We start from the raw sequence: 134,042 nt of genomic DNA, 5'->3' as shown, positions 1-134,042 counted from the left end.
ATAAAGCATAATCGCCATCATTGATTTACTTCTGGTTTCTAGTTCAAGGACAGCAGCAGAATTCTGAATGCCGCTCTGGAGAGGACTACAAGAAAAGTAAAGTACTAAGAACTTTTTCCATTTATTGAGAACCTTTCCATTAAACCTTGTGCAGACGCCTCTGTGTGGGGGCGATGAGATGAATGCATCCGACCTGAGCATTCATGATCATATCCCCACCCCGCCCCCGTCTATATAGAGTCGCATCTTTTCTATGATTCATAATAATTTCTAATATTTGATGCTTTTATTCCATAGCCTTCACTTTCGGCACAGGTGCATCAGATGCGAGAAGAATGGAACCGATAATGGAATTATTGTGAGGAACAAAAAAATGTCAAGGCTGAATGACGGGCGAGACGACAACACAAAGCGCCCGCAAAGGTCCCTGGATGTGGTGAAGCGCTCGGCCTGCACTTCAGATCAAGGCTGCTCTGTGAAGAGCCTATTCTCCTGCTTTGTTCTCTATTGATTTCCCTGTGTGGGGGAGGGGAGGCGTCCATATTGGCCCCCTACCAATATACGGTCACAGTCACCACTAATTAATAAATGGCCGTGTCTGTGCTGCCCGAACGAGCCCGGCCCCTCTATGTAATTAGTAAAACATCTACGATTGTTGTTAACATCCACCCAATTTATTTTCCTTTTTTTTTTTTTTTAACCATTTTTGGTAACGGTTGTGTGAGGTCAGGGCCGATATCGACTCCGGCCGCAGATATCAGATGTTACATTGTAGACTTTGGGATTTCATCATATCCAGGGTAATAATATCCATTTAAAGAACAGAAAATGTCTGATTTGTGCTGCTTTTGGGATTTTTTATTTTTTTTTTACCTCGAGTAAACAAATATTTTGGTAAAATACAAATAATAAATATCAATCATATGCTATTAGATGTTGAAAATGATTTTAAAAAATATAATAAAATAACTTATTTATATAAAAATATGATACAATATGTCAGATCGCTGCACACGGCCATGACATGGCTTTCACTGGTATATTGTAGGTACATGTGCCTGGTTTACAGTGCTAATAACTATGCAGAGATCGCCCGGCACATGGACATAACTTACACAGTGTACAATATAATACTGTATGGCGCAGCGCAGGAAAATCTTTGCACACAGCCTTCACGGGATTTTTATGGGTTAATTGTAGGTATATGTGCATGTACCTGGTTTAGGCCTCTTTCACACTACCGTATGGCTATTTCAGTGTTTTGCAGTCCGTATTTCACAGTTCCGTTTTTCCGTATGGCATATACAGTATACAGTAATTACATAGAACAAATTGGGCTGGGCATAACATTTTAAATAGATGGTTCCGCAAAAACGGAACGGATACGGAAGACATACAAATGCATTTCCGTATGCATTCTGTTTTTTTTGCGGACCCATTGACTTTAATTGAGCCACGGAACGTGATTTGCGGCCAAATATAGGACATGTTCTATCTTTGCACGGAACGGAGATACGGAAACGGAATGCATACGGAGTACATTAAGTTTTTTTTGCGGACCCATTGAAATGAATGGTTTCGTATACGGACCGCAAAAAACGGCCTGCAAAACGGAAAAAAAAAAAACGGTAGTGTAAAAGAGGCCTTAGGCCCCATGCACACTGCCGTGTTTCACAGCCGTGTGCGGGCCGTGGAACCGCGGCCTGGATCCCTCCTGAGAGCAGGAGCGCACGGCGTCACTGGTTGCTATGACGCCGTGCGCTCCCTGCTGCCGCCGCAATACAGTAATACACTGGTATGGTCTATACCAGTGTATTACTGTACTGTGCCGGCAGCAGGGAGCGCACGGCGTCATAGCAACCAGTGACGCCGTGCGCTCCTGCTCTCAGGAGGGATCCAGGCCGCGGTTCCACGGCCCGCACACGGCTGTGAAACACGGCAGTGTGCATGGGGCCTTATACGGATGGCTGTGCTGTGATCTCCCTGCACAAGAGTAAGGCACAATAAATAACTTACACAGTATGTCAGTATACAATATAATACGGTATGATGCTGCGCAGTAAAATCACTGCACACAGTCATCAAATGCACAGGTATATGGTATATGTGTTTGTGCCTGAAGACTGTGCTGTGATCTTCCCTCACAGGACTGAGGCACAATTAATATTATTAAATAACTTACACAGTATGTCAGTATACAATGTAATACAGTATGGCGCTGCTCAGGGACATAAAAGCACACGGCCATGACATTATTTTTCCAGGTTTATTGTAGGTATATGTGCATGTGCCTGGTTTACAGTGCTCATGACTGTGCTGCGATCTTCCCACACACGACTTTGGCTCAATACATACCTTACACATCATGTCAGTATACAATATAATACAGTATGGTGCTACTTGTGGAGATAACTGCACTCAGCCATGCCATTTTCACAGGAAACAAAAACCATATGGCAGCACACCATTACACATGCAAACAATAGAACTAGGGATTATTCTGGATTACAGTGGTTCTATACCTACTGTACATAAAAAACGGAAGCTTGTGTTATTTTCACGGGTTCACTGTAGGTATATGTGCATGTACCTGGTTTATATTGCTGATTACAGTGCTGTCATCTCCCCGCACAGGACTGAGGCACAATGTCAGTATACAACATAAGACAGGATGGCGCTGCCCAGGAAAATCACTGCACACAGTCATCAAGTGCATAGGTATATTGTAGGTATATATGTAAGTGCCTGGTTTACACTGCTGGTGACTGTGCTGTGATTCCCCCGCACAGGACTGAGGCACAAGTAAAGGGAACCTGTCACCTCAAAAACACACATAAAACCGCCAGCATTACCTCATAGTAGCCCCCAGTCTGTTAATAATCATATGTTTGAGCCGGTAGTCTGATTCTCCATAGATTCAAAAAACGATGTTTTAAGCGCCATCAGCGATATCTTGCCGGTCAGCTTGAAGTCAAGGGGGCAGTGGCATCCTTGCCTCAAGTCAAGTTAAGAACGCCCCCTAACCGTCCCATAGATTGACAGCCTGCAGTGTGGCCCGCACATGCGCGGTGCGTTCCTTGGTTAAGCGCGATCCTGTCTCCGGCTGCCGTTAGCCGGGTTTCAGCGGCGCACTGCGGTTGCGCGATACTTGTGCGATCCCGGCCGCACTGCAGGCTGTCAATCTAACAAAAAAGGGGACGGTTAGGGGGCATGCTTACCTTGAGTTGAATCAAGGAAGCCACTGCCCCCTTGACTTCAAGCTAACCAGCAAGATATCACTGATGGCGCTTAAAACATTGTTTTTTGAATCTATGGAGAATCAGACTACCGGATCAAACATATGATTATTAACAGACTGGGGGCTACTATGAGGTAATGCTGGCGGTTTTATATGTGTTTTTGAGGTGACCGGTTCCCTTTAATATTATAAAATGATTTACACGATATGTCAGTATACAATATAATACAGCATGCCACTGCTCGGGGAGATCACTGCACACAGCCATGACATGATTTTTACAGGTATGTTGTAGATATATGTGTATGTGCCTGGTTTACAGTGCTGATGACTGTGCTTGGATCGCCCCGCACAGGACTGTGGCTCAATCCATATCTACACAGTATCTCAGTATACAATATAACATAGCATGTCATGGCGCTGCGCAGGGAGATCACTGCACACAGCCCTGACATGGTTTTTATTGATTATGAAGGTGGAATTAATGACAAATGCATCTAATATCCTATTGCCAACTTTAGAAGAAGAAGAAGAAGAACATCCCTTTATTGTCCCTCAGTGGGGACATTTTGGCATAACAGCAGCAATCACAAACAGGAGCAAAAATAAGAGTAATCAGAAATTAAAGAGTAAAATACACGAAAAAAACACAGAATTTACTTAAAAAATTCACTACTGGGTTTCAGGGAAAAGAAAAGAAAAACTGGGTTGACCAAAATGTAGTCCACTCCACCTTGTCACTAAGCAAAAACGAAGTAACAAGTAAGTAAACAAATACACTCAGGTCTAAAAAAAAATTTAAAAAAGCAAAAACTCAAGAATGAATGGAGAGCTGCTGAAATAGGCCGCCTGCCTGTTCAAACCATGTGCACCATTTTGAGTAATTTATTTCTCCAGTTGATGCGCTATGAGTTTCGGTGATTGATCTCTATTAAGCTACATCAACAGAGGCTCTCCACTTTAGATATTCCCTTTACGTCAGAAGGTTCCTCCAACCGTAAGCTGATCACAGGGTGTCCCATTTCTGGAATCTCCAGCGATCACCTGTAATGTGTGAGTAAACCCTACAGTGCCACCACAGGTGAAGTTAAGTACTGCACAGTTCCCATTGTAATGCATGAACATGATGGGTCCTCCACAGTGAGAGCTCCTCTGAGGAGAGGACGCCCCTCTATTAACTCTGAATTTCCTGACAGGCTGTTTGACAATGAGTTTTGTAAACTAGACACCCCCTTTAAATATTGATATGGTTTATAATTACTGAGTTATCACCCGGGGAGCAGAACAAGGCAGCAGACAATTGAAGGCACGAGGAGGGATGTGACACAAGGTCAGAGATGAACAAGGACCCTCACAAAGCAATAGAAGGACAATTGGTCAACTAAGTGGCATAACTACCGCTTATCTGGGGCTTAATGGCGGTGCTTTTATCAGGGTAATATATTTTGATGGAGGCTTTGACTGCTCGCCCCGCTGTAACACAAATTGAGATAATAGCAGAAAATTACCTTCAACGAGCCCTCGCCCCATTATCCCTTTTCACAGAGTCTAAATACAACAGTAGTTACCAGCAAATACTGAAGATACGACTGAGATTAAGTGAAGTGATTCCCGGCGAGTGCGGCGTCCGTGTGCAGGACGGGGACGTGAGCAACCGGACAAGATATCGATATTCATGTCCTAAATGAAGAAGATTGAAAAACTTACATAGTCCCAATAATAACAACTGAATTAAAAAGATGGGGGGGGGGGGGGGAGGGAATCAAAGATGGATTTATTTATCTATTATCTATGTCATATCTATCTCTTATCTATCTATCTAATCTATCCCATCTCTTATCTGTTCTATCTCTTATCTATCTATCTAATCTATCCTATCTCTATCTCTTATCTGTTCTATCTCTTATCTATCTATCTAATCTATCCCATCTCTTATCTGTTCTATCTCTTATCTATCTATCTAATCTATCCTATCTCTATCTCTTATCTGTTCTATCTCTTATCTATCTATCTAATCTATCCCATCTCTATCTCTTATCTGTTCTATCTCTTATCTATCTATCTAATCTATCCCATCTCTTATCTGTTCTATCTCTTATCTATCTATCTAATCTATCCTATCTCTATCTCTTATCTGTTCTATCTCTTATCTATCTATCTAATCTATCCTATCTCTATCTCTTATCTATCTATCTAATCTCTTATCTGTTCTATCTCTTATCTATCTATCTAATCTCTTATCTGTTCTATCTCTTATCTATCTATCTAATCTCTTATCTGTTCTATCTCTTATCTATCTATCTATCTAATCTCTTATCTATCTATCTATCTAGTTAACGTGTTATGACTGCGCTACATCTGTATCTTTTGCATAACTGTCTATCGTCGGTTTCTCTATCCATCTATGTCATTTTTCAATGTTTTCTATGAGCCTCATCCGGTGTTGGGTCCATTATCTTCTCCGGCGCCGTGACATAACATGCAGCCCATCTGCCGCTCCTCATCTGACATTGAATAGATGGAGAGCGCTGAGCACTGTATGGCGGCTTGTATTGTGCGTCTGTTTCTTTGGAAACCATTTCTCTGGTATAAACAGAATTTTGTTTTTGCAGAGCCTCAGGTAAGTGCTGATCCTTCATTTCTGGGTCAGGGAGAGAAGGGCACTTAGCAGAGCCTCCTGCGTGTCTCGCTTTATAGGGGCGCAGAACTGGCTCGTTTCCATTCTCTCTTCTCATATTTATCAGGGAGGCGCAGACATTTGCCGAGCGATTGACGACGGTAACAAGATTTGTGTCCATTAGTTTCTAGTTTATCTTCAGGTTTTCTGAGACTCTGAAATAATACTGTAGATAGATATGAGATAGATAGTTAAAAACGGTATGACAGAGCTCGCTCTCTATTCCTCGCGCCTATCCTTTATCTTTCTCCCTCCTTCCTTCATTTCTCCCTACAATGTATACAGTGTATAAGTAATGGCAAATTACCATACTGTGCCCAATTAATACCACCCTACAATGATAGAGAAGCAATATAGTGTCTGAATAATATATTGCCACACTATACCTAATTAATACTGCCATAGAGCGCAAAAGAGCAGTCATATAGTATCCAAATATTACCATATTACCGTACTGTACCCAATTAATACTGCGTTAAAGTGCCAAGGAGCAGCCATACAGTGTATAAGAAATACCCAAACTACCATACTGCGCACCAACAATAACAAAGCGTAACCATATAGTGTCTAAATAATACCATACTGCCATGCTGTGCCTAATTAATACTGCTATATCAGGGATCTACATAGAAATCACTGGGCCCCATAGAAAGAATATAAATTGGGCCCTCATGCCCCATTCATAGCCACTTCCACCACCCCTGGCTAGTATATGCAGGATATAAGGTATAAATTACAGCTCCTACCTCACATATCAGTACACTGCTGTATATACTATATATCTGTACAGTCATGGCCAAAAGTTTTGAGAATTACATAAATATTGGAAATTGGAAAAGTTGCTGCTTAAGTTTTTATAATAGCAATTTGCATCTACTCCAGAATGTTATGAAGAGTGATCAGATGAATTGCATAGTCCTTCTTTGCCATGAAAATTAACTTAATCCCCAAAAAAACTTTCCACTGCATTTCATTGCTGTCATTAAAGGACCTGCTGAGATCATTTCAGTAATCGTCTTGTTAACTCAGGTGAGAATGTTGACGAGCACAAGGCTGGAGATCATTATGTCAGGCTGATTGGGTTAAAATGGCAGACTTGACCTGTTAAAAGGAGGGTGATGCTTGAAATCATTGTTCTTCCATTGTTAACCATGGTGACCTGCAAAAAAACGTGTGCAGCCATCATTGCATTGCATAAAAATGGCTTCACAGGCAAGGATATTGTGGCTACTAAGATTGCACCTCAAAAAAACAATTTATAGGATCATCAAGAACTTCAAGGAAAGAGGTTGAATTCTTGTTAAGGCGTCTTCAGGGCGTCCAAGAAAGTCCAGCAAGCGCCAGGATTGTCTCCTAAAGAGGATTCAGCTGCGGGATCGGAGTGCCACCAGTGCAGCGCTTGCTCAGGAATGGCAGCAGGCAGGTGTGAGCGCATCTGCACGCACAGTGAGGCGAAGACTGGAGGGAAGATGGCCTGGTGTCAAGAAGGGCAGCAAAGAAGCCACTTCTCCAAAAAAAAACATCAGGGACAGATTGATCTTCTGCAGAAAATATGGTGAATGGACTGCTGAGGACTGGGGCAAAGTCTTATTCTCTGATGAAGCCTCTTTCCGATTGTTTGGGGCATCAGGATAAGGCTTGTCCGGAGAAGAAAAGGTGAGCGCTGCCATCAGTCCTGTGTCATGCCAACAGTAAAGCATCCTGAGACCATCCATGTGTGGGGTTGCTTCTCATCCAAGGGACTGGGCTCACTCACAATTCTGCCAAAAAACACAGCCATGAATAAAGAATGGCACCAAACACCCTCCAACAGCAACTTCTTCCAACAATCCAACAACAGTTTGGTGAAGAACAATGCATCTTCCAGCACGATGGAGCACCGTGCCATAAGGCAAAAGTGATAACTAAGTGGCTCGGGGACCAAAACGTTGACATTTTGGGTCCATGGCCTGGAAACTCCCCAGATCTTAATCCCATTGAGAACTTGTGGTCAATCCTCAAGAGGCGGGTGGACAACCAAAAACCCACTCATTCTGACAAACTCCAAGAAGTGATTATGAAAGAATGGGTTGTATCAGTCAGGAATTGGCCCAGAAGTTGACTGAGAGCATGCGCAGTCAGATTGCAGAGGTCCTGAAAAAGAAGGGCCAACACTGCAAATACTGACTCTTTGCATAAATGTCATGTAATTGTCGATAAAAGCCTTTGAAACGTATGAAGTGCCTGTAATTATATTTCACTACATCACAGAAACAACTGAAACAAAGATCTAAAAGCAGTTTAGCAGCAAACTCTGTGAAAACCAATATTTGTCTCATTCTCAAAACTTTTGGCCACGACTGTACACACTACATCTATTATACCTCGTACCTCACATATCAGTACACTGCTGTATACACTATATACCTGCAGATGCAGTGTATATATATATATATATATATATATATATATATACACACACATATACATACACAGAGAGAGAGAGAGAGAGAGAGCAGTATACTGATGTGAGTGGTAGGGGAAGCGCACTACATACAGATTATACAGCCACCACTAGAGGGAGCTCATTACATACAGATTATACAGCCACCACTAGAGGGAGCTCACTACATACAGATTATACAGCCACCACTAGAGGGAGCTCACTACATACAGATTATACAGCCACCACTAGAGGGAGCTCACTACATACAGATTATACAGCCACCACTAGAGGGAGCTCACTACATACAGATTATACAGTCACCACTAGGGGGATCTCACTACATACAGATTATACAGCCACCACTAGAGGGAGCTCACTACATACAGATTATACAGCCACCACTAGAGGGAGCTCACTACATACTGATTATACAGCCACCACTAGAGGGAGCTCACTACATACTGATTATACACCCACCACTAGAGGGAGCTCACTACATACTGATTATACACCCACCACTAGAGGAAGCTCACTACATACAGATTATACAGTCACCACTAGAGGGAGCTCACTACATACAGATTATACAGCCACCACTAGAGGGAGCTCACTACATACAGATTATACAGCCACCACTAGGGGGAGCTCACTACATACAGATTATACAGCCACCACTAGAGGGAGCTCACTACATACAGATTATACAGCCACCACTAGAGGGAGCTCACTACATACAGATTATACACCCACCACTAGAGGGAGCTCACTACATACAAATTATACACCCACCACTAGAGGGAGCTCACTACATACAGATTATACACCCACCACTAGAGGGAGCTCGCTACATACAGATTATACAGCCACCACTAGAAGGAGCTCGCTACATACAGATTATACAGCCACCACTAGAGGGGGCTCACTACATACAGATTATACAGCCACCACTAGAGGGAGATCAGTACATACATATTATATGGCCACCACTCGGGGCAGCTCACTACATACAGTCAATACAGCCACCTCAAGAGAGTGGTCACTACATACTGATTATACAGCCACCACTAGAGGGAGCCCACTACATACAGATTATACAGCCACCACTAGAGGGAGCTCACTACATACAGATTATACAGCCACCGCTAGAGGGAGCTCACTACATACAGATTATACAGCCACCACTAGAGGGAGCTCACTACATACAGATTATACAGCCACCACTAGAGGGAGGTCACTACATACAGATTATACAGCCACCACTAGAGGGAGCTCACTACATACAGATTATACAGCCACCACTAGAGGGAGCTCACTACATACAGATTATACAGCAATCACTAGAGGGAACTCACTACATACAGATTATACAGCAATCACTAGAGGGAGCTCACTACATACAGATTATACAGCCATCACTAGGGGGAGCTCACTACATACAGACTATACAGCCACCACTAGGGGGAGCTCACTACATACAGATTATACATCGACCACTAAGAGAAACTCACTTCATTTAGCTTTATATAGCTGCCACTGAACTTGCTAATAAACCCGTCTAGTGGTGGCTACATCCTGTTAGAATAGTGTAATTTACCTCTATGTCTGTGCAGGGGAATTGAAGCTCTGCATGCCTCCTAAAGTATATGAAGTGCACAAATATTGGGTGTTAAGTGGAAGTATCAAATCCTCAACATCCACCCACTTTATTATTAGAACGAATGTTGCTGTTGCATGTTATATCCAAGCAGAAAAACATAGCTGCTTTCTTCCAAAAACAGTGCCACGCCTGTCTGCTGGGTGTGAGGGGTACTGCAGCTCATCCCCATTCACCCTAATAATATACTGCTATATAACAGGATTCTGCATATCGTTACAATCTCCATAGCCATTTCTTCTACATTGGAGGATACCAAATTACTTTTTTATGCTAAGGATTATTTGTGCCACCTACTGGTTGCTTTGGAAGTATTGAAAAAAAGAGCGAGTCTATAAAAATGATGTTCTCCATTGAAATGTCTGATACATAGATAAATAAAAACCTGGTAAATCAATTCTAACTAATATACAAATAGATTCGGGTACTTTCACACTAGCGGTTTTCTTTTCCGGCACTGAGTTCCGTCCTAGGGGCTCAATACCGGAAAAGAACTGATCAGTTTTATCCCCATGCATTCTGAATGGAGAGTGATCCGTTTTGGATGCATCAGGATGTCTTCAGTTCAGTCTTTTTGACTGATCAGAACAGAGAGAAAACCGCAGCATTTTTTTCCATAGGAATGTATTAGTGCCGAATCCGTTTTTTCGGGCTGCGCATGCACAGACCGAAAAAAAGGTGAAAAAATAAATGCCTGATCTGTTTTTCCGGATGACACCGGAAAGACAGATCCGGAATTGCAATGCATTTTTCTGACTGATCAGCCATTTTTCAGACTGATCAGGATCCTGATCAGTCTTACAAATGCCATCAGTTGGCACACGTTTTTCTGGATCCGGCAGGCAGTTTCAGCAACCGAACTGCTTGCCGGATCACTCTGCTTCAAGTGTGAAAGTAGCCTTACATTACTTATCCTGTATTATTCTCCAGAGCTGCACTCACTATTCTGCTGGTGCAGTCACTGTGTACATACATTACTTATCCTGTACTGATCCTGAGTTACATCCTGTATTATACTCCAGAGCTGCACTCACTATTCTGCTGGTGCAGTCACTGTGTACATACATTACTTATCCTGTACTGATCCTGAGTTACATCCTGTATTATACTCCAGAGCTGCACTCACTATTCTGCTGGTGCAGTCACTGTGTACATACATTACTTATCCTGTACTGATCCCGAGTTCTATATAGTGATATGGACCATGCTGGTATAACCTAGGCATCTCCTGTATATAATTATATATGTACAGCTGGTATAACCTGGGCATCTCCTGTATATAATTATATATGTACAGCTGGTATAACCTGGGCATCTCCTGTATATAAATGTACAGCTGGTATAAGTTATACATCTTCTTGTATATAGTGATATGGACCGAGCTGGTATAACCTGGGCATCTCCTGTATATAATTATATATGTACAGCTGGTATAACCTGGGCATTTCCTGTATATAATTATATATGTACAGCTGGTATAACCTGGGCATCGCCTGTATATAATTATATATGTACAGCTGGTATAACCTGGGCATCGCCTGTATATAATTATATATGTACAGCTGGTATAACCTGGGTATCTCCTGTATATAATTATATATGTACAGCTGGTATAAGTTATACATCTTCTTGTGTATAGTGATCTGGACCGAGCTGGTATAACCCGGGCATCTCCTAGTATCAGCACAAAGGAGAGGGGAGGTGATCGGATTTTGATGGTCTACTAGAGTGAAAACAAACAGAATTTTGTAAATTAATTTGAAATGATAAATCCGCCAGGAGTCAGTAGAGGCTGCAGCGAGTTCTGTGACTTTTCTTCCTGCAATTTCACTTTAAATAAAGCAAAATGCAAAAACCAGGCTGTGGAAAAACGAATGAAGTGTGATGGGAATTAAGCAGAGGCCATAAAACCCGGTAACATTTACATTAAAGCTGGCCCGGACCAAATGTAGCAACTGGCAGGGGGGAACTAAACAGCACCGTTCGTTATTCCTGGCTACCTGCAAATAAGCGAGATCGCTCTGAGACAGATTGCAATCCCAGACAACTGCAAATTCATAGCGAGGGAGATGGCGGGATCCGATTCCCAGGGACTGTGCACACACTGCTGCTTTATGGCCCCTAGACCTGCCTCCGCCTTCCCATCAGGACTTTACCCCTTGAATTCGCATGGGACCAAGAATATTAGTGAAGGGAATCACTGCCGTGAAGAAAGGGTTAATGCCAGATTGCTACATTCCTATATAATGAGAAGGGAAATGTTCCAAGATTTAAGCCACTTGTTACAATTTAAAGGGGGTTATTACTTTCTTGTGAAAAGCAGATATATGGCGGAGCGTTTCTCTCTGCTTGAAATACAGGACATTATTCACGATTTATCACCAGGGTCTCATGGTCCAATAATCTAGTCCAGCAGGTGTGATGCTTTACACTGCTAATTTGTCTGTTAATAGGAGGTATGACATGGATTATTATATATAGTGGGGGGAAAAAAGATAAAAGTAAGGGGGGGGGGGCTGTGACTACTTTCAGGTTCTATTTTGGTTAAAAAGAGACTAAGTTTCAAATAAATGCACAAGGGTATACAAGTTAAAGGGGTATTCCAATCTTATCAGTTGAGGGTCTACTGCTAGGATATGCCATCGGTTTATGATCGGCAGGAGTCCAATCGTTAGGACCGGAAAGGATTTTGAGAATGAAGGGGCTGCAGCGCTAATTTAGATTTCCCTGCAGCAGGTGCAACGCTGTAACATAAAGTACAACAATCTCTCTGACAGTTTGCTACAATGTATCAGTCCAGAGATCACAGAGCACTGTCTAGGCTGAACACTGGTGCTGAGCGAATCGAACTCCACAAAGTGGAATTGGATCCGAATTTCAGGGAAAATTAGATTCGTAGCGAAACCGAATTTCCTTGCGCTTCGTGGTAGCGAATCGATTTTCCCTGAATGGTGGTAAAACATAAAAAAAAAAAATCAATACTTACCTCATCCGTTTGAGCGCAAAGAGCTAGCCGCCTCCATCTTGATTGAAGATCTTGCATGAAATCCAGTGTACGGTGACGTATGATGTCACCACACTGGCGTCATGACATCATCACAGGCCGCACGAGATTTTGGGCTAGATATGAATCAAGATGGTGGCAGCCAGCTCTTCCTGATCAAATGGATGACATAAGTATGATTTTTTTTCATGTTACACTGTAATATTGCTACCAGTTCCCGTCATCAGCTATGAACGTGGCATCTGAGGGGTACTATGATTGGCATCTGAGGGGTACTATGATTGGGGGGGGGGGGCGCATTTGCCGTTCCCTGTCATCGCACCCACTATTTACAAAGAAATGTACTTTGTGACAAAGTAATTTGTCAAAGAGGTTATTATTTTGGTAAAATTCAGCCGAACAGACCTTTTGAATACTTCACTCATCTCTGCTGAAGACATCTCACCCAAAGCAGGACTATCTGGGGGTAATTTACAAATACAGGCTTTTTCCCCTTGTCTTTATATTCCCCACTGCTCTGCTGCACGATTCAGCTAATTTATGACGAGGCGTCCATTTAGGCTAAATCTAAGGCAGTCACGCGCTGGCCCCGCCCCCGCAGAGCAGGCACAGGAAGGAGGAGCCATTTGCTATGGAGCTCCTGCCCTGCCCTTGCTCCTGTTGGTGCCAATTTCGCTAGGAAAAGTAAAATAAATAAATAAACATTAAAGTATATTACAAATATTATTTCCTTCCCATGTAGAATAGGTTTTTTATTACCTAACCCTAAAAATAACCCCATTAATATAGTAATGATGATGATGAATATTTTTCGCTCTGTTTTCGGGAATGCCTGGACAGCAATGGTCTTGTCTTACTGGAAACATCAGGCTCGTGCCACCATGGTCTCTACATCCTGGCACAGCGGCGGCGGTGGCGCCCGGTAGTCAGGTGCGCGCAGCCGAGTGATAATTGTCAGGGGCCGCTGGCAGCTCTGGAGCCGGGAGTGATGTGAATCAATATCCAGTGGTTAGAGGAACAGCCGTGTCCGTTCTGGATGGCTGCCTGGGTGAAAACATGTTTGTTCTGTGTAATGTGACTCAGCTCTGTCACATTAATGTGCGGCTGACAGAGGTTGTCTGGCTTAATGAACGGATGACATCTTTACAACCAATTTATAATCAGCCTGTAACCCTTTCACCGCCGGCAAGACCAAACACAGGAATCCTGTATTAAAAGGAATAAAGGGTTTGCAGACTTTTTCCATTGCTCCGATGCGTCTGTCGACACGTTTTAAATCCTTGATTAAAATCTCCTACCGCTTTGTGTCTACGGCGCTTACGCAGAATTATGTAACCAAGAATACAGACTGCAAATAAATGGCGTCGTCTGATCCTCCAGCCACGTGCCGCCATCTATTACTAGCCGACTGCAGGATCAGACTACACAGGGCTTGCTTGTAGTCTGTAACCATGGAGACGTAAAGTAGTTTTAAAAAAAAAATAAAGACAATCTAGATGAATTGGTGCAATACAACCTAGTTGCAAAAATGTTCACACCCTGCATATAACTGAAAGTTGTATGCACTGCAGGATAGAGGCTTGTGACAGTTTCTATAGTATAGAGACGGATCTGTTCGGCCTCTTTCACGTGTTCGTAATGGTCAGCGGTTCATCCATGAAGGAGCTGTGTTTGCTGGGGCTCCGGCGCTGGTCCAGGGACCATCATGAGGGGTCTCCAGTAGGGAGTAATGGGAGAGTCATACGCAGCATTTGGATCGGACAGTGCGATGCCGTGTCTGCTGCCCCCTCTGTGGTCTCAGTCCTTAAAACCAGAAGGAGCCGGAATGAGTATTTTTCTATATCACAAAGTATCAAGAAAACGTATACACGACCTGAATCATATCCCCCGGGAGCAGCATTATTTTATTTTTCTGAATGCATCAGAGAACGTGTCCAGAACAAGGGGTTAGACGCCTCCACTAAGGGGCTGTGGTGCTTGTTTTATTAAAAATGGTGCTTTCTCCTTTAAGAGATTGCTTCGTTTTTTTAATTCAGCTGCAATGTCCTGCACATTCTCTGCATCCTGCGTCATTTCAGCTGCAAACCAGGATCGGGGTGTAAGAGATGTCATTACAATATATAGAAGCTGCAAGGCAGAGTTTGCAATTACAAGTGGGGGGGAATGAGTGAGGGTCCAGAGGCAGAAGCATCACGGCGTGGCGCACATAGAGAAGTAAGGGCCCCATAGCATAGAGAAGTAAGGGCCCCATAGCATAGAGAAGTAAGGGCCCCATAGCATAGAGAAGTAAGGGCCCCATAGCAAGGATCGCACCAGGCGCCCCCCACACTTTTCAGTGACCCTTTGCCTCATTTGCTAACAGTTGTTGTTCCTTTAGAGCAGGGATGGCCAACATGTTCCCTCCAGCTGTTGTAAAACTACATTTGCCACCATGCCTAGTTGTAGGCTGTCCGGGCATGCTGGGAGTTGTAGTTTTACAACAGCTGGAGGGCCGCAGGTTGGCCATCCCTGCTTTAGAGGGTAAAGTCCTGACCAAGTTTTCACCTCCAGTAGAAGAGGAGATGATCCCAAGACTGGGCCCCCTCTTGCCCTGGGCCCCATAGCAGTCGCCTGGTCTGCCGCTATGGTAGTTACCCCCCTGGCATTACGGCTATGCCCAGGTTTCGGTCCCTAATGTTCCCTGCTGAAAACTGCACAGTAGTAGCTTCCGGTTAGTGGGGCTGTGGCTCATTTGCTGTTGTGAAATTACAATTCTCCGCATGCCCCGGACAGCCAGACCCCATGACAACACTTCTTGCTCCAGTTCAGCATCACAGTACAGGCGCTGAACCTGCAGCCAGTCAGCTCACTTCTTTATATGCTTTTGGTTCTGGTTATTATGAGACCCTTTGTTCCCTTGGTGGACAACATGGATAGGAAGTGTTGTCATGGGGGCATAGGTAAAGAAGCTCTTCTAAGGGCTGTATTACACCAAGAGATTATCTGACCAATATCTGTCCAATCGGAGCAATAGTTGGTGTTTATAACAATAGATCTGTGTGTGTAAAGGGCCATGTGATTGGTCAGATAATCTGCTGGTGTAAGAAGGGAATGCTGCTTTAAGATGCTTTTCTTAGGAACCAGTCATCTCTAGATTAAAATCTTAATACATTTCTGTCTTCAGAGCATAAAAATAAAAACAAACAATTTTGAGATTGCGAATATCAAGATAAACAACCTGTCAAAGTCTCCGCAACAGATAATGTCCTTCAGAAGGTCGTGCGAACAAGACGAACGCGGGCCTGCAATCTGATTAATGGAGAGAAAAGTAATGTTCACAGATCTCAAGGTAACGCCACAGAGGTCGTCCTGACAGAGACATTACTTATCCTGTACTGATCCTGAGCTACAACCTGTATTATACTCCAGAGCTGCACTCACTATTCTGCTGGTGCAGTCACTGTGTACATACATTACTTATCCTGTACTGATCCCGAGTTACATCCTGTATTATACCCCAGAGCTGCGCTCACTATTCTGCTGGTGCAGTCACTGTGTACATACATTACTTATCCTGTACTGATCCTGAGTTACATCCTGTATTATACTCCAGAGCTGCACTCACTATTCTGCTGGTGCAGTCACTGTGTACATACATTACTTATCCTGTACTGATCCTGAGTTACATCCTGTATTATACCCCAGAGCTGCACTCACTATTCTGCTGGTGCAGTCACTGTGTACATACATTACTTATCCTGTACTGATCCTGAGTTACATCCTGTATTATACTCCAGAGCTGCACTCACTATTCTGCTGGTGCAGTCACTGTGTACATACATTACTTATCCTGTACTGATCCCGAGTTACATCCTGTATTATACCCCAGAGCTGCGCTCACTATTCTGCTGGTGCAGTCACTGTGTACATACATTACTTATCCTGTACTGATCCTGAGTTACATCCTGTATTATACTCCAGAGCTGCACTCACTATTCTGCTGGTGCAGTCACTGTGTACATACATTACTTATCCTGTACTGATCCTGAGTTACATCCTGTATTATACTCCAGAGCTGCACTCACTATTCTGCTGGTGCAGTCACTGTGCACATACATTACTTATCCTGTACTGATCCTGAGTTACATCCTGTATTATACTCCAGAGCTGCACTCACTATTCTGCTGGTGTAGTCACTGTGTACATACATTACTTATCCTGTACTGATCCTGAGTTACATCCTGTATTATACTCCAGAGCTGCACTCACTATTCTGCTGGTGCAGTCACTGTGTACATACATTACTTATCCTGTACTGATCCTGAGTTACATCCTGTATTATACTCCAGAGCTGCACTCACTATTCTGCTGGTGCAGTCACTGTGTACATACATTACTTATCCTGTACTGATCCTGAGTTACATCCTGTATTATACTCCAGAGCTGCACTCACTATTCTGCTGGTGCAGTCACTGTGTACATACATTACTTATCCTGTACTGATCCTGAGTTACATCCTGTATTATACTCCAGAGCTGCACTCACTATTCTGCTGGTGCAGTCACTGTGTACATACATTACTTATCCTGTACTGATCCTGAGTTACATCCTGTATTATACTCCAGAGCTGCACTCACTATTCTGCTGGTGCAGTCACTGTGTACATACATTACTTATCCTGTACTGATCCTGAGTTACATCCTGTATTATACTCCAGAGCTGCACTCACTATTCTGCTGGTGCAGTCACTGTGTACATACATTACTTATCCTGTACTGATCCTGAGTTACATCCTGTATTATACTCCAGAGCTGCACTCACTATTCTGCTGGTGCAGTCACTGTGTACATACATTACTTATCCTGTACTGATCCTGAGTTACATCCTGTATTATACTCCAGAGCTGCACTCACTATTCTGCTGGTGCAGTCACTGTGTACATACATTACTTATCCTGTACTGATCCTGAGTTACATCCTGTATTATACTCCAGAGCTGCACTCACTATTCTGCTGGTGCAGTCACTGTGTACATACATTACTTATCCTGTACTGATCCTGAGTTACATCCTGTATTTCTTTTATTAAAATTTTAAAACAAACAGATAAATAAATATATAAAACAGAGACCAAACCAACCATACAGGACATGATGCTCCTCAGCGCGGCGCAGACAGCACCGGTCCAGCCCACTCGCCACAGAACACCAGCTATGTACAATATTTACAATATCTATGTACATGTACTAACCTTCCTGATCCGGTTGCACCTACCTACACTTAACAAATACAGAAGTTAAACTTACAAAAAGCCCACCCACCACCACCCCAATGCAACACACAATTTTTTTTTTTTTTTATAATATATATATATATATATATATATTTTTTTTTTTTTTTTTTTTGGGTCCCTGAGCTGGTCCCGCATCCCATGCCCCCAGTACATGATAATAGACGTCCATGAACCAGCCCAGGATTTTCTTATATGTCCCAAAGTCCCCAATGTTCCATGGAACCCTCCCCCCATTTACCCACCACCCAACCTAACACTACACCCGACAACTCAACCTATACAAATATACAAATATATATAGACATAAAGACATATAAACTACATTACATAGTACATTACATAGTAGACCTTAACCTCACCACCCACCGTGAGGCTTTTCAGCCACACACAACCCATTAAAGCCCAAGTTTGGCGCCTGCAAGCCCTATGTCCTCATACAGCCACCAAAACAAAACAAAAATCTACAGTGTCAGCTTCAGCCCACCACCGGGAGGGGAGACAACAGGCTAGGGTACCCTAAAGGCAAAACCCCTCCAGAGGAGAGAGGCTCTACCCGCCCCCAACCTCTCGTACTCCAGAGAGCGCACCTTCACCAGGTCTCCGAGAATGTTCCTAACCACCTCATCCTCGGGGAGGATTTTGCGTTGCGTCGAAACTAAACACCGTGCATGCCACGTGTAGTACCTGACCACTGAGCTGACTAGGAATAAAGTGCAAAGGTCCCTACCACCCAGGTGTCTGAATGCTCCATAGGCCCATTCCGCATAGGAGAGAGTGACCAGCCTAGGCCAGCCAATGGAGGTCCCCACCCTGGTGTAAACCTCTGTGTTAAAGGGACAATGAAGCAGGAAGTGGTCCATGCTTTCCAGCACACCACCGCACTCCTCACGGGGACACCCCCTGTCCTCAGAGCTCCTACACTTCAGATTGTCCCTCACACACAGTTTCCCATGGAAGCAGCGCCAAGTCAAGTCAAAGAACTTCAAGGGGATCCTATTGGAATTTAAAAGCCGTAACCCAACCCTCAGATCCCGACCTGGGCAGTCCCTGAGGGCCAGAGGTTTCTGGAAATGGGTCAACAGAACCCTCTGGTCAAGGAGTCTCCTTGACTGAGTCCTGATTTCCCACATCCCCAGACCCCACCGACGTAATACCTTCAGAACCAGGGCAGCATAAGCCGGGAGATGCCCATGTGGTGTGCGGAGATCCTTCACTTGCCCCCCTGTCTCCCATTCCTGGAAGAAAGGCCGAAACCATCCCCGACAGGAGGCTACCCACAGAGGAGCCCTCTCTTGCCAGAGGTTCGAGAGATTAATCTTAATAAAGGTGTTCACCAGGAACACCACAGGGTTGACCATACCCAACCCTCCTAGTCTCCTCGTACGGTAAGTAACCTCCCTCTTGACAAGGTTCAGTCTGTTTCCCCATAACATCTGGAAGAACAGACTGTAGACCCGAGTCCAGAAAGGTTCCGGCAAGACGCACACACTGCCCAGATATAACAGCAAAGGGATCAGGTAGGTTTTGATAATGTTCACCCTTTCCCTGAGGGTTAAAGACCAACCCTTCCACTGGTCCACCTTCTGAGCGGCAATCTTAAGCCTGCTATCCCAGTTTTGATGGGGGTAATCCCCCTGGCCAAATTCAATGCCGAGGACTTTTGTAGATTCCTGGGGCTCTGGAAGGGTGTCCGGGAGATCAAAACCAGGATCTCCACCTCCCAGCCAGAGACTCTCACACTTATCTCGGTTGATCTTGGACCCAGATGACTCTGAGTAGCGCTCTACCTCAGACAGTACCCACTCTGCCTCCCCTCTCGAAGACACAAAGATAGTTACGTCATCAGCATACGCCACCACCCTCAGTGTAGTCTCCGGAGCCGCCCGGTCCATCCCGATGCCCGCCAACGGCCCACGATCAACCCCTCTAAGGAAGGGATCGATCGCGAACACGTACAAAAGCGGGCTCAGAGGACAACCCTGGCGAACCCCAGATCCCACCCCAAAAGGACGCCCAATCCAACCATTCACAAGCGGGAAACTCTCTGCCCCTGCATACAAGGTCTTAAGCCAATCAACAAACCCCCCGGGCAGGCCATATCTCAGAAGGACAGACCAGAGGTACTCGTGGTTAACACGATCAAATGCTTTTGCCTGATCCAAGGACAGCATGTACCCCTTCCAGTGACCTGCCCTGCCCTGCTCCACGGCCTCCCGGACACTGAGCACAGCACTAAAAGTACTGTGGCCGGGAACAGAGCAATGCTGGGCCCCAGAAAGGAGCTGGGGTGCAAACTTCACCAGCCGATTAAATAGCACCTTTGCCAAAATCTTTCTGTCCACACCGAGGAGCGCTATGGGACGCCAATTCTCAATGTGGAAAGGATCTTTACCCTTTGACAGGATGATCAGGGCCGACCTCCTCATTGACTTTGGTAGAGTACCCGAGGAGAGACACTCATTTAATACCTCAGTCAAGAGGGGAACTAAGGTGTCCTTAAAGGTCTTGTAAAACTCAGATGTTAAGCCATCCGGACCAGGTGATTTTTTGGGAGCAAGCCCCTCAATCACCAGACTGACTTCCTCTTCACTGATCATTTCCGTCAAACCGTCAAGAGAGGGGTCTACCCCTGGTTCAGGGACAGTTTCAGTCAGGAAAGCCGATATCTTATCACGATCAAGATCCCTCCTTGCCATGAGATGTGAGTAAAAGGATCTGACAACCTCCAGGATCCCTGATCTGGACCTTCTCAGAGAACCCGTACTATCAATCAGTCCTGACACAATCTTACTACTCACTGACATCCTGCAGTTTTTGTAAGGGTCGGGCGAGCGGTATTTCCCGTAATCCCTCTCAAAAACCAAAGATGCGTGCCTATCGTACTGACACCTCATAAGCAAAGACTTCACTCTGGAGATCTCCTCACGGCTACCCCCAGTCGAGACAAGACGTTCGAGTTTCCTCCTCAGGCCCTGATACAGGCGATACTTACTCAGACTCCTGAGGCTCGAGAGCTGGCGGAAGAATCTCCCCACCCTTTCCTTGAAGATCTCCCACCACTCAGACTTACTGCCGCAGAGATCCAGCAATGGTACCTGGCTCTGAACGAAATCCTCAAAGGACTGTCTTATCTCCGCTTCTTCCAAGAGAGACGAATTGAGCCTCCAGTAGCCCCTTCCCATTCGGGGGGTCTCTGCAACATTCAGAGAAAACAAAATCATACAGTGGTCGGAGAACTCCACCTCCACAGCGGACACGGCTGAAGAGACGGCTTCCTCCTTTAAATAAAACCTGTCTATTCTAGACCTACAACTAGCCCTATGATAGGTGAACCCCGGGTGGCCTGGGGTGTGCCGGATGTGGACATCCACCAGACGAGCCTCACTAGCTATTTTATTAAGCGCAATGCTGTCGTAAGTCAGCTTGTCCCTGGAACCTCCCCTATCCTGGGGCCTCGTGACAGTATTGAAGTCCCCTCCAAAGACCACCTGCCGACTTGTAAAAAGATAGGGCTTGATCCTCATGAAGAGACACTTACGGTCCCACTTGGACTGGGGACCATAGATGTTAATTAGACGAAGTTCTTGTCCCCTCATGAGGACATCCAGGATCAGGCACCTCCCCATTTCTAATTCAATAACCCGTCGGCATTCTACCGGTGCAGTAAAAAGGACTGCCACCCCGCTATACGGCTCGGCCGCAAGAGACCAGTAGGAGGATCCGCGTCGCCACTCCCTTTTAGCTTTAAATACAGATGCCAAATCTGGCAGCCTGGTCTCCTGCAAAAACAAAATGTCAGCTTCAACCCGGCTGAAAAAATCAAAGGCCGCAAATCTAGCCGTATCTGACTTAATGCTGGCGACATTAATGGACGCCAGCGTCAACGGAGTGAGTGCCGCCATCATGGGTGATTGAATTAGATGGCTTTCTTTTCCCACTGCCCCCACCAACTTTTTCATCAGATGATGGCTTACCCCTCTTCAAACAAACAGATGTGTCCATTTCACCTCTGCCCTTGTGCTCTGACTCCAAGCCAGCCCCCACCCCTGAGGACATGTTTTCCCCAGTAGAAGGAGGCTCGGCGTCCCCCGCAGGCCCAGGTGTCACCGCGACTCCCGAAACCTCCCCACCGGCTCCCTCCCCTGAGGAGGGGGAGGTGTCACCAATGGCTTGGAACCGGTTTGAGAGACTAATCAGAGGGGGGTTGGTTGTACCTTCCTTTGGCATCTGGCGGGTGGGAGAAGATCTTAAATCTCCCTTTTTCCCTGTACGTTTATTACCCTGCTTTTGCCATCCCCCACTTCCCCCGTCATGGGGGGATAATGAGGAGATGGCACCTTCCTCTTCCTGGATCCTCCTAATTTCCTCATCCAGCTCACTGTCCCTTTGGGCCTCAGCAGTAGCAGCAGTCTCAGGGGTGAGATCAGGGGTCATCCCAGCTTCCCCAGTTGCCTGAGGTTCCCGGGATTCACCCATCTCCCTCTCCCTTCGGCGATTTTCCTGACGCCTCAGTTGGGCAGGCGTCTTTTGCTTACTTTTCTTCCCTGGCCCCTCTGTTCCTTCACTTCTGCCAGCCCCTGCCCCAGTAGAATTGGCCTCACGGCTTCCTCCCGCCGGGGCATTGACCGCATTGGCAAAGGAATGAGGGCAGCGACTGAATGGGTGACCTAAGTCACCACACAGGTGACACCTAATCTCTGCACATGATGCAGCGAGGTGGCCAATCTCCCCACACAGCGCGCACTTCTGTACAGTGCAGTTAGCACTGAAGTGTGTGGGGCTGCCGCATCTGTGACAGAGCTTCGGCTGACCCTGGTAGAAAATCTGGATGCGATCCCTTCCAAGGAAGGTGGCAGATGGTATGTGAGTAACTGTGTTTCCTAAAAGCCTAAGTTTTACCATGAACGTCCAGGCCCCAGACCAGATGCCATGTTCATCCCTGTTCTTCTTGGGAACCTCCACCACCTCCCCATATCGGCCGAGCCACGTCATGATGTCAATACACGAGAGTGACTCGTTACGGGTTAGAACGGTCACCCTCTTCACATTGTTCTGACGAGACACTGCCTGGACGGCAAAATCTCGCCAGCTGGGCTCGTCCTTTGCCATCTCATAGTTCGACCAGAAGAGCTCAAGTCCCTCCGGCCGAACAAAGCTGACATCGAACTCAGGGGTCCCATAGGGATGTATCAAGGCGTAGATGTCTGTCGCCTTGAAGCCCATCTTTAGAAGGAGCTCAACAACTTCTGATCTTGAAGGACATGTATCACTGCCCCTCCACCTCAGACGGACCACATTCCTACGGAGAGCACCCTGCCCAGCTGTCGGGAGGGACCACGTGGTCTCCCCGCTCCTTTGCTCTCGGAAGGCTGAGAGGCCATGCCTATCTATCCAAAAGGATAGATCAACCTCCCTCCCCTCTACATTGATTGTGCTCTCCCCTCTCTTTAGAGCCTCCAGAAGACGCCGCTGCAAAACGCCGTCCCCAGAGCCAGAGGACAAGGAGGGTCCCCTACTCACCCCGGCCGTGACAGTAGCAAAACTGCGCACAGGGGCTGCCACAGCCGGGGGGGCAACCGGACCAGGTTCCACACCCTCCCCGCTTACCAAAGACCCTCCACCACCCACTTCCATATCTTCCATCCCCAAACCAGCCTTACTTACAACAGATTCTGCGACCTCCCTTCCTTCCCTCCTAACACCATTCACTCCACCATCCAAACCCCCAGACATATTTTTATTAAAAATAATTTTCTGCCCCCCACCTGCTCCCTCACTCATACTGGCTGAACCGGTGTGTTTTGGTGTAATTATTGGTACCTCAGCATCACTGGGCCCTGGGGTCGGAGCTGCCCCCAAAAGACAGACCACAGCCCCAACCCCACTTTTATCATTGCCCTCCGCTTCCTCAGTACTACCATTTACAACTTTTGGACGCCGCTGATCCATTACCGGGCGCCGCTGATCCAAACGCTGCTGATCTGTTCTTTCATGGCGCCGCTCATCTGGACCAGCAGCGCCAATACAAAACAAAGGCTTTGGCCTCAGTTCTTGACCTTCATTGGGAGGCGTAACCGTCATAGCTCCGACAGCTCCTTCATGCCTCTGCTGGCCCGAGGGAACAGCGTCATCAGCGGTTGGAGCCATCGGAGCTCCTGCAGCCATCTGTGGCGTGGAGCCACCCCCTCCTCCCATCAGGGAGCAAACTCCAGCGCCAGAGATTTTTCTCTCATCCTCCGCAGTAACCTTCCTGTCCGGCTTTTCAGCCGGTGTCGCACCAGCTCCATCCCCGTTACTGCAAACAGAGACGGAGCTCACCACCATATCGGATACCTCGCTCTCCCCTCTCTCCTGCACCGAGTCCACTGCAGGACACGGGCTGGGCTGAGAAGAGGGGCTAATACAGTGAGCCGGCCCTGCGGTCGACCCGGGGGTCCCAGGGAGGGGGGTGTATACATATCTTACCTGCTCCTGGAGCTTGGTCTTCTTAGCCTTTTTCTTTCCTTCCCCAGGCGTCTCCGGTGGCAACTCATCACCAAAGCATAAGTCCTGGAAACGCACTGGGGACTCCAGGAGCTGGATCTCCTCCACTAGGGCCCCTCCCGGGCCGCAGGTCTCATACTCATCCCCCGAGCCGCAGCTGGGTGACCTTGCTATTTGGCGTGCAGGGGGCCCACTGTACGGAATCTGCTCCTGCAGGCTGCCAGGTGGATCTTGCTGGTCATCATCATCATCCTCCTCCTGCACGACTGGTTCCTTCTCCACCTGGCTGTCAGGCTGCTGCCCCATCTGCCCCTTCTCCTCCGCCATCTTCCGAAAACGTTCCTCGTTTAGGAGTTTTTCCTTAAACGGGCCGCTTTTATCTCGGAGTACAGTCCGCCTTTGCTCAATCTCGCCAATGTCAGCTTGTAGCTGCTTTATTTGGCTCTCCAGCCCCTGCTTCTTCCTCTTTGGGGCCACTCCAACACAAGACCTCAAGCCGCGCAGCTCCTCCCGGAGCCTCCTCAGGGTCTTAGTCGCGTCTTCGTACTCACGGAGGTGGCTCATGACCCGGGATCCGTAGGTGGAAATGGACTCCCGGGCCCTCAGTACGCCCCAGCCTTCCTCCTCAAGATCTGCTTCACCTCCGTGAACACTCGGCTTTTGCTGGGCCCCGGAAGGGCCACTCTCACCCATGCTGGCATTCGGGTCCTCCTTAGCGGATCCAGCCTTGCGGCTCTTCCTACTACCCTCAGACTCAGGGGAGACAGAAGCCACATTACTGCGACTCCTGCCAGATCTTCTTACCCCTGAGTCCTCCATGCAGGCCAAACGCTGGCTTCTCCTGTCCCCTGAAGGCCTGCCGCTGGGAACAGGAGCCTGGGGCTTGCTTCCCTCGCTCATGCCTGAGAACCCACTCTCCCCCTGGGGAGGAGAGAGCCGGCCTCAGGTGGATAGATTTTCCTCCAAACGCTCAGGAGCAGCAGCAGCAGCAGCAGCTACACACAGCCACAGGCGACCACACCCACAGGTAATCGCAGCTCAGGAACAGCTGGTCCAGAGCTGCACTCACTATTCTGCTGGTGCAGTCACTGTGTACATACATTACTTATCCTGTACTGATCCTGAGTTACATCCTGTATTATACTCCAGAGCTGCACTCACTATTCTGCTGGTGCAGTCACTGTGTACATACATTACTTATCCTGTACTGATCCTGAGTTACATCCTGTATTATACTCCAGAGCTGCACTCACTATTCTGCTGGTGCAGTCACTGTGTACATACATTACTTATCCTGTACTGATTCTGAGTTACATCCTGTATTATACTCCAGAGCTGCACTCCCTATTCTGCTGGTGCAGTCACTGTGTACATAGATTACTTATCCTGTACTGGTCCTGAGTTACATCCTGTATTATACTCCAGAGCTGCACTCACTATTCTGCTGGTGCAGTCACTGTGCACATACATTACATGATTGAATATGATATATTAATATATTTTCCATTTCATACATATTGGTATTTTTATTTCAGAAAAAATATATATTTCTGATATTTGTGATGTGATGAATGGCAGATACTTTGCGATTTATCTGCTGTAAATTGGTTTTATTTATCATATTTCTTTTCTTTTTGGCCGATTCCAGCATGGCGGCGTTACTCTGCGGTTTAGAGGTGAAGGTTATGCTCAGCGCACATTGACTTTTTAATTGGGAACCTGAGTGACAGCTTGTTCTGACCCCGAACAAGTCCCCGAGCACCAGGTGCTAAAATATGAGATGGATTTAATTTTGCAGAGAGGATTCTGGGAATTTTTAATCCATATTATTTACAGCCGTCCAAGCACCTGATTTATTCACAACTGGTGAAAATATCACGTCTTGGGAACTGCCTCAGACTAATTCAGGTTTAATCAGCGTCTCTTCAAAGACTGAGAAATGAAATGCAAAAAATTCTTTGTGCAATTAGATTAAAAAATGCCCCCTTATAATATGTGCCAGTGCAAAAATTCCCCCTTTATAGTACAATAACATGCCCCCTTAAAACGTGCCAGTACCAAAAATGTCCCTATAATGTGTGCCAGTACAAAAAATGCCTCCTCATAGTGCCCCCCAAGTAGAACCAGTGTCCCCACAGTGCCTCATGTTTGCCAATGCTCCCTACTGTGTGCCAGTATAAAAAATACCCCCTTTTAGTGCCCCCAGTAAAGCAAATGTCACCATAACATGTGCCAAAGCCCCCTTTGTGTGTGCCAATACACAATAAAACCCTCTTGGTGCCCGCAGTAGAGCTAATTTCCCCATATTACAATGAGTGCCAGTATAAAATACCCCTATATAGTGCCGCCAGTAGATGCCCCCGTAGTGCTCCTCTCCTCCCTTCTCCATAGTAACCCCATAATCTGTGCCAGAACAAAATTCACCTACATAGTTGTCCTGAGGACACCGATACAGCTGAATAGGGAGCCGGGCAGCCACAATGGAAGCGCTCATTTCCTTCCTCCCTTCCGCCCTCCTCTTATCTACAAGGCCGTGCCGCCTGAGGCAATTGCCCCAACTTGCTCAATTGACGGTGCGGCCCTGAGGGCAAACCAGCCAACCATCTACTGTGAATGGGGGCGGGGGTGAAACTATAATTCATGGGGCCCCCCCAGCAAAATAGGATGGGACCCCTATCACCTAGTGTAAGTAAATTAAAACAGCAGCATAAATAGAAAAGATGCATTAATTCTATGCCATGTATAATAGCGCCATATTTCAGAAAACCTACATTATAGCAAAAAGCCACCATATTGTTATTCCCCACAAAAAGGTGCAATGTTCAACCTCTGGGCCCCATAGCAAGTGTCTGCAATGGTTATAGTTACACCCATGGAAGGGGGACCTCCCGAGTCAGGAGTGATAAGGATTGGGCTGCTGGCTGTCAACATGACCAGTCCTTGGGTTCTCAAGAAGATAACCCGCTGCGAGAGGCGTCCAGTAGCGGCTTTCCCCCATTCGGAAGACATGCACACTGCAACATATTTATTCTTTGCAAGGATTGCATGTGGAAATTCTCACTGCAATCAACAGGAGGCCTAAAATTCACCCCAAAATCTGCACAAAAACCATTAAAAAAAAAAGGAATAATTTTTTTTAATGCAATGTTGTTGTTTTTTACACAGATTCCATGGCAGAATTTTTATGCCTGCAAACATTTTGTGTGAACACATCCTTATTTTTTCCCCAAAATTGAATCCAATGGTTGACAACTACATGGAGAAACCTGATCAGTGGCGGCTAAAATGCAGATCCACGTTGTCTCCATGGAAGCCCAAAAACCGTTCAGCGCGGACAGACGCTAAGAACCCCCCAACAGCTGCTCAATGTCGCCTGGACCAGGATCCACCGGACCAGGCTAATCCTTCTAGAAAAAATAAAATTCCATATATCTGAGTTGTGGACCTTTTGACGTTTAAGCACTTGACATAAATACGGAATATTTATTCGCTCCCATAAAGTTCCTTCACACATGGACGAATCTCTGACCTTTATCAAGATAAAAGATTGATTTATTTTTTTCCTCCAAGGAGATAAAATAAAGTTCTTTGTTTTTCATTGCCGGTGAATTCTCACCTGACTCATTGTGCGAGAATTTTATTTTTTTGGGATGTGTTCCGTTGCCATAGTAACTGACAATCAGGAGCCCGCCAAGATCTATTGGGGTTAGACCTGACATCCAATCAGGCCCATGGATACAATCTTTTTTTTTTGGAACAAATAATGTAACGTTTTGAAACAATATTCGCGCGCCATTGTCTTTTTCAAGATCTTACAATGGATACATTGTTACATAGTCTAATAAAGCGTATACAGATACAGGGGGACGAGTTAATCAGTGTCATCCCATTCAGATCTATGGGCATTGATATTAGTAGGAGTAGAGGGGGTCCTCAGGGGCGTCACTGGGGGGGGGGGGAATCTAGACAGGAAAATTCGGTTGGTACGGGGTGCCAGGTGAGGGTGCCAACAAGCCGCTTTGCATAAGGCAGCAAACTTTAATTTTTGTCCAGGGTTAAGGAGAGTACAGCTACCGTATATGATTTAATCCTTAAAGGGATGGGAATTTAAATAGAAATTATTTTTTGTATATTACTTTCAAAATAAAAAAGTCATATAAATAAAACAAGAATTTATGTAACAAAAATGTAATCTAAAAAAATGATGTCCATTCATTTGCATGGGTGCGATGTAATAATATATCTCTCCTGCAGAGGCCGCGACTGATAATACGTTTTCTCTGTAGCTGCCATCAGTTTCAGGGCCCTATACAGGTAAATTTTGTGGGGGCCCCCCCGTGGCCCATCCCTCGACCCACAGCTCCTCCCCATCCTAACCCCCAATTTCAGAGGTGAAGGATAGGCTTCGGTATGGGCGCTCTGGTCTGTGGACACGCAGCAAGCTCACCAGTTGTCCTGTCTTGGACCACGCTTGGTTGGTGCTGCAATTAAAAAACCTGAAGGTGGAGCCGTAATCTGTGGCATCAAAGCAAATGCTCGTAACAGGAACAAATACAATGCAAAATAAAAAATCTTACAATCTTCAAAAAAAGGCTTTATAATAATGACCGTCATCTTATTTCTGTAGTGCCCCCGATCCCCTGAAAAAAAAAGCAAAATAAGCAAAGAAATAAGGAAATGTAAAAATATACGGTAAATAGAGAAGCCAAAAAAAAAGAAATGTTTTTGCTCCATTACGGTAAAAAAGGGGTGAAACGTGGCACAAACAGTATAAATGTAACACAATATATGGCACCGGAATGCGCCCAGTTGTATAGGTGGCACATACATTACAGCCCGATCGCCACCAGTACCGCCCTGATGGGGGCCCTGTCCCTGCAGAAACTCCTCCTGGCGGCTTTTAATCTAAGAAGAGTTTGTTAAAGGGGAAGTCTAGATTAGAAAGCCAGTTAAATCAATTGGATCAGTGATCAGAAAACTATGGCTGGTTTCTTCCAAAAACAGCGCCACACTTGTCAGCAGCTTGTCTGTGGTATTGCAGCCCAGCCCTAGTCACTTCAGTGGCGCTGAGCAGTAATACCAGGCACAACCCATGGACAGGTGAGGCGCTGTTTCTGGAAGAAAGCAGCCATGTTTTGCTCATCCTGGAGGACCCCTTTAAGTGCTTTTTTTTTTTTTTTTTTTTTTTTTTACACAATTCTCATAAAAAAAGCAATGTGATCGTCCCATAAGTTGAGGAAGGTCCTCTGTCTGGGACCCTCTTGGACAGAGTAGAGACAGAGCGCGTCCTGTCCTGCATTACACACACAATCCATTGATGTGAATGGACATTGTGTAATACTTCACTTTCCCTGTGGGGGCACTGCAGGGAAACTGAACGCTTCCTGACAGATTACAACTGATCATTGGAGGTCCAAGCAGCGGGACACTTAGTGATCAGCTTTGAAGGCACCTTCTAACACCCCTTTAAATGAGAAAATCCCGTCTGCCAGCAGTCACCACTAGAGGGAGCCAAGGAATGTTAAAATTATCATGTTACACCCATTGGAGGACGGCACTGAGAGTGGTCATTCAAGGTCCTGCATCTCAAGAAAAAGTTTTACCAAGTTTAAACCTTTTTTTTTTCCAATTATGATTAGGAGTCCTACCCCTGATCACCCAGCAGAGGGCGACAACGAGCACAGGGGGGAAAAAAAAATTCTCCTCCCACTGGTGGCGAAATAATGATTTGATATCAAATCTTCAGCATTTATCGCACGGACGATGGCTGGAGCCTCAGGTGGTCACAATAACTGTGGGTGGAATTTCCCTTTAAGATGAAACTATTATAGAAAAGAATTGACAGCCATGCAGTAGCGCACACTGATTGCACAGAGAAGGAGGCGCGAGGTTCGTCGTACCTTGTTTTTTTTTTTTTGTGTTTTTTTTATTTCATACTGGTTCCAGCCCAAGCATCAATGTATTGACTTTGCAGCCTGATCCCTAATGCCAGGAATCGATGCGGAGTCATGCGCGGCTGTTTTGGCGACTTTCTGGGGGAAGACTGGCATTTTAATTGATCTCAGGGTATCCTGCAGTCTTATTGCATCCTAACCTGCGCCGGCTGCGGAGGAGACTGGTTGCCTAGCAGCCACCTGAACCAGCTAATCAAGGAACAATACCGCCGATAGAAATCCCTTTTCTGCAGGTTTCTCTGAAAATAATAATTACTCTGTGCGGATACAGATCCCACGGGCAATAATCGCATCAAACCCTCCATCTGACGGACCGTCATCTACATATATAAAAAACAACAACAACAACAACAACAACAACAACAGCAAAGGAAGCACTGCCTAAAAATGTAAAAATCCACAAGCTGATAAAATCATCCTGCTGCTCACAGCAGCACAGAGTGTTTCAGCGGTTTCACCATAAGCATTAAAATCACGCATTTCTATGGGATACATTAGAAATGTATCAATAAATTATTATAACCCCAACCTGTAACACCCCGGATGTATCACTTAGAACAAGGTATGCCACAAATCTATTGGATTGGAATGCCCCTTTAACCCCTTGAGGACCCACATTTTTTCCCCCCCCCACATTTTTCACGCCATCGGCCATAGGGGACAAGTTGTAGTTTACATCGGCACCATGATTTGCTTAAAGGGGTATTCCGTCTGTTTCAAGTCATTCCCTATTCACAAGGTAGGGGATAACTATTAGATCGGTGGGGGTCCTACCTCTGGGACCCCCACCGATCACGAGGATCGTAGCCCCTTTGAAATGAACGGAGCGGCCGGTCGGGCATACGTGCGGGGCTCCATTCATTTCTATGGGAATTCTGGTGATCTCCGGAAATTAATGTTCGACTAGCCGCTCCTTTCATTTCAGGGGGTCTGCAAGGGGTACGGGGGGGGGGGTCTGCAAGGGGTACGGGGGGTCTGCAAGGGGTACGGGGGGGGGGTCTGCAAGGGGTACGGGGGGGGTCTGCAAGGGGTACGGGAGGGGGGCTGCAAGGGGTACGGGGAGGGGGCTGCAAGGGGTACGGGGAGGGGGCTGCAAGGGGTACGGGGAGGGGGCTGCAAGGGGTACGGGGAGGGGGCTGCAAGGGGTACGGGGGGGTCTGCAAGGGGTACGGGGGGGTCTGCAAGGGGTACGGGGGGGTCTGCAAGGGGTACGGGGGGACCCCCATTCTCGTGATCGGTGGGGGACCCCCTACCCTGTGCAAGAGTGGGAGAAGTTTTCTCCTGTGCTCAATGTCACCCCCTACTGTGCAAGACAATACCTGCGGCTGTATAGAAGAATGTGGATCAGAACCGGTCGGAGGAGGAAGCTCCAAAATGGACGGCAGAGTCAGAAACTGCCCCTAGGGAAGGACTAAACAATCGCCGGACCCTCCGATCCCTGCTGCGGTAGTCCGATTGTGCAAAGGTGCAGCTATAGGGGGCTCTGAGGGGGTCACCAGTATTCTAGGCAGCACTCAGTATTTACTGACCGACCGTACTGCTGCACTCTAAACCCTGCAGACTATCTCACCTTCTCATACACACCGAATTTCATTAAGACCTTGGCAGCCTCCTCCAGACCCAGACACTTAAATATTTCGCACCTCATTCAGCTTTCTACCATAAATCCACCAGGTTTTAAAAATATCTGGGAACTTTTCCAGATCCGTCCGAGATGAATTCGGTGAAATGTGATGCCTTCAGAGCAGGAGCAGCACCTCACCGGAGCGGGGAGTACGGTCTATGTGCACTGCGTTGTGAGGCTGCCCGGTGAGAAGCACCCACATCCACACAAACCATCACGGATCTTCTGGACGGTTCCAGCGTGGTGTCATCGGAAATTCTTAAAACGGTTCTGGGGCATGAAAAGTTGTGGACATACAAAAAATATATTAATTCTGCAATATGAAAAATCAAAGAGGTTGTGGCCATTGTAATGGAGATATTACAAGGCGTGGAGGTCATTGGTCCATAGTGGTCAGGTAGCATCCTGGCCACCGGGGAGTGACATGAAGGGAACCAGTATAGAATCCTATAGATGCCATTGATCTGGAGGCCAGTGATTGGTGGCAGTGCAGTAGTCGGGCACAGGAAAGCATAGATCAATGGTGGTCTTCTCAGGTATGGTGGGTCTCTCAGGGTCCCCACATCTTATGTCAGCACACGGTTCCCAGTTCTCCTTAGTGTTGGGCACGCATTTTAATCGCGAATATCGCCACAGATTTAGAATATAGTGCTATATATTCATATTCTCGAATATTCTAGATTTTTTTTTTTCATCAGTAACCTCCCTTCTTGCTTGTGGGCCAATGAGAAGGCTGCAAAGTCTTTGTCAGCGCTTAGCAACATCCCTAGCAACCAATAGGAAAGCTGCCTCCCCCTTACTATATAAGAACCTCCCCAGCCGCCATTTTCTGCAGTTTTATGGCGTTCTGAGAGAGCAGTGACATTGCTGAGCCCTGTGCTTCCCACTCATTACATTAGATAGTTAGTTAGCTCATATATATAATACAGATAGTCAGTGTAGGTTCTATCCTGATATAGTGGAGCTGATAGGGATTAGTGTTTCTCTGCTGTCCACACATACATGCTACAGACATAGTGCTGTGATGGACCAATCAGTAATATCTACTCAGACCTGATAAAATGTGAAGTTGCGCGTATTGCGCAAAATTATTCACATCATTAATTGCCAATTTGCGCAATCGCGAATATATCGGAGCCCTCTATCTGCATATAAAGCTATTGTAATGTTCTGCCGTGCCGACCATTTTCTCCAGTCTCAGGAAACTTCTAGCAGCTTGAAAAATGTAGCAACAGTGACCCACGGCGTTATTGTGCACGCGATACGCGCATATTACATTGCTGATTTTTGCAATCAAGAAAATAATCGCAAATTCGCAAATATATGACGAATATTCGCCCAAATATTCACAAAATATCGCAAATTTGAATATTGCTCCTGCCGCTCATCACTAGTTCTCATCGGTCCCTCTTGACCTGATCCCCCCTCACTCCGCCGCTCGGCACGCTAGGCTCGGCGGCCATGTCTCAGAAGTGTATTTTCGGCGTCAGTTGGTGGGAAACCATTATGGTTATTGAGTTCTCTCTCCACCCAGTCTAGTGACATGGGGCACGTCCAGCGCCCATACACCGTGCAGGATTCTCTTCCTCTAGGACCTACTGCCGCCATGTTATGGATATCAGAGAGGCCAAAACCACAGACAGATACATGGCACCGGCATAATGAAATGTCAAATAACACGTTTGCCACGGACACACCACGCACAGGCACTGAACGAGCATCTGTGACAAACTCTGGGACATCCACCTCACTCTATGCAGATATCTCTGGCAGGCACTGTGGGGGCATTCCTGTGGCAGGCACTGTGGGGGTATTCCTGTGGCAGGCACTGTGGGGGTATTCCTGTGGCAGGCACTGTGGGGGTATTCCTGTGGCAGGCACTGTAGGGGCATTCCTGTGGCAGGCACTGTGGGGGTATTCCTGTGGCAGGCATTAATGTGGGCACCAGAGGCTGATATTTAGTGGGAAGAATCAGTGACTTGCTCTCAGGGGCACTCTTCAATGCTGGCACAGACCTAGGCAAGGGGAATGGTAACATCGAGATTTCAATATATCCAACTATTTCCAGGAGGAATAACAGAGGAATGGCACAAAGCACAGTTCTAAAAATAAAAATATAAATGTTCCACAATATAGAACAGACATGGAAGATTCCCTTTATATATTGCCATGTCGCTGATAAAACCTCGGGACACCGATACCGCTTGTACAGAAATTCAGCCTTCCTGACCCAAAGAGCTGGCAATCACTTGTATACGTCCTCATCCATTCAGCTTTTTCCAGTGATTTTTCCCATTGACTGCATTACCACAACCCGGAGAAGGCAGCGGCGCGTTCAGCCCTGGATATATGGGGAGAATAGGAAATCCAGCCCTAGTAGCCGCCCCTGTAAATGAGTAACGATGTACGCTGCGCCGTGATTCCCGAGTCCGCCTCTGCACATCTCAAGCCCCCCAAAACATTGGCCAGCGTCATGCTCCCATTACTGGCCAACAGCAGCGTCTGCTAGTATAAACATCTGATATAGGAAGCCAGATGGCGGTACAAAGACACTGCGACTGCCACAAATTGTAACGCTGGTGGTGCCAAAGTTAAAGTGACGGCAATTCCAACAATTGTATTTTTGTGCTATAATGTTTTTTTGTTTTTTTGTTTTTTTTTTCATTTAAGGAAAATTTGGGGAATTTACTACAGATTTTAGAACTTGGACAGAATATTTCATAAAGTGTTACTAGGAAGGAAGGAAGGATTAAAGGAAGGAAAGGAAGGAAATGAAGTAGGAAGGAATTAGAGATGAGCCCAGTTCGCCGAATTTTAAAAAAAAGTTTGGTTCAAACCCAAAGGATTCAGTCTGAACCGAAGTTTCTCCAATTGCCCTCTAGCCTCCTAGGACTCATAATTTTAAGGAAAACTTGTTATCTCTTTTCGTATATTTTTTAAAGAATTTCCCCTCCCCTCCTCAAGCTTTGGAACGCAATGACAGCAATAGTAGAGGATGTCTGAGTGACACTGACATGCATAACTATGGGGAAACGCACATTTAGCGGTGTTATCGTGCAGCGTGTTTAAAAATACACAGCATCGATGCACGTTTCATGCTTTTTTTATATCCCAAAGCTTCCAAAAGTTGTCCCTTATCAGGGGCAGATGATGTTTAACACACACAGCGTTATGCAAGGCAAAGGTCTATTCATGGGGAATCAGCCGGAGGAGCGTGAAAACCCTCCTGAATCCAGGCTTGGTTCATTTTGACAAAAGTGACGTTTTGGACACTGGCGGAGGACAACTTGGGGTCCATTTGGGTGTCACGACGCCCCCCACGGCACTGAAAGCCCTCTCCCAGATGACACTGGAGGCTGGGCAAGAAAGAAGATAGAGAATGTACCGTTCCAGTCTGCCTGCCCAGGATCAGGGTATGCGCCAGAGACTGGACATAGTTTTGGTAGGCCTGAACAGGGCGCTGAGACGGGAGCTGTCGGTTTGCTGACTGGTGCAGCACGTGATAAAACTGCTCCATCATGTTGACTGAGGAGACTGAAATGGCTGCTGCGGCTTCTGCTGTTCGTGGCAGCAGGAGGAGGTGACTCTGCAGAGGGCTTCTCTTGTAGACACTGGTGGCGGCATGTGTCTACCTGCTATAAGCTGCGTACACAGTGTTTCCTAGTAGTAACATAATTTTCCCTCCCTTTCTGCAAGAGGAAAACATTCCCCCATTTTGCCTGGTAGCGAGGATCTAAAAGCATGGCTGTCCAGTAATCATCAGACTGCTTGATGTCAACGATACACCTGTCACTGCGTAAGCAAGTGAGCACAGAGGTCGCCATTCTGGCCAGCGTGCCTGAGGAGCCAGTTCTTTCCGGCCCCCAATGAGAAGATTGGGTGTCTTGGCAAGTGTCACCTTCATCATCGTTTTCTTGCTCCTCCACCTCTGACTCATCCTCTTGCAGTGGCAGCTCGTCATCCTCTTCCTCCATGGCAGATTCTCTTTGTGTGTCCCCAACAACTATAGGGAGGACAACATGACCCGTCAGCGGCTCTTCTTCCAACGATGGTCGCCGGCTGCGTGAACGTCGGTGTTCGTTCTAAGATAAATATGAGAGGGATGACGTCGTTCATGCCGCAGTTGTCCCTGCTGACAAACTTTGTGTTTGAAAAAGGCTCTAGTTTTGAGCCAAAACATTGCACCGCATGGGTGATTAAAGGAATTATTTGTTCTTAACCTACCGGAGTGCCGCTCATTTTCTGGATTATATATACACACATACACATATAATGCTTAATTAAATAGAACCCCACAAAAAATATTTAAATTGCGACCGTGTGGAAACTAAATCTACGTAAACGGACGATTGAGGTTTGGCGCTCAATTTAACCTTAGACACAGGTAGATTGCTGCCACACTATGGGTATTGCTGCAGTAATCACGTATATATGTGCAGCAAAGGTGCGACACCGCTAGGGGTCCCTTTATGGTGTTATGAGAGTTTTAAAAGTTTTTGTTGTGACGCCAGTTGCATTTTAGCAATGAGTGACGGAGTCCCCCTAAGTAGATGGTGATGGTGGTACCCAGGTGTAGGAGTGGTATAAGGGTTGCCTATAATGTCCCTTTAGGTGTGGCTGTGCACTTGTCACGGTGCTCCTACCAGTATACGCTGGAACCCCTAGGCGTAGTCGCCCGATGCAGAGCAAGGGATAGTTGTTGAAGGGGATGAAGAAATGAATCGAGTCCAGACTTTGTATAACGTTGAACAACAGCTTTACTTGAATAAACTTTCATCAGGAAACAATCTTCCAACTTTATCTTGGTCACCAGCAGGCTTTGGCATTAGATTCTGGCAGGCAAACACATTCAGCCCTGCTACATGTTACTTTCTAGCTCTGCTGTGCTGACTTGATTAAATAGAAACTTTTCTTTTCTACTGAATTCAGCTTGCTGTAGTCTGACTCAATCTTGATCTGTATCTTTCTCTTTGTCCTTATCCAGGGAACCTTTCCTCCTGGCTTTTAAGGCCACTTGCTCTTTTCTCTTGTTCTAGCAGAGCCGATGGTGCTCTGCTAGCCTTGGCAGGGCCCGTCCAGCAGAGACGAGTGCCTGCTTCTTACCCCATACAAGGGCTACTCTGTACACACACCTGTCCCCAAGGAGGGGGAAGGCTAGACTGCCTTCACTAACTAAAACACCTCTCACTCTAGAGAGGGCTAAAATGGACAGAAGGTTCCATTCCAGGCAAACTAGCTCTGCCAATACTGCCGCCATCTGCTGGTGAACCAAGTACATTACATGTTAACATAACATTACAGGGAAATGGGACTACACATCTTGCAGGCCTTGGGAATAAATACATATGATGACATTAGATCAACCGTAGGTGATAGCAGAGGGGCACAAAAGGTGGTAATGCCACTCTGGGGCGTTAAATTTGCAGCTTAATTAAATTGAACCCCACAAAAATAGGATTTCTGAGAAAATAAGGGAAAAGTATTTCTTTGCAGGTCGCTGCTTTTGAAGTCTGCAGTGCAGCAGCTGCAGTTCTGCTAGGAGGCACAGCGGCCGCAGCCTCTCGCTCCTTCCTCCCTGGCTGACAGCTTCCCTGCCTCTTTATTCTGCACAGACTGTTCTTCTTCTTTGGAATCCTAACCTTTCCCTTCACTCTCCCTGGTGATAAGCTTGATTGATTTCTATCCCTGATTGTTTTTTCACTGTCCCTGATTCCCTAAGATACGGTCACACCCAACCACCCTCAATCACAGCCCAGCACCCGATGGTCTTCTGCTCGGGCACCTCCCTGCCTGCTGCAGCACCTTTCATTTGCATGGAGAAATGTTTCTGGAAAATTGCATTGCATGTTGTGCACTGGGGCCCTGGAGGCTGAAGTTACACATTGGACATGACAATAGGGGCCCGGCGGCTGAAAATCCAATGTAGTCAGATTTCTGTCATATGTGTGAACATACCCTTACACAAAGTGAAAGTCTAAATATTTAAACGCCGTTTCTTGTACGCAGCTCTGCGGCATACTGTAATACAGTTCATGCTAGAATAAAACTAGATCATTTATATTTTGTGATCGCACCTTCCAAATATCGTACTTCAACAGGGTGGAACTTCAAGTGGCCACTTAAAGGATTTGTAAGTTGTAATGCGAAACTATCTTTTAAACACGCGGTTTTGCAACAATTATAACTGAAACGGCAAACGCTTCTGTTTTGAGGACTGCAATATATCATCCCTACCTCTAGGTGGCGCTGTAGGAATTTACCTGATAAAACTGCAGACAGGAAGTCAGACTGAGGAGAAGATCAGGATCAGGTTGATATCTCGATTTAAGTCAATGACTGTGCTCAGTTATGTAGAATGTCATTTTGCAGGACCTATTAAAATCAGATGTTGATGGCGGTACTGATTATTGGCTCGGTTATTAGTGGGAATGAGATGGCGAGCTCGTCAGGCAGTACATCTCCCCTGTGGAAAGCGGATATAATTACGTGGAAATAACCCACACTTCATCACATACTAATTAGATTTTTCACCGTTGTCCGCTTTATTTTCAGGGTAATCTCATTAGGGTGTCACCATTTCTGCTTTCCTCCTCTGTTCTCATAAATCACAGAAGACTGTGGTGCGCTGATTCATCTCCTCTGAGGTCTGGGGCTTGCTACTGTGCGTGGGCGGGAGGGGGACACAACAACATATTTGAGATCCATTTGATCCATGGCTCTATAGAACTATGGGCCTAACCATCCCGTTCTGTATTACAGAGGTCTTCACCTGCAGAAGCACTGTCCATAGTGGAGAATACTAGATCAAGATGACCTTACTCCTCATATACCATGGATTTTGCCCTCGATTTGTAGCAGTGTGACTTCTGAACCACCACCCTTCTAAGACCCTTCTCTACTTAGGAGATTCCTCTTTAGGTATGTAGTCCACTTTTCTCCAAAACCTACCTGCCCCTCTACCCTACAAGATGTAACTGACTTATAAATAACAAACTCATCACTCCTGAGAGGTCAGGCCAGCTTGGCTCCACAGTCAAAAACTTCCCTGTTGTTCCTCAAGGTCTTTTGTAACACATTTTCAAAGTACAAACAACTGAGATAGCACTGTCTATAGGGTCATCTGGTAAGCACTGTCCATCAAGTCATCGGAAAGGCACTGTCTATAGGGTCATCTGGTAGGCACTGTCCATCAAGTCATCGGAAAGGCACTGTCTATAGGGTCATCTGGTAGGCATTGTCTGTAGGGTCAACTGGTAGGCACTGTCCATCAAGTCAAACAGTCACTGTCTATTGGGTTGTCTGGAAGGCACTGTCTGTCAATGTTGTCTGGCAGGTACTGTGTATCAGATCATGTGGTAGGCACTTGTCTATCAGGGTCATTTTAGACAACCCTTTAGACAGGGCCTATGAGACGACCCCGATAGACAGTGCCTACCACATGGCCTGATACACAGTGCCTACTAGACAACATTGATAGACAGTGCCTTCCAGACAACCCAATAGACCGTTCATATCTGATGACTTGATGGACAGTACCTACAAGATGACCCTGATAGACAACCCTTTAGACAGGGCCTATATAAAGTCATCTGGAAAGCACCGCCTATCGGGTTTGTCTGGCAGGCACAGTCTATCGGGTTTGTCTGGCAGGCACAGTCTATCGGGTTTGTCTGGCAGGCAGAGTCTATCGGGTTTGTCTGGCAGGCACAGTCTATCGGGTTTGTCTGGCAGGCACCGTCTATCGGGTTTGTCTGACAGGCACCGTCTATCGGGTTTGTCTGACAGGCACCGTCTATCGGGTTTGTCTGACAGGCACCGTCTATCGGGTTTGTCTGACAGGCACCGTCTATCGGGTTTGTCTGACAGGCACCGTCTATCGGGTTTGTCTGACAGGCACCGTCTATCGGGTTTGTCTGACAGGCACAGTCTATCGGGTTTGTCTGACAGGCACCGCCTATCGGGTTTGTCTGGTAGGCACCGACTATCGGGTTTGTCTGACAGGAACCGCCTATCGGGTTTGTCTGGCAGGCACCGCCTATCGGGTTTGTCTGGCAGGCACCGCCTATCGGGTTTGTCTGGCAGGCACCGCCTATCGGGTTTGTCTGGCAGGCACCGCCTATCGGGTTTGTCTGGCAGGCACCGCCTATCGGGTTTGTCTGGCAGGCACCGTCTATCGGGTTTGTCTGGCAGGCACCGTCTATCGGGTTTGTCTGGCAGGCACCGCCTATCGGGTTTGTCTGGCAGGCACCGCCTATCGGGTTTGTCTGGCAGGCACCGCCTATCGGGTTTGCCTGGCAGGCACCGCCTATCGGGTTTGTCTGGCAGGCACCGCCTATCGGGTTTGTCTGGCAGGCACCGCCTATCGGGTTTGTCTGGCAGGCACCGCCTATCGGGTTTGTCTGGCAGGCACCGCCTATCGGGTTTGTCTGGCAGGCACCGCCTATCGGGTTGTCTGGTAGGCACAGTTCCCTTATGCCCATTTTGGATAGGGCCCGGCCCAGGTGTTTCATGTTATGCCTTAGAATCGGGACCAGTTCTTTTACACTGGAGGTAATATTCTAAAGTTCCTCTTCAGCATTAGCTGAGCGTCAATGCACTTTAAATACTGCACTCAGCGTGCTCCCTCAGCTCAGGAGTTACTTAGCACATCCGCAGCCCTGGGCCAAACGCCCTTCTTCACTAGTTACTGCTCATTAGGTGTTGATCTGGTTACGGAGCCAATAAAGCAGCGGTTATTTCTGGGGACGCATTGCGGTATGCGGTATACTGATTCACACACAAGGAGAAGTAACGTGGCTGTGTCTGCACTTAGGGGGCGGCGGAGAGCTCATCAGAACGGAACATTGTTTACTCTCCATAATTACAAGTGTTTGTGTTTACAACAATGTTACATGTCTGTTCCCTAAATTACCAGTGACTTGCAACAAAGGATGAGTCACTGCACCGAGCCGGATGAGCACTTCTCTATCGCTTCTAATTTGCTGCTCAATTAAAGAGCGGCATCATCAAAACATGATCTTCAAACACCCTGCATGAAATTAAAGGTAATTGAACTTTGTGATTTATCTCATTAAGAAGGAATTTATTGTCTAATTGTATGTATTGTTTTATTACTGAAATGTTTATTAATGGAGAGACTTCTAAAAGCAAAAGAGATTGAGAAGTCAGGAAAACCGCCAGAGAAAATACAAAAATGCTGCTTCCAAAGGATCAAAACTCATCTCCATAAGGTGCGGTATTATAGTAGTTATATTCTTGTACATAAGAGGAGTATTATAGTAGTTATATTCTTGTACATAGGAGCAGTATTATAGTAGTTATATTCTTGTACATAGGAGCAATATTATAGTAGTTATATTCTTGTACATAGGAGCAGTATTATAGTAGTTATATTCTTGTACATAGGAGCAGTGTTATAGTAGTTATTTTCTTGTACATAGGAGCAGTATTATAGTAGGTATATTCTTGTACATAGGAGGCAGTATTATATATTCTTGTACATGGGGAGCAGTATTATAGGACTTAGTCATACATAGAGGGCAATATAGGATACAAGTCAACAGATTCAACTGAAACCTGAAAATATACAATAAATTATGCCCCTTGACTATGTGCAATATTTTTATTACATTATGAGATGTCTGTTCTTTCATTGTCATGATTTGGGCAGTGAGAGATCCTTTGCATAATACAGTTAATCCTTTGGTGTAAACTTATGATTAGTCAGGGGGATGTGCAGTTGCTGCTCTCTGGCGGTAGTCTAAATATAAGTCCTGAATATTGCATATGGAAATAAACTGAAAGAAAAACTGTAACCATAAACAATCATAGCTTTACTTTAAACATTTGGCAACACAATGTTATGTGTTGGGAGCAACAGTCAATCATTTCTAACACTGCTTATGTCGTCTTCTCCTTATTTCCAGTGGTTCTTAAAGGCTGCTGCAAAGCAAATCTTTAAATGTTCCATGAAGATGGCTGCATAATCGTGTACAGAAAATATAACTCAGGATAAGTAATGTAATGTGTGTAAATAGAAACTACACCAGCAGAATAGTGGAAAATAATATAGGATGTAACTCAGGATCAGTTCAGGAAAAGTAATGTAATGTACACTGACGAGCAAAAGGGTAACAATGTTTTGAACTTTTGACTTTCAGGCTCCATATCTCACCATCCACTACAGCTTCGGATGTGAGACTCCCATCATCCTATAGACAATTCTCTCGGCTATCTCACACATACATTGGACTTGCAGCTATTTAGCATAGGATTAGTTCTGCAGATTCTTCTCATGTAACTGCATTGTTCCTGTTCTGCTTCTGGTGGTGAAAGAATCTTTCTTCTTGTATATTACAAATCACAACCTGTCCTCAAAGTCCCCAAAGGCTCAGTGTGTCATTAGGTTGATTCCCAAGCGAAAGGTCACTGGTTTGGATCCAGGAGCCGCCATGAAGAAGATCTCCCAAGAAAAGAGAAACAGCCTCATCCCGCTCATCGATAGCAGCATCTCGGCCAAGAAAATTGTCAAATGTGAGGCCATGACAGCTGAAGATGTCCATCCATTCCAAAGCCAAGAGGTGGACGTCCAGGCAAAACATCGGAGTCCACAAGTCGGCTCATCACAAGGTCTTTTAGCTCTGGTGCTACAAACACGGCAGTGGAGGCGGCTCGTGTGCTTCGCAATAGTGAGATGATCACAGACGTCCATACAAGCACCGTGTGATGCGCATAACAAGTCTGGAATGGTGGCCCGAAAAAGGTGAAGAAGCCTCGACTTCAATATCGTCATAAGAAGCATCGGCTCGAGTTTGCAAAAAAGTATGAACAGTGGACAGTAGAAGATTGGAAACGGGTGATTTGTAGCGATGAGGCAAAGGTCAATAGACTGGGCTCTGATGGGGCAAATAGGTCTGTAGGGGAAAAGGGGCTAACGGATCGAGAAGGTGAAGGAACTGTCAAGTTCAGTGGAGGAAGCCTGAAGATATGGGGTTGTTTCACAGTCAAAATTGTTGGATACTTGACCAGGTCAATGGTGGTCTCAATGCTGAGCTATATGTGAGTATCCTACAAGATTAATTACTTCCTACACATCGAGTACTATGGGTATGAAAAGGACGACAGAGTTCCAGCAGGACAACAACCCAAAGCATACATAGAGATTGGAGAAGAAATGGTTCAATGACAATGAAGTAGAGGTGCTGGGTTGTCCCCCACAGTCCCCAGACCTCAACCCAATTGAACTCTTGTGGGTAGAGTTGAAGAAAAAGCTGTATTCGTACCCAAGTGAGTCGAGCAGTATGCTACGACATCGGCAACGTGTAGATGAGGCCTGGGAAAAGATTTCGGTTGAGACATGCTTGAATCTGATCGAGAGCGTGCCAAGAAGGATTCAGTCAGAGACAGGAAAAGAAAAAGAGAGTGTTAGTCACTGGACCTTCAGGTAGAGGGTCCCGGAATAACTTAGCAGGGCGCCAAAAGGAAGGCAAAAAAGAACAATATACAAAAAATACTTTTAAATAAAAATTCAATTATACAGATATATTTCTTAGTACAGCATAGGTGGGCAGGCTGCCAATGGTCCCAACCTAGCCTTGGAGACCTCAGGGTAGGTGATCGAGAATGAGAATAGTGGTGCGTGAAACACGCTAAAAAAGACCAAAGGAGGAGGCGCCGAATCCCAGAGGAGTTAATTAGAAGGAGGCTAAAAAGTGGATCAAGAGACCTGTATAATGTAATCTAAATGGACTTATTTCCTTATGTCTTAAAGGGTAGAATTATAGAGTAGCGATACTTACACATCTAGAATCAAATATACATATAAAATCTAAATAATTATTAAATCAAAGTCAAAATATTATTAGTGACTCACTTCACCCAGGAGGGTAATGTGGGATAAAGCTCAAGACACCCACATCACACCTCCTGCGCCTGGGTCGCCTGTAGAGATGTCAGAATAGAACAGCAAACACTCGTCAGGGTAGGGGAAGGAGAGGAAGCTCAGCGCGTTTCGGGGCCTAATAATGGGTCCCCTTCATCAGGAGCAGATTCAGGCCATGCTAAAAGCCAAAAGGTGGATTCACAAATTAATAAAATTCTGAATTTTAGGAGCAAAACTGTAACAATGCAGTTACATAAGAAGAATCTGCAGAACTAATCATATACTACATAGCTGCAAGTGCAATGTATGAGATAGCCGAGATGGTGGTCTATAAAATGATGGGAGTCTCGTGTTCTAAACCATAGTGGATGGTGAGATATGGAGCCTGAAAGACAAAAGTTCAAAACATTGTTACCCTTTTGCTCGTTAGTGTATGTACACAGTGACTTCACCAGCAGAATAGTGAGTGCAGCTCTGGAGTATAATACAGGATGTAACTCAGGATCAGTGCAGGATAAGTAATGTATGTACACAGTGACTGCACCAGCAGAATAGTGAGTGCAGCTCTGGAGTATAATACAGGATGTAACTCAGGATCAGTACAGGATAAGTAATGTATGTACACAGTGACTCCACCAGCAGAATAGTGAGTGCAGCTCTGGAGTATAATACAGGATGTAACTCAGGATCAGTACAGGATAAGTAATGTATGTACACAGTGACTTCACCAGCAGAATAGTGAGTGCAGCTCTGGAGTATAATACAGGATGTAACTCAGGATCGGTACAGGATAAGTAATGTATGTACACAGTGACTCCACCAGCAGAATAGTGAGTGCAGCTCTGGAGGATAATACAGGATGTAACTCAGGATCAGTCCAGGATAAGTAATGTATATACACAGTGACTGCACCAGCAGAATAGTGAGTGCAGCTCTGGAGTATAACACAGGATATAACCCAGGATCAATACAGGATAAGTAATGTATGTACACAGTGACTGCACCAGCAGAATAGTGAGTGCAGCTCTGGAGTATAATACAGGCTGTAACTCAGGATCAGTACAGGATACGTAATGTAATGTATGTACACAGTGACTGCACCTGCAGAATAGTGAATGCAGCTCTGGAGTATAATACAGGATGTAACTCGGGATCAGTACAGGATAAGTAATGTATGTACACAGTGACTGCACCAGCAGAATAGTGAGTGCAGCTCTGGAGTATAATAAAGGATGTAACTCAGGATCAGTACAGGATAAGTAATGTATGTACACAGTAACACAGTTCTATATGTGTATATATTGTAAGGGGGTCACACTCACAGATATCTCACCAGACAACGGATTTTCATGTCCAAACTGCATTTATTTTGACAGTCTTCTTATAAAGGATAGTCCAATTATACATCACTGGGTGGGGTGAGGTTCCCGCACCGCCAACACTTAAAACACAAACAAACTCCTGCCCGTCTAGGCGCTACCTAAACACAACACGTCCCTACCTCACTCATAGAGCTCAGTTCACACATCATATGCGGTTTTCCTCAGCCAACATCAACACTGCAGCCTCCAGGCTGTGGCAACTCCAGTACCTTTTGGGGGAGTAGTAGTCCTCCAGACGCTGGGCGTGCAACCCTTGTTCTCTAGGTGTCGCTAGGTCCTCCAAACCTCAGGCTATTCAAAGCCTTGTGGCCCCTCAGTCCTCCTGACTGAGACCACACACGGAGCCTCTGCTTCACAGAACAGTCTCGCTCTCCCTCCTCAGACTGACCTCCTCTGAGGCGCTTTATGGCAGCCTGATTACAGAAGGCCTCACCTGTGATCACCGCAGGTAGAAAGGAAAACCCGTACTGGAAGGGTGTGGACTGGGAACTCCCTCTACCAAGCCTAGCTACCAGTCCAAGTAAAATCCAGCCCAGAAAATGTATACAGAAATGTCTCAGCAAACTATGCTTTACTGGGGCTACTGTCACTCTCTGGATTGTATCTGTCTCACCATCTGAGGTACCTGAAGTGGGACAACACACCTTCCAGCACTGTTCACATTACCACTATATATATATATATATATATATATATATACACACATACACACACACACACACACTGTATAAGAATGTGCAAAGATGGACACACAATGTAAGCAGAATACTATATTACATACTGAAGCCAACGCACAGAATATGCAATTGAGGGCACAGCTTTTGCGCACAACACCACATAAAATCCAGAAAAGCAATCATTTGGAAATAAAATGTAATTGATTTTTGTTTTGCCGCCTCCTTGAAAGTTAAAACCCATTTTTTACAATTGCTTTTGGCAGCAGCTACTTGTCCTTGAGAGAAAAAAAAAGAAGTTTCATTAAGCCAGAAATGGTTTACAAATGTGTGGACTTGGCTCCGTACTCTGTTACTCTGTTACCTTAAGAAATCATATTCCCAGCACCTGCAGCATCTTACGACGACTCTCATTAAGGGGGACGCAGCCGGGGAGGACATGAAACGCGTTGCAGGGACTGGGTTTCTCCCCGAGCTCTGATAACGTGTCCTCTAAACCGGCGGAAGGTTAATAATATCTTTAATGTAATTAAACTCTTTAATAATACGTTTATGAGGAACATTAAGATCTATGAATTCAAGGCATGAGGCACCTTAAAGCTGGCTGTCCGCGCCATTACTCCAGAGGTTTGGGGCTAGCAGTCGTACCCAGGATGAAGCCGGTTTTATAAAAGGATAGTCTTTTCAATGGGTGCACCCACTAAATGGGCCTCACATCAACCACTGTGGAGGTTGTGCAGTACCGAGCCTTGACTCCAGAGGCAGCATCTGTCCTGATACATCTTATCCATTAAAGGGGTTCCCCAGTGAATTTTTAGGAGGTCCTCATCAAGTATACAAAGCACAGAGCTGCTGTGGAGGACTCAGCACATTTGTACATTTCATGGACAACCCATTCATTTCACTGATAATTGTGTAATACTTGACTTCTCCTGTGGGGGCACTGCAGGGGAAGCTGTGCACTCTCTGTTGGATTCACCCACAGATCACAGTTGATTGCTGACATATTAGCTTATTATCCCCTGCCCTTACTAACTTAAAGGGATTGTCCAAAGTGGACAACCCCTTTATGGACAATAATAATGCTACTGTCTGGCACTATCTGCAGTGTAATGTGGTTAGTATTAATAAGACGATTGAGTATTTGTAGTATTTACCTGCAGATGAGGCCAGAAGATGTTTATAGGGATGTGACCAGAGTTTTAAAAAGTGGGGGTTAACATCTACAATTCTAGTCCCTACACAACACATACCACACAGGTACCTACCTACCTGTCCCTATCACCCATTGACCCCTGCAGAATGGCCATGAAGAATGGTGGGCATTTTTCTGATAAGCACTATAGGGGTCCTAGGATTAGGTCTGTACAGCTGCTGGATGTAAGCATTGTTCCTATTCACTGACAACAAGCACAGTAACAAATTGAAAAAGCAAACAATGTAGCAATTAAAATATAGTAAAAGCCGAAAACCTACAACAATGCGCCGGGACTAAAATGTGTAACAACTGGCATCTGTGCTTGCTGTCAGTGAAAGAAAACATTCCTGTTTGCATCTAGAGACTGTCTCGAGTTTATATGTAGCTGAGTCGAAAAGATCTGCTGTGAGCAGCACAGACTGCATTTTATCTGCACGGATACATTGTTACAAATTAGCAGGACCGGGCGATTTGTGCTGCTGATGTGTCACATATACATAGATATTATATAGAACTTGTATAGAAATTGGGCGACTCGAGCCATTAATCAGAAGAACAGAAGGTATCACATTTATAGCTGCAGGCAAAACGCCAAATGACATGACTAAATAGAGGCGCAGTCCCTGCAGATTTGCATTTTATTCCTCTTGAGCGCTGAGGGCCCGAGCCTTTTATAATAGCCTTTCTTTGACAAGCTCAGAGCAATGGTAATGCTGGAACCTGTCAGACCCCACCAGGAGCCGGGACCCGACAGCTGCAGCCCCCGGCACAGATCACACAGGAGCAGACATTCATCTCCAGCCACCAGAGGAAACCCCAGTAATCTATTCACTTCTCCAGAGCAAATACACATCATCTTCATGGAAAACCCACAGGACAACAGAGGGTTAACACGCAGCAGCAATTTCATCACAGAAGCATTGTTTAATAAAGTATTGATATGTACCCCAAGTGCCATCATCCTGTACCCCAAGTGCCATCATCCTGTACCCCAAGTGCCATCATCCTGTACCCCAAGTGCCATCATCCTGTACCCCAAGTGCCATCATCCTGTACCCCAAGTGCAATCATCCTGTACCCCAAGTGCAATCATCCTGTACCCCAAGTGTCATCATCCTGTACCCCAAGTGCCATCATCCTGTACCCCAAGTGTCATCATCCTGTACCCCAAGTGCCATCATCCTGTACCCCAATTATCACAATTCTGTACCCCAAGTGTCAGTGTCATTATCCCGTACCCCAAGTGTCAGCGTGTCATCATCCTGTACCCCAAGTGTCAGCGTGTCATCATCCCGTACCCCAAGTGTCAGCGTGTCATCATCCTGTACCCCAAGTGTCAGCGTGTCATCATCCTGTACCCCAAGTGTCAGCGTGTCATCATCCTGTACCCCAAGTGTCAGCGTGTCATCATCCTGTACCCCAAGTGCCATCATCCTGTACCCCAAGTGTCATCATCCTGTACCCCAAGTGTCATCATCCTGTACCCCAAGTGCCATCATCCTGTACCCCAAGTGCCATCATCCTGTACCCCAATTATCACAATTCTGTACCCCAAGTGTCAGTGTCATTATCCCGTACCCCAAGTGTCAGCGTGTCATCATCCTGTACCCCAAGTGTCAGTGTGTCATCATCCTGTACCCCAAGTGTCATCGTGTCATCATCCTGTACCCCAAGTGTCATCATCCTGTACCCCAAGTGTCATCATCCTGTACCCCAAGTGTCATCATCCTGTACCCCAAGTGTCATCATCCTGTACCCCAAGTGTCATTATCCTGTACCCCAAGTGTCAGCGTCATTATCCTGTACCCCGAGTGTCATCGTATCATCATCCTGTACCCCAAGTGTCATCGTGTCATCCTGTACCCCAAGTGTCATCGTGTCATCATCCTGTACCCCGAGTGTCATCGTGTCATCATCCTGTACCCCAAGTGTCATCGTGTCATCCTGTACCCCAAGTGTCATTGTGTCATCATCCTGTACCCCAAGTGTCATCATCCTGTACCCCAAGTGCCATCATCCTGTACCCCAATTATCACAATTCTGTACCCCAAGTGTCAGTGTCATTATCCCGTACCCCAAGTGTCAGCGTGTCATCCTGTACCCCAAGTGTCAGCGTGTCATCATCCTGTACCCCAAGTGTCATCATCCTGTACCCCAAGTGTCATCGTGTCATCATCCTGTACCCCAAGTGTCATCATCCTGTACCCCAAGTGTCATCGTGTCATCATCCTGTACCCCAAGTGTCATCGTGTCATCATCCTGTACCCCAAGTGTCATCATCCTGTACCCCAAGTGTCATCATCCTGTACCCCAAGTGTCATCATCCTGTACCCCAAGTGTCAGCGTGTCATCATCCTGTACCCCGAGTGTCATCGTGTCATCATCCTCTACCCCGAGTGTCATCGTGTCATCATCCTGTACCCCAAGTGTCATCATCCTGTACCCCAAGTACAAGCAAAAGAAAAGACCGGCACTCACTTAATCTTCAAAAGTTTTTCTCTTTATTCGCCACACATCAAATGTTCAGTGACGCGCGTTTCGGCTCTGCTGCGAGCCTTTCTCAAACCAATGGCATATATGGCTCGCAGCAGAGCCGAAAACGCGCGTCACTGAACATTTGATGTGTGGCGAATAAAGAGAAAAACTTTTGAAGATTAAGTGAGTGCCGGTCTTTTCTTTTGCTTGTACTTGGACTTCTGCCCTGGACTCGTGCACCACGCCTACAAACGGAGTGCCGGCTGACCCTTGTTGAAATACTCCTGTACCCCAAGTGTCATCATCCTGTACCCCAATTATCACAATTCTGTACCCCAAGTGTCAGCGTGTCATTATCCTGTACCCCAAGTGTCATCATCCTGTACCCCAATTATCACAATTCTGTACCCCAAGTGTCATCATCCTGTACCCCAATTATCACAATTCTGTACCCCAAGTGTCAGCGTCATTATCCTGTACCCCAAGTGTCAGCGTGTCATTATCCTGTACCCCAAGTGTCAGCGTGTCATTATCCTGTACCCCAAGTGTCAGCGTGTCATTATCCTGTACCCCTAATGTCTGTATTCTGCACTTGTTAAATTACATGTTAGTGTTTACTGTATAATGTTTAGATGAAATGATACAATAATAACCATTAAGTATCTCTCCAGTCGGAATTGTTACACTGTGATATGTTTAGTGTATGGACTGAGGGGGTGGAGCATGACACAGGGATGCAAAGGACCTGTGTGTCAGCGTCCGCCCCCTTACATCCTGCTCCAGCTATAACACTGAGTAACAGTTTGCTTATATTGTTGAACAAATAGTCCATGTGCAGCGCCCCCCGGTGGTCACATGGACTGTTGGAAACTACTGTCATTTCCTTTTCTATAAATTAGATAATACATTTAGAAGAACAGATGAATAATTGTAGCTGTTGTTAGAGGGAATGCATCGAGTGCCGTTATTCCGGGGCCCCTGCGACGTGAGGCTCAAAGAGCTCAATAGCCAAATAGGAGAAAAGCAGCCGAGATGCAATTACCTCTTAGGCCTCAGGCACACAAACGTATTTTCTTTCCGTGCCCATTCCATTTTTTTTGCGGACCGCATGCGGAACCATTCATTTCAATAGGTCTGCAAAAACAACAACAAAAAAACGGAAGTTACTCCGTGTGCATTCTGTTTCCGTATGTCCGTTCAGCAAAAATATAGAACATGTCCTATTATTGTCCAGATTACGGACAAGCATGGGACTGTTCTATTAGGGGCCGGCTGTATCGTTCCACAAAATACGGAACGAATACGGACGTCATCCGTATTGTTTGCAGATCCGTTTTTAGCGGACCGCAAAATACATACGGTCGTGTGCATGAGCCCTTATATCGATGATTGCATCACAAAGTGTTACCGTCAGATTTAGGACATTAACCTGTCAAGATCTTTACAGATTATAGACAATGAGCGGCTTCTATACAGTGACATATAAAGGGGCCACTCGATGGGGGCCCCACTGACATATTCCGCACTGGGCCCCTTAAGTTTCAATCTTCTCCTCTGAACTAATGTGGATTTCTTCTCCTGTAATCCGAAATGTCAAATAGTTGGCCTCTCGTTATGTGTAATTATCTCTTCAATATATTTTATGAGCGGAGTTGTCACTTACTGAACAAAGCCACCATTGAATATTCGTCGGCGGTGACAGGACACGGCCCGGGCTGTGCAAACACCAGAACTGGGACCCTCTGAACCTTCCAAAACAGCTTGTGACTAGACAGCGATGGGTTAACCGCTGCGAGGATGAAGTTATTACTAACGTGAAGACCTGGATCTGTAATATTAAATGCACCATGGGCGAGACCCTACAGGGGGCCATCTTTATCTCATGGATGTCACCCTAAGGCCTCATGCACGTGAACGTTGTCTTGGTCCAGTTTTTGCATCTAGGATGTGGACCTTCAACGGGGCCGCAAAAGATGGGGACAGCACTCTGTGTCCTGTCCGCATCCGTGGCTCCGTTCCGTGGTCCGCAAAAAAAATATATAACCTGTCCTATTCTTCTCAGTTACATTAATGGCTGTCCGTGCCGTTCTGAAAATTGCGGAAAGCACACAGACTCCATCCATGTTTTGCGGATCCGCAATTTGCAGACCGCAAAACACACAACGGTCGTGTGCATGAGGCCTAAAGGGGAGGATCATCCAAAAATTGGAGCATTAACCAATAAGTAATGTAACTATTGCCTGGCACATTGTAGCAGCATTATTTAATGAGCATGCTATGGCACTATGCAGTCTGTGCACTGTATGGCGGTGTTATTTATCTGGATTTTGGGGGCTGATAGTCACTTTTCTATGGGGTTTCCTCTGCTCTGACCTGTAGGTCATCATCTCTTTCCCTATTCTATAAAGGAAGGATAAAGGACTCCTTTGGTCCTTGAGGAAGACTGACCATTTCTACCCATATCTCTGTGTAAGCGACCCCGACTAATGTATTTTCAGCTGGAAATTACCATCAGCGTTGGATACGGAGGCGCGTATCGTATCACAGTGCAGCCCTCCCCCTGCGCACGTGATCACAGCACACACAGGGGTACAATGCAGATGTAATATGGAGCGACATTCCAGGCAAATGAAATCCAGATGTCTCTCCTCCAAGTAACGCAGTGCGAATACTGACTGGGGGAAGCGGAGTAGTCCGGGACGCTGCGATACGGGAGGGTACATGGAGAAGGGCCAGGTGCAGCGATGTTAAGCTGCCATACATTGCTGAATTCTTTCCCAATTGTTAAAAAAAAAAAAAAGCAGACACTTCTTGTGATACTTTTTATCAAATCCTGAAATGTCTCTGTATAAAGTGGTAACTTTTGCGCACTTTGCACAATTTTTGTCGACTTGTGAATGCATCCTGTGACCGTACCGATAAATCCCCCTTCATGCATGCAACCACTGGAATTGCATCTCAGCGCCAAACTTCAGAAAGAGCGCCACCTCAAGGCAGTGTCCGGTATTTATTGTAGATGCAACAACTTCCAACTTCAGCTGCTGTGAAACTACAACTCCCAGCGTGCACACTTGTACATCCGATAGAAGTGAATGGAGCATGCTGAGAGTTGTAGTTTTTAGAACAACTAGGAGTGCCGGAGGTTACTGATCCCTGTTCTAAGTGCACGCTTGACCACTGCTCTGTTCAAACCAAATACTAGGTTTTGGACTGGTGAGGGAGGGAACATGGGGGTCGTAACGGTGGGCCGTCCACTTATCTAGCACCCAGTGTTAGGGCTCATGCACACAAATGTATTTTCTTTCCGTGTCTGTTCCGTTTTTTTCTGGACCGTATGTGGAACCATTAATTTCAATGGGTTTGCAGAAAAAAAAACGGAAGTTACCCTGTGTGCATTCCATTTCCGTATGTCCGTATTTCCGTTCTACAAAAAAATAGAACATGTCCTATTATTGTCCGCATTACGGACAAGGATAGGGCTGTTCTATTAGGCGCCGGCTGTTCCGTTCCGCAAAATACATACAGTCGTGTGCGTGAGCTCCATCCCAGATTCTGCTGTTGCATCTTCGCTTCTTTTGTCTCATTCTTGTGAATTTCCACATTATAATGCTACTTTACGCTCGGAATAAGGTCGGATCGTTCAACTGTCTGGATTTTTGGACGCTGGATGAATTTGCAAAGTTCTTCAATGCTTGGTATAGATCAGAGCTGTAAAATGTCACGTGTAATTGCAATCAAGGGGCGCACATATGATAGAGGCAGACCCTTCCACATATACTGTATATATAGTCCGTAATTACAGCAGAGCTCGGCTGTCGATGTAGAATCAGAATCGTATGTGTTATAATTGTTCATCTTCTCATTTGTAACCCGATCCAGATTCGCAGTTTCCTAATTATAAGCGGTTAGCGGGAGCGCTGCTAATTAGTAAAAGGAGGCGACTGTTACAATGTTACACAGAGAAGAATAATTAGACTTATTATTGATGCGGCCGAGTCACTTCTGCTGATCAATGTGAAGCACAATCGATGTTCGGGATGATTATTATGTAATTTCATAGAAACTGCAATACATACGTGACCTGGATATATACGTCCTCGTGTGGCGAGTCTTAAAGGGGTTGTTCCACTACAACAATTTATCACCCATCTACTGTATAAGTCATTGGTGGGGATCCAACCACTGGGAGCCCCATGGTCATGAAAACAGGGGGTCCCAAGTTCCATGGAGATCAATGGCTCGTCAGGACGCTTACTAAACCACCAGGTCCTCATTGGTTCAGACCCCAACCAATCAGCCACTAATAGCCTTTCCTGTGGACAGGGAGGAGCCGTTATGGTGGTCCATCCCCTTTAATGTCCTATTCAGTGGATTCTGAGTCTCATATACGGTAAGTGACCCTTATTGGGCACATTGCAAAACCTGCACGGCCTATCAGTCTACATTGTTACTACATGTTCCAACTACATACCCACCTACCTACTGCTTTCTGTAAGTGTCAGTCGTCACTGCAGTTCTCCAATTATTTTCATGGACCAGCAGACTGTACAAACCCTGCATGACATATCAATCTACAATGTTACACTGGGTTCCCACTACACACCCACCTACCTACTGCTTTCTATATGTAAGTGTCAGTCTTCACTGCAGCTCTGGAATTATTTTCATGGACCAGCAGACTGAGGCTGAACAGAGTTATGATCGTCATTCTGTGAGCACAATGTATAGGGGGGCTGTAATAAATCCTAAGGGCATAATTCCACTTTCCATTTTCACTCTACATAAAAAAATAAATTTAAAAAAATGTATTGTATCTTGTACTAAGTCATTTCATGATATGTTCTCCACTCACATCCAGAGCTGCTTTTACGCCTCTCTAGATTGCCCTTAGAAAAAGACAGCAGTTTAGCTCCGCCCCTATGTCAATGTCATGTGACCTAACAGTTAACATTGCAACTGTGTGTCAAATTAGCTCCCACAATGCACTTCTCTCTGGTAACAGTTGAGCTTTAGCTGTGAACAGAGAAGAAAGCATAATCAAATAAGCTGAAGTCAACAGTGCAGCGTATTTACGACATTTCATGCAGATTTTAACGGTGGAAAGTTGTACATTTGCAGTCAAAATAGAGCTCTCCTTTAATCACAGTCAGGGACCTATTCCTGCCAGGAACGCCGCGGGAGATCACAAGAGTCAATATTACGTAAGCGCCGATCCTAATACCCAAATGCCTCAGCCGTTCACATAAAAATTACATTAATACCTCGCACCTCATTAATCCCTAACACTCGATGAGGCGCAGAAGCTACAAGTTAAGCCTCGGGGGATATCATGCTACAACATAAAACAAGGGTGTTGTGAGACTACAACTCCCAGCATGCACATTTGTTGGACTAGTCTCAAACCACCCCTAAAAGTGAATGCACGGAGTTGTAGTTTCACAATGGTTGGTGGTTGCTGACCTCTAATCTATAAACGATAATATAAATATTATAGGGGGCCAGGGTATAGGTGCAGCCTTACAGCAGATACAGTCCCCATCACCGCACCCACAGAAGCCGTCGCCCAGCTTTATCAGGCTCTTGAGCAGCAAACCCACCCAGTTATTTAGTTACCGCCATCTCCCTCTTAACAGCGGCAGTATTCCAAAATATAAAAAAAATTGGAAACTAAAAAATTCAATAAAATTTGACAAAATTGTATAAAATGTCTGCAAAATGTCTTCATAAAATAACAACAAAATGACAAAAGTAAGAAGTTATAATAAATAATCCTAAACACCTCTCGTGGCTTGAGGTTCATTATCCAATGAAGCAGAAAGAAACAAATAAAATGGTGAATGGGAGCCGAAGAGGTTCCCCAGAGACCAATTAGCAGCAGAGCAGCGACCCGCAGCGCTGGGGGCCCCGCCTGTCATCACAGCCTGGCCTTGTCTACAATATATCTCCTGCCCAGTGAAGGGTTACATGTCCTGCCTGAGAATTGCTCTTGTTAGTCACCTGCAATTTATGTCATTGTTCAGACCAGTGTCACCTCGCTGCACACCATTACAGGGGAGGGGGGCTAGCTTTATGTGTAACTGCAGACAATAACCAACAAGATGTAGTGAAGCTATCAGAGGAGGGGACGGGAAAAGGCTGGTATCATGTCAGTACTCCGGGGATGATGGGAGTTGTATATTAGTTATGATAGTATTACTAGGAACATTGTATTGCGTAGTAGTAGTAGAAGTAGTAGTAGTAGTAGTACTACTAATGGTGGTAGTATTTAAAGGAAACTTGTCATAATTACAATTTTAAGTAATCTGCAGGCAGCATGTTATAGAACAGGAGGAGCTGAGCAGATTTATATACTTTTATGAGAAAAAAAATCTGTATAACCTGTATTTCATTCATTTTCATTCCTGATCATTCTGGGCTTTGAAGTCAGGGCGGAGGTCCTATCAGTGACTGACAGCCTTCCCTCTATGAGGAGGAGGTCCTATCAGTGACTGACAGCCTTCCCTCTGTGAGGAGGCGGTCCTATCAGTGACTGACAGCCTTCCCTCTATGAGGAGGAGGTCCCATCAGTGACTGACAGCCTTCCCTCTGTGAGGAGGAGGTCCTATCAGTGACTGACAGCTTTCCCTCTATGAGGAGACGGTCCTATCAGTGACTGACAGCCTTCCCTCTATGAGGAGGAGGTCCCATCAGTGACTGACAGCCTTCCCTCTGTGAGGAGGAGGTCCTATCAGTGACTGACAGCTTTCCCTCTATGAGGAGACGGTCCTATCAGTGACTGACAGCCTGCCCTCTATGGGGAGGCGGTCCTATCAGTGACTGACAGCCTGCCCTCTATGGGGAGGCGGTCCTATCAGTGACTGACAGCCATCCCTCTATGAGGAGACGGTCCTATCAGTGACTGACAGCCATCCCTCTATGGGGAGGCGGTCCTATCAGTGACTGACAGCCATCCCTCTATGGGGAGGCGGTCCTATCAGTGACTGACAGCCATCCCTCTATGAGGAGGAGGTCCTATCAGTGACTGACAGCCTTCCCTCTATGAGGAGAAGGTCCTATCAGTGACTGACAGCCTGCCCTCCATGAGGAGGAGGTCCTATCAGTGACTGACAGCCTTCCCTCTATGAGGAGGCGGTCCTATCAGTGACTGACAGCCTTCCCTCTATGAGGAGGCGGTCCTATCAGTGACTGACAGCCTGCCCTCTATGAGGAGACGATCCTATCAGTGACTGACAGCCTTCCCTCTATGAGGAGACGGTCCTATCAGTGACTGACAGCCTTCCCTCTATGAGGAGGTTCTATCAGTGACTGACAGCCTTCCCTCTATGAGGAGGCAGTCCTATCAGTGATTGACAGCCTTCCTTCTATGAGGAGGAGGTCCTATCAGTGACTGAGATCCTTCCCTCTATGAGAAGGTCCTATCAGTGACTGACAGCCTTCCCTCTATGAGGAGTAGGTCCCTATCATTGACTGACAGCCTTCCCTCTATGAGGAGACGGTCCTATCAGTGACTGACAGCCTTCCCTCTATGAGGAGACTGTCCTATTAGTGACTGACAGCCTTCCCTCTATGAGAAGACGGTCCTATCAGTGACTGACAGCCTTCCCTCTATGAGGAGACGGTCCTATCAGTGACTGACAGCCTTCCCGCTATGAGGAGACGGTCCTATCAGTGACTGACAGCCTTCCTTCTATGAGGAGACGGTCCTATCAGTGACTGACAGCCTTCCCTCTATGAGGAGACGGTCCTATCAGTGACTGACAGCCTTCCCTCTATGAGGAGACGGTCCCATCAGTGACTGACAGCCTTCCCTCTATGACTGTGTATACAGAGATAGCTGTCAATCACTGATAGGACCACCTCCTGACAAATCCCAGAATGAGCAGGAATGTAAATGAATGAAATACAAGTTTATCTGAATCTTTTCCCATAAAACTATATATCAATGTGCTCAGCTCCTCCTGCGCTATAACATGCTGTTTTCAGACACCATGTTTAACTCCCCTTTAAGGGTAGTAGTAGTAGCATCTGTTAGTAGTAGTAGTAGTATCTGGTAGTGGTAGTATGTAGTTGTAGGAACAACTAGTTTTTAAGACCAGTAGTAATAGTGGTAACATTATGAAAAAGTAGTAGTGCTAGTACATGTAGTAGTAGCAGTGACGTAGCTATAGAGGTTGCAGCGGTCACAATTGCTACCGGGCCCCTAAGCCAGGGAGGCCCATAGGGCCCCCTTGCCAGAGGCACACCAGCAATTGCTGTATTTTTCACTTTATAAGATGCAGTGCAATGTGAGTGCTTCTAGTGAGTGCTTCCATTATGGAAGTGCTCACTAGTATGCAGGAGGTGCGGGGAGTGAAGCGCTGCGACAGCTGTACTCACCCCTCCTCCCTGGTCTTTATCGCGCTGCTCTGCTGTGTTCTGACTGCGTACAGGGTCAGGATGTACGGCACGCACTATGATTTCACGCTGTATGCAGTCAGATGACAGCGGGGACTGCAGGAGAGGTAAGTTTATTTTGGTCAGATATGGGGGTCAGACTCTGATCCGAGGTCCGATATGGGGGTCCGGCTCTGATCCGAGGTCCGATATGGGGGTCCGACTCTGATCCGAGGTCCGATATGGGGGTCCGGCTCTGATCCGAGGTCCGATATGGGGGTCCGGCTCTGATCCGAGGTCCGATATGGGGGTCCGGCTCTGATCCGAGGTCCGATATGGGGGCCCGGCTCTGATCCGAGGTCCGATATGGGGGTCCGACTCTGATCCGAGGTCTGATATGGGGGTCTGAGGATCTTATATGGAGGTCTGAGGATCTGATATGGGGGTCTGGGGATCTTATATGGGAGGTCTGGGGATCTGATATGGGGGTCCGATTTGAGGTCTGATTTCAAGATCTGATATGGGGGTGTGATCTGATAGGTAAGGGGGTATTTTTTGTACTGGCACACATTATGAGGAGAATTACTACTACTGGGGGACTATGGGGAACATAATTACAAGTATGGGCACTATGGGGGCACTATTACAATAGGGGGCACTGTTAACACTATGCTCTCTGGCAGATAATTATTTCTATTGGTAGGACTTTGAGGAGCACTATTACTGTGGGGGGCACACTGGCACTGTATCAGCTTAGCACAATTATTTTTGGTGAACATTATGTTTACATTATTAGTGTCAGGGACACTGTGTGCCAATAGTTATTGAAGGGGGTTACTATGTGTGTGGTACTATTTTGTTCAGGGGAATTATCTGTTTCTGCAGTATAGTATAGTATAGTATTGGGAAGCACAGTGGGCACAGTATTAGTGGTGGCAGGGTGGGGTGTTCAGAAGGTGGGAGGATGATGGAAAACTATGAAAAGAATATGTCTGCAGAGAAATCATCATGGGGGTCTGGTCTGAAAGGAGAAGATGAGGAAAGAGAACATCAGAGGAGACGTCACTGGATGTAAGAGGTGTATGGCGCTGTATTACCCTGTATGTATTGTAGCGCTGTATGTAATGTTTTCCAAGTATGTCTTTAACAGTAGGGCTGGAGGGAATTTTTTTTTTCAAGAATTTGGCGTGGGGATCAGGGGAGGCGTCATTTAAATTTTTGCCTCAGGCAGCATAAAAGCTAAGTGCACCCCTGCCACTTGTCCCAAAGAATTGACGGAAGAGGGGCCCAAGCTGAACCCTTAGGCCCCTTTCACACGGGCGAGTATTCCGCTCGGGTGCAATGTGTGAGGTGAACGCATTGCACCCGCACTGAATCTGGACCCATTCATTTCTATGGGGCTGTTCACATGAGCGGTGATTTTCACGCATCACTTGTGCGTTGCGTGAAAATCACAGCATGCTCTATATTGTGCGTTTTCCACGCAACCCAGGCCCCATAGAAGTGGGGTTGCGTGAAAATCGCAAGCATCCGCAAGCAAGTGCGGATGCGGTGCGATTTTCACGCACGGTTGCTAGGAGACGATAGTGATGGAGACCCGATCTTTATTATTTTCCCTTATAACATGGGTATAAGGGAAAATAATAGCATTCTGAATACAGAATGCTTAGTACAATAGCGCTGGAGGGGTTAAAAAATAATAATAATTTAACTCACCTTAATCCACTTGCTCGCGCAGCCGGCATCTCTTCTGTCTCTTTCTTTACTGATTGTAGTCAAAGGACCTGTGGTGACGTCACTCCAGTCATCACATGATCCATCACATGATCCATCACCATGGTAAAAGATCATGTGACGGACCATGTGATGACCATATGGATACAAAGGCATGGCTAGTGGAACATTGTAAGTAGGGAACCCTGGTACATGGTTTGCACTGGGGTACAAAATATTTAAGGGACAAAAAGTGTAAACAATAGCACTAAATCCACTCCTACCACTAGGTGGAGTAGTAGTAATGGTAAGAGTAGTATTTAAGAGTAGTAGTAGTAGTAGTAATGTTTATGAGTAGTAGTACTAATGGTAATAATAAATGTATCCACTCCTACCACTAGGTGGAGCTTTTGAGCACTGTACTATAGCTGCATGAAAGACGTGTCCTTTAGACAGCACACCATGTGGACAGGCAAGGTACTGCAAGTGAAAAATAATTTCAATAATCATTGCAGAGATATTGTAATACTAGAACTATCTAGAGTGAAAGAATCCACATAAATGTGAGGCTAAAACCCCCTAAAAAAAAAAAAAAAGAGAAGCTGTTCCACTCATTTACATGTCTACAATATTCAGTCCTGCTGCTAATTCCTGCCTTCTGCTTCTGTTCACCCAGCAGTTGTGCAGCCTTATAAAGACTAATGAGTGGTGAGGACAGCAGAACGCACATTAATTGTCATCGGTGTAATGACCTGCACCTCTCCCCCGGGGATCTCCATCTTTTCCCAGCTGAAAGGCCAAACCAGCATAGGATGACATTAACTATCTGATGAATGACCTGCCGGCACGCGCCTGATCCAGTGATTGATCATGTCCAATTAATTCCGAGGAGAAATCAATGGTCCCTACCTAACTCATTTACATTAATTACAAACACAAACCTCGAAATGAATTCCCTCTTCATGGGTGCTGGGACAAGACACGGACTCGACTGAGTCGGCTCCAATTACATCCCAGCCAAATCTTCCTCACTTTCTATTTTTCATGAATTTCATTATTTGGAACATATTCTTTTGCATATGGATTCACGTTACCGTTATATATATATAGAGATAGAAGAGGACGCAATTTCCTGTAAACTCACATACATACGTACAGGTACATTTCTGGAAAAATATGAAAAATATATTTTTTTTTTATTCCTTATTTTGTGCTGGGATACAACGTTAAAAAAAAAATCCAAATCCTGAGATGACACCATTAATAAAATCTGATAACGTGTCCTCATGATTTCTGTCAGGTGCAGACAATGTAGGTAATATATCAACTATAGTTCTGCCTCCTATGTATAGGAATATAACTACTATAATACTGCTCCTATGTACAGGAATATAACTACTATAATACTGCCTCCTATGTACAGGAATATAACTACTATAATACTGCCTCCTATGTACAGGAATATAACTACTATAATACTGCCTCCTATGTACAAGAATATAACTACTATAATACGGCTCCTATGTACAAGAATATAACTACTATAATACTGCCTCCTATGTACAAGAATATAACTACTATATTACTGCCTCCTATGTACAAGAATATAACTACTATAATACTGCCTCCTATGTACAAGAATATAACTACTATAATACTGCCTCCTATGTACAAGAATATAACTACTATAATACTGCTCCTATGTACAAGAATATAACTACTATAATACTGCCCTCTATGTACAAGAATATAACTACTATAATACTGCTCCTATGTACAAGAATATAACTACTATAATACTGCCCTCTATGTACAAGAATATAACTACTATAATACTGCTCCTATGTACAAGAATATAACTACTATAATACTGCTCCTATGTACAAGAATATAACTACTATAATACTGCCCTCTATGTACAAGAATATAACTACTATAATACTGCTCCTATGTACAAGAATATAACTACTATAATACTGCTCCTATGTACAAGAATATAACTACTATAATACTGCTCCTATGTACAAGAATATAACTACTATAATACTGCTCCTATGTACAAGAATATAACTACTATAATACTGCTCCTATGTACAAGAATATAACTACTATAATACTGCTCCTATGTACAAGAATATAACTACTATAATACTGCCTCCTATATACAGGAATATAACTACTATAATACTGCTCCTCTGTACAAGAATATAACTACTATAATACTGCTCCTATGTACAAGAATATAACTACTATAATACTGCCTCCTATGTACAAGAATATAACTACTATAATACTGCCCTCTATGTACAAGAATATAACTACTATAATACTGCTCCTATGCACAAGAATATAACTACTATAATACTGCCTCCTATGTACAAGAATATAACTACTATAATACTGCCCTCTATGTACAAGAATATAACTACTATAATACTGCTCCAATGTACAAGAATATAACTACTATAATACTGCTCCTATGTACAGGAATATAACTACTATAATACTGCTCCTATGTACAAGAATATAACTACTATAATACTGCTCCTATGTACAAGAATATACCTACTATAATACTGCTCCTATGTACAAGAATATAACTACTATAATACTGCTCCTATATAGAAGAATATAACTACTATAATACTGCTCCAATGTACAAGAATATAACTACTATAATACTGCTCCTATGTACAAGAATATAACTACTATAATACTGCTCCTATGTACAAGAATATAACTACTATAATACTGCTCCTATGTACAAGAATATAACTGCTATAATACTGCTCCTATGTACAAGAATATAACTACTATAATACTGCTCCTATGTACAAGAATATAACTACTATAATACTGCTCCTATGTACAAGAATATAACTACTATAATACTGCTCCTATATAGAAGAATATAACTACTATAATACTGCTCCAATGTACAAGAATATAACTACTATAATACTGCTCCTATGTACAAGAATATAACTACTATAATACTGCTCCTATGTACAAGAATATAACTACTATAATACTGCTCCTATGTACAAGAATATAACTGCTATAATACTGCTCCTATGTACAAGAATATAACTACTATAATACTGCTCCTATATAGAAGAAAGTGTTGCGTATTGGTGACACAGGTTTTTTTTTTTATACTGTTAATCACTTTCCTGCTGGATTTCGGTGTTATATATGGTTAGTGCTGCTGTAGATTATACATGATAATATAACACATTTTCTGTAAATCATCTGTTTCTCCGCTGCAGCCGGGCGGGGATATCTTTTGGCCTTGGTAACGTCTGCCATCTGGAAATCCAAATTTTAACGTTCCTGGCTCATTGTGAGCGCTTTCTGCAGATGCAATCAGGAGTATTTATTAAATTACAATGTGTCTGGTATTGCCGCTCCGGTTACAGTTCTATCACGGAGATAACAGGCAGCACGTGACATACCAGGCGCCGCGCCATGTTCCTGTGCACTACTAAATGCTGCATTGTGTCCGAATAGACGGCTGTAAAATAAAATCATAGCTATCTATCGGGATATCAATAAAGGGGCAGAGGAAATAAAAACTTACTGGGAACTGAAGCCAAGAATTGCAGCTTCGTCCCATGCACATAAATGCTGCGAGCTGCAGTACCAGGAACAGCCACAACTATGCCAATGGTGCTGGAGTTCTGCAGACTCTTCGCTCAGCTGATCGGAACTGATCAGAGATTGATGGCCCTCCCTAAGGTTAGGTCATCAATGTTATATTCCAGGAGGACCCCTGTACTATCTAATATATAAAGCTGAGTGTATGTATGTATGACCGCTAAAGGAATCCGCACCGTCGCATTTACAATCACAAAATTTGGCACACAGGTACATCAGGTGTCCGGGAAGGTTATAGACTAGGTCTCAGCTCTCTAGCATGTACCGGTCCTGAGATATTCCCAAAAAATGCATTAGCCAATAGAAGCCTGGTCACATGACCCTTATCAGCCAATAGAAGCTCGCAGGCCCTTAGTCCCCACATACACACAGTTTTACACCAGGTTTCCAAAACAACCCAGCCATTTTTCTTCACAGCTGCAGGTCAGCTTTAAAGGGGCTGGGCACTGTGGATGACACTGTTAAGGGAGTGGAGTGCTGCGCAGATCACAGTCAAGGGGGCAGGTAGGGTGGCCATTCAGGCCACCCTCAAAAGACGGACTAAAGAACCTTGCCCCCAGGTCCCGCTAAGCCACGCCCCGATCCGGTTAGGCCAGGCCTCCTCCCACTCCGTAGCCGACGGGGATTGAAAACAAATAAGGTAAAAATCAACTTCTGTCAGCTGCAGAGGTGGGAGGGAGGGTGACTTTCTCCCTACAGCTCACACTCAGACAGCACAGTGCTGCTGTCTGAGAGTGAGCTGTTCAAAAGAACATCCCTGTATCTGTCCAGGTCCTGCGCCGTACGGAGGACAGGGAGTCTGAAGGCCAGACTATCCGGCCTAAAACCTGACCTCTAGCCACCCTAGGGGCAGGCTGCTGTGGAGGTCACAGTTAAGGGAATGATCCGCTATGGAGGTCAGTGTTAAAAGGATGGTTGCTGTAGAGGCCACTGTTAAGGGGATGGGGTGTTGTGAAAATCACTGTTAAGGAGATGGGGTACTGTGGAGGACACTAATAACGGGCTGCTGTGGAGGTCACTGTTAGGGGGGCGGGGAATGGTGGAGGTCACATTTAAGGGGAAGGTCCGCTATGGAAGTCAGTGTTAAGGGGCGTCGTGCTGTAGAGGTTGGAGTGAGAGTAGAAGCGAACAGAGTGTACTTCGAATGAAGTGAGCGTCATGGAGGGTGGCAGTGGAGTTGGGCTGTAGGAGCAGGTGTCTGATAGGAGAAGACCAACTCCTCCACCATGTTTGCTGCCGAGGCGGGGGGGGGGGGGGGGGGGAGAGTGAAATGAAATCCGCTATAAGAGAGTGCAGCAAGGGAGGAGGTGTCTGAGGGTGTCAGCCATGTTTCTGTGAGACCCAGAAAGCAAAGTTTTTGAGAGATGAAGAGGTCATGAATGTAGGACAGTATGTGTCGTGACCTCATGGTCAGTGGGAGACTTACATCACCTATGTAGGAGAGAGTCGAGGCCAACCACAACTGCCCGCTGCTCATGGGCACAGTTGCAGGATTGGGTCATGGAAATAACAGCTCCAAGTTGCTACAATGTAGAAACCATACTGTAACGGGGTGTAGAGGGAGGCCCACAGACCTTCCAGTGTGCAGACATACAGTATCCCTTGCACTGGATCTAATGAATGGAGGCCGCCATTAGTTTGCTTATTGGACAGAAGGAAATACACGCTTTTCCGCAGCAGACTGGGACAGGTAGACGCAGCGCTCAGGTCTTTTGTGCCTGTCGTTTCTAAGCAACTTACTTCACTCACACAACACATGCACATGGGCTGTACGCCCTCCCTCCAGGGATTGAGCGCCTGCCGGTTAAATGCTACTGAACCTGTGTTTACTGAATGGCAGCAGACATAGTAAAAGACTGCGTGGCCTGAACTCCCAGCAGGTTAGCACTAGAGACGAGGAATGGTGTGTGAGTATTACCCTCCGTATGAGGTTTATTAAAGGGACCATGAGCCTCAATCAAAGCAGATCTCCTGTGGTTGCTGCTGAACCTCATGGAGTAGCGTCTTCTGGGGTACAGCAATAAGGGCACCTCCACAACTGAAGATGAATGGGCCATGCAGAAATCCAGGTGCTTGCCGCCCTATTCAAATGAATAGAACAAAATGCGGAAATTTCTGCAACAAAATCTGCAGCGCGTGAAGGCGCCCTCTCGCCCAATTGTTTTTAGGTGTAGATCAAAAGAAAAGTGGGGAGAGGATAGAGCAACAGTGCACAGTATTGAAAAACTTATAGCCCCTGGAGCTGTCGCTTTAATTTCTCCGAAGTGCAGCTGTAGTATAGCGGGGTGGTGAAATATACCGTCACATGAAATCGGCACAAGTATCAGAAATTTTCCACTATGTAGAATTTAGAAGCAAAAATATCTATGTACAGTGCTGCCCATAATTATTCATACCCCTGGCAGATTTTGACTTAAAGTTACTTTTATTCAACCAGCAAGTAATTTTTTGACAGGAAATGACATTGGTGTCACCCAAAAGATAATAAGATGATGTACAAGAGGCATTATTGTGGGAAAAAAACATTTCTCAGCTTTTATTTGCATTTGAGCAAAAAATACAAGATGTTCCGCACTGTGGAAAATCTTAGAGGACGTGGTCAGAAGCCAAAAATGACACCTGTGCTGGCAAGGAGGACAGATAGAGAGGTGAAAAGGAATCCAAGGATCACCACCAAGGCCATCCTGGTAAATCTGGGCTCGGCTGGTGGCAATGTCTCAGGGCAGACAATCCAACGAACACTGCAGACCAAGGAGGACGCCACTTCTCCAGATAAGGCACACAAAAGCTCGCTTCGCCTTTGCAAAAGCTCATCTGGACAAAGAAGAAGACTTCTGGTCTTCTGTGTTATGGTCAGATGAAACAAAAATTTAATTGTTTGGTCCCAATGAGGTTTCCTTCATTTGGCGTAAAAAAGGAGAAGCCTTCAACCCAAAGAACACCATCCCCACTGTCAAACATGGTGGTGGGAACCTAATGCTTTGGGGGTGTTTTTCAGACAATGGACCAGAGAACCTAATCCCAGTAAACGGCACCATGAAAAAAAGAGCAATACATGAGGATTCTCAACCACAACATCGGGCGGTCTGCAGAGAAACGTGGCCTTGGGCACCAGTGGACATGTCAGCATGACAATGACCCAAAACACACAGCAAAAGTGGTGAAGAAATGGTTGGCAGACAACAACATTAACGTCTTGGAGAGGCCCAGCCAGAGTCCAGACTGGAATCCAATAGAGAATCTGTGGAGGAGCTAAAGATCAGGGCGATGGCAAGAAGACCCTCCAACCTAAAAGATTTGGGGCTCATTGCTAAAGATAAATGGGCAAAAATACCTCTGGAGACCTGCAAAAAGCTGCTCTGCAATTATAGGAAGCGTCTGATCGCTGTAATAGCCAAGAAAGGCTTTTCTATTGATTATTGAGAAGGGTAGGAATCATTTTGGATTGGACACTTTTTGCTCAAATGTAAATAAAAGCTGAGAAATGTTTTTCCCACAATCATGCCTCTTGTACATCGTCTTATTATCTTTCGGGAGACGCCTATGTCATTTCCCGTCAAAAAATTACTTGCTGGTTGAATAAAAGTAACTTTAAGTCAAAATTTGCCAGGGGTATGAATAATTATGGGCAGCACTGTATATAGGTTTCAAGCACATGGAGGTGTTTATGAGTGAACAAAAGCAACATATTGCAACAGATGAGGTGATACATACGCTATTAAAGTTGTATACTATAGCGCAACATGTAGTACGTACCAGTATGCAATGGTTGCTATTGCTAATGCATGCACAAGTTTTGTGAAATACAAACATGTCCTATAGGCCTCATGCACACGACCGTTCCGTTTTTTTGCGGTCCGCAAACCGCGGATCCGCAAAAAACGGAAGCCGCCCGTGTGCCGGAACGGGCGGCCTATTGTAAAAATGCCTATTCTTGTCCGCAAAATGGACAAGAATAGGACATGTTATATTTTTTTGCGGGGCCATGGAACGGAGAAAAGGATGCGGACAGCACGCGGAGTGCTGTCCGCATCTTTTGCAGCCCCATTGAAGTGAACGGGTCCGCATCCGAGCCGCAAAAACGGCGGCTCGGATGTGGACCACAACAACGTGTGCATGAGGCTATATTATGTTTTAAATTTGATTATTATGAACGCACTATGTGACTGGGACATTTATTTGAGTGATTCAATGTCACGGATGAAGTCAGCAGATAGCTGGAGCTTATAAATAAACATCCGACTGGCTTGATCCCAAACTAAGGAGCATATGGGTGAGCCCTATAAAACCCCTCCCTGACTGCTATGCCCATGCAAGGGTCTCTATGGTAGACGATTGCATGCCCACGTACCTAATACTGTGTGACACCTGAAAACCCTATAATAGTGACACGACAACCGGCTCCCTGCACTTAATGCGGACGGAGTCAGAGTCACCTAGAATCAAGCCAGCAAGGAAACACAAATAAAGGAAAAAGACTTATCTGAGGAAACAGCAGCCTCCAGCAGTGAACACTTCATCCGGGAAGTAGTATAAACCGCAAAGTGAGGCAGTATGGGAGGGAATATAAAGGGAGACAATTAGTCTAAATAGGTGACACCTGGGAGAAGGAAAGGAGATGACAAAGTGAAACCAAAACAAAGAACGTCATGCAAGAGGTAGAGAAGAACGTCTGCCAGACCTTCTCACAGAACTGGCGGTGACATCCGGGCTTTCTATAGAGGTGATCCAGGCCATAGATTTGATCTGACTTTGATCGGGATAAAAAAAATCCAATATGGAACCCCAGGTCTATAGTATTTTCACAACATACCACTGAGGAAGAAACAAACTCTGTTTTGAAACGCGTCTGGTTTGTGAGGGCCGACACGAAGATATTGAGGACGGTGTCTTTTTTATCTTTTTGTGCACAAGAGAAATATCCGCAGACTGGCATAAAGCGTTACAGCGGGACTGAGGTTTGTGCGCTTGTGTTCTAAAGCGGCCGCCGAAGCTGTTCTGAGCCGGCTACGAGTGACGCGTCCGAGCAAGGACATACAGCGAGGACACACACGAGTGGTGGAGCATCCCGCAGAGAGGATCGCAGCCGTGAGTAACCTGCAGCAACTATCTGGCTTGAGTATGAACATATTATGACCCGTCAAACAGCACGGCGCATGTGCCATAGACTCTGCTTTTTCCAACTGGTATTTTTCTTAAATTAGTACCGTAAAATCGCCAGCCGCTAAACGCCATATGGTCATTACCCATGTGAATGGACATATTAACGCATGAATATATGCAGCATCTGAACATCAACTTAAACGTCTAATTTTCACTTGGGATCAATTGCAGTTTAATCAATGTGAATAACAACATATGGGCGTTAATATCCACCAAATCACCGTCCAAAAAACACAGATTTAATATATCAGTTCGGCCAATTTTTGTATTTTAATTTATTTTTATGGGCGAGCTCCACATATTATAAGCCTGGATCACCAATTAATGTATTTTTTATATTTGAATGTATGTTTATATATAAGATGAATTAATAAAATACAGGAGATGTGTTACGAGCCGGTCATATTAGTGGATTATTAGTAGTATTTGGTACCGTGGGGTGAACGGTAGACTGGGCTCCACACCAGCTGGGGAGCTCCCTCAAACAGTTAATATAATATAAAAATATCTATATGCCGAAAATTATTATTATTTATGAAAGTGCCGTTCATTCCCTGGCGCTGTACATATGATAAGCGGTGCACATACATAATACAGACAACTGCACTAAGCATGAACAAGGCGCGGTACAGAAGGGGAGAGGGCCCTGCCCGCGAGGCTTACAATCTACAAGAATAGTTCAAGATTCAGATGCAGCAGAGATGAATTTGTCATTTAATTTAAACTGAAACACAAAGTATATTAAAATTTTTGTCTATCACTGCTTGTGAAGATCTCTGCTTGCTGTCAGCGAATAGGCACATTCTGGTTTACATCCAGAAGCTGAAGTCCTTTCATTCCCTAATATATTTCATATTTGACAGTTTGTTACAATTGTATCCAGTCTGGAGTATCTGAAGACATCTGCAGCCCAAATTTATGTGTGTTTTTTTTTTTAGTAATGTATATGCACGGGTTAGGCTACTTTCACACTTGCGGCAGTGTGATCCGGCATGTAGTTCCGTTGTCGCAGCTGCCCGCCGGATCCGTCGATCTGGATGTGACTGAAAGCATTTATGAGACGCATCCGGATGCGGATCTGTCTCACAAATGCATTGCAAGAGTGGAGCTGTCTCTCCTCTTGTCACGCGGACAGACGGATCCGTCTTGTATCTTTTTTCACATTTTTACCGGTCTGCGCATGCGCAGGCCGGAAGGACGGATCCATCATTCCGGCACTAATACATTCCTATGGGGGAAAATGCCGGATCAAGTCTTTAGTTTTTTGGGCCGGAGATAAGACCATAGCATGCTGCGGTTTTATCTTTTGCCTGATCAGTCAAAATTACTCAACTGAAGACGTCCTGATGCCTCCTGAATGGATTGCTCTCCATTCAGAATGCATGGAGATAAAACTGATCAGTTATTTTCCGGTATAGAGCCCCTAGGACGGAACTCTATGTCGGAAAAGAAAAACGCTAGTGTGAAAGTACCCTTAGGCCTCATGCACATGACTGTTCAGTTTTTTGCGGTCCGCAAACCGCTGATCTGCAAAAAACTGAAGCCGCCTGTGTGCTTTCTGCAATTGGTGGAATGGAACGGGCGGCCCATTGTAGAAATGCCTATTCTTGTCGCAAAACAAGTTATATATTTTTAGAGGGGCCGCTGAACGGAGCCACGGATGCAGACAGTACACGGAGTGCTGTCCGCATCTTTTGCAGCCCCATTGATATGAATGGGTCCTCAACCGAGCCGCCAAAACTGCGACTCGAATGCGGACCAAAACAACGGTCGTGTTCATGAGGCCTCAGATGTATCAGTCTGAAGTCCTGGACTGAATACAATTGTAACAAACTAAAATAAATAAATATTCAGGTATTCAGCCTCTGTAAACAAAAAATGGCAGCACTCAGCAAGCAGAGATCTTGAAAACAGTAAAGCACAGAAACAGTGTATATTAGGAGGTTTCAGAACTTTATGTAATAATCAAAGGGGTTGTCCAGATTTTGAGAAACTAGGCTGCCTTCTTGAAGAAACACCTGTCTATGGATGTGTCCATTGAAGAGAGTGAGGATGAGCCGCAAATACCACATAGAACCGGGTGCTTTGGACGAAAGCAGCCATGGTTTTCTACCTTTGGACAGCTCTTTCATCTCTATCTGTATAGGTTATATCATATACATTTACATAAAATATCTTGGAGTGATCACACTGCACACACTAGTAAGCCAGGGAGTGCGGTTTCATATTCAGCTCTGCTACATCTGTGTCTTGAGATGGCCATAGACACTACACTAAGATTTCGCAGTGAGTCTACCTGCATGTATCCCATGTAAAACTACAAGACAGGACATCATGATATCATTATATGTTGTGCCAGAAGGCAAACTCAGCTCAGCTACATCTGTACTATAACTCAGCCATTGATCCAGGGCTGTGTATTAGTTTTCAGTGGTACAGTACTGTAAAAAAAACAAAAAACTGCTCTACTGGAAGTGAAAGCCAAGGACAGAGTGTAATCCAATATCTCAGGGAGCACCTACATATCCTGCGCCATTACAGCGCTGCACTGAATGCCTCTCCTCCTGCGGCCGCATCGCCTCCATCCCTGCTAAAGTATCCCAAACTTTCCTAGAGGTGCCGACTAGGATGACAGGGGGCTGCCCTGCTGTCCCTGTGCTGAGAGCATTAACAAAGGGGGCCAAAGAGTAGCAGATCTGGGTAAGTCGCACTGGGGGGTGAGGGGAGCTGAGAGCATATGGAGGCCAGAGCCGCCCGGCGTCTGCACAGAGAAATCTGGAAGGCATCTCTTTACAGTTCATTGCTGGCCCACCAGTAAAACCAGCAAGAAATATCTGAAAGCAGCCGTTTAACCTACTGCAGCCACTACAGATTCCCAGCACGCGGTCTAATTACCGCACAGCGTCTCCTTTATTTCTGCAAACCTATTTTATGTTTTTTTTATAAAACTTTATTTTTTTAGCCATTAGGACCCAGCGCTACACGACGCCGGCCTGTTAACCAGTTGTCGTTCTTGATACATGTAACATTTTTTGTTTTATGCCGTTTTCCAACTCGTATTTACATTATATATAAAACATATTTTTTTCCGCACTTCACTTCAATGGGGCCGCAAAAGACCATGTGCGGTCTGCATCCATATGTCCGTTCCATTGAACCCGCGAAATAATAGCTCAGAACCTTTGCAGTCTATGGGGCTATTCACATGGACGTTTTTTGTTTTTTACGTCTAAATAACAGACGTCTAAAAACAGGATATTTTTATCCATTTTGACGGCCGTACGGAGACCATTGAAATCAATGGGCCTGTTTTTAAAGGCCCTTTAGGCCTCATGCACACGGACGTTTTTTTTTGCAGTCCGCAAAAGCGGTTTCCGTTGTTCCGTGATCCGTGTCCGTTTTTTCTTCCATGGCACTTCCTTGATTTTTGGAGGATCCACGGACATGAAAAATGAAAAAAAAAAAAAAAATCAAAAAAGTCAAGTTTGCCTTTGAAATGATAGGAAAAAACGGACACTGATCACAGATGCGGATGACAATCTTGTGTGCAGCCATGATTTTTCACGGACCCATTGACTTGAATGGGTCCATGAACCGTTGTCCGTGAAAAAAATAGGACAGGTCATATTTTTTTCACGGACTGGAAACACGGATCACGGACGCCAAAAGGAGCATTTTCCGATTTTTCCCACGGACCCATTGAAAAGTCAATGGGTCCACAGAAAAAAAACGGAACAACGGCCGCGGATGCACACAACGGTCGTGTGCATGAGGCCTTAGACGGAAAGGCATCCGTGTAGCCGGTAAAAACAAACATTCACCTACGAAAAGGCGCGTGCGGGAACACATGCTCCAGAGCGATAGATCATGTGACTGCCGAGCAAGAACAAGTCTTCAAGCGAGGGCCTGTGGTTGGGCATTTTTAACATTTGTCGGGTCGGGGGGGCGGCACTATATATACACTGCGTGCACAACGGAAGTCCATTATATGTATACTGAGGGCACTGTGTGGGGGCAATATATATACTGGGAGCACTGTGGGGGCATTAAAGGGATTTTCTGAGACTTCTGGATAGGTCTGATCAGTGGGGGTCCAACACTCGGGACCATCAACGATCGGCTGTTTGAGAAGGCGCCGGCGCTCCTGTGAGTGAGCACAGCGCCGTACATCGTATAGTGGCCGTGCTTGGTATCGCGCTCAGCCCCATTCACTTCTATGCGGCTGAGCTGCCTCGAGGCCATGTAAACGAACAACGCGACGTCCCTGGCCTCGGATGAGACTGCGAGCACCGGCACTTCTCAAACAGCTGATCAGAGGGGACCTGGAAGCTTCGAGCTACATCAGTGTATTCATATATGTGCATTAGGGCCCCAAAAGCATCCATAGGGCCCTACTGTACCTTTGTGAGCCTCAGATTTCTTATGGCATGCTCCATCAGAAGCATTGTATCTAGAGGAGAATCCCCTCCAAAATATGGTGCCATAGAGAGGCACTACATGGGGGGGGGGACGACACAAAATGATGGATGGACTCCATGTGCCGCCATATTCACAGCTCTGCCATATACATCAGCCCTAATATGAAATGTTCTCTCTTCCACCCGGGGTTCTTACATTTTGCCAACTACATATCAATGTAAAAAAAAGTTTATTTATTTGTAGCTTTTGCTTCTTTGTTACAGAATTTTCTTTTTGCTTTTCTAGTTTCCTATTGTGCTCTTGGTCCATTGAACCCTTTGCAGACTCTATGACATAACATTATTATATGACTTTTTATTTATTATTATTCCCCCCCTCCCCCCCCTTAATAATCAGTCGGTGATTTTCGCACTTCTGCCGGAAAATTATGTTGTAATCAGCAAAGTCTTGAGAAAGATCAATCGGCTTCCAAGTGGATTGTTCTTGGTGCCGTTTATAGACTGGAAAGCAGATCATCCAGCAGCAGTAATGGGGGTAATTGAATGGAGCGGCCGCGGCTCTGATGAATGCCCTCATTGTTTTTAGTTATTTAGTATTTTTTTTTTTTCTTTCTTGCTTGCTTTTTAAAGGGTTTGTGTGGTTTCCAGACAGGGGATGTCTGGCGAGTAGCCCCAGCGTCCGTCATCCTGTGGAATGTGACGGTTTGCTCAGAAAACTGTTTTGGCCTCTCGGTAGGAGAGACGTCAGTGGACAGGTACATGGTAAAATAAAGTAAATAGGGCCAACCGAGCAAACAGCGCCGGAGCCCGAGAGGGGGGGGCGTCCCAGAGCACATCACAGCAAAAGTCACCAAGGTGCGTGAGATTTAATGTTCAAAGGAAGAAAGAAAAAAAAAAAAGAAAAATCCCAAAATTTCCTCCTGCAAACATTTTCTAAAAGCACCCAGATATATCCCAGCGCTGTCGTTCTCTAGATTCTATTCAGTGATGTGATGCAGAGTTATTCTCCTGGGCTCACTTTCTTCTACTGCCCTGCCTGTGTAGGTGTCATTCTTTACAGAACCAGTAAGAACAGGATGAGCAGGTCCCGCCCAGTGTGATGCTTGCTATAGTACAATGTAGTATTAAAGGGGTTCACCTTTAAGGAAAAAAAAAAAAAAAAAACTTTCTATAGGCCCCATTAGGGTACAAGAATGTCATCATGCTAGGGTCTTGCAAAGGCAAATAAATGTGCACCCTTCCCCCTCAACCCCCCACCCCCCAAAAAACCAAGGTTTAGACAATATTGTTGTTGCTATACCAGGACCAAATATTACCACCATACAGTAATTATATACTGCCGCCATACAGTTACAAGGCCATATTAATACCGCCACACCATGACAACATATTACCACCACACGTGACTTAATAATACCATACTCTGTTCTTGTATAAAAAAAAACATTATACAAAGGCCAATAATATTAATTATATCACTGTACAGAGCCCAACTAATACCGCCACACTGTGATCACTACCACTACAACCACATAGTTACTGAATGAAATCCATCATACAAAGACTATTAATATTATCAATAATATCACTATACAAGGCCCACATAATACCGTCACACCATGACCACATATTACTGTCACATAGCAAATGAATAATTATTATACAAAGACCATTATTAATCAATAATACCATTATACAGGGCCCAAATAATACAGCCACGCCATGACTACTACCATTACATGATATTACTATACTGTTGCTTAATAAAAGAAAAAAAACTATACAAAGACTTTCCAACTGGCCCAGGCCACCATGAAGACTTCTTCCTGTCACGACTTGTGTCTTCAGTGTTTGCAAAACCACTGCCTACCACCGTGCCCTTACACTATAATACCCCGTTTGTGCTCTTCTGCTATAATGCCCCATGTGTGCCCCTTTTTGCTCTTCTGAGAGTACTAATGCCCCATGTATGCCCCTTTGAAAGCAATAATGCACAATGAATTCCCCTACAAAAGTAATAATGCCCAGAATGCCCCCTTTAAAAGTAAAATTCCCTAAGTGCTCTCTAAAAAGTATTAATGCCCCATGAATGCCCTGTTTAAAGTAATAATGTCCCCTGAGCGCCAGAAGAAAAAAAAAAGATGCCCCAGGACACCACTGTCCAGTGCATGGTCCCAGCAGCCTGTGACCTAAACAGGTATATAATAGAGGGGGCAGCCTTCAGCTCCCTTCTCTGCCATCTACATTGACTTCCAGAGAACACCCATAGAGCTGAGAGTGGGGGCTCATCAGGGGATCTGTGGCATTGGGACAGAAATCTAGAGAATGTGACTCACATACCTGGTCCAGTGACACCTCTGGTAGAGAGACACTGTGAACACGTAATACCAATTTTCTACAGCAGTAGCCAACTGCAGCTTCCCTCTATTATAACACCACCTGCAGCTTCCCTCTAGGATAACACCACCTGCAGCTTCCCTCTAGGATAACACCACCTGCAGCTTCCCTCTAGGATAACACCACCTGCAGCTTCCCTCTAGGCTAACACCACCTGCAGCTTCCCTCTAGGCTAACACCACCTGCAGCTTCCCTCTAGGATAACACCACCTGCAGCTTCCCTCTAGGATAACACCACCTGCAGCTTCCCTCTAGGATAACACCACCTGCAGCTTCCCTCTATAGGCTAACACCACCTGCAGCTTCCCTCTAGGCTAACACCACCTGCAGCTTCCCTCTAGGATAACACCACCTGCAGCTTCCCTCTAGGATAACACCACCTGCAGCTTCCCTCTAGGATAACACCACCTGCAGCTTCCTCTTAGGATAACACCACCTGCAGCTTCCCTCTAGGATAACACCACCTGCAGCTTCCCTCTAGGATAACACCACCTGCAGCTTCCCTCTAGGCTAACACACCACCTGCAGCTTCCCTCTAGGATAACACCACCTGCAGCTTCCCTCTAGGCTAACACCACCTGCAGCTTCCTTCTAGGATAACACCACCTGCAGCTTCCTTCTAGGATAACACCACCTGCAGCTTCCTTCTAGGATAACACCACCTGCAGCTTCCTTCTAGGATAACACCTCTGGGAAGACACCTCCTGCATGTTCCCTTTAGGATGAAACTACCTATAGTATCCCTCTATGATACCACCTACAGTATCCCTCTAGTATGGGGTGGACAACCTCTGGCACTCCAGCTGCAACTTCCCTCTATAAAAACATCACCTGCATCTTCCTTCTAGGTTAACACCACCTGAAGATTTCCTAACATCACCTGCACCTTCCCTCTAGGAGAACAGTACTTGCACCTTCCCTCTAGGAGAACAGTACTTGCACCTTCCCTCTAGGAGAACAGTACTTGCACCTTCCCTCTAGGAGAACAGTACTTGCACCTTCCCTCTAGGAGAACAGTACTTGCACCTTCCCTCTAGGAGAACAGTACTTGCACCTTCCCTCTAGGAGAACAGTACTTGCACCTTCCCTCTAGGAGAACAGTACTTGCACCTTCCCTCTAGAAGAACAGTACTTGCACCTTCCCTCTAGGAGAACAGTACTTGCACCTTCCCTCTAGGAGAACAGTACTTGCACCTTCCCTCTAGGAGAACAGTACTTGCACCTTCCCTCTAGGAGAACAGTACTTGCACCTTCCCTCTAGGAGAACAGTACTTGCACCTTCCCTCTAGGAGAACAGTACTTGCACCTTCCCTCTAGGAGAACAGTACTTGCATCTTCCCTCTAGGAGAACAGTACTTGCATCTTTATTTATTTTATGCACTTATACAGCACAGATGAAAAGTTTGGACACCTTCTCATTCAAAGAGTTTTCTTTATTTTCATGACTATGGAAATTGTAGATTCACACTGAAGGCATCAAAACTATGAATTAACACATGTGGAATTATATACATAACAAAAAAGTGTGAAACAACTGAATATATGTCATATTCTAGGTTCTTCAAAGTAGCCACCTTTTGCTTTGATTACTGCTTTGCACACTCTTGGCATTCTCTTGATGAGCTTCAAGAGGTAGTCACCTGAAATGGTCTTCACTTCACAGGTGTGCCCTGTCAGGTTTAATAAGTGGGATTTCTTGCCTTATAAATGGGGTTGGGACCATCAGTTGCGTTGTGGAGAAGTCAGGTGGATACACAGCTGATAGTCCTACTGAATAGACTGTTAGCTGCTTTTTTCTTGCCATAATACAAATTCTAAGTAAAGAAAAACTAGTGGCCATCATTACTTTAAGAAATGAAGGTCAGTCAGACCAAAAAATTGGGAAAACTTTGAAAGTGTCCCCCAAGTGCAGTCACAAAAACCATCAAGCGCTACAAAGAAACTGTCTTACATGCGGACCGCCCGAGGAAAGGAAGACCAAGAGTCACCTCTGCTGCGGAGGATAAGTTCCTCCGAGTCACCAGCCTCAGAAATCGCAGGTAAACAGCAGCTCAGATTAGAGACCAGGTCAATGCCACCCAGAGTTCTAGCAGCAGACACGTCTCTAGAACAACTGTTAAGAGGAGACTGTGTGAATCAGGCCTTCATGGTAGAAGATCTGCTAGGAAACCACTGCTAAGGACAGGCAACAAGCAGAAGAGACTTGTTTGGGCTAAAGAACACAAGGAATGGACATTAGACCAGTGGAAATCTGTGCTTTGGTCTGATGAGTCCAAATTTGAGATCTTTGGTTCCGACCACCGTGTCTTTGTGCGATGCAATAAAGGTGAACGGATGGACTCTACATGCCTGGTTCCCAGCGTGAAGCATGGAGGAGGAGGTGTGATGGTGTGGGGGGGCTTTGCTGGTGACACTGTTGGGGATTTATTCAAAATTGAAGGCATACTGAACCAGCATGGCTACCACAGCATCTTGCAGCGGCATGCTATTCCATCCGGTTTGCGTTTAGTTGGACCATCATTTATTTTTCAACAGGACAATGACCCCAAACACACCTCCAGGCTGTGTAAGGGCTATTTGACCATGAAGGAGAGTGATGGGGTGCTGCGCCAGATGACCTGGCCTCCACAGTCACCGGACCTGAACCCAATCGAGATGGTTTGGGGTGAGCTGGACCGCAGAGTGAAGGCAAAAGGGCCAACAAGTGCTAAGCATCTCTGGGAACTCCTTCAAGACTGTTGGAAGACCATTTCAGGTGACTACCTCTTGAAGCTCATCAAGAGAATGCCAAGAGTGTGCAAAGCAGTAATCAAAGCAAAAGGTGGCTACTTTGAAGAACCTAGAATATGACATATTTTCAGTTGTTTCACACTTTTTTGTTATGTATATAATTCCACATGTGTTAATTCATAGTTTTGATGCCTTCAGTGTGAATCTACAATTTTCATAGTCATGAAAATAAATAAAACTCTTTGAATGAGAAGGTGTGTCCAAACTTTTGGTCTGTACTGTATATCACTACTATAATCCACAGCGCTGTACAGACAATAGCATCCAACTGCCCCCAATGGGCTCACAATCTAAGGTCCCTATCAGTAGGTCTTTGGAGTGTGGGAGGAAACCAGGGTACCTGGAGGAAACCCACGCAAATACGGGGAGAACATGCAAACTCCATGCAGATGTTGTCCTTGGTCGGATTCGACCCTAGGACCCCAGTGCTGCAAGGCACCAGAGCTACCCACTGTGCTGCCCGTGCTTTCATCTATATTAGAGATGGCACCGCACCCACCCACTTTTGATCTGCATCAATCTGATGGACATGATGGGCCCACAATACCGCACAAGGTCACAACCTAACAATAAGGCAGTCATACAATGCATAAAACATACAGAGCTGAATCAGCACCGGAGCTGCGTACTTGACAACATCAATCATTTCTACATTTTTCCACCGTGTTTACTGCTAATGGGAGGTTAATGTGTTCACTGATGTATTAAGTGCAGGTCAGTCTGAAAGTTATTGCAAACTCTTGACCAATCACAATACATCAAGAGTAAACTGACATACAGATGGCTGCATAATACGCCATATACCACAATCTACTATGCAGACATATCAGCCATATTGATTTACCACTATACTGAACATATAATGGAAATAACAGTGCAGCTAGAAGACTCCTAGAAGAAGTAGCATTATAGTATACAGGAGCAGTATTATAGCAGTTATATTCTTGTACAGAGGGAACAGTATTATAGTAGTTATATTCTTATACATAGGAGCAGTATTATAGTAGTTATATTCTTGTACATAGGAGGCAGTAATATAGTAGTTATATTCTTATACATAGGAGCAGTATTATAGTAGTTATATTCTTATACATAGGAGCAGTATTATAGTAGTTATATTCCTGTACATAGGAGCAGTATTATAGTAGTTATATTCTTGTACATAGGAGGCAGTAATATAGTAGTTATATTCTTATACATAGGAGCAGTATTATAGTAGTTATATTCTTATACATAGGAGCAGTATTATAGTAGTTATATTCTTGTACATAGGAGGCAGTAATATAGTAGTTATATTCTTGTACATAGGAGCAGTATTATAGTAGTTATATCCTTGTACATAGGAGGCAGTATTATAGTAGTTATATCCTTGTACATAGGAACAGTATTATAGTAGTTATATTCTTGTACATAGGAACAGTATTATAGTAGTTATATTCTTGTACATAGGAGGCAGTATTATAGTAGTTATATTCCTGTACATAGATGGCAGTATTATAGTAGTTATATTCTTGTACATAGGAGGCAGTATTATAGTAGTTATATTCTTGTACATAGGAGGCAGTATTATAGTAGTTATATTCCTGTACATAGATGGCAGTATTATAGTAGTTATATTCTTGTACATAGGAGGCAGTATTATAGTAGTTATATTCCTGTACATAGATGGCAGTATTATAGTAGTTATATTCTTGTACATAGATGGCAGTATTATAGTAGTTATATTCTTGTACATAGGAGCAGTATTATAGTAGTTATATTCTTGTACATAGGAGCAGTATTATAGTAGTTATATTCTTGTACATAGGAGGCAGTATTATAGTAGTTATATTCTTGTACATTGGAGCAGTATTATAGTAGTTATATTCTTGTACATAGGAGGCAGTATTATAGTAGTTATATTCTTGTACATAGGAGCAGTACTATAGTAGTTATATTCTTGTACATAGGAGGCAGTATTATAGTAGTTATATTCTTGTACATAGGAGGCAGTATTATAGTAGTTATATTCTTGTACATAGGAGCAGTATTATAGTAGTTATAGTCTTGTACATAGGAGCAGTATTATAGTAGTTATATTCTTGTACATAGGAGCAGTATTATAGTAGTTATATTCTTGTACATAGGAGCAGTATTATAGTAGTTATATTCTTGTACATAGGAGCAGTATTATAGTAGTTATATTCTTGTACATAGGAGCAGTATTATAGTAGATACATTCTAGTATACAATTCCATTCCACATTTTGCGGAACGGAATTGCGGCCCCGATCCGGAATTGCGGACCCGCACTTCGGGTCCGCAATTCCGATCCTGAAAAAGATAGAACGTGTCCTATTCTTGTCCGCAATAGAGGACAAGAATAGGCATATTCTCTTAGTGCCGGCAATGTGCGGTCTGCAAAATGCGGAACGCACATTGCCGCTGTCTGTGTTTTGTGGATCCGCAGATCCGCAAAACACACACGGATGTGTGAATGGACCCTTATCTGTATGTTTTCTACCTCAGAGCTGCAGCCAGACCTACAACATTGGGGCAGATTTATTAATAGATCTACATTAGTGGTGAAAAGAGCTCCGGGTCGGTGCTGCGGATGAATGATCACCGCACAGGGGGAGGCACTAGCTCATCATTCACACATTGCACCAATATTAATAAATCTCCCTTAATAACTATATATTTTCATGCTGCTCAAAAGAAGCTGTTCAGTGACAAAACAAACTCTGCTACATCTAGACAGCAGAGAAGATGATCCGTGTGACCAAAATCACCGTCGATTTGAGCACAAAAGACCAGGACAAGTCATTTGCAGCCGGTGACCCAGATTTTCCCATATTGTGCCGGAGCAGATGAGGATCTGGAATCAGCAGATAGTTTAAATGACTTTGCTGGCAAAACACAAGCCCCGTCCTGTGGCCAAAAAAAAAAAGAAGGTTGTCTCTGTAGTCACATAAGAAGCTCAGTGTTCAGAATGGGGAGGGGGGAACCCTGCAGTTTGTTGAAAGTGTTACATGCCATTAGGTCCAGTGTAAACCATCCCGGCTAAAATTCTTCTTTCTGACAATGGCTCTCTCAGGGCGAGATGTGTTTTTACTTTAATGGGTGAAAAAGGAGAAAAAAAAGGGTGCAGAGCGCAGAGTAGATCCCTGCCAGGAGGGAGTGCGGTTCATGTGCTGCCGGGGATTGTAGGGGCTACACGAGACCCTGAGGAAGGACGAGGTAAGAGAACGCTGCCGATCGCATGCGATACATTGTATTCTAGCATCATCCTGCAGAATCTCCTACATAACAGTCATTAGATACTTTGTATGTTTGTATTCAGATTTGATATAGATGTAGCAGTGCTGAATTGGCCAACGACATGTTTCGAGGACGCAGTAGTAGATATACCTTCAATCCTCTAGATAATACATTGGGATATCATCAGAAGATGCGGCAGACGCGGCAGTAATGAGTTTGTCATTTGGCATATCCTGATCCTGTGATGTTTTATCGTTGGGCTGTAAGGGAAATGGCAAACGTGTGTATGCATATAATGGATAGACATGGCAGAGGTGAGTTTGCCATTGAGCTGTATAACGATAGGTAGATAGATATTTTAGTCTGTGTTGGCATATGTGCTGTAGCTGGGCAGAATTTGTCATTTTCCTCTTTAGGATAATGTAGTAGGTTTATTTGTAGCGCCATGGAAAAAACAGAGGTGACATTATATCAACCTAAGGACAAACTCAGCTTTGCTACTTCTGGCGCAAGTTATGGTGATTTCGGGATGTTATCTGTGAACTTCCATAGGACTGAAGCTAAACCTACTGCATTTCCCGTCTTGGTTAGTTATTTTGATGCCCCAAAAGTAAAGTTCAAAGACAAGTTTGGCACTGCTACATTGACTTATAACAATATTACACAAATATGCACAATAGCAGAGCTGAGTTCGTTATTTGCAATACCACCATGTGCATCTGTAGCACTGAGGGCAAATATGACACTTTAGCTCAAAAGAACAAAATTACAAATTCAGCTCATTGTATTTATTTATTTGTATACCAGTTCTGATGTAGGGGAGAGGAGTTTGTCACTGGCACTCTTTGAATCTCAGTGTGTTTTTTGTGATTACATGGGACTACATCAGCCTTAAAGGACCAAAATGACAAAAATTAGCTCTGCTACATCTGCAGACACAGATGTAAGATTGGTGCAGACAGTTTGTAGACAGTTTAGCGTTTACATAACGAAACATAGTAAATAAGTCATTTGTTCTGCGCCGTTACGTAATTTTATGGTACAGTTATCGGGTTATAACGCTTCCGTGGATCTGGCGCTTGCTCATTTGGAGTGAAACATTCGAGAGCGGTCATTACCGTCACTGGGAGACTTGTGATCAGGGCTGTAAGAAGAAGAGAACAAGATTTAAAGGGACCTGAAGGCCAATAAACAGATGGTTTTGAAATAATTGCGTTAATTTTATTTTGGAGGAAACTTCTGTGTGCAGCTGTGGAATGGAACGGGATGAATTGCTGGAGCGGGGAGTAAATTCATTTTGGTATGGTCATGAGGTGAAGCTTTATCGCAGGACCGTGGCATCCCTTAGATTTGATGCCAGCAATTGCCCAATATAGGGGCTCCCCGGCTATAGATCGTGCACAGCTGCTCAACTCTTATCTGTACTTTCCTAGAAGGGAATGGAGCATGCTGGGAGTTGTAGTTTTACAAAAGCTGGATGAATGTTGGTGACCCCCGGCTGAATATTTATCTACTCTCTGCATTACTCGCTTTATGAGAGGGATCCATTCATGCAATAGAACAGAGCAGGATAAGGGACATCAAAGTCCTTGTAGCTGCCCGGCAGAATGCAGGGGCTGTTTACGGCAGCCTGCAGTCTGCGAGTGGAGTGAGACTGCAGCGCTGAGATTATTTTCCCTTCAGGGAAATTGTACTGTCCACCATGCCAAAATTCTGTGCTGCTAGCTTTTAGAATACACATATATATATATATATATATATATATATATATATTGTAAGAAGGTACCTGAAATCATGGTGGATGGAAGGTATGTGTCACCGAGGTTCCTCGGTGAAGTAAGAGCCGGTATTTTATGTGTCAGCAGCAGCTATTGCTAATTGACACCTTGAGATTTAGCATGGCTGTCATAGCTGATCCAGGACGGCTCTTACTGGGAGTAGTCAAAGTGCTGGGTGGGTGACTACTCCCCATGTTCCAAGCCGGGTTTTGCCAGGCATAAAAACCAGCCCGCACTGCCAGGTGTGTGGATTTACCTCCCTCTGAGGGCTCATGCACACGACCGTATGCCCTCCGAGACATATGGTCCGTGAGCGGGCCATATGTCCCGGAGCGGCATACATCATGCGAACGGGAGCGCACAGCATTATAGGTTACTATGATACTGTGCGCATCAGGCCGCCCGCGGGACTATTGTACTGCACTCATATGATGCTGTGCGCTCCCGTTCGCACGATGTATGCCGCTCCGTATGTCTCGGAGGGCATACAGTCGTGTGCATGAGCCCTGACAGTGGAGCGCAGGAGTCTGTGTGCGGTGAACTGAGGGCTGTGCTGGGATTTGAGGTTTGAGCCGGGCTGGAGGACTCAGGCCCCTCTAAAGGCGAACAGGCTGCCTATGGACTTGATCAGGCTGAACGGCTAACAGGGTGTAAATTAACACCCAGGAGAAAAAGGTAACTTTTATTCTTTATGGACTTTCCTTGTGTGTGAACAAACACCAAGCCACCTGCGTTTTGTGACACACCTTTTGTTATACACCAATGTGTGAATAAACACCGCTGTTTGATTCAAGAACTGTGTACTTTGCCCCTATACAGCATCCGCTAGTCCGAGCGAATCCCCACAAAATATATAAAAGCTTTGACTGAAGAAATGCTAAGATTCTGCCTTACTTCAGCCACCACTAGAGGGAGCTCACTACATATGATTTATGCAGCTAGTACTGAACTCAATAGGAGCTGTATAACTATGTATGTTGTGAGCTCCCCCTAGTGGCGACTCCAGGCAAGTAGGGGATTTTTCAGAGATCAGCTCCTGGAGCTTCTGTCTGAATGATCTCATTCACTGACTGTAAGCAGAGATCGTGAAAAGACAGTGATCTGAACACTGTATCTATGCAGCAGGAATAGAGACAATTTATAAGCCTAAATATACAGGGTAAAGTTGTCAATACAATTGCGCAGCTCCCCCATGTGATGGTGGATGTTCTATATATGGCTGTAGGGTTGAATTCAATGAACCATGTGTAAAGGAGCTCCCCCTAGTGGTGACTGCGATGCTGCATTTGTCTCATCAGTGAGGACACTTTTTTGCTCCATTCATAACCTCCATTACCAAATCTGAAGCATAACCATCCAGGGCAGACATTAAACTGGTCAGAGATACTGAAAGGGTCTTCTGGTTTTTTCCAGGCTTTTTCCACAAGAATGATGTGCACCACTTTAAGCCCAACAGCTCGGGGGCCGGGCCTCTCGGACATGCACCAATACAGCCAGTGGCTGGCTATCCGCCATGAGGCCGATCTGCTTCCCATGAAAGAAGACCTGGCTCTATGGCTGACAAACATGCTGGGTAAGAAACGCTGAGCTTCGTGGTTTCCACAAATGTGAGTTTCTTAAAGAACAAAAACTGAATGAGGGTCGATAACCCCAAAAATAGTCCCTGTACAGGGTCACCTTTATTGAGGTTAAATGTAACTTTTACTATTTATGCTACAAGAAAATAGAATTGTGACTCCATTAAACCTGTCGGGGGACCGCTGCGACTCCATTATGTTATGGCGTACAAATCCCGTCAATCATCTGATAGGATATTGGAGTCAGGTGTTGGATTAAAGTGCACACGAAATTCTGGTGGGGGGTTGATCCACCGCTATTTTAGGGTGAATCTATAGGTACCTTGATCGCCCAATACGTCCCAGGTGTAGTGGTCTCTGGGTGGTCTCGCTGCAGGCTACCTATTGGATTCTCCCGAAATAGCAGAGGAACACTCGATTTTGTGAATAATCGCTTTGATGAGCAGTTGTACATAGCGTGGAGAGAGACCGCTTCTACTCCTAGGGTCTCCCCTTGTTCCCTTCATAGACCCTTAGACGGGGGAAGGAGAAGAGGGAGAAGGTACGCTCAGATCACACATACTCCTATCAGGTGTGGAGAGAGACCTCTTCTACTGCTGGGGTCTCCCCTTGTTCCATTCTTACACCCCTGAGAGGGGGACGTAAAAAGAGGGAGAAGGTACGCTAAGGTGGCATAAGGAACTGCTATTCTACCTCTGGCACAGAACTGTGCCTGCTAATTAACAGCCCTACAGACTCTACCTCCTGATGGAAGTGTGTGGGCAACTTGAGCGTACCTTTTCCCTCTTCTCCTTTCCCCAGGTGTAAGACAATAAGCATGAACAAGACGAGTTACAAACTGGTACAGGAGGAGAGGGGGCTTAGGCTACTTTCCCACTAGCGACACGGACCTCCGGCAGGCTGTTACGTCGGGTGAACAGCCTGTCAGATCCGTCCTGCCGCTAGTGAACTTGCCCCGGACTGCTGCTCCGTCCCCATTGACTATAATGGGGCGGGGGCGGAGTTCCGGCGGAGGCACGGCGAGAGGCTGCTGGAATAAATGTCGGACATGTCGTAGTTTTATTCCGGCAGCCTCTTACCGTGCACTGCCGTGCCTCCGCCGGAACTCCGCCCCGCCCCCACTATAGTCAATGGGGACAGAGCAGCAGTCCGGGGCACGTTCACTAGCGGCAGGACGGATCCGACAGGCTGTTCACCCGATGGAACAGCCTGCCGGAGGTCCGTGCCGCTAGTGTGAAATCTACTATAATACTGCATTCTATGTACAAGAATATAACTACTATAATACTGCTCCTATGTACAAGAATATAACTACTATAATACTGCTCCTATGTACAAGAATATAACTACTATAATACTGCTCCTATGTACAAGAATATAACTACTATAATACTGCTCCTATGTACAAGAATATAACTATTATAATACTGCTCCTATGTACAAGAATATAAGTACTATAATACTGCCTCCTATGTACAAGAATATAACTACTATAATACTGCTCCTATGTACAAGAATATAACTACTATAATACTGCTCCTATGTACAAGAATATAACTACTATAATACTGCTCCTATGTACAAGAATATAACTATTATAATACTGCTCCTATGTACAAGAATATAAGTACTATAATACTGCCTCCTATGTACAAGAATATAAGTACTATAATACTGCCTCCTATGTACAAGACTATAACTACTGTAATACTGCTCCTATGTACAAGAATATAACTACTATAATACTGCTCCTATGTACAAGAATATAACTACTATAATACTGCTCCTATGTACAAGAATATAACTATTATAATACTGCTCCTATGTACAAGAATATAAGTACTATAATACTGCCTCCTATGTACAAGAATATAAGTACTATAATACTGCCTCCTATGTACAAGAATATAAGTACTATAATACTGCCTCCTATGTACAAGAATATAAGTACTATAATACTGCCTCCTATGTACAAGAATATAAGTACTATAATACTGCCTCCTATGTACAAGAATATAAGTACTATAATACTGCCTCCTATGTACAAGAATATAAGTACTATAATACTGCCTCCTATGTACAAGAATATAAGTACTATAATACTGCCTCCTATGTACAAGAATATAAGTACTATAATACTGCCTCCTATGTACAAGAATATAACTACTATAATACTGCCTCCTATGTACAAGAATATAACTACTATAATACTGCTCCTATGTACAAGAATATAAGTACTATAATACTGCCTCCTATGTACAAGAATATAAGTACTATAATACTGCTCCTATGTACAAGAATATAAGTACTATAATACTGCCTCCTATGTACAAGAATATAAGTACTATAATACTGCCTCCTATGTACAAGAATATAACTACTATAATACGGCTCCTATGTACAAGAATATAACTACTATAATACTGCTCCTATGTACAAGAATATAACTACTATAATACTGCCTCCTATGTACAAGAATATAACTACTATAATACTGCTCCTATGTACAAGAATATAAGTACTATAATACTGCTCCTATGTACAAGAATATAAGTACTATAATACTGCTCCTATGTACAAGAATATAAGTACTATAATACTGCCTCCTATGTACAAGAATATAAGTACTATAATACTGCCTCCTATGTACAAGAATATAACTACTATAATACTGCCTCCTATGTACAAGAATATAACTACTATAATACTGCCTCCTATGTACAGGAATATAACTACTATAATACTGCCTCCTATGTACAAGAATATAACTACTATAATACTGCTCCTATGATTGTCATGTGAACTGCATAATAAGCTTAAAATATTATTCTTTTACCAAAAGGGGCGGGGTTGTGACAACGTAGCTGTATGTGTTATGTCTGGACCGTTACATACTATGTGCCTCGTCCTGTATGATGTGTCCTCCTCTAGTGCCGGTTCTTTATACGATCCTTAATGTATTTTCCATCCTCACGTTTCCTGCGGCTCGGCGCGGTCTCCTCATTTACGTTAATATGGGTGACCTGTAAAATATCTCAGGGCTCTGGTTTAGAAACGCACTACAACCTTCTCCAGCCGTAAAGAATGGCGAATTGAAAGCCGACACCTAATATATTTTTCATTGGTTGCAGATGTTCGGTGCAAAAGTAATTTATTCTCTGAGAACTCAGACGGGAGAGTTAACATGTAGGGAAAATATTATAGCCTTGTGTGCCGCGCGCCAAGGAAATAGTATCGTTTTCCCTGCTGAAGGGGGCGCTAAAGATGGCCTGGAAGCAGAGGCTTGTAAACTGCATCAGTCTCAGTAGGATTGCTATAGCGGTATTATATATGTTACATAGCACAGCTATTACTTTACTTTACATATGGAGCTGTATCTAATCACTGTACGGTATTATATGGGCACCGTATGGTGTTACTCCTGGGCAATTTCCAGATACTTAAAAGGTCAATAGTTAGATGTTGTATTCTGTGTGTTCATTTTATCTGACTGAGGCCTCTTTCACACTTGCGTTGTCCGGATCCGTCGTGTACTCCATTTGCCGGAATTACACGCCGGATCCGGAAAAACGCAAGTGAACTGAAAGCATTTGAAGACGGATCCGTCTTCAAAATGCGTTCAGTGTTACTATGGCAGCCAGGACGCTATTAAAGTCCAGGTTGCCATAGTAGTAGTGGGGAGCGGGGGAGCGGTATACTTACCATGCGCGTGGGGCGCCCTGACGTCACTCTGAAGCGCCCCGGGAGCCGCACGGACGGTAAGTATGCTGCTCCCCCGCTCCCCACTACACTTTACCATGGCAAACAGGACTTTAGCGTCCCGGCAGCCATGGTAACCATTCAGAAAAAGCTAAACGTCGGATCCGGTAATGCGCCGAAACGACGTTTAGCTTAAGGCCGGATCCGGATTAATTCCTTTCAATAGGCATTAATTCCGGATCTGGCCTTGCGGCAAGTGTTCAGGATTTTTGGCCGGAGCAAAAAGCGCAGCATGCTGCAGTATTTTCTCCGGCTAAAAAACGTTCCGTTCCGGAACTGAAGACATCCTGATGCATCCTGAACGGATTTCTCTCCATTCAGAATGCATTAGGATAAAACTGATCAGGATTCTTCCGGCATAGAGCCCCGACGACGGAACTCTACGCCGGAAGACAAGATCGCAGGTGTGAAAGAGCCCTTACTCAGGATAAGTACAGGATAAGTAATGTATGTACACAGTGACTGCACCAGCAGAATAGTGAGTGCAGCTCTGGAGTATAATACAGGATGTAACTCAGGATCCGTACAGGATAAGTAATGTATGTACACAGTGACTGCACCAGCAGAATAGTGAGTGCAGCTCTGGAGTATAATACAGGATGTAACTCAGGATCAGTACAGGATAAATAATGTATGTACACAGTAACTGCACCAGCAGAATAGTGAGTGCAGCTCTGGAGAATAATACAGGATGTAACTGTGGATCAGTACAGGATAAGTAATGTATGTACACAGTGACTGCACCAGCAGAATAGTGAGTGCAGCTCTGGAGTATAATACAGGATGTAACTCAGGATCAGTACAGGATAAATAATGTATGTACACAGTAACTGCACCAGCAGAATAGTGAGTGCAGCTCTGGAGTATAATACAGGATGTAACTCAGGATCCGTACAGGATAAGTAATGTATGTACACAGTGACTGCACCAGCAGAATAGTGAGAGCAGCTCTGGAGTATAATACAGGATGTAACTGTGGATCAGAACAGGATAAGTAATGTATGTACACAGTGACTGCACCAGCAGAATAGTGAGTGCAGCTCTGGAGTATAATACAGGATGTAACTCAGGATCCGTACAGGATAAGTAATGTATGTACACAGTGACTGCACCAGCAGAATAGTGAGTGCAGCTCTGGAGGATAATACAGGATGTAACTCAGGATCAGTACAGGATAAGTAATGTATGTACACAGTGACTGCACCAGCAGAATAGTGAGTGCAGCTCTGGAGTATAATACAGGATGTAACTCAGGATCAGTACATGATAAGTAATGTATGTACACAGTGACTCCACCAGCAGAATAGTGAGTGCAGCTCTGGAGTATAATACAGGAGGTAACGCAGGATCAGTACAGGATAAGTAATGTATGTACACAGTGACTGCACCAGCAGAATAGTGAGTGCAGCTCTGGATAAGTAATGTAATTCGTGTTGAGCTACCCGAAGTTTCAGAAAGAATTCGATTCACTGCAACGCTAAATTTCTTGTGCTTTGAATCAATTTTCCCTGAAATGGTGATAAAAAAAAAAAAGTCATACTTACCTTATCCATTTGAGAGCGTAGAGGCCTCCACAGCCATATCTCTTGAAGATCCGTGCAAAATCTCGTACGTGGTGACATGGATTCGCACTGGATCTGATTCGTCAAGATGCAAGTTTTTTTGTAAAATTTGGCGAAGCAGCTAAATCGAATTTTTGAGAACTTCACTCATCTCTAAGCTCCATGTATGTTGACTGTGACTCCGTCCGTACATCTCTGATATGGTCCTACCTGCAGGAAGAAAGCCTCCTCATGTCACCCCCAGCACTCAGTGTTACAGGGGCGGCTGCGGTGACATGCAGGAGGTATCACACATATAGATGTAATAGACTTGACCTTTTGGTTTTCTTGGCAGGGAAGGAAGTAACGGCAGAAACCTTCCTGGAGAGGCTGGATAATGGGGCCTTACTGTGTCAGCTGGCGGAGACTCTACAGGGCCAATTCCGAGAGAAGCTCATGGAGACGCGTAAAACTGTCAAGGTGAGAGCCCGACGGGTTAATGATGATGTAAAGAGGAGAGAGAAGAAGCCTGGAGCTGGAGCATCCGATGGGGGTGGTGGACCCTTCTCTGCTGCGAGGAGCTTTCCCACTGAATACACACGTCCGACATCTGGGGCCCCACTAATTCCTATAATAAAGGGGCCACAGCAATGAGTCATTTTAATAAGCACTGTGGATTTTTTGATCTGCCATTCACCCAAATACTTGTCCCTTTGTTGTCGGTCCAACCACTATCCGTGCGTCATCAGTGCCCCAATGAGAAAACTCCATAGTTGTTGCCTACTTGCTGATGGTCTTCCCTATGATCAGCTTGTGTGTACATATATGTAGATCTGTGCAGGCATGTGTGAGTCTGTCCCTGTGTATGCACATTATTATCATTGTGCGTCTCTGTTTTTGAGCCGTATGTGCTGCATGTGTGCAAGTATATGTATGTGCATGTCAAGGGGTCTAAACGTACATGTGCAGTGAGCGCATGCACATTATCACGATTGTGTTTCCATGTGTACATCAGTGTATGTCTGTGTACACATGTTTGTGTTTGCATGCATAGCTGTACAGTGTGTATGTGTATATTTATGTTTAGAAGTGTAAATGTACATTTTTGTATATATATATTTGTGTATGTTAGGCTATAGATGTATGCATGCACGTTAGGCTATAGATGTATGCATGCACGTTAGGCTATAGATGTATGCATGCACGTTAGGCTATAGATGTATGCATGCACGTTAGGCTATAGATGTATGCATGCATGTTAGGCTATAGATGTATGCATGTACAGTTTGTTTATACACATTTATATTTCTGTGCACATGTGTATCTGTATATATGTAGTTTATATGTGTATATATATATAGATATATATATAGATATATATATATATATATATATATATATATGTCTACGTGCTCTTGTATGTTGTTTGTGCGTGTATGGCCTCATGCACACGACCGTTGTATTGGTCCGCATCCAAGCCTCAGTTTTTGCGCCTTGGATGCGGACCCATTAACTTCAATGGGGCCGCAAAAGATGCGGACAGCACTTCGTATGCTGTCCGCATCCGTTGCTCTGTTCCGTGGCCCTGCAAAAAAAAATATATAACCTGTCCTATTTTTGTCCGTTTTGCGGACAAGGATGGGCAGTTATATCAATGGCTGTCCGTGCTGTTTCGCAAATTGCAGAACGCACACAGACGCCATCCGTGTTTTGCGGATCGCAAAACACACAACGGTCGTGTGCATGAGGCCTATATGTTGTGTTGGGTAGCAATTTGCAACGGATACAGATTGGAACACAAAGAATTGCTGAAATTGAAAAAAATTGCAAGAATTGCAAAGAATGGCTGAAATTGTAGCCCATGTGTCAGCAACCTACGGCACGCCAGCTACTCTGAAACTACTATTCCTAGCGTGTGCACTTTATCCGCTGTTCTTGTAACTCCCATAGAAGTGAAAGGAGGATTCTGGGAGTTGTAGTTTCAGAACAGTCGGACTGACGCCGGGTGCTGATCCCTGTTGCAGACGTCTCACTTGGTTGTAGACCTTAGACCCCCCCCCCCCCCACAGTCAGGGGCGGACTGAGAACTTATAGTGGCCCTGAAAAAAATACTAGAAGTGGCCCCGTTTTGTAGTTGGGTCCAAATTGATGGAAGGCAGGGCCGGCAATACCATATTGTGGCACATTATAACTCCCCAACAGAGCCAAACACCGCAGTCCAGCACAAAAGACATCCCCAAAAACTGGGCCGTGAGGAGGGCTCAGGCGGCCCACCGGGAAATCTCCCTTTACGATCTATGGCCAATCAGCCCCTGGCCCCCAGTTTCCTTACACCTAGGATCCAGCAGCTTCTCTGGTGACTTGGCGCTCAATGCCAATCAGCAGCTGCAAAAGCAACGCTTAGGGCGAATAGAAGGAGAAAAAAACTACTACATTTACTATAAATAATAAGAGAGATTTCCAGGAATATCATCTGAACTGTGAGCAAGGAATGTTTCCCTTCTTTTCTTCTGGAAGGTTGAACTTGGTTGACTTTTTTGCACTCAGGACACGACCACTGATGATGATTAACGGTCAGGAAACGTTCATCTTTTGCACCATGAATATAATATGAAAACCTCGTATTGTTCTGTAACGGAGCAGATGATTGGCTGCTTTGCATCACATGGCCTCTGTGGACCGTCAGGAATGCGCATCCTCCCGAGAGGTCAATATCACATCAGCGTCCACCAGAAAGTCCCTGGAGACACAGTCTGTGCACTGGGTGTATTACGTTATGTGTTTGATATTAATTACTATGATTATTATTGCTGTACATTTGTCCCTATGACACCGGCTGACCTGTCACATGTGCGCTCGGCAGCTGAAGACATCTGTGTTGGTCCAATGTTCATAGTTTTATTATATGCAAATGAGCCTCTAGGAGCAACGGGGGCGTTACCATTACACCTGGAGGCTCTGCTCTCTCTGCACTTTGAGAGGGCCAGGCAGTATAAGGCCTAGTTCACACGAAAGTATGGCTTTTATAGTTTTTCACGGATCCGTTGTTTCGTTTTTGAGTTCCGTTATGTTTCCATTCAGTTTTTCCGTTCCGTTTTTCAGTATGGCATATACAGTAATTACATAGAAAAAAATTGCATAACATTTTCAATAGATGGTTCCGAAAAAACGGAACGGATACGGAAGACATACGGATGCATTTCCGTATGTGTTCAGTTTTTTTTGCGGCCCCATTGACTTGAATGGAGCCACGGAACGTGATTTGCGGGCAATAATAGGACATGTTTTACCTTTCAACGGAACGCAAAAACGGAAATAGAATGCTTACGGAACACATTGCGTTTTTAATGCGGAACCATTGAAATGAATGGTTCCTTATACGGAACACAAAAAACGGCCCGTACACTCGCAAAAAATAAATAAATGATCATGTGAACTAGGCCTAAGGCCCCTCGCAGACGAGTTTGTGTCATGCTGCAAGTCCGCAGCGCAGCTCCCGGCCTGACCTCCCAGCACTGACGGGGGTCACATAGCATTATATTGCTCCTGGAACAAAGTTTTATGCGAATCGACTTTGGATTTTTCATCCGAAGTCGATTCGCTCATCCCTAGTCATCTCCATAGAAAGCCCTGCAGCTGCGCAGAGTGGTGTCCAGACCAGGTCTGCACTTTGAGTAAATGAAGAGGAGACTTTAATTAACCGCGACTGGCCGGATTATTTCTCCATTAAGTCGCCGGTCTATTACGCCTCTAGCCCGGTGTTAAATAGTTTTCAGCTAATTCATTTGGAAAAAGTAAACTATAAAAGCCCTTCTTTCTCTGGTTTCACAACAGCGGTGGAGCAGGGATCCCCCAGAGCTTACGAGAAGTGAATCTGACAGGATGGTTGGCGGATGACATCATGTGTTTTCCTCTCACTTTCACATCCTGCATTAAACCACATGCACGGAGACAAGATTGTGCAGGAACAGCGGCAGGGGAGCGATTTGCCTGATATTTGAGAGCGGGGTTGTGGGCACCTCGGTTTCTAGATATTCTACACTATGTCAACACCATTCTCCTTCACCACATGGAAAGCTAATTAGTCTGCAGGAATCTGCACCTCGCAGCCCGACAGTTTAATGAATCTATTTTAATTATTTCTTTAAGAAAATGTTTGGAAATATGCAAGGGATCAATTACCAGGATGGACTCCATGCAACATAAAGTGGCTGTCAGGATAAAAAAAAATAAAAAAAATTATATAGCTGAAAAATAGAGCAGCACTCCAGGATTGCGGTGGAAAAATTGTGTTTATTCACCCAATAGTGACATATATATATATATATACACGTCACTAATGGGTGAATAAACACAATTTTTCTCCCGCAATCCTGGAGTGCTGCTCTATAGAGAGAGAGATATAGATATATATATATATACACTGATAGGGAACCTAGACTGTGAGCCCCTTAGAGGACAGCGAGATGCTAATGTCTGTAAAGCGCTGCGGTATATAGTAGCGCTATATAAGTGTATAAAATAAATATATATATATATATATATATATATATATATATATATATATATATATATATATTAGTTACTTTGTTCCACACCTGTCCACAGGTTGTTTCTGGTATTGCAATTAGTGTTGAGCGAACTTGTGTTTTAAGTTCGGCGTCTAAAGTTCGGGTTATCGAACAATCGCGTTATGGATTCCGCTACCACGGACCATAACGGAATTTAGAATCCATAACGCGATTCTTCGAGAACCCGAACCCGAACTTTAGACGCCGAACTTAAAGCACAAGTTTGCTCAACACTAGCTCAGATCCACTGACATGGATAGGGCTGGGCTGCAATTCCACGTACAACCTGTGGACAGGTGTGGCATTATTTCTGGAAGAAAGCTGCCCTATTGATTTCTGTATTCTGCTATCAGTCAAGCAGAAGATGTTAGCTGCGGCCTTAGGCCTCATGCACACGACCGTTGTTTCATTCCGTGTCCGTTGTTCCGTTTTTCGTGATTTTCTGTGGACCCATTGACTTTCAATGGGTCAGTTGAAAACTCAGCTAATGCACCATTTGTCATCCGCTTCCGTGATCCGTGGTTCCAGTCCGTCAAAAAAATATAACCTGTCCTGTTTTTTTCGCGGAAAACGGTTCGCGGGCCCATTCAAGTCAATGGGTCTGTGAAAAAATGCAGAGGCACACAAGATTGTCATCCACGTCCGCGTCCGTTTTTTTCCTATCATTTGCATGGCAAACTTGACTTTGATTTTTTTTTTTACTTTCCTTCATGTCTGGAGATCCTCCAAAAATGAAGGAAGACACAAAGAAACAAAAACGGAACGACGGAACCCCATTTTGCGGAACGGAACACAACAACGGTCGTGTGCATGAGGCCTAACCCTGATGACACTAATAAAAAGGGTTGTACGTGTACAGACCTATAAAATGGCTACTTTCTCCCAAATACAGCCCCACACCTGTCCACGCGTTGTGCCGGGTATTGCTGCTCAGCTCCTTTCACTTCAGTGGAGTTGCAGTACCAGGCACAATCTATGGACAGGTGTGGCGCTGTTTCTATAGGGTGATATGGAGGAGGGGGGGGAATCACATCCATGACAGATAAAGGAGCCTAATTAGAAATAATGGAATAATAGCACTGCTTGCTGTCAGTCAGCTACTTCCTGTCCTGGGGCCGACACATTCTTACTCAATGTAACATACTATGTCCATATGGTTCTTGCTGAATGTAACATTTTGTCAAACATTCAATACAACATCACTTTATATCCATGCAACTTTATTTATACATTCACATTGTTATTTCTGCAGGATCTGCCAACTAAGAGGATACCGTACCGTGCCAACGCCCCGCCAGGGTCCTTCTTCGCAAGAGACAATACGGCCAACTTTCTGTCCTGGTGCAGGAGTATTGGTGTCGGGGAGACCTGTTTGTTTGAGTCAGAAGGTCTAGGTGAGCAAAATGCATTGACTGATGATGATGTCACATATTGATGATGTCACAATGTGGGTGTTTCTGAAGGCAATATGTATGTAGGAGCACCTCTATGATCATGAGGTTAAGCCCCTTTTTACTACACAAAGGTCGTAATAAAAAGTTATCAGCACAATATTTCCATCATAGGGAAACATTTGCAGGTGACTTGTGGCGATCACCAGAATGTCAGCAACGATGAAGGTAAAGGGGTTGTGCCATAAATCACTTGTTCACTGTAAAGTGTATTTTTACCAATCCTAGCTGCCATTCATCCTTGAATAGTTTTTTAGATTTACCTCATTAGCAGTCTTCTTTTGTCCCCCATGCTTGAACCCTACTTCCTGGTTTGTCATGTGACTGCTGTCCCATCATGCCTTAGGGTCCTGACATCAGCAGATCATGTGATACTAACCACACCCATTATAAGGCTCCAGTGGACATAACCAACTGCCACTGACAATCTGATTTGCTGCAGGGAGCAATGGTCGGCTAATAACTTTTGAAAGCGGCAGTTTTGATAAATGGTGGTAATTGGGGAATGTGATATAATAGCAATATCTGTTGAGCAGGATGCATTTATATTAGTGGCACAACCCTTCTAATGTTGGGGTCTATATGAGTGACTTTTGCTCTGGTGGTCTATAGGGCTAACCTGTGCTCTGGTGGTCTTTGGGACTGACCTGTGCCCTGGTGGTCTAAAGAGCTATGGTAATCTTTAGAGTTGACCTGTGAAAAGGTGGTCTTTAGAGCTGACCTGTTTTCTGGTGGTCCACAGAGCTGATCTGTGGTAAGGTGGTCTTTAGACCTTGCTTGTGCTCTTGTGGTCTATAGAGCTGACCTGTCTCTGGAAATCTATAGAGCTGACAAGCTCTGGTGGTTTTTGGGCTAACCTGTGCTCTGGTGGTCTATAGAGTTGACCTGTGTTCTGGTGGTCTATAGAGCTGATCTGTCTCTGGAGATCTATAGAGCTGACCTGTCTCTGGTGGTCTAACGACCTGACATGGTGGTCTTTAGAGCTAATGGTGATCTATAGAGAGGACCTATGCTTTGGTGGTCTATAGAGCTGAGCTGTCTCTGGAGATCTATAAAGCTGACCTATGCTCTGGTGGTCTTTGGGGCTGACCTGTGCTCTGGTGGTCTTTGGGGCTGACCTGTGCTCTAGTGGTGTAACAACCAGAAGTGTGCTATATTGGTCTATAGAGAGGACCTGTGCTCTGGTGGTCTTTAGGGCTGACCTGTGCTCTGGTGGTCTATAGAGCTGAGCTGTCTCTGGAGATGTACAGTATAGAGCTGACCTGTCTCTGGAGATCTAATGACACGACCCGTGCTCTACTGGTCTATAGAACTGACCTACTGTATGTTCTAGTGGTCTATAGAGCCGACCTGTGTTCTGGTGGTCTATAGAGCCGACCTGTGTTCTGGTGGTCTATAGAGCCGACCTGTGTTCTGGGGGTCTATAGAGCTGACCTGTGCTCTGGGGGTCTTTAGGGCTGACCTGTGCTCTGGTGGTCTATAGAGCCGACCTGTGTTCTGGGGGTCTATAGAGCTGACCTGTGCTCTGGTGGTCTTTAGGGCTGACCTGTGCTCTGGTGGTCTATAGAGCTGAGCTGTCTCTGGAGATGTACAGTATAGAGCTGACCTGTATTTGGAGATCTAATGAAACAACCCGTGCTCTACTGGTCTATAGAACTGACCTACTGTATGTTCTAGTGGTCTATAGAGCTGACCTGTGTTCTGGTGGTCTATAGAGCTGATCTGTGTTCTGGTGGTTTTTGGGGCTGACCTGTGTTCTGGTGGTCGATAGAGCTGACCTGTGTTCTGGTGGTCGATAGAGCTGACCTGTGTTCTGGGGGTCTATAGAGCTGACCTGTGTTCTGGTGGTTTTTGGGGCTGATCTGTTGTCTGTAGAGCTGACCTGTGTTCTGGGGGTCTATAGAGCTGACCTGTGTTCTGGTGGTTTTTGGGGCTGATCTGTTGTCTGTAGAGCTGACCTGTGCTCTGGGGGTCTATAGAGCTGACCTGTGTTCTGGTGGTTTTTGGGGCTGATCTGTTGTCTGTAGAGCTGACCTGTGCTCTGGTGGTCTAAATAGCTGACCTGTCTCTGGTGGTCTAATGACATGACCCGTGCTCTAGTGGTCTGTAGAACTGACCTACTGTATGTTCTAGTGGTCTATAGAGCTGACCTGTGCTCTGATGGTCTATAAGCCACATTTTCCCACATCTTCTCTATAATGGTTTCATTCATGTAGACCTTTCTTCTACATTCTTACAAAAAGGATCCATTAATCCAGAGAACCTGATAATCTGGCACACCTCCAGTCCCGAGGCGGCAGTCCGGAGGTTGAATGTGCATCTATTTTAGGGTATCATTTATCTTTTCTACTGAAGCGCCTTTATCGGGTCTCATCACGTTATGGAGCACATGACACCTCCTCCGCCTGACACATAAAGACCTGATATTTTCATCAGACGTCAGATAACGGGAAGCAGGATAAATGAGAGCAGTGTCTGTGGATGAAAGGGCTTCTATCCCTTCCCGGACTGACACCAGATCCCTCTACGCTGTGCCCTCTTTCCTCCCGCTTTGTGTCTCCACGTATCGCCTGGACGATCTGCTCCATTGTCAGAAGGCTTCAGATAACGCACTGGGGGCTCTCCACGGAATAAGACTTCACTCTCGTCTCCGTATCTTGTCAGGCGTCAGAGGCGATGAATGGTGACAGCGCCACTTTCATCACATCACAGGAGAGCCGATCTATTTACCGTCACTGTCGCTGCTGACAAAGACTTTCAGGGTCTTAGATTCATTACCATAAAATAAACTTTTCTACTGGAATAAGACAAAATATCCCCTGCTGACTTCTACCCAATTCCTCCCCCCCAATGCCGACACCCTCCCACCCTCAACACCGACCCCATCTCACCCTCAACACCGACCCCATCTCACCCTCAACACCGACCCCCTCTTACCCTCAACACCGACCCCCTCTCACCCTCAACACCGACCCCTTCACACACCCTCAACACCGACCCCCTCTCACCCTCAACACCGACCCCCTCTCACCCTCAACACCGACCCCCTCTCACCCTCAATACCGACCCCCTCTCACCCTCAACACCGACCCCCTCTCACCCTCAACACCGACCCCCTCTCACCCTCAACACCGACCCCCTCTCACCCTCAACACCGACCCCCTCTCACCCTCAACACCGACCCCCTCTCACCCTCAACACCGACCCCCTCTCACCCTCAACACCGACTCCCTCTCACCCTCAACACCGACCCCCTCTCACCCTCAACACCGACCCCTCTTGCTCTCACCCTCAACGCCGACACCCTCCCACCCTCAACACCGACCCCCTCTCACCCTCAACGCCGACCCCCTCAACGCCGACCCCCTCTCACCCTCAACGCCGACCCCCTCAACGCCGACCCCCTCTCACCCTCAACACCGACCCCCTCTCGCCCTCAACACCGACCCCCTCTCACCCTCAACACCGACCCCCTCTCACCCTCAACACGACCCCTTCACACACCCTCAACACCGACCCCCTCCCATCCTCAACATCGACACCCCCCTCCTCCTCTTGCCCTAAAAATTCATATTCCAGCAATAGAACTGCAGGTGTCTTCTGCCGTGGTCCACAAGTGGCCCAGATGACCTGTATATAAACCATGGGCCCATCACTATAGTCAATGTAACTCTCAGGGTGCAACAAGATACCATGGGGTCCGACGCCAGCATGAAACCATCAACAGCCAACGATTATGTTAGTCCGCTTTACTGTTCACCTACAACTCCCACCATCCACAGTGATCAGTAATTGCTCCTCAGTGTAGTTGGGGCCCCTCAGCAGCTGCTATGCCTGGTAGATACACTCACAGCCTGATCATATTCAGGATAGCATAAAAAATATCATCTGAATCTCCTGTCATTAATTGGAAACCATCAGCATGCTGCTGATAACAGATATGTTGTCTCTATATAGTACTGTAAGCACAAAATAATGTACCTTGTATATATGAAGGTTCCCAGGTAAAAAGCATTTTAATATAGAGTCCAAGGGGAGGAGCACTTAGATGCAGGGCCCTTAGGTGTGGGGCCCCATAGTAGCTACTATTCCTGGTAGCCTGGAAGTTACATCCATGTCTCTGCTGTATTCGGGACTCTATGTAGTGAAGGACTGGAACATAAAAAAGATCTCAGGCACTTGTTGCTAACTGTAAACCATCAACATGCTGCTGGTGATGGATCTATTATTTATTATATTATCACTTATAGTTGCCTGCAAAAATAATCATCACTAATTGCTCCTCCTTGATAGATCTCATAACAGCTGCAACCCCGGCAGCTACACTCAAGGGATGACCGTATTCGTAACTCTGTCTAGTATAGGGCTGAACCAAAAATTATCGGAATAACCTGTGGCCAAGTGGAAACCAACAGCATGCTGCTGGTGACTGATCTGCCTATTTCTATTATGCATCTCTAGTTAGTGCAGATTCATAATTCATAGTTCCCCTTTAATTATACAAAGTGTTAGCAGAGTTTCAGAATAAAATCACTTATAATGGTCACAGCCAACCAATAATATGACGATGTCTAATACTTCCCCAGGATGGTATCCTGTACATGTTCTGTACTCACCATGACTAGAATAGACCATAACTTTAAAGAGCACATATCAGCACGATCAACCCTATTAAGCCAGTATTCTGCTTGGTAGGGTTGGCCCTGCTCATTAAAATGATACCTGTCTATTGAAAGGTGGTTGCAGCATTCTCGAGAATTTTTTTTTTATACAAATGACTATTTATGCAAATAAGGGCTCAAGTGCGCCTCAGTGCCTCAACTTTCCAGGGCTGGCCCTGCCCTTCTGTGCCTGAACTTTCTAGTGCTGGTGCCGCCCCTCAGTGCCTCAAGTTTCCAGTACTGGCCCTGCCCTTCTGTGCCTGAACTTTCTAGTGCTGGTGCCGCCCCTCAGTGCCTCAAGTTTCCAGTACTGGTCCTGCCCTTCTGTGCCTCAACTTTCCAGTGCTGGTGTCGCCCCTCAGTGCCTTAAATATCCAGTGCTGGCCGCACCCCTCAGTGCCTCAAGTTTCCAGTGCTGGTCCCGCCCCATCTGTGCCTCAACGTTCCAGGGCTGGCCCCGCCCCACAGCGCACTGAAGCCCTTGTTTGCATAAAGAGTAAAAAAAATTTTCTCAGGAAAGCCAAAATCGATTTTTAATATCACTTTATTGATGGCTCAATCCATGTGCATGGGGACCATCAATCAGAAGTCCAGGAGTAGCTCAGCTCGCTGACAGCGCCGGCAGACTAAATACATTATAAAATATTATACACTCCAGACACGCCACACTCCACAGGAAGTCACATTCCAAGATCCGCTTGGAGCCTGAAACGCGTCTGTGTCGAGTGCACATTGCATGATTGCCAACATTTCAATTGCAAAAAAAAAAATTAGGATATTTAGGCCCCACCCCGACAACATCCTAGATATCTGGGACCCCCACCCCTTTTCTAGTCCAGCTCCCAGGATTGTCCCAGCGAAATCTAGACAGTTTGCATGTACGTCATTGTTCTTAAAGGAAGTTATTACGACTCAAATGTAGCATTTTAATTAACGTCCTCATCCCCGAACTGCAGGATCCTATGAGCCGGACCACCAACGCCTGGAAGAACCCGCCAGGGTCAGAGGGCAAAAGACTTTCCCATTTAGGATGGACAATAGGTCATCACCAGTGACATATTATTACAGTCTAGCTCTACATGTTATTAGTACAGAATACAATTCCATATTATTGCAGTGTATTATGACATATATTACAGTGTGTATTATTACAGGATGTTATTACATATTGTTACAATATACTGTTACATTATTGCATTCCAGTATATTACATTATGGTATTACATATGATTATACTATTTACTGCTCATTAACCATAATGATTATGCGCATGAATAATTAATATTAATCGAATACCTTTCCTTCTTGTATCAGCTGACTATTGGCTCTCGCCTCTGCTATGGTAGGAGATCTCTGTGCACATGGACGTCCTGTCATCATTCAATGTATCATCATCATTAATTATCATCAGCGGAATGTCTGAAACTTTGCAATTCAGTTTTATTTTCAAAATCTCTGCTTGTTGTCAGTGAATGGAAAAAAAAAAAAATCCTGTCCCCCTGCAAAAGTCACCTGTTTGGATAGATGTCAGTGCAAAAGACACAAGTGATTCATTCACTTCATCTCGTAAAACTCACAGCATCCATCAATGAAAGCATCTATAACTCCCATCATTCACTGCACTCTGATCATTGCTGAACTACGTTATAGTTATAGAGCAGCTCCTCGTTAAAGGGTTAAACATACATGACCAATGACCATTGTTTTCCAACCGGTTACTCTCCAGCTGGTATAAAACTACAACTCCCATCCGCAGGTTGTCGGGGCATGATGGGAACTGTAGTTTTGCAACTGCTGGGTAGCTGCAGGTGAGGGAACACTGCCCTAAGCCAGAATTGAGCACTCCAGCTGTTGTGAAACTACAACTCCCAGCATGTAAACATGCTTGGCTGTTCTTGGAACTCTCATGGGAGTGAATGGGGTTTGCTGGGATTTGTAGTTTCCCAACGGACTAAAACAATACTAGCAATGAGCGGAGGAGGTCAGGCTGCTGGGATTCTTACCGATACATCAGACCCCCGCGGATTGGACACACATGGTACATTCTAGTGATATGTCATCAATGTTTGCACTCTGAGACAAACCTCTTAAAGGGGAACTGCTCAGTATTAACATGTGTGTACCCCTTTAAGACTAAAAAAAAACACCATAGAAGTATTCGTCATTCTATTTAATTCTTTCTTAATTGTATCTGTTTCTAGAAAAGTCGGGCGACAACCAACTGAGTCACTGTCTCAACTCCCATGGCAGTTGTCACCCAACTTTCCTGCACTCCTGCATGGTGAATCTGCCTGGATTTATCCTTTCTTAAAATATCTGCAGAACTAGATAAGGTAATCAGCGATCTAGACTTTAGGAAGCCGGGATGACAACCCCATGGAAGCCATTTTGCATGTTACCCAGCTTTCCCACAACCAGATATCACAAAAAGATGGTTTTATCAGGACATTTCTCGTCTTAAAGGGATATACACGTTAACAATCTCTCTGCTTCCATGTATTGCCTCCGTTCTCAAAGGACTTTTCTTCTCTAGTTCTACACAAGCAGCCCCGAGAAGTTTGCCTGTGCTTACTAGAGCTGGGGAGAATCGCAGCGAGGTAAGAGGATCCATTCCAAAATTAGGTACTTTTTTATTTATTTATTTTTTTACATATTTTACTTTTTTTTCCCCCCCCCACCCTGTAATAATAATCCTGGTGCGTGTCCACATCTTGGAGCCAGATGTGAGAACGAAGGGCTGAAACGGCCATTCATTCAGCTGTAGTATGTTAGAGGGTGTGTAGACTTTTGCAATCGTGTTTCAGTTGCTTCTCTGCGATAGCAGTCAGGAGAAGAGGAGGCAGATGGAACAGAGTAATACCTGACTGCAGGACCAGACTACACAAGGGTTTGTTTGTAGTCTGTAACCATGGCAACTGAACAACGCACATATAGTCTTGATAAGAAATCTCTTACCGCTTTGTGTATGCAGCTTCTGGGAGGACCTATAATCTGTGGTCACATCCTGTAGTTGTGGCTACTCCCTACCTTCAGGTCCCTCTTCTTCTATCCTGCAGACGGAACAGAGTAATACCCGACTGCAGGATCAGACTACATAAGGGTTTGTTTGTAGTCTGTAACCATGGCGACCATAGGTCTGTATGCACAAAATGGTAGGCGATTTCTTTTTAATCAAGATTGTTTGCACCGCTGCTTCTTTTTTTAATTTGTAAGGCCCTCTGGAGAAGAAAAAAAAGATTTGGTTCTTAAAGTCTACATGCCCTTAGAATTTTCATATTCCTATTTTATGGGAGGGGAGGCCACGATTTAACAAAAACAGAGACAGGTGCACTATGTGGTCTTACTAACCCTCATACTGGTGTAAAATTGAGAATTAGCCAACATATCCTGCTTGGAGGACATGTCTGAGCCCGAGCACCACGCCAAGGTTTCTCAAGTAGCTCGGGAACCTAATGCTAAACCTACCTGAGCCTTATGGGCAATACCAGGAGCCAGTGGGCAAATTACAGGTGCGCAAGGTCCGACTCAAAGCAATCTCCCAGTAACCTCCAGCATGTGACCATGCATACAATGGGAGGAGGCAGAGAGCTCTGAGCCCCACCCGAGACTGGCGATTTAGCGCCCCCTCTCTGAGGATGCATGCACGTGGTGCATACAACATGTATTTGCAAAAGGATCTGGGGCAGAAATCCAAGGCTGACACCCGGAATCGGAGACTGTGGCCGTCAGTGTGATTCCAGCGCGTATCAGTAATGTAGCGATGGATGGAATGTTCCCGTTCAGTCTCACAATCGTAGATTTTACTGGCAGCAGATTGGCGCGGGGCGAGGGGGGGGGGGCGGTATAATATTCTGGTGATTTGAGCTGCAGACACAAGAGAGAGCTGTGTGTTCTGCAGCCGCTCCTCCTGTTTTATGGCCGGGGCCTGTGCAGGTGTAGGTTCTCTGTCCTCAGGGACTTCCATGATTTACGGTCCACAGGACTGGCCAGACAGACAGGAAGTACAAGGAATCTTTATAGCCATTCCTTCCCAGCTCGGGGAATGTTTCATCAAAGCCGCCGGCGCGGCCCATTCCCTCCACTCATAGGTTTCCATTGTTCTTGGCGACTCTGGAGCAGCGCACTTGTATGAGGAGAAGCACAATCTCAGATGACAGACATAGAAGTCAATGCTGCGTCCGTGTTAATGGGGGTCTTGGTGTTTCTAAGCCAAGTGCCCCTCTAGTCTAACATAGTGCACCCATAATAGAGCCAGCCACAGTGCCCCTATAATAGAGCCAGACACCTTGCCCCTATAATAGAGCCAGCCACAGTGTACATATAATAGAGCCAGTCACAGTGCCCCTATAATAGAGCCAGTCACAGTGCCCCTATAATAGAGCCAGCCACAGTGTACATATAATAGAGCCAGCCACAGGGCCCATATAATAGAGCCAGCCACAGTGCCCATATAATAGAGCCAGGCACAGTGCCCCTATAATAGAGCCAGCCACAGTGTACATATAATAGAGCCAGACACAGTGCCCCTATAATAGAGCCAGCCACAGTGTACATATAATAGAGCCAGCCACAGTGCCCCTATAATAGAGTCAGCCACAGTGCCCCTATAATAGAGCCAGCCACAGTGCCCCTATAATAGAGCCAGACACCTTGCCCCTATAATAGAGCCAGTCACAGTGTACATATAATAGAGCCAGACACAGTGCCCCTATAATAGAGCCAGACACAGTGCCCCTATAATAGAGCCAGACACAGGGCCCCTATAATAGAGCCAGTCACAGTGTACATATAATAGAGCCAGACACAGTGCCCCTATAATAGAGCCAGACACAGGGCCCCTATAATAGAGCCAGGCACAGTGCCCATATAATAGAGCCAGACACAGTGCCCCTATAATAGAGCCAGCCACAGTGTACATATAATAGAGCCAGCCACAGTGCCCCTATAATAGAGCCAGACACAGGGCCCCTATAATAGAGCCAGACACAGTGCCCATATAATAGAGCCAGACACCTTGCCCCTATAATAGAGCCAGCCACAGTGTACATATAATAGAGCCAGTCACAGTGCCCCTATAATAGAGCCAGCCACAATGCCCCTATGATAGAGCCAGCCACAGTGCCCATATAATAGAGCCAGCCACAGTGCCCCTATAATAGAGCCAGACACAGGGCCCCTATAATAGAGCCAGACACAGGGCCCCTATAATAGAGCCAGACACAGGGCCCCTATAATAGAGCCAGACACAGTGCCCCTATAATAGAGCCAGCTACAGTGCCCCTATAATAGAGTCAGCCACAGTCCCCCTCTAATAGTCAGCCACAGTCCCCCTCTAATAGTCAGCCACAGTGTCCATATAATAGAGCCAGCTACAGTGCCCCTATAATAGTCAGCCACAGTCCCCCTATAATAGAGCCAGCCACAGTTCCCATATAATAGAGTCAGCCACAGTGCCCCTATAATAGAGCCAGCCACAGTGCCCCTATAATAGAGCCAGCCACAGTGCCCCTATAATAGAGCCAGCTACAGTGCCCCTATAATAGAGTCAGCCACAGTCCCCCTCTAATAGTCAGCCACAGTGTCCATATAATAGAGTCAGCCACAGTGCCCCTATAATAGAGCCAGCTACAGTGCCCCTATAATAGTCAGCCACAGTCCCCCTATAATAGAGCCAGCCACAGTCCCCATATAATAGAGTCAGCCACAGTGCCCCTATAATAGAGTCAGCCACAGTGCCCCGCCAGTGCCCCTATAATAGAGCCAGCCACAGTGCCCATATAATAGAGCCAGACACAGTGCCCCTATAATAGAGCCAGACACAGTGCCCCTATAATAGAGCCAGCCACAGTGTACATATAATAGAGCCAGACACCTTGCCCCTATAATAGAGCCAGACACAGGGCCCATATAATAGAGCCAGACACAGGGCCCCTATAATAGACAGACACTTTGCCGCTATAACGGGACTAGCCTGTAACCATGCCCACATAACAGCAGGGGAGGACTGTGCTGACCTTGCGGGAGGTATTGCCCTGAGGAGTCCGCACGTGACAAGTGTGACTAACAGACTGAATGTTACTAAGTTAAGGAGTTACAGTGGAAGCAGCACAGAGTCTTTCAGGAGAAGGGTGTGCAGGTCTTGTGGGAGCTCACAGGCTGCTCTTATTATTATGGTCATTATAATTATTACTATACATTACACCATTGTGTTGTATCATCCTCCGCTAATTATTTGCCTCCCCATCTGGATTGCCAGGTTTGGCGTGGAGCCCCCCGGATTAATAAAACTGGAAAAAGAGATTGAACAGGAAGAAACCCTTTCAACCCCCATCCCGTCTCCGTCCCCCTCCCCCACAAAGACCTCCTCCGTGAAAAAGAGCGCTGGGAAGTTATTAGATGATGCGGTAAGTTCTATGTGTATATCTGATCTCCCACTGGAGCTGAGCTATTGGGGGCTGTTTGCAGGGTCCTCACACTGTAGAGTTAAAGGGGTTGTCCCGGCTTTTCCTACTGATGACCTATCCTCAGGATAGGTCATCAATATCAGATCAGCGGGGGTCCGACACCCGGCACCCCCCACCGATCAGCTGTCAGAGGAGACGGCGTGCGCACGTGCTGCCTCCCTTCTCTCTTCCTGTCCACTGCTGCTGTCCCATAGACATACAGCAGAGGAGAGCAGGAAGAGAGAAGGGAGGCAGCACATGCGCACTGCGCACTAACAGCGGCCATGTTTGATTTGACCTGAATTAGACACAGACTTTGGTGTGTTTTTAGGTTCAGCGTATCTCAGAAGATCCTCCTTGTAAATGTCCCAGTAAGTTCTGTGTGGAGCGTCTCTCTCAAGGACGGTACAAAGTTGGAGAGAAAATCCTGTTCATAAGGGTAAAGTATTTTTAGATTTTTTCTATCTTCTGAAAAAATTCCATTCCGCAAAAAGGTGCTTTTCAACTGCCTACAGGTTTTTCCTGAAGCCAGCAATGCAGAACTGAAGATTTTACGAGCTCATACTGCCAGGACTAGGAACTTAACTAGTAAATTAATTGATGATTTCATTGATAATTTATATCAAAAACATAGTGGAGTTCTGACGCATTTCAGACTTTCATAGAGCTTGTGCAGTGGCTGGGTTAGAAATGCCCCCAACACTAAGCTGGGTCCCCCAGACATTGTTGAGGTGTCACCATGTGTTTCTGCTCTCCAGAGGGGTGGTAAGATGTGGTGAACCCCAATGGAGAATATGTCCAGAGAGTCAGGGTCTACAGTAAGCCAGTGTGCTTCTTTAACTCAAGTGCAAAACAATACAGCAAGTGCACTTAGCTGGCTTCTCCAGTCTCCTCCCTGGCAGAAGGTTCTGTGGTGAGGAAAGGGCTGTGTTACCTGTCCATCTCTCTCAGAAGGCTGGTACCCTGGCCAAAGGCTGGTGGCCCAGGGTCTGTGACACAGTCATCTGGCTGGTCCTCTGGTCAGAGGGCTGGTGACCAAGGATCTATGGCTGCATATCACCATCTCAGTGTCTTCTTCTGGTCACTCGTGCCAACTGACAGTGTCTCTCCTACTAAACACTGGTCCCTATTTTCAGACAACTAGGGGCTCAGACTGGTCTCCTTATATACAGTTCAGTTTAACTAGAACCTTCTAGTGGGAGACATAGAGTGGAGAAGCACAGCCTAAACAGAAACAATGTTGCGATTTCAGTCTGCCATAGACTTGTATAGAGTTTCAATGCAAGTCTATGGGAATGACTAAGCAGTTTTTCCAGACATAAACAAGAGAGCTAAACCAGACAGTCACAAGGTCAGTGTGTCTGCTTTTTCCCTCCAAAACTTAGCATAGTCCCTTGTAACTGTAGAAGATTTCTAACTTCTCAGTGCATAGATAGAAAGTCCCAAAATCTCTCAGTATAAGCTGGCTGTGCATTAACCCTTTCCACAGTGTATAGCAAATACAGTGCGATAACAGGATATATTATAATAAACATATTAATGTAGTTCAACAATATAAACAGTATAAGTGTACACAATGGCATAAGTCACAGTGCAAGTTAACTCTCGAAAGTGCAATGAAGTCATGTGTTGATGACTTTGCGTTGTAGCAATAGGGCGAATGTCCATACTCCAAAATACACTACACTTGATTGTCTACCGAGATCTGCTTTATATTAAAATGATGTACTTATTAAGGAAGAGGTGGGCAGATGTTGTCGTCATGAGACATCCCCTTTAGGAATTGTGGGGATTCGCTCTGGTAGGCAGGTTAGTGGACGCAGTATAGAGGCAAAGGACCAGGTTGTAAATCACTCTTCAGTGTTTATTCACACTTAAACATAAAAGAACAGTCCCTTTTCAGGCTTGGTGCTTGTTCACACACAGAAAAACAAAATAAAGTTCACTTGGTATCCTGGGTGTCAGTGCACCCCCGGCTGAATGCTCAGCCTCAGAAAGTCCGCTTGCAGGCATTAAGGTGGCCTGCTTGTTAAGGTAGCCTGCTCGCCTGACACACGGTCTTCAGACCTCAGCACAGAGATCTCCAGAGCTCCACTGTCAGAGGGAGGTGATTCACACCACCTGACAGTGCTGCCTGTTTTTTATAAGCCTGCCAAGACTCGGCCTGGAACGTGGGAGTAGTCACCCACCCAGCACTTTGACTACTCCCAGTAAGAGCTGTCCCGGATCAGCTATTTGCAGCCATACTAAATAGCAAAGTGTCAATCGGCATTAGCTGCCACTGACACATGAAAATACCGGCTCTTACTTCACCGAGGGCAGGAACCTCGGTGACATATACCTACCATCAATGACGGCCCCTTGTAGCTTCCTACAGAATGTAGAATGAACCACTGGGTGACCACCTCCATAGCCCAGCAATCAAAGGACCGTGGAGGTGGTCACCAGGCTGGGAAGAGCAGAGCATCGCGGAAGGCAAGGAAAGGTAAGTTAATTTCAGCGCTATGCGTCCATAGTAAATCTTAGTCCTGTCACTGGACACGCCGACGCCTGAGCGCCGATTCATAAAATGTGCAGTTTGTCGGTATAAATGGTATAATCCAGCCAGAGCCGGTTCTTAAGCAGTTGTGGCTGCCTTCCAGCTGCTGTGTAAATAAAGCGCCGTCTGTACGATGGAGCGAAGAGCAGTGGAGGACTGGGGGCAACTTACTGCTGACCTGGCTACGTGCCCCCCGCACTCTGTGCCACCGTCCCAAAGGAGGCGCTGCACCCCTCTAAAGCTGGCAGCCTCTGTGTGGGTGTTTATGGGGTAGAAACATATTCCCGATCCACAGGATGCTGGATCGGTGGGTGTCTGACCACTGGGGATGGGGGTCCAATGACCCCATCATGCATGTCCGCACTCTTTATGGGACTATCAAAGGTAACAAGGGATAGGGGAGACGTTTTGTAACTTATTGGATCTAGGAGGCAATCGCATAAAGATAAATTACCTAAAGTCTCATTGGTGTTTCTTGACTCTTTGTGTCAAGCTCCGCCCCCTGGACTGGGTATTTGTGTATCAGTTTTGTCAGGAGTGTTCCTTTAAGTTCAGAAGGAAGAAAAGTCACAGTGAAATTAAATGAGTCCAGTCCCGTTTCATTCAGGCCTCCTCTGCCTAGAAGGGTCTGTTTATGCTTTTTAGGATAATCCCTTCTGTATGTATCCCCAAATGACCTAATTGCTGGGATCCCTGGTGATCGCCGTAAGAGGATCCAGCAGCAGGTGTTGAATTCCCCAGCAGCGCCACCGCAGGCAACATGAAGAATTACACCATTTTTGTATCCATATTTTCATTGGTTTTAACCCTTTATCCAGTAGGTGGCAATAAAGAGCAATGGAGGAGGCTCCTCCTACAGCACAGAGAATGTGAAACCTGTGATCCGTTCCAAAGCATGATGGGAGTGATACTTCTTCTTACAATTATGGAGTTACCAGAGCTTATTTGATAATATCTTTACTGTATGATGTAGGACTATTTACTGTGCATATCAGCTCAATACCAGGAGTAACAGGGGTTTCCCTTTAAATATTAGGACGGGATCCTGCACTTCTTGTGTCTCGTGAATGTCACAATTGGACCAAGACAACTCCTCCAAAGCTCACAGGGTGCAGGTTCCCTTTAAATCAGTTTTTTTCCATGATGGCAGCGGCGGGCCGTCACCGACACATTAGTCAGATATTACACTGAAGCCGGTTCACTGTGAGAACAAAGGATTTTAACGATGTTTTCCCTTTTAATTATTCAATGCGAGGAGCCGCGCTTTGATCTGAAATGTATGCGATGCGGATGCTGAATATTGATCGGCGTCTCTGCTCCAAAGCTGCGGCGGCTCCAGGAGATCGAGGAGGTATTAAGGAGCGACTTCTAACTCTAACTCAACTTGAGAGATGGGGGGCTTCGTCCTGTTGCCGTGGTAACGCAGCCGGGAGATTTCTTTAGGGATTTGCAGGGAGCAGAGGCATTAAGAATGAGCGAAGTCTGTAGCTGAGATGTATCGATGCCGCATTCACACATTATACAATATTACACCCCAGGGCGGAAGCATGTCTCCCCGAAAATGAGGAAAAAAATAGATGATTCGGAAAAATTGGGCCCTGGATCGGCCTACTGAGTGTGGACATCATGAGACAGACAGACAGACAGATGTGGGATAGAAAGATTTTAGAGATAGATAGATATGAGATAGATAGAGAATAGATAGATAGATATTAGATAGATAGATACGAGATAAATAGATAGATATGAGATAATAGATTGATAGATAGATATTAGATAGATACATAGATCAATATATTGGGTGAAATAAAGGATCCACTTTCTCCTCACTAAGACCAAAATGCTGCCTTGTTTCAATTGGACATAACAGTTTGTGGATTTTTTTTTTTTATCCGGAATCCTTCAAGGACTTTGCACCTGGCAGAAAAAGACTGCTGCTATTTATTTTTGGTTTGTTAGATAGATAGATATTAGATAGATAGATAGCAGATAGCAATGATCTCTCTACTAGTTTGTTACAATGTATCAGTCTGGTGTCCAGAATGTGCAGCTCACAGGGGATTGTCCAGACAGGATACAATTGTAACAAGCCCACAGCTGTGACAAGTGATAGGACTGCACTTCCAGATGCAGGATGTAGAGATCTTAAGGCTGGGTTCACACCTGAGCGTTTTACAGCGCGTTCCTACGCGCTGTAAAACGCTCAACAAGGAGAAACCAATGATTCCCTATGGGAATGGTTCACACCTGGGCGTTTTACAGCGCGTACGATCGCGCTGTAAAACGCCCGACGCTCAAAAAAGTACATGAGCGACTTTGGGGCGTTTTGACGCGCGTTTGTGGCCATAGGACACTGTAGTCAATCACACAAACGCGCTTCAAACGCGTGTTTACTATTACCAAAAACGTGCATAAAAATGCGCGTAAAACGCGCGTTTGCGCAACGCTCAGGTGTGAACCCAGCCTTAAGGGAACCTGTCACCTGGATTTTGTGTATAGAGCTGAGAACATGGGTTGCTAGATGGCCGCTAGCACATCCGCAATACCCAGTCCCCATAGCTCTGTGTGCTTATATTGTGTAAAAAAAACGATTTGATACATATGCAAATTAACATAAAAGAGTCATATCTTAAAAGACTCATCTCAGGGTAATTTGCATATGTATCAAATCGTTTTTTTTACACAATAAAAGCACACAGAGCTATGGGGACTGGGTATTGCGGATGTACTAGCGGCCATCTAGCAACCCATGTCCTCAGCTCTATACACAAAATCCCGGTGACAGGTTCCCTTTAAAAATGGGGCCATTTATTAAACTTCTACGCAAGTTTTGTGAGGTAGAAAAGTCATACATTTTAACATGATTTTTTTTTCCCAGTTTACCCCCAAATTTGGGACTTTTCTTTCTTTTCCAACACCCTTGGCATTTTGATAGAAAAAAATGAGCTTGGCATGGGCATGAGAGAGAGTGCTCCGAGGGTGGGTCCCTCCGCAGCTGGCGTAGATGTCATTTCCAGGTTGATACAACACCAGCGCCTCTTAATCATTTTGGCGCATTGTTCTCCAGAGTATTTCTTTGACGAGCATTAGAAACGCCAGTTTTAATAAAGTTGCAGAAAATGTAATCTACAGACGTAGCCATTGACAACGACTGCCGTCCGCTGTGCTTTTTGTGTAACGCGGCCGCTCAAATCGAATAAGCAGGGCGCTCTGCGGATACGTTACACTGCTGTGCTGCGCTAACGCTGCTGCCTCTGTAAAGTAACATGGCACAAGATCCAGCGTACCTACACCTGACCCTCCAATATCCCGACGCCCATCAGGTCCCCCTGTGGTGAGATTTTCAGCTGCGTGTGGCGCCATATGGTCGCCTACAGCAGAATTGCAGCATTACGGCGTGGCTGCACCGGGGATGAAGGTGAACGGTAATTGCGAAAATTCAAATACGTCAGAATTCTAGCAATTGTCACAAGTCAGCCGCAGTCTTCCCCCTCATGACATCATGGTGACGGCGTGATAAAAAGTAAGTCGCTGTCTCATCTGAATGCTGCCGGAGATTCCATCAGAAGAGTCCCGGTGAAATCAGATTTTTGCATATTGATGGATTTTTGAGTCCGGAGGGCAGCGGTCGGCGCCAATATAACACTGGATCAGAGGCGGACGGCTCCATTGTGAGATTAGGATGGTTCCAGCCAGAGGCCCGGGCTCCACCGCACTGTAATGGGGGCCGAGTGTTCTCCGCAATGTCTGCGATGTCACATTTTGATACTAAGTGTCGCCAGGTCATGTTTCACCATGTCGCTCGCTCGTTCATCTCCATTGTTTCAGGAAAGCGGATTTGTGTCCGAGGCCTCTTCTAGATAAGTGATGACAGGGCCCGGCTCAATAGACGAGGGGGGGACTTGTGCTGATCGTGTGGATAGGAGTCCACACAATTCCCCCCCGGGGACGTCGTCCATCTGAGAGAGACAAATAAATCCGCCTGTTTACGATGTGCTTATCAAGAGATGGGCGGCTGATACAGACTGACAGCGCAGCCGCCGCTGATCATTCTGGACAGGAAAGATGATTGACAGCTCAGGACAGAGTGACAGGCAGTGTCATTATATGATATCATATTATTATGTGTCATTATTTTATATATAATTATTATTATTATGTGTCATTATATTATATTATTTAAGGCTTGGTTTACATTTCATTGGGAATAAGTTAGAATCAGGCCTCCTGCACACGAACATTGTTTTGGTCCGCATCCGAGCCGCAGTTTTTGCGGCTCGGGTGCAGACCCATTCACTTCAATGGGTCTGCAAAAAATGCGGACAGCACTCCATGTTCCGTGGTCCGCCCAAAAAATACAACCTGTCCTATTCTTGTCCGTTTTGCGGACAAGAATAGGCAGTTATATCAATGGCTGTCTGTGCCATTCCGCACATGGACGCCATCCGTGTTTTGCGGATCTGCAATTTGCAGACCGCAAAACACACAACGGTCGTGTGCATGAGGCTTTAAAGGAGATCAGTCTTTACTCCTAATGTCTGTTTTACCAAATATTTGCATTCGCCATCTCTGCCGCATCTTTTCCTAGAACACCTTTTACTACCCTCAGAAATGACAACCAGGTGTTACTATTTCCCATGACGCTGTCAGAACAAATTGTGCAGTTTCGGACTGTATAGGGGCATGCCCCCGGCTGGTGTCTGAGTGTGTAGGGGCATGCCCCCGGCTGGTGTCTGAGTGTGTAGGGGCATGCCCCCGGCTGGTGTCTGAGTGTGTAGGGGCCTGCCCCCGGCTGGTGTCTGAGTGCGTAGGGGCCTGCCCCCGGCTGGTGTCTGAGTGTGTAGGGGCCTGCCCCCGGCTGGTGTCTGAGTGTGTAGGGGCCTGCCCCCGGCTGGTGTCTGAGTGTGTAGGGGCATGCCCCCGGCTGGTGTCTGAGTGTGTAGGGGCATGCCCCCGGCTGGTGTCTGAGTGTGTAGGGGCATGCCCCCGGCTGGTGTCTGAGTGTGTAGGGGCATGCCCCCGGCTGGTGTCTGAGTGTGTAGGGGCATGCCCCCGGCTGGTGTCTGAGTGTGTAGGGGCCTGCCCCCGGCTGGTGTCTGAGTGTGTAGGGGCATGCCCCCGGCTGGTGTCTGAGTGTGTAGGGGCCTGCCCCCGGCTGGTGTCTGAGTGTGTAGGGGCCTGCCCCCGGCTGGTGTCTGAGTGTGTAGGGGCATGCCCCCGGCTGGTGTCTGAGTGTGTAGGGGCATGCCCCCGGCTGGTGTCTGAGTGTGTAGGGGCATGCCCCCGGCTGGTGTCTGAGTGTGTAGGGGCATGCCCCCGGCTGGTGTCTGAGTGTGTAGGGGCATGCCCCCGGCTGGTGTGTGAGTGTGTAGGGGCATTCCCCCGGCTGGTGTGTGAGTGTGTAGGGGCATGCCCCCGGCTGGTGTCTGAGTGTGTAGGGGCATTCCCCCGGCTGGTGTGTGAGTGTGTAGGGGCATTCCCCCGGCTGGTGTCTGAGTGTGTAGGGGCCTGCCCCCGGCTGGTGTCTGAGTGTGTAGGGGTTTGCCCCCAGCGGGTAGCATCCAGTTGCCAATTTAGTTATACATTTCCAGGAAGAATAAGCGAGGAACGGCACAATTCAGATGTTCCAGAGTGAGTAAGAACCAGAGTATTTTCTAATGGACATGAGAGGAGAGCTGGCAGGTCCTCTCTAACTACTGTGCCTGGTCCCAGAATGACCCCCCTCCCTCTGGGGCATTTGTGGCAATTTACCATCTGAGCCCATTTCTCTCCAGCTTTTCCCCACATTACAGACCTCTCATTTCTGCCATGAATGTAGTCGGCTGCTGTAGCTCTTCTATGTCCTTTAGAGAATAGAGAAGCACTTGAAGTGAAGCGTGTAAGGGCTTATGCACATGAATGCATTCCCCCCCCCCCCCCCCCCCCGCATTTCTTACGGATCAGATGCGGACCCATTCACTTCAGTGTCCGCACCCGTATGTCCATTCTGCGGCACCCGCATAAAAAATAGAACATGTCCTATTTTTGTCCATATTACGGATAAGGATAGGAGAATTCTATTATGGGCCGGATGTTCCGTAAAATGCGGAACGCACACGGACGGTATCTGTGTTTGGTGGACCGTATGAGCCCTAAGAAACAAGCCTTAGATTGAAACAATCAGCTTTTAAGATTTTCAGAACAAGGACGTACGTTCGCTCTGATGAACTCATGGCCGGCTGTAGCTTTAGGAGCCGAAGAAGTACAAAGAAAAGGTGTGAACGGACAGAAGGAAATGTCCAGCCAAAACTTACACCGCTTCTTTGTCCTCGGAATGGATTTGGGCTTTCTTGGCGCAAACCTGCCACCTACTGGTGGAACTTGGGAGTGCGCCTGTGAGCAGCATACAGGATGCAGGCAGACACTTGTACTTTCTTCTTACTAACCGAGCATGCATGTGCTCTCAATACGGGAAAGGAAATACCAGTAAGCCGCTGCGAGGCGCCTCTGGTGGGTTGTTATAGTCCTTGAGAAAAGATGGATCGGGCATGGTGAAATTCAACATGCCCAACTCTTCCTTCCCTCTGCAACTGCCATCAGATGCCTCCCAAACACAGATGATTGGCTGATCCTGTCAAAATGTAATCTATATGCGAATAAAAGGTATTTTTGCATAAGGAAAAGTTAAACAATTTTCCTCTATATTTTCTGTATCCATTCCTCGCCGTTTTCAAGATCTCTACTTGCTGTCATTCAATAGGATCCTTCATTATTTACTAAAACTCTGTCCTGTCATGTGATGGACACCATGGGGCTCATTACATCGGAGCGCTGCGTCTGTGTGTCAGTCTAATGACCAGGACGGAAGGTTTCTATGGAAGGACAACAAACAGAGATCTTGAAAACGGCACGGAATGGATACAGAAAGTATGTCCTATATCTCGACTTCTCCAAAGCATTTGATACTGTGCCACATAAAAGGTTAGTATATAAAATGAGAATGCTCGGACTGGGAGGACAGTATATATATATATATATATACACACACACAGTATACTGTATATATACTACAGAGGGCAGTATACTGTATATATATATATACTACAGAGGGCAGTATACTGTATATATACTACAGAGGTAAGTATACTGTATATATATATACTACAGAGGGCAGTATACTGTATATATACTACAGAGCGCAGCAGTGGTGTAGCATGGGTTGCCAGCACCCGGGGCGAGCCATGTATTGCGCCCCCTCCCAACCTGTGGACACGCCCCTTTTACAGATAATGTAGCAGTCCTATATAACACTACAGATAACATGGTGGTAACTCTCTAAGTACAGATGATGTAGTAGATGGGTATAAGGCCCCAGAATTCAGAACACGCACAGTGTGAGCTGAAGTCTGGGGCCAGGATGCAGCAGGGTGGGCCATATTCTCAATCCATCCCCCAACCCTACCGTGAAACAAATATGTGTTTGGACATTACATACATCACTACAAAATGTACAGTAGAATACAGCACCACATACCTCATCCATCCAGTGACATCTCCTGTGATGTAGACTTTCCTTAACGTCTTTATTCGGAGATAAGACCGCCATGACACCTTCTTTCAGCTGCGCCTCTACAGTTTCACAGAAAGCATTTTTAGATTCCTCACTTTACTATCATCCTCCCCTCCTTGTACCTCAACACTGTCATCCTGCTGCCCCCCAATACTGTGGTAGAGCCAGACAGATAGGAGGACCATAGTTGATGCACACTCATATATACTAATATTACAGAGGGGCCATTATATATTATAATAATACATAGGGGGCTATTATATATACTAATAATACAGAGGCGGCCATTATATATTCTAATCCGTGTGGAGGGGGCAAAACTACTGTGTAGGGATGAGCGAATTTGTTATAAAATTTGTTTGTGCTTCGTTTGGTGGTAGAAGCAGAGTTGCAATATGGATTCCGTTACCACAGACCATAACGCAATTCTATGACGTAGAATGCATAACGGAACGCCTTTAGAGACATTCTGTTATTCCTTCCGTCATAATAGAAGTCTATGGGCTGCCTAACGGATCTGTCCCGTTTCCGTTATGCAGGAGAGGACTCAGGATCAGGAGAGGACTCCCCTGCATAACGGTAACGGGACGGATCCGTTCTGCAGCCCATAGACTTCTATTATGACGGAAGGAATAACGGAATGTCTCTAAAGGCGTTCCGTTATGCATTCTACGTCATAGAATTGCGTTATGGTCTGTGGTAACGGAATCCATATTGCAACTCTGCTTCTACCACCAAACGAAGTGTAAACAAATTTCTAAATCTGAAATTCGCTCATCTTTACCACTGTGTGGAGGGGGCACAGAGGAGACAAAACCCACAGTGTGGAGGGGGCACAGACGAGGCAAAAGCACCTTATGGAGTTAAAGGGAGTCTGTCATCAAAGTTTCACCTTTTTAACTCTTCCCATAGCTTTCTAGCAGCCTTGCAGTTAATAAAAACATTACCTTTTATGAGCAATCCTGGACTTATAAAACCGGCAAAAAACAACTTAGTAGTATATGCAAGTGCCCAGGGGCGGCGTTACCCTTGTAGGTGCCCAGCTAACACAGCCCTATTGTCGCTTCCCCCCACCCATTCTTTCCCTCTGACCGCCCATCTACTTACTTTTTGCTTCGCCGAGATCCTGCGCCTGCGCACTTAGTCCTTTAATTACTGTGATGCCGAACAAGGAATGGGCATCACAGTGCGCATGCGCCGGCCGGCAGACTTAGTGCGCAGGCGCGGGATCTCGGCGAAACAAGAAGTAAGTAGATGGGCGGTCAGAGGGAAAGAATGGGCGAGCAGAGGGAAAGACAGGGCGGGGTGAAGCGACAATAAGGCTGAGCTAGCTGGGCACCTACGAGGGTAACGCCGCCCCTGGGCACTTGCGAGCCCTCATTTGCATATTCTGCTAAGTTGTTTTTTGCCGGTTTTATAAGTCCAGGATTGCTCATAAAGGTAACGTTTTTATTAACTGTAAGGCTGCTACAAATGGGAAGGGTTAAAAAGGTGAAACTTTGATGACAGACTCCCTTTAAAATACCTAATGTAAGGGGATGTACTGTATGGTGAGCAATGTAACTGTGGGTGACTTTATAAAAGCTTCTAGCAGCTCTCACACCCCTCATATACTCCACTACAATCTCCATAGAAATACAGCCGCCAAACCCCTCACCAGAGACCACTGAGCACAGCATGCTGTAAGGGCCTGCCCTCTCCCTGCTCTGGACGCTGCTCTGCTTCTCCTTACAGCCCCCAAACCCCTCACCAGAGACCACTGAGCACAGCATGCTGTAAGGGCCTGCCCTCTCCCTGCTCTGGACGCTGCTCTGCTTCTCCTTACAGCCCCCAAACCCCTCACCAGAGACCACTGAGCACAGCATGCTGTAAGTGTCTGCCCTCTCCCTGCTCTGGACGCTGCGCTGCTTCTCCTTACAGCCCCCAAACCCCTCACCAGAGACCACTGAGCACAGCATGCTGTAAGGGCCTGCCCTCTCCCTGCTCTGGACGCTGCTCTGCTTCTCCTTACAGCCCCCAAACCCCTCACCAGAGACCACTGAGCACAGCATGCTGTAAGGGCCTGCCCTCTCCCTGCTCTGGACGCTGCTCTGCTTCTCCTTACAGCCCTTTTCCTGCATCTGGCTCAGTCTGTAAGGGGCGGGAGGAAGCGGTCACATGATCTTTTGACATCATTCCCTCTAAGAAGCCAATACATTCTAGACCTGTCCTGAACCTATGAGGCAGAATGGAAATGCCTGCTTTCCTCCTTTAGAAAATGCCTGCTGCCGGGTGCCCCCTGCAATTTGGCGCCCGGGGCAACGGCCCCCCCGCCCCCCCCCCCCCCCACGCTACGCCCCTGGAGGGCAGTATACTATATATATATACAGTACAGACCAAAAGTTTGGACACACCTTCTCATTCAAAGAGTTTTCTTTATTTGCATGACTATGAAAATTGTAGATTCACACCGAAGGCATCAAAACTATGAATTAACACACGTGGAATTATATACATAACAAAAAAGTGTGAAACAACTGAAAATATGTCATATTCTAGGTTCTTCAAAAGTAGCCACCTTTTGCTTTGATTACTGCTTTGCACACTCTTGGCATTCTCTTGATGAGCTTCAAGGGGTAGTCACCTGAAATGGTCTTCCAACAGCCTTGAAGGAGATCCCAGAGATGCTTAGCACTTGTTGGTCCTTTTGCCTTCACTCTGCGGTCCAGCTCACCCCAAACCATTTCGATTGGGTTCAGGTCCGGTGACTGTGGAGGCCAGGCCATCTGGCGCAGCACCCCATCACTCTCCTTCATGGTCAAATAGCCCTTACTTTCAAAGTTTTCCCAATTTTTGGACTGACTGTTCCTTCATTTCTTAAAGTAATGATGGCCACTCGTTTTTCTTTACTTAGCTGCTTTTTTCTTGCCATAATACAAATTCTTACAGTCTATTCAGTAGGACTATCAGCTGTGTATCCACCTGACTTCTCCACAACGCAACTGATGGTCCCAACCCCATTGATAAGGCAAGAAATCCCACTTATTAAACCTGACAGGGCACACCTGTGAAGTGAAGACCATTTCAGGTGACTACCTCTTGAAGCTCATCAAGAGAATGCCAAGAGTGTGCAAAGCAGTAATCAAAGCAAAAGGTGGCTACTTTTGAAGAACCTAGAATATGACATATTTTCAGTTGTTTCACACTTTTTTGTTATGTATATAATTCCACATGTGTTAATTCATAGTTTTGATGCCTTCAGTGTGAATCTACAATTTTCATAGTCATGCAAATAAAGAAAACTCTTTGAATGAGAAGGTGTGTCCAAACTTTTGGTCTGTACTGTACTACAGAGGACAGTATACTGAATATATATATATCACAGAGGACAGTATTCACACCATGCGTCAATTCTGCCTCAAAGAGTCCTTGCTGATAGCAGCACCAACCTGTTTTCACGCCAAACAGGTAGCAAGCCTTCATCCAGACACAAGGCTCCCAGATCGCAACACAGAGACCTCGCTTCTGAGCCCAGCTGCCTATTTAAGGACAACCAGGTGCTGCCAAAACCCGGACTGGCACTTAAAATCCGGTCCGGTATTTGACCTCACCTGGCTGTAAATCAGCCCAGCAGCACATGCTGGAATGAAAATACCTTTTTTCCCAGACCAAACCCCTCACTGTGTCACTATATATATATACTACAGAGAACAGTATACTGTATATACAATACATAGGACAGTATATATCAGGGGTCAGTTCAGAGATCACTCCCATTTATCCCCAGGACTGTGACTGTGACGAGGGGACATCCTCTGCGTCTGGAGGAAAGAAGGTTTGTACACAAACATAGAAGAGGATTCTTTACGGTAAGAGCAGTGAGACTATGGAGCTCTCTGCCTGAGGAGGTGGTGATGGGGAGTTCAATAAAGGAGTTCAGGAGGGGCCTGGATGTATTTCTGGAGCGTAATAATATTACAGGCTATAGCTACTAGAGAGGGGTCGGGGATCTAGGGAGTTATTCTGATGCCTGAGGAAAATCAGGAAAATTGGCTTCTACCTCACAGTTTTTTTTCGCCTTCCTCTGGATCAACTTGCTGAGCTGGATGGACGGAGGGCTTTTTTCAGCCTTATAAACTGTTACTAAAATTCATAGGATAATTGTATGACTTGTCGTAATAACTGCTACATGATAAATATGGAGGCATCAAAGGAGAGGTGGTCACTCGTGAACGTTACCCTCGTCAGCGGGGAGCCGGCGTCCTCCCCGCTCACCACCAGACATTAAATATTCACAGGGTCGCTCGCCCCTCCGTCCCCTCAGGCTGCTTTCTACTTTACCTTATATTCTAGATAATACATTTCTAGAACTGAACATTTCTCAATTTATATGCATTGGCCCGGGTCCGCAGCGCTCCGGAGATAGAGGCCAGCAGGGGGCGCACAGTCTGTGATATTTCCATGGTTACATGCAATTACCTTGGTATTACTATAGGAAATCCTCACATACACCATTATTTCTGTTGCCGAGCTGCAAATATCCAATATGCACAGGAGCTGCAGGGCCCATGCAAGCGGGGAATTAGCTCAGCCATGTTGGATATTATTAGATTTAACACTGGATCATTCTACTATAGTGTTTACGGCTGGGATACCCCTTTAACTCCCTCCTCTTGGCTCAGACTCCCATGGGTCCAGGAAGCTGAGATCTTGGCTGCTGTCTGTGGGGTCTTCACGTTGGAGAAAGACTTGACCCCCTATGCTTGGAGAAGTCACTACATTATCTCTTGACCTCTCTTTTTAAGATCTCTGCTTGCTGTCAGTAAACATTCTTGTTTAGATTTAGAAAGAAAAAAAATCTCCCTAAGGGTACTTTCACACTAGCGTTTTTCTTTTCCGGCATAGAGTTCCGTCACAGGGGCTCTATACCGGAAAAGAACTGATCAGTTTTATCCCCATGCATTCTGAATAGAGAGTAATCCGTTCAGTTTGCATCAGGATGTCTTCAGTTCAGTCGTTTTGACTGATCAGGCAAAAGAGAAAACCGTAGCATGCTACGGTTTTTTCTCCGGCGAAAAAAACTGAAGACATGCCTGAACGCCGGATCCGGCATTTTTTCCCATAGGAATGTATTAGCGCCGGATCCGGCATTCAGAATACCGGAATGCCGGATCCGTCGTTCCGGCATGCGCATGCGCAGATCGGTGAAAATGCGAAAAATGTACAAGACGGATCCGTCGGTCCGCATGACAAGCGGAGAGACGGATCCGTCCTTGCAATGCATTTGTGAGACGGATCCGCATCCGGATCCGTCTCACAAATGCTTTCAGGCAGCAGCAGATCGGCGGATCCGGCGGCCAGTTCCGACGACGGAACTGCCCGCCGGATCACACTACCGCAAGTGTGAAAGTAGCCTAAGGGTACTTTCACACTAGCGTTTTTCTTTTCCGGCATAGAGTTCCGTCACAGGGGCTCTATACCGGAAAAGAACTGATCAGGCATATCCCCATGCATTCTGAATGGAGAGTAATCCGTTCAGTTTGCATCAGGATGTCTTCAGTTCAGTCGTTTTGACTGATCAGGCAAAAGAGAAAACCGTAGCATGCTACGGTTTTCTCTCCGGCGAAAAAAACTGAAGACATGCCTGAACGCCGGATCCGGCATTTTTTCCCATAGGAATGTATTAGCGCCGGATCCGGCATTCAGAATACCGGAATGCTGGATCCGTCGTTCCGGCATGCGCATGCGCAGATCGGTGAAAATGCGAAAAATGTACAAGACGGATCCGTCGGTCCGCATGACAAGCGGAGAGACGGATCCGTCCTTGCAATGCATTTGTGAGACGGATCCGCATCCGGATCCGTCTCACAAATGCTTTCAGGCAGCAGCAGATCGGCGGATCCGGCGGCCAGTTCCGACGACGGAACTGCCCGCCGGATCACACTGCCGCAAGTGTGAAAGTAGCCTAAGCATACTTTTCCCAACTGAAGGTTTGCTACAATTGTATTCAGCCTGGATAATATTCTAGCTTCACCTCTGTTTGTGCATCACATCATGGATAGGGACCTATTCACTTGTGCTTCCGTGGGTTTTCTGTCCGTGCCTCCGCACCGCAAAAAACGTGTTCTATTTTTTGCGGTGCGGACGACTCACGTTGAATGAGTTTTCAGTGCCTGTGCATTGTCGACAGCAATTTATGGTCCTCAATGCACAGAATAGACAGCACACGTTCAGCACACGAACCTACACTGAATACTTCATCCTCTGGTGCCACACTGGGCTCCAATATATTCAGGGAATGCAGGTTCCACATGCATGCTGAGCCCACACTGTATTATACCTCTCCTGGTGCCAAATGGCCACCAATAAATGCAGGGAGAGCAGGCTACAGCTTTAGGCTACATGCACACAACTGCGCCGTGTATTGCCGTCTGCTAATTGCGGATCCGCAAAACACGGTTGCCACAATTTGTGGAACGGAATGGGCCCCCCATAATAGAAATGCCTATTCTTGAATTCAATTCAAGAATAGGATATGTTCCATTTTTTTTTTTTTTTTTTTTTTTTGTGGGGCCACAGAACTGGGCAACGGATGCGAACAGCACACGGAGTGTTGGGCCCCATTCTAGTGAATGGGTCCGCATCCAAGCCGCATTTTTTGACCCAAACAACGGTCATGTGAATGAGGCCTTACTTGCACTAATTAAAATCAGCCTACGGGACAGACCGGCTAGCCAGGAGTGCACCTCCAATGCTGAAAAGAAAAAAGCGGGGGTCAGTCCGCACACCCCAATGTGCAGGTGCGCGTCGCCATGGCTGGAGGCACGAAAGCAAAAACAAACAAAATGCAACAGCGCTCTGTAAACACAAATAACAATAAAGACAATATCTGCACTGATACATTGTAACAACCTATCAGGAGTTTGGTGCTGCCTCTGTAATTATCTCTGGACTGGATACAATTACAAAACAAAACTTCATCTTTATCGCTGTACAGTCAAAAGCTCTGCAACTTCCTGCTGCCCTTTATGTTTCATTCCTCCTCACTTTCAAGATCTCTGCTTGCGTCAGTGAACATTCTTGTTCAGATTCAGACGGTTTAAATAAAGTCGGTTACAATTGTATCCAGTCAGGTCCAGCTAATCAGCGCGGCCCCCGTAATGATACAGATCATCCGCACTCGCACATTGTAACAAACTCTCAGGACTCGTTCTGCTGATGTGTTTATCTCACATAGGATTCTCTAGACTGCATGCCATTGTAACAAACCTTCAGCTGTGATAAGTATTAGGTCCATACAGGTTTTCAGGCTTTGGATTCACACAAGAGTGTTCTCATCCACTGACAGCAAGCAGAGATGGTGAGAAATGGAAACACAAAGTCCGTTACTAAGGGCTCATGCGTACGGCGGTAGCTGTTTTTGTGATCCGCATTTTGCAGAATGGAAGGGCCGGACCCTAATAGAACAGTCCTATCCTTGCGGACACGGCATGCACACAGAGTCATTTCAGTTTTTTTGTGGCCCCATTGAAGTGAATGGTTCTGCATACGAAAAAAATAGTCTGTGTGCATGAGCCCTAAATTATAGAACTTTTCATTTTTACAAGGATTATTCTCTGGATTTTTGCAAAAATAATTTAACCCGTTTAACCCCAGATGATCCTTAGGCCTCATGCACACGACCGTTGTTGTGTTCCGTGTCCGTTGTTCCGTTTTCAGTGATTTTCTGTGGACCCTTTGACTTTTAATGGGTCCGTTGAAAACTCGGATAATGCACCGTTTGTCATCCGCGTCTGTGATCCGTGTTTTCAGTCCGTCCAAAAAATATGACCTGTTCTACTTTTTTCACGGACAACGGTTCGCGGACCCATTCAAGTCAGTGGGTCCGTGAAAAAACACGGATGCAAAAATAAAGGAAGACACACGGAAACAACAACGGAACCCCTTTTTGCGGACCGCAAAAAAATACTGTTGTGTGCATGAGGCCTTAGTGATAGGATTTTGGATTTGGGGGGCGTCCCATAATCTTGGCGGTGCCTTCGTTCGGCACAGATACAGTACCCGGCTCCATATGACATTGACACGAGGATAATCAGATGTTCTATTAGGAAAGGTCACCTGCGGATGATGGGATCTCTCAGAGGCTCGGCGCTCTATAATTGTTCTTAAGCTCCCGCCTGAATTCCAGCGCAGCGCCGCCGGCTTTAATATACTCCTTATAAATTGTGAAAATGTAATATAGATTTCATCTTGTGTGACATCAGACGAGGGCGGCGCGGCGCACTGTAACCCAATAATAGCCACAATTACAGCCATCATACAGCGGCAGCACGTTAGGAGTAGTAGTACTTATATAAATAAACATGAACTGGCAAAAAGTGCAAAGAGCTACAAGAGAAGGGCCCATTTATCGTGCAAAATGGCCCTTTTATTAAAGGGGAGCTCCACTTTGGACAATCCCTATTTGTTAGAAGGGTCTCTTGGCAGTAAGCCAATTATAAAGGGTCCTCTTGCTGAGACCCCCAGCGGTCAGCTCTGAGGAAACCTGGCAGTAAGTGTTCTGTTTCCCTGCAGCGCCTCCACAGGACAGATGAGGTATTACACCAATCAAATAGACAGGTGGCATTAGGTGCCTACCTACTGGGCCCACCATGGTATGTCTGCTCCTAATTATAGGGCTCTGTGGGGATCGGCTCAGCAGACTGCAGGGGTGGCGCATGCATAATACATATGACCAAAGTCATTATCCCCCCCCAATCAGAAAAGGGCTGGACCGTGCTGTCCGTGCCTGCCCATCTAGTCTCCCGCAGATCTGTTATCAGTCCTCATAACCCTGCCCGTTACTGGATAACTCACTTCAGGCTGCACAGCACAGCTGGAAAGTGAGACCAAACAGATTCTGCTTACCGTGTGCCCTCTAGTGGCCAGTGGGGGAAATGCAATATTTCCCAATGTATTCTCTGTTGGATCTGTGCCTGATAGTGTTATGTGGTCACTATATTGTGAGATATTTTGGGAGGCAGTGCCATCCAGAAAGGAGCTGTACGGGTGGCCGCGGTCATAGGAAATGTCCCCGATTACACACCGCCCGATTCCCCCATAGTTTACAATGTTGCACGTTTTATTTTATTTTTTCAATCAACATTCCGAATCCCTCTCATCTCACACCTTTTTTTTAATTTAATGAGAACTGCGGCAAATGGTGTTTTTTGGACAGCGCAGAAAACACGCCGCAGGATTACAAATTGTTCTGCCTGCGTTTTATTCTCATAAATAATCTACAAGTCTTCGGCCGACCCTCTGTTGTCATGGAAACAAATTCATCCTCAAGGCTACGTGCAGCAAGGCTGAAGAGGCGCTCGGCTGATATTCCCGGCACTCGCTGCTGCAGCAGCTAGAAAGCGGAAAAACGGCGCTCGATACGATTAATTTATTAAAATACCAATGATAAAAGGTGATCCGTGACGACAAGAGCGAAACGACTTACCTATTATAGTGATGAGAATATCTAAATCTATCTATCATCTATCTCAGGCATGCTCAACCTGTGGCCCTCCAGCTGTTGCAAAACTACAACTCCCAGCATTCCCAGACAGTCTACAGCTATCAGCCTGCAGCAGGGCATGGTGGGAGTTGTAGTTTTACAACAGCTCGAGAGCTGCAGGTTGAGCATCCCTGCTCTATCTCATATCTATCATTATCATCTATCTCTCATATCTATCTACTGTATCTTATATCTATCACATATACTTTTATATTACAATGGGACTCTATGATGACGGACGTCACTGTATGGCATCCATTGCAGCATCTGTTTAACATAAGACAAGACAGTGATATGATCTCCTAAGGGCTCATGCACACGACCGTAAGGGGCTCCGGTCCGCAATGCACGGGCGCCGGACGTTTCCACTTCGTGCTCTGGACCCATTGACTTCAATGTGTCGGTGATCCACAAGATAAGGCAAAAGAGAGGACATGTCTTATCTTTTAAGATGCAGAGGCACAGATCGTTCGCCCCAAGGAAGAACTTCGTAGTGTTTCCGTGGGCTTCCGATATGTGCCTCCGCTCCGGCAAAAGATAGGACACTTCCTCTTTGACCATATCTTGTGGATCGTGGACCAATTGAAGTCAATGGGTCCACGGCTGCAGTACAGGCACTGAACCCTACATTGGTCTGCATGAGCCCAAAGCCAAAATCCTGTTTAGAACAGTTGTTGCTACCCTTCACCGCTGTTCTTGGGGGATCAAACCATGTACATTACATCAAGGGTTAAAAAAAATCCAAAATCAGAGCCAACCCGGTCCGGTCTCTCAGCCCCATTCACTTTAATGCAGCTGGGCCGCAGTAGCAGACACCGGACGGTGGAGCAGCGCTTGTTTTTATCTTAGGAAACCCCTTTAGAACGGTGACAGTCACCTCGCCGCCTGTGTCACAGATGCCAACTGTACAGAAATTTCTGGACAGTCTGTAAAAATAGGAGACTTTTTTCCAGTATCCACGAAAAAAATGGACCCGTCCGTTTTTTGAGGCTGGTGATAGATGAGATTATTTTGGTGTACAGACCGGTAACGAGTTCTTCTCTGTATATTGAGCTACAGACACGGATTACTTATAATCTTCATCATTCATTATGGTTTTTCCAATTTGTCCGTAAAAAGATTTTGTCTGTCCGTGATTTTGGGATAGGTTGTCCAGAAAAAAACTAAAAACTTTGCTCTTGGAATCGACGTGACTACAATTTTTCCTAATCCGTTTCTGCCTCTCTCCAGATGCTCCACAACAAGCACGTGATGGTTCGCGTCGGCGGAGGATGGGAGACGTTCGCCGGGTATCTGCTCAAACACGACCCCTGCAGAATGCTGCAAATATCCCGCGTGGACGGAAAAACCTCTCCGGTCCAGAACAAGTCTCCCACCATCAAAGATATGAGCCCCGATACCTATTTGGTGGTCTCGGCCCATTACAAATCCAAAAGGGAGATCAAGTGAGGCCACGCGGTGCAGCCCCCACGTCAGAGTCCCGGGTCATCCTGAAGAAGCCCTCACTGCACCACACAAGACGCCGCGCTCGGAGTCGCCTCTACCCTCCATTTACTTCTCCGTGGCTTTCATCTGCGCTACCCAACAACATTTTTCCAACATGGTTTTCTAAAAATCGGCCTATGTGGGTGTGGGTGATTGTATCTTACCCCTCAGACCGGGGGTATTAGGGCAGTGCCCAATGCCCCCCGCTGCTGTAGACGCCCACATGCTTCCTTTCCGTCCCATTCAGAGAACGGGGTGAAACCCCATCTAATGGATTACTATGGTCCAGGGATGGCCAACCTGAGGCTCTCCAGCTGTTGCAAAACTACAACTCCCAGCATGCCCAGACTGCCTAGAGCAGGGATGCTCAACCTGCGGCCCTCCAGCTGTTGTAAAACTACAACTCCCACAATGCCCTTCTGTAGAATGATAGCTGTAGGATGTCAGGGAATGATGGGAGTTGTAGTTTTGCAACAGCTGGAGGGCCGCAGGTTGAGCATGCCTGGCCTAGAGCTATCTGCCTACAGCAGGGCATGGTGGGAGTTGTAGTTTTACAACAGCTGGAGAGCGTCAGGTTTGCCATCCCTGTTATACTCATTAGCTATAAGCCCCGCCCATAAACCTAAAGACCCATCGGTTTAGCCCTTGCCTGTAGTAGAACTTACATTCTTAAAGGGTATGTCCACAAATGTTTTTTTTTGGTCCAATGCATCTAGAATGCAAAAAAAATAAAAAATTATTACATGTAATTCTGATTACAAACCCCTTCCGTTTTGTGTTTGCAGCTCCTTTGCAGACTCAGGCATGTCCATGGTAACAGACTAGCCGTGTAGCCTAATTCTGCGTCTTTCTGCAGGATCTGACTACGCAGGGTTTGCTCGTAGTCTGTTGCCGTGGAGACGCATTGAAGCTGTAGGCACAAAACAGTGGGAGGTTTGTACTCTTGACTATTTGCAATGTTGGCACGGACAGATTTATGTTATGTCGAGAGAGCAACCGAGACGCACAGCCGCGAGAACCGATCCGGACCGCCGAACGGTTACAGACGGGAGTCACGCCGACTCTACTTTCTGCAAAAGTCATGAATGACTAAAGGGCAGCTTTATGTAAGTTTACCTCCACGGAGAGTGGGCATCGCAGTGCAGAAACCACCGCTCCATTCACCCCCCCCTCCCCCCGCCGTAGCCATGCCTGAGGGGAAGGGGGCGACCAGAGTCAAACATTAAAATCTGGGCATCCAAAATCCTGCCCCAACTCTGCAAGGAAACGCCCACTGACGGGCAGTGTTATCATTAGCCCTGCCCTGAATTTGCCAGGACTGTCTCAGAAAATTAGGGACCGTCCCTGCAAATTTGGGACGATTGTCAACCATGTCCGTGGGGGCTCTGGCCCAATGTTTATTGCTGCAGGAACCTGACAGAAGACAACATTGGGGATTTTTTTTTTTATATATATTTTTTGGGGGAAGATTCTTAATATTTGCGATTTTCCATCCAAACATTGAATTGTGTGATTCGTCCTTCGTCTCTCTTGTATTCTGATTGTTCTGTACCTCTCTGTATAAAAAACCCTGAATTGCGAGAACCTCGACGTCCCGACTTTGCTATTTTTCTAGTGTTTTTTTGTCTCCTCACGCGCTGGTTTGCTTTGGGCTGTTTTATAGCGTATTCTGTAATGTCTAATGGCTACATTTGATAAAGTTCGATTCTTTTGAATACAAAGATTCCACGTGTCCTATTGGTTGTTCGTACAAGAGGCGTGTTTGGCAGCAACCAATCAGATTCCGGGTAAAAACAAGAGGCTGTGATCTGATTGGTTGCAACTCCTCAGGACAAAAACTGCTCTGGCCTAAAGGGTCAGTGTCGCCCATAGCAACCGAGTGGATCAGAAGCGCTGTGGTAAAGTGAAAGCTGGAATCTCATGGGTTATTAAGGGCAACATGAGGTCCCACATAGGGGTGCGTCATGGGCGTCACTTGCCCCTTTGACGCAGTCATAGTTAATTTTTGACCTGTTTTCTCTCCCTGCTTGTTGGCCATTATTGACTTATTACAACTGATAAGTGACATTTTATGGAAGAAATCTGTCTGGAAACCACGCCCCCTCTGTTAAGCCCTGCCCACTGAAAACTGATAGAATTATGGCTTCTGTACAATGGAAAACTGGCGTTCAAGCATCATCTGCCTGCAGCCACCACTAGAGGGAGCTCACTGCCTCAATAATAGAGCTGCATGCAGAGAGCTCCCTCTAGTGGTGGCTGCAGGTAACTAGAATGTCATCATGTAACAATGTCTACACAGCTTGGAGCTTTGCATCAGTAAAATGAAGCCCTCGCCACTGTAAAGAATTGTGTGTGCAAGGTCAAAAGGGGGGGGGGGGCCCTTCTCTTTAAGGGTAGGTTCACATTCTGCAGAAATGAATAACGATAAGACCGGACTCCGCTTCTTTAAATCAAAGGTTATTTTAATATAATGAATCTGACTTAAATAAAATCGTTAACATACAATTTGATAAATATGAAAGCCCCTCCCCGGCACAGCCACAACCAGACACGACACGAATCAACGAATCATACAGGAACTCCCATGATGCATTGGGAGCGGACATTTTTAGGGTGAATCCTTATTCAGCCCATCAATTGCTTACACGCTGGTGACACCTCTGTGACACAAGGCGCTGTGCCTCCTGCCTCAGTGCTGCCATTCGCTGGTAAGTTGACAGACTGCATCATCCTCGTCAATAATACTGCCCATTATGTGTTCGAGGGGGGGGGGGGGGGGGGTGCACAAGACAAAATGTTTTAACTGACTTTTTTGCAAATATTAAGAATGGCACTGCAAGTCACTACATATTAGATCCCGGAACCCTCTGCAAAATCTCCTCGAATGCCGAATACTGCAAGAATCGCACTAGAACCAGTGACTGCACAGACTTCTTCTGGATCCACGAATGCAAATAGCAAAAGCCAGACAACAGAAGGTTTCCATGTATTGTGTCTGCGATCGGGCTGCTGTCTTCCGCGCCTTGAAGATCCTTAGCCGACCTGCCACTGGAGAGAAAAACGGAGGCCTTAAATCATCAGAAAGTGGATGAAATATCTCATGTACAATAAAGTCTGCTGCAACAGAAAAAATACCTGCGCCTTAAGAGGCCTCTGTCATCAGAAACCTGGACCTAAAACCGTCTCACCCGAGACATGAGCCCTTGACAGCTGAAAGTGATGCTATTGGGCCCATCAGTCTCCGTTCCCGCATTCCCGAGAAAGTTGCACTTTAGAAATATGCAAATGAGCCTCTAGGAGCAACGAGGGCGGTGCTGCATTCCCAGTAAAATTGCAGTTTTGTAATATGCAAATGAGCCTCTAAGAGCAACAAGGGTGGTGCTGCATTCCCAATAAAATTGCACTTGTGTAATATGCAAATGAGCCTCTAAGAGCAATGAGGGCGGTGCTGCATTCCCAATAAAATTGCACTTGTGTAATATGCAAATGAGGCTCTAAGAGCAATGAGGGCGGTGCTGCATTCCCAATAAAATTGCACTTGTGTAATATGCAAATGAGGCTCTAAGAGCAATGAGGGTGGTGCTGTGCTCCCAGAGGCTCCTCTCCTCCTTCTTCATGCTAGGACAGGGCAGGCAGTGAAAACATATTCACGCCTGGTCCTGAAGTCTTGCGGGAGCGCTTGTACAGTAAAGAGATGGAGACAATGGGCAATCTCAATCTCTTTACTGCGCATGTGCGGAACGTGCCAGACATTAGGGCCAGGTGTATGAAGTCACTGCCTGGCCTGTCAGTCCTAGCAGTGAAGGCGTAGCTTAAAGAGGAGGGAGAAGAGCCTCTGGGAACAGCAAGGTGCAACGGCACCGCCCTCTTTGCTCCTTAAGGGATAATTTGCATATTACAAAAGGTGCGGGAATGTGGAACAGAGACTGATGGGACCAAGGGCATCATCTTCAGCCTCAGGGGAAAAACTAAGGGTTAGCATTTTTCCAGACACAGCGCCCCTCTAGGATAAATTTGGTACTGCGCCTAACCTGCTTTCGAATGCACAGGACCAATACAAGATGCAATACCAGATGCCACCTGTGGACAATGGAGGCGTTGTTTCTTGTAAAAACAAGGTTTTTAATTGTGCCACACAGTAAAAGGTGACAAAAAGATCTGCGTTCCCCCTCCCCAGGTGTGTTCATTTGGCGATTTGGATACACACAAAGGTGCCTATATTTATATAGATTGTCCAATTCTCTGTGTCTGATTGTACAATATTATATAGTGCTGCCTGTTCATGAGGGTGCAGAGGACAGGATGGCACCAGATGATCGCAGCTATGAGTATCCATAAAGTGGCACAGAATCGGAGGCGTGGGTGAACGCTGCGGCATTAACAGCTACATCCCTGAAGAATGCAAGCTGTAAAATCCATCCTGCGGCAGATAAGGCGGCGTACAAAAGGTCATTCATCTCGCCGAACGTGTCATGAGTTTCCTCGTGACTATTATATGTTATGTACGGCCAAGATCTATCGATCTGCGCAGATAAATCTCTATCGCCACCTGGTGTCAGCAGCCAGGAATGACGGTCAACAGAGAAAATTGTCCCCTCTTCTGATTCTATGCCAACTCATTGCACAAAATTAGCCACCTCCTCCCCTTCCTTTCACAAACCTCAGATCAGACCTCTTTTTCTGGCTGTAAGGCAACTGGAAAGAGCAGGAGCTCTCCCCCACTGCTCGGCCTCCAGACGTGATAGGCTCCACCCCACTGACCAAGCCCCGCCCTTATAAACAGGATGTGTCCTCTGCAGGATTTCTACAACCCACTCCTGCATTCGGGTGTAACTGTACCTCCATTATAGCGGTGCCTTCCCCCTGGGCACAGAGTTAGGTTCACTGGATAGTGCAAGCAGTGCCCGCACTATCCGCAGCGGGTGATGTACAGCCAGACGCCTTCCGCAAAGGCCAGGATCCACGTTACCTGCGCTCCTGGCCGTTTAACCCTTTAGATGCTGCAGTCAATAACATCTAAGTGGTTGAACAGCCCCCTACGAACACAACTATATATACAAACAAAATATGCATATTCAGTATTGGCGCAAATATACCGCCCCACAGAATGAAAGCACGGTGAACGGTGCAAAATTTATAACGCTAAAAAATGCTGGAATTGTTGATTTTTTCCACTCCCACAGAAATAGTTAATATACGAAAATTATATGCACCCCAAAAACGGTGCGGCAGAATACAAACCCTCTTACATCTACAGCAGATCCCGACCACTGCAGTCAGCATCACAGATCACCTGCTGCTGCCCCCTGCTGTACAAAGTGGTTTCACAGCCCCAGATTTACCGGCACCGTCCTCTCCTAAAAATACTCTGTGCTGCTGGGACCCTGCTCCTTCCACTGAGTAACTCTCAGTCTGCATCCCCCTCCACACATCACCACACCGTTATTGTCAAACGCAGCCTTGTCCTCACTCCTCC

At 45.7% G+C, this 134,042-nt stretch overlaps 2 protein-coding genes across 3 annotated transcripts in view; one reads left to right on the top strand and one right to left on the bottom strand.

Moving 5' to 3' along the window:
- Positions 1-71,445: 71,445 nt before the first annotated feature.
- GAS2 (growth arrest specific 2) lies at positions 71,446-128,913 on the top strand. 2 transcript variants are annotated; one of them, XM_044270703.1, is made up of 8 exons: positions 71,446-71,545; positions 84,881-85,040; positions 90,700-90,824; positions 96,168-96,309; positions 103,561-103,624; positions 107,284-107,431; positions 107,802-107,909; positions 128,312-128,913. In XM_044270703.1, the coding sequence occupies exons 2-8, from the start codon at positions 84,896-84,898 to the stop codon at positions 128,528-128,530; spliced, it is 951 nt and encodes a 316-aa protein (XP_044126638.1). In that variant the 5' UTR covers positions 71,446-71,545; positions 84,881-84,895; the 3' UTR covers positions 128,531-128,913. The 2 variants fall into 2 exon arrangements, with proteins under 2 accessions (XP_044126638.1, XP_044126637.1); XM_044270702.1 differs by lacking the exon at positions 71,446-71,545 and adding an exon at positions 81,462-81,668.
- A 2,097-nt stretch (positions 128,914-131,010) lies between these two features.
- The window catches only part of LOC122920868 (small VCP interacting protein), a 7,618-nt gene continuing 4,586 nt past the window's right edge, over positions 131,011-134,042 (bottom strand). Inside the window, exon 4 of the mRNA XM_044270650.1 lies at positions 131,011-131,614. Within this exon, the coding sequence (XP_044126585.1) occupies positions 131,600-131,614 (15 nt within the window). The 3' untranslated portion in view covers positions 131,011-131,599. The remainder of the gene's footprint in view (positions 131,615-134,042) is intronic.

This window comes from Bufo gargarizans, chromosome 10, assembly GCF_014858855.1.
Source record: "Bufo gargarizans isolate SCDJY-AF-19 chromosome 10, ASM1485885v1, whole genome shotgun sequence".
Taxonomy (NCBI): domain Eukaryota; kingdom Metazoa; phylum Chordata; class Amphibia; order Anura; family Bufonidae; genus Bufo; species Bufo gargarizans.
The sequence above is the reverse complement of the archived record's forward strand: the minus strand, read 5'-3'. Positions and strand labels throughout refer to the sequence as shown.

Bases quoted from the DNA above. Each gene is read 5' to 3' on its own strand.
- GAS2 (XM_044270703.1), top strand. From the start codon at position 84,896: ATGATGTGCACCACTTTAAGCCCAACAGCTCGGGGGCCGGGCCTCTCG. The intron at 96,310-103,560 runs GTGAGCAAAATG...TTTCTTCTCTAG, and splicing joins GTTTGAGTCAGAAGGTCTAG to TTCTACACAAGCAGCCCCGA. The intron at 103,625-107,283 runs GTAAGAGGATCC...CTGGATTGCCAG, and splicing joins CTGGGGAGAATCGCAGCGAG to GTTTGGCGTGGAGCCCCCCG.